The sequence below is a fragment of the Prionailurus bengalensis genome, chromosome E2, assembly GCF_016509475.1.
Source record: "Prionailurus bengalensis isolate Pbe53 chromosome E2, Fcat_Pben_1.1_paternal_pri, whole genome shotgun sequence".
In the NCBI taxonomy this organism is placed as follows: domain Eukaryota; kingdom Metazoa; phylum Chordata; class Mammalia; order Carnivora; family Felidae; genus Prionailurus; species Prionailurus bengalensis.
In genome coordinates, this window is record NC_057352.1 from 17845306 (window position 1) to 17982954 (window position 137649).

The window sequence follows — 137649 nt, forward strand, 5'->3', positions numbered from 1 at the left end:
GAAGGTCCTTTCAGATCTCTGATTTCACCCCCCCACACACACTCCCCATCCCACCCCCCACTGCCTTTATCATTTATCATCTGCTAACATAGTGTATAGTTTACTTATTTATCCTGTTCCTTGTCTTTCTCTCCCACTAGAATGTTAGCTCCTCAAAGGATTTCTGTCTCTTGCTCACTGCTGTGTACCTGGTTCCTAGAACAGTGCCTGGCACGTCTTTGGCACTCAGTAAATATTTGTTGAAGAATGAAATGTTTTGTGTGAGTTTTCTCATTGAATTTCAGCACCATCAATGAGATAGTACAGCAAGCGTTACTAAAGTCTTCCACCATCTCCCAGATTTCTTTGACCTCAGGCATGGTTATGTGACTTGTTTTGGCCAATAAAATATGAATGGAAACATTGGGAGTGTCACTTTTACTTATTTTTTAATTTTGTTTTATTTATTTTTATTTTCTTTAAATGCCTATTTATTTTTTAGAGAGAGAGAAAAAATGCAAGTGGGAGAAGGGCAGAGAGAGTGGAAGAGAGAGAATCCCAAGCAGGCTCCATGGTTAGCATGGAGCCGAACACAGAGTCCGATCTCATGACCTTGAGATTACAACCTGAGCCGAAATCAAGAGTCGGATGCTTAACCAACTGAGCCACCCAGGTGCCTCTATTTAATATTTCAAGATTTTATTTTTAAGTAATCTCTATACCCAACATGGGGCTTAAATTTACATCCCTGAGATCAAGAGTCACGTGCTCCACCCACTAAGCCAGCCAGGCACCCCTTATTTGATTTTTTAAGTAATCTCTGTACCCAGTGTGGGGCTCGTACTCATGGCCCAGAGATCAAACAGCACAGACTCACATGCTCTACAGACTAAGCCAGCCAGGTGCCCCAGGAATGTCACTTTTAAATGTAGCATTTAGATCCTTTTGTAGTTCATAGGTGTGATGACTGGATGTTCATGCTGTTATGTGACATGTGCCAGCCACCCTTAAACCTTGTTACAATGTTGGCACATTACCTGTCTGATGTAAAATAATAATAATAATAATAATAATAATAATAATATAAATAAATAAATAAATCTAAAAGCCAATACAGGATGCTCTATGGTCTCATCTCCTGCCTAGGCAATACTGGGAGTCAGGCAAGCACAGAGGTGCCACATGAAGGAAGCTAACTGGGTCACTAAGCCATGGCATGGAGGACATGCCTGTTTCTATGTGCAAGAAATAAAATTTGAGTAGTTAGTCCACTAAGGTCTAGGGCTCATTTCTTACCACAGCATATTCCAGCCTATTCTGACTGATGCAGGTAGAAGTGTTACTATATCATGTCAATGAGGGGAGAGATGGGATTACTTGCCCAAGATCACACAGCTAGTGAGTGCCAGAGTCAAGATTTGAACTCAGCAGGGTGCCTATCTGGCTCAGTTGGTAGAGCATGTGACTCTTGATCTTGGGGTTGTGAATTCAAGCCTTACTGGGTGTACAGCCTATTAAAAAAAAAAAAAAAAAGATCTGAACTCAGGAAGGCTGGCTCTGTAGCTCATGCTTTTAATCCTCACAATTTGCTGCCTTAACGATGTTCGTGTTACAATGCCACCGGTGAATAAACGGACAATAGCCATAACCCAGCTAATACCTCCTGAGGCCTTGATGACCCAGCTGGGGTAACTGCTGTACAGGCAGGTATTGGAGGGCTGCTCACAACTCTGCTGAAGGAACGAGCAGGAGGAAGTGGAGGTTCAGAGAGGTGGTGTCACCCGCCTGAAGGGATGGCAGAGTCTAAACCCAAGCATGGTTGATGCCAAATAGTCATGTGATGACTAATCCAGACTAATGTCCCTCCGTTGCCCGTTGTTTAATGGTGTATTAGTCAGGATTCTCCAGAGAAACAGAATATATAGAACAAATAGGAGAAAGAGATTTATTATAAGGAATCAGCACACTATTACGGTGGCTGAGAAGTCCCACAGTCTGCTGTCTACGAGCTGGAGACCCAGGACAGCCAGTGGTGTAAGTCCTGGTCCAAGTCTGGAGGTCCACAAACCAGGGGAGCCAATGGTATAAATCCCAGTCTGAGTGCAGAAGACCAATGTTCCAGTGCCACAGTCAGGCAGAACTCAACTTATTCCTTCAGCAGTCTCTGGTTCTATTCAGACCCTCAAAGATTTAGAGTATGCCTCCAAGCATTGGGGAGGGCAGTTTGCTTTAGTCAGTCTACCAATTCAGATGATAATCTTGCTTGAAAACACCCTCACAGACACAGCAAATATGGAGGAACGCTGTATGCCAGACAGAAAAAATTAACCATCACTCTATCCCCACTCTTCTTCCCAGACTCCCTGCTGCCAGGCTCTTGCATAGGCTGTGTCCCTGCAAGAACGTTTCTCGTACCACCCCTCCCCTTTAAGTTTGTTTGTTTGTTTATTTGAGAGAGACAGAGACAGTGTGAGTGGGGGAGGGGCAGAGAGAGGGAGAGAGAGGATCCCGAGCAAGCTCCACAATGCCAGCACAGAGCTCGACGTAGGCCTTGAACCCATGAAACCGTGAGATCATGACCTGAGCCAAAACCAAGAGTTGGATGCTTAACCAACTGAGCCACCCAGGGACTGCTCTCCTACCCTTCTTGCTTTGGAGTTGTTTCGGTGATTGCACTTCATCAAAGAAGTCTTTCTTGACCTCCCCTATCGCAGACTGGAGCAGGTTGCCTGTTATATGCTCCTAAGATTCCCCAAACTTCTTCCCCAAGATATCATAACAAATTAAAATCAGTAGTGATCAATAATGTTTGTTTCCTGGACTGGATTGAAGGCCTTATGATGGAGGGCAGGGCTATCGTAGGGACTACTATGTCCCCAGCATCACCCAGCTCAAAGCTAGGCACGGGACACATGGTCAATAATTCTTAGCTATTCATCATCATCATCATCATCATCCTTTGGGGGATTATTTATATAATTCAGACTTCCTCATTAGAATGAAAACCAGTCAATAGAGTAGGTGCTTTCATGGTGGCACAACAAACCTTCCTCATCTTTGAGGCTTCCTCATGGTTCAGATGGCTCCCTCCCTAAAGCTTTCCTTGGTAATTCCCTCCTGCCTCCTGCTCCAGCTAAAGCAGGTACTTTCTCCGGCATTCCACCCCTATCCAGCCTGATCATTCTGATACTTGGGTGTTCACGTTAAAATGATCCTGTACACTGTTCATCCTTATTTTTTCTCTGTCTGTAGGTGTGCTATATTTCATAATTAAAAATATTTAAAATACCTGGTAATGCCTGCCCATTGTAGAAAATGTATAAAATACAGCAAGAGAAAAATTAAAAGGAAAAATTCACCCACTTTTCAAAGACAACATTTTTTTGTTTTATTCATTTATTTATTTATTTGTTTATTTATTTAAGAGAGGGGAGGCTGCAAGTGAGCGAGGGGCAGAGAGAGAGAGAGAGAAAGAATCCATGGAGGGGCAGAGGGAGAAGGGGGGAGAGAGAGAGAGAGAGAGAGAGAGAGAGAAGCAGGCTCACCCAAAGGGGGGCTGAAGCTCAACCCGATGTAGGACTCAAGCTCAAGAACTGTGAGATCATGACCTGAGCTGAAGTCAGATGCTTAACGACTGAGCCACCCAGATGCCCCTCAAACTTCTATGTAGTTATATTTCTCATTTGATTTTTTGTCCTGGAATTATTTTTATATATTTCTAATAATGTATAAAATTTGCATATGCAATTTGCATCTTGCTCATCAACTTGCAAACAACTTGCATTAACCTGGAACTTGCAGCTATATTCCCTTCGATTGCTCACCCGTGACCCGACCTCGTTGTTAGACATCAGCTCTAACAGCTTTTGCCCTGAAAAGTAACCAAAGAGATGACTGTCATATTCCATAAGGCAGAATAAATTAAACACTAAAACTAGGATTTCATTTCTTGGTTGTGCTCTGAAGAAGCATCAGAGTGAGTTTTCATTTCCTCTTTCTCTTTCTCACTGCCTGGAATGTGGATGTGGTGGGACTGAGCTTTGTTATCAGCCCAGGACTGTTTACATCAGGCTACCATGGGAAAGAAAGAACACTTAATTTTATTTAAGCCTCTGCTGCCCTACTGAGTTCTGTTAGAGGGCTTATATTAAATTCTATTTAATCCACAGTGCCCATTATACATACCCTGAGCAATTCCCATGTTCCTAAAAATATCATTTTTAGTGTGTCCAAAACATTGCGTCATCTGAAAATTACTAGAATTTTTTTCATTCATTTATTCTACATATATTCATTGAGTGCTTACTATATCCATGCCCATACCCCTGGATAAGTGATGGGGATGTAATGGTCATATCCTAGTAGAGGGAGACAGGCAATGAACAAGGAAACAAACATAACCCATCTCTATTTTCAGATATAGCATGTCCCAAAACGTGTGGCAGAGGTTAGCTAATTGCTCACCAAAACTGCTTCCCTTTGTTTTTTCACACACAGCTGAACTATATTTCCTACTGTCCCTTGCAATTTTATATGGACCTATAACTGACTTCTAGCCAATGGCATGTGTGGTGTTCAACCTCCAGGTCTGACCTTAAAAACCTCCCACATTGGGGGTGGGGGTGCTTCCTGGCTGGCTGAGACCTAGACCATGTGACTCTTCTTTTTTTCTTTTTAATTTTTTTAAATGTTTATCTATTTTTGAAGGAGAGAGACAAAACGTGAGTAGGGGAGGGGCAGAGAGAAAGGGAGCCAAAGAATCCCAAGCAGGATGCAGGCTCTGAGCTGTCGGCACAGAGCTTGATGTGGGGCTCAAACTCACAAGCTGTGAGATTGTGACCTGAGCCGAAGTCAGACACCCAACAGACTGAGCCACCCAGGTGCCCCTTGATCTCAGGGTCATGAGTTCAAGCCCTATGTTGGGTGTGGAGCCTACTTAAAAACCAAACAAACAGGGGCGCCTGGGTGGCTCAGTCGGTTGAGCATCCAACTTCCGCTCAGGTCATGATGTCGCAGCTCGTGAGTTCGAGCCCTGCTTCAGGCTCTGTGCTGACAGCTCGGAGCCTGGAGCCGGCTTCTGCTTCTGTGTCTCCCTCTCTCTGCTCCTAACCTACTGGCATTCTGTCTCTTTCTCTCAAAAATAAACAAACATTAAAAAAAAACAACAACAAACAAAAATACCCACTGGCTCAACAGGAAGGACTCTGAGAACCCAGAGGGGGGCCAAGACAGAAGATGGAAAGAGGCTGGGTCTCTAAAAGACTCTGTGGAGCAGAGTGACCCCACTGACTTGCACTGGACTATGGTGTGAATTAAAAAAATTAATTTATTAAGCCACTGAGTTTTGGAGGTTCTTCAGTTAACAGCAGCTAGCTTTATTGAATTTAATTAATGTAGTGCAGGAAGAAAGGGCTCTGTGGTAGACTGACTGCAAAAACTGCCTTATTTTCCATTCCTCACCGCCCCCCCACCTTACCTTGTACAAATTGACTCTGTAGCTTCTCATGTCAAGGGCTGAAGTCTATTTCCCAACGCCTTGAAACTACACTGGCCTTGTCATTGACCAACAGAGTGAGGTGAAAGAACAGTGTAATACTTCCCAGCCTAGGCCTCAAGAAGCCTATGTTTTCCCCCTCTTTCACTGTCTGGATTCTAGCTCCTCCATGAAAACAGGTCGACAAGAAGGCTCAGCCAAGATCAACTATGCCAGACCCAGATCAGCAGAACCACTCAGCATAGACTTGTGAGAATAATAAATGGTTATTGTTTTGAGCCACGAAATTTGGGTGTGGTTTGTTACACAGCAGTAGCTAACTGTTACAGGCTCCAGGACCAAATAAATTCAGAAAATAATGCCTAGGATATTCCCTCTTGTATATTATCATGGAATCTATCATATTAATGAAAATTCTTATAATAAAGCAGCTCATCTTTGTTTAAGCCAGCAAAATCCACATTTCTTTTATCAAGGAACCCTTTAATATTTGAGCATTTGTAACACTTCCTATAATGTTGTTAAATTCTGCTTGAACAGAATTTCTTTTCCTTCCTTCCTTCCTTCCTTCCTTCCTTCCTTCTTTTTCTTTCTTTCTTTCTTTCTTTCTTTCTTTCATTCTTTTATATTTACTTATTTTTGGGAGAGAGAGAGAGAGAACAAAAAACAAAAACGTGTGAGCTGGGGAGGGGCAGAGAGAGAGGGAAACAGAGGATCCAGAGCAGACTCTGTGCTGGCAGCAGAGAGCCCAATGTGAGGCTTGAACTCATGAACCAAACTGTGAGATCATGACCCGAACCAAAGTCAGATGCTCAACTGACTAAGCCATCCATGCGCCCCTCTTTCTTTTTTATAAAAAAAAAAAAAAATATATATATATATATATATATATATATATATATATATATATAGTGCCATGAAAATCCTTTCAGTAAAATATTTACCCACTTCCCTCATTATTTTCAGGGGCTAAATTCCTAGGAATGTCAGTGATGGATCAATAGATGTCCATATTTTCAGGCTTTGGATTCATCTCTGTCATTCTCCAGAAAGGTTGTTGCCACTCACATCCCAACCTTGGTGGATGGAATTTCTTATTGCCCTGAATTGTCTTCAGCCTTGCGAAACCATAGTTTAAGCATCTTTGCTGATTTGTCAGACAAAAGAAGGAGTCCTTCAGGGCATCTGGCTAGCTCAGTCAGTGGAGCATGTGACTCTTGATCTTGGGGTTTTAAGTTTGAGCCCCACATTGGGTATAGTGATTACTTTAAAAAATAAAATCTTTAAAAAAAAGAGGTGTCCCAGTATTTTTAAGTAACATTTTTAGGTGAACATGGCTTTCATGATTTTTTTGGCCATTGATATTTCTTTTCATATTCTATGCCTATTTTCATTTATTGGCTTTTCATGTTAATTTCACATTACTTTGTTAATATCTCCATTCATTAAGGGTGTTAATCAATTGCCTATCACTTTTGTTGCAAATATACTTCTCTAATGCATATTTAATTTTGCCTATGCCTTTTTTGGACATATAAAATATTCAGCTCTTTGTATAGCCAAATTCATCAGTCTTTTCCTTGATGGTCTGTTCCCCCACTATGTTGAAGTTCAGAACATCTTTCTCCATACAGAGGTCATTCAGTATTTGCTGTTAAAAACCTTTACATTTTCATGCAATTACCCCACACACATATTGCTCAAATCCAATTGGAATCTATTTTGTCATAGCATGTAAAATGGGATTCCAAACTGCTATTTTTCCCCAAATAAATGCTTTAAATTATGTGAACTCCATGAGGACAGGGACTTTGTCTGTTTTGGTACTGCCGTAGCAACAGTACCTAGTAAGGTTCCTGCAACATGGCAGGATCTCAATAAATGTGTTGAATGAATGAATAAATGAATACAAGATTGAATGAGTAGATGGATGGGTGAATGAATACAATATGCCAGGCCCTGTGCTGGCATTGTGATTGTTTATGTTGTGAAAAAACATATAGTCCCTTTCGCAAAACCCACAGGTAGACAGGAAACATTTCCTTAATCATGTATCAGTTAGCCTTTGCTGCATAACAAATTACCCAAAATTAGTAGCTTAAAGCAACAATAATTTTAGGGGCACCTGGATGGTTCAGTCAGTCGGGCATCTGAATTCAGCTCAGGTCATGACCTCATAGTTCGTGAGTTCAAGCCCCACATTGGGCTTTGTGCTGACAACTCAGAGCCTGTAGCCTACTTCAGATTCTGTGTCTCCCTCTCTCTCTCCCTTTCCCCTGCTCATGCTCTCTCTCTCTCTCTCTCAAAAATAAATAGACATTTTAAAAAGGCAACAATAATTTTTTTTGTTATTTTTCATGATTCTGTGGCTCAGGAACTTACACTGGCACAACCTGGTTTTTAAGGTATCTAAGCAACATCTAATGCAGGAGCAGGGAGCTGTCCTGTTGGCAACCACTATGTACATCAGGAAAGTATCTAGGCTGGAGATAGACCTGGGAATTGCATGTAGATGGCGATCAAAGTCACAAGAATAGATCAGAGAAGAATGTGTAGAATGAGGAGAGAAAAGGACCCAAGTTAGTGCCTTAAAGAATGTTTTCTGTAGGGGAACCTGGCTGACTCAGTCAGAAGAGGATGTGACTCTTGATCTCAGGGTTGTGAGTTCCAGCCCCATGTTGGGTATAGACATTACCAAAAAAAAAAAAAAAAAAAAAAAAAAAGTTCTGTACAGCAAGGTGTAACTGTTTTAAAAACTTGACCACCAAAGCCTTCACATTCCTTGCATCAAGAATTGGAAACTATGTGTCTTCCTCTTGAATCTGGGTGGGTTTGTGTTCACTTAGATCAAGAGATAGCAGCAGAGTGATACTGTGTGACTTCTAAGGTCAGAAAAGACCATGCAGCTTTGCCTGGTTCTCCTAGAACACTCACTCTGCAGAAAGTCAGCTACCATGTAAAAATCCAGCTACCCTGAGACTGCAGTGCTGGAAGGCCATGTAGAGAGGTGCTTTGGTATAGAGGTGCTCTGTTTTTAGTTCCTGCTGAGTTCCCTGCCAACAGCCAGTGTCATTGTCGGCCAAGTTGCTGAGTCACTTTGGACATCCAGCCTAGTCAAGCCTTGAGATGACTCCAATCCCAGCCAACTTCTGACTCAAACACATGAGAGATCTTAAGTCAAGCCCCTCCTAAATTCTTTTTTTTTTTTAATTTTTAATGTTTATTTATTTTTGAGAGTGAGAGAGACAGAGCACAAGTGGGGGAGGGGCAGAGAGAGAGGGAGACACAGAATCTGAAACAGGCTCCAGGCTCTGAGCTGTCAGCACAGAGCCTGAAGTGGGGCTTGAACCCACAAACTGTGAGATCATGACCTAAGCCGAAGTTGGATGCCTAACCGACTGAGCCACCCAGGTGCCTCATAAATTCTTTATTTTTAGATGTTATTTATTTTGAGAGAGAGAGCATGCAGGCACGCATGCACGTGTGTGCATGGGGGAAGGGCAGAGAGAGAGAGAGAGTGAGAGAGAGAATCCCAAGCAGGCTCTGCACTATCAGTGCAGGGCCTGATGTGGGGGTCAATCCTACCAGTCACGAGATCATGACCTGAGCTGAAATCGATAGCAAGATGCTTAACCTCCTGAGCCACTAAGGCACCCCCTTCCTAAATTCGTCATCTGCAAAAATGTAGGAAAAACATGTCTGTTTTAAGTTGCTGAGGTTTAGGTAATACTTAATCCAACAATAGGTAATTAGAACACAGGTGCATTAAGTACCTATTGCTGCTAACAAATTAAAACCAAAATTTAAAGGCTTAAAGCTTATGTATATATGTAATCTCTTCACCCAATATGGGGCTTGAACTCACAACCCTGAGATCCAGAGCTGCAGGCTCTTCCAACTGAGTCATCCAGGCACCCTGAAAATTTAACAGCTTAAAACAACCTATTATCTCATTTTCTTTGGGTCACGAATTCAGGAGTGGCATAACTGGGTGATTCTGGCTCGGGATCTCTCATGAGATGCAGTTGGGTTGTTGGTCAGGACTGCAGTTACCTCTTGGCTTGACTAGTGTGGAGGATCAGCTTCCAAGAGGGGGCCTCAATTCCTCGCAGACCCTTCACAGACCTCAGTTCCTTGCCACATGGACTTCCCTATAGGGCTGCATGAGTGTCATCACAATTACGGGCAGCTGGCTTCTCCCCAAGCAAGTGATCCCGATACAATGGCTTTTATGACCTGGTCTTAGAAGTCATGCACTGGGATGCCTGGGTGGCTCAGGAGGTTAGGCGTCTGACTCTTGATTTTGGCTCGGGTTGTGATCTCCTGGTTGCTGGGTTTAAGCCCGGTGTCAGGCTCTGCGCTGACAGCCGTGGGACCTGTTTGGGATTCTCTGTCTCCCTCTTTGCCCCTCCCCTGCTTGTTCTCTAGCTCTCAAAAAACAAGAAACAAAAAAACATGAAAGTCATACACCATTACTTCTGCCATGCTCTCTTCCTTAGAAGTGGGGCACTAAGTCCAATCCACACTCAAGGGGAGGGCTCTTAAAAAGAGAAATGTCAAGGGGCGCCTGGGTGGCTCAGTCGTTTGAGCACCCAACTTCAGCTCAGGTCATGATCTGTTTGTGAGTTTGAGCCCCGTGTGGGGCCCTGTGCTGCCAGCTCAGAGCCTGGAGCCTGCTTCGGATTCTGTGTCTCTCTCTCTCTTTGCCCCTCCCCGACTCCTGCTCTCTGTCTCTCACAAAAAAATAAAAGTTAAAAAAAATTTAAAAAAAGAGAAGTGTCAAACAACTTATGAACATATTTTACTTTAAGATTTTTAAAAACTTTTAAAAAAAAACTTTAGTTATTTTGAGAGAGAGAGAGAGAGTGTGAACAGGGGAGAGGCAGACAGAGAGGGAGAGAGCGAATCCCAAGAAGGCTCTGTGATGTCAGCGCAGAGCCAGAGGCCGGGCTAAAACTCACCATGAGGTTGTGACCTGAGCTGCAGTCAAGAGTAGGACGCTTGGGGCGCCTGGGTGGCGCAGTCGGTTAGGCGTCCGACTTCAGCCAGGTCACGATCTCGCGGTCCGTGAGTTCGAGCCCCGCGTCGGGCTCTGGGCTGATGGCTCAGAGCCTGGAGCCTGTTTCCGATTCTGTGACTCCCTCTCTCTCTGCCCCTCCCCCGTTCATGCTCTGTCTCTCTCTGTCCCAAAAATAAATAAACGTTGAAAAAAAAAATTTAAAAAAAAAGAGGAGGACGCTTAACCGACTGAGCCACCCAGACACCCCTGTAAACGTATTTTAGGACCAACACAACAGGAGTTGCAAACTCAAGAGGCACATAGGTACCTCCTGATGGAAGAACTCAAACACCATCCAGAAAGTGTATTTACCTGGAAAATTGAACCTGCATCTAACCCAGTTTTTGAACCAAGCAGTTTATAGAACACACCGGAATAGAAGAACATATTGAAGGATACCAAGAGGTACAACCAGCCAAATCAGACTGTAAGAAATCCCACAAGAAGATTGAGAGGGAGGAGGAAATGTTATAGAATAAGAGACTTAGATGTCAATCAAATGCTGTGTGTGAACCTTGCTTGGATTCTGATTTGAACAAACCAACAGTGAAAAGACATTTATGAATGGGGCAACCAGGTGGCTCAGCCGGTTAAGCATGGGACTTTGGCTCAGGTCACAATCTTACCTTTCATGGGTTCTAGCCCCGGGATGGTCTCTGTACTGACAGCTCAGAGCCTGGAGCCTGCTTTGGATTCTGGGGCTCCCTCTCTCTGCCCCTCCCCCACTCATGCCCTCTCTCTCTCTCTCTCTCTCTCAAAAATAAACATTAAAAAAAAAGATTTATGCAACCACCAGGGACTTCTGAATACTGACCTATATTAGATATTAAATAATTATTTATATTACACAATATTAAATAATTATATTAGATAATTTTGGTGTAACTGAAACTATCTTTTAGAGAGATACATACAGAAACACTTCCAAATGAGATGATATATTGCGTGAGATTTGCTTTAAAATAATGGGAGAGGAGAAGAGAAAGCCGAGTAAATAAAACACGGCCATATGTTTGACAAACATACAGCTGGGTGATGGGTACTTGAGAAATCCTTAACTATTCTAATTTAAAATCCCTTTATATGTTGGGGGAAAAGATTTAACTGTTTGGGAGAGAGAAAAGAAGATAAAGGGGATATTGTTTCATTTAAGATATGAGCGCCTTCACCTGGCTTGATTGCCGACCACAGGCCTGGAGAGTGAATGACCAACCGGTCGAGATGCAGGAAAGCAGGAAGGAGGGAAGATGGCCCAGCCAACTCCCAGCCACAAAGTGACCTGTTCTCGGTTCTTCCAAGAAGCCAGAAAGTCAGCTCTGGCGCCCCCACCGGGACATCGGTTCCCATTCTCCGATTAAACTCAGACGGGCTCTGCAGCCCTCCACGCCTGCGCAACATCGTCCTCCACGGAAAAGCCCAAATCCCTTCGCCCCTCAATTCCCCGCGCAGCTGGGAGGGAGCAAGACTTGCGCTTCCAGACAGGAGCAAAATGAGGCTAAGGTTGTCGCATGGTTTTCTGGGAAATGAAGTTCGCGTGCCAGGCTGGAGCGCCCGCCCAGTGCCTGAGAGACTCGGCGCTTTACATGACGCTGCGCGCAGTTCGCTGAGCGGTGCACTGCTGCCCCCACGTGGCGGCTGAGTGGTTATTGCCCGTGTCTGGGATGGTGCCGAAGCTAGGGACGCCTGAGGTTGCAGGGACTTGGGAAGCTAGTGTGGGTCTGGGAACCTCTGGGAATCCCTTCCAGAGAGGATGACGCCAGACGTGGAAAGATGGGGTGAGGTAAGAAATTAAGGTGAAGAAATTAGTGGCAGGTCCCGCTTTGAGGATTAAATAAAGTCAGCATTACTAATGTTGGATGCATGTAGTTATTATAATATCTACAGCTAATACTAAGCATTTACCTATATGGCTGGAGTTGATTTAAGCGCTTAATATATATTAGCTCATTTAATGCTCACAACAATCGTTTCGGGGAAGTAATGTATTCAGACCCAGTTTATAGGAATGAAGCTCAAATCCACAGAGGAATACTTGTTCAGTCACCCAGTGGCTGCGTGAAACAGCTGGGGTTTGAATCCAGGCTTCCTGCTTCAGAGCCTGTGCTCTTCCTCAGTAAGGTTATACCACCTCTCTTAACCTACTGAATAATCCAAATTTGTAACTGGTACATGAATCAACTCCCGCAGGCCATTAAGCATGTTCAGTTACTGATGTAGCTGAGCTCCAGGACAAAGGTTGCATTCAGCCTAAGTTTGTTTGAGCACAGTGATCAGGTTCCTGATGGGCATGAATCACCAAAGGGGTTATATCAGGCCTACAAAGCCCGATCCCTTTTTGTTCAGGTGATTTCTATTCAAATGTCCCTACCCCATTCTTTCTCTCATACCAGGACCACCTGGGGGATTTAGTGATTTTTGTTCTCCTTCCCCCACTGCCAGCAACCTTATTCATTATTATTTTTTTCAACCTTATTCATTATTAAGTATCACAGTTTAAAAAAAAGAGACAATGCTTTGTAATTATCTATTTGTCTGTCTTTAACTCCCAAGCAAGGACTGTGTCCAATTAATGAATATGTTCTCCCTATCAGGCCTGACATACAGTGGAGGCTCAAAAAATGTAGAATATTGGATATTTACTGTCTTTCATTTGCAATGAACTGAGGTCTTATGAAACCAAGGTTCATGGACTCTGGCTGAACTCAAGCTGGTAGGTACTGGTTGGGAAGCTGGGGGACACCCCCTCTAAGTCTCCTCACTCTGACAATTCCCTGACACCATAGGGGCCTAAGCCTTGGGATCTTTTTTTTTTTAAAGTAATGTTTTTTGGTTCTTTTTTTTTGTACGTTGACAATTTCAGTGATGTGTGTGTATGTATAGGTGCAGATCTATAACTGGTGGGTGTCTGATGTGAGTCTCAATGTTTCCTGTGTGGCTTCCCCGTGTGTGAGAGAATCTGTGTGCACTATAACCTCTCATGTTTGAGTGTGAGTCTCTGTGTTTTGAGTATGTCTCCAGTGTTTGTGAGTCCAGGTGTGTGTGTTCTGTGTATGTAAGTGTCTGTGTCCATTATGGTGGGCATCAAAGTATGTATATAACAAGCTGTTTGTGGATGTCAGCAGTTTCCCCTGAGGATCCCCTCAACTCTTCAACAGTTCAACCTCATTCTTCTCACTGTGGTTGTGCCTGCTGCTGCCAACTCTTTCTCTAGAAGTTATAATTAAGTAATTGCAACAATTAAGTAGAATCCCCCAAATAGGCACCCCACCAGGAATTACTTCAAGGAGCTAACAAGGGGCTTCTGCATGTACAATAAAAGTATTATTAAGTGAACAATTAGGATCTCCCACCCACAGAAACTGTGGTAGAACTACTTATTGACCCCAATATCCCTTCTCCCCATCTTCTGTAATATAGGAACTTCTGACACTTGGCTAGGAACATGCTGCCCAGAATAAAAACTACATTTCCCAGTCACCTTTGCAACTACAAGGGCCATGAGACAAAATTCTGGCCAATGAAATAGAAACAAGTTATTTGTTTTGTTTTTAGTTTTTTGGATTTATTTATTTATTTATTTTGAGAGAGACTCTCAAGCAGACTCCACACTCAGTGTGGAACCTGATGTGGGGCTCAATCTCACAACTGTGAGATCAGGACCTGAGCTGAAATCAGAGTCAGATGCTTAACCAATTGAACCACCCAAGCGCCCTGGAAATAGAAACAAGTTTTGAGTTGCACATAGTCCTTTTTTTTTTTTTTTTTTTAATGTGTATTTAGAGAGTGAGCAAGTGCATGTGCACAAGCAGGCAGAGCGGCAGAGAGAAAGGGAGAGAGAATCCCAAACAGGCTCTACACTACCGGCACAAAGCCTAATGTGGGGCTCGATCCCACCAATGACAAGATCATGACCTGAGCTGAAATGAAGAATTGAGTGCTTAACCGACTGAGCCACCCGGCACCCTGAGTCGCACGTAGTCCTTAAAGGCAAGAGGTATCCTTCCCCTTCCCCTCTCCCTGGTGCCTGTAGCAGATGATGTGGGAATCATGAGAAGGAGATGGGACAGCAACAAGATACATAGATGGAGACTGGCCTCTGACACAGAAGGATCACCATACCAGTGCTGGTGATTACATGAGACTTTACAGGAGAAATAAACTACCTTGAATAAGAAGTACCTGGGTGGCTCAGTTGGTTAAGTGTCCAACTCTTGATCTCAGCTCAGGTCTTAATCTCAGGGTCATGAGTTAAAGCACCTCAATGGGTGTGGAGCCTATTTAAAAAAAAAAAAAAACCAAAACTACCTTGTTTAAGCTACTATTATATTTTGGGCCCCTTTTTTATAGCAACAAAACATTATACTAACTTATTAGGATGAAAAATAGTCTCATGGGCCCCCAGCTACTAGCTAAGGGATAAAGCTTCATCCTGCCCAACCTCTACTTTACCCACCTCCTATTTCACCCTCACCTAGACAGGCACCTCCAATCCCTCCTATTATCATCAAGTCCTCCAACACTTCCCGGTTTCCAGCAAATTTAATGCATGAGTCTCAAAAGTCAATGACAAGGTGAATAAAATAAAAATGGGCTCAGGAAATAGGGCCATGGGCACACACAGGGAAGGGCAATAAGAAGTCGAGTTAGTTGGAGCAGGGGGATGCCTTTCCTCGGGTGTCACATCTCATCCAACCCGTAGTCTTCCTCGGGAAAGTCCCCCACTGTCACAACCGATGGCTTGACGAAGGCACCGTACTTGGCCTGGCATTCGAAGTAGCGTTTCCCATTCACGCTGCAGGGCATGATGAGGGAGGCAGTTGTCAGAGGGGCCCCAACACGGCTCCCACCCCAGATGCTAAGATGGACAGGCTCACCATATGCACTTAGACACAGAAGCACACATACGCATGTACAGACACGGGCACAGACACACACACAGATGGCTGAACCAGACCACTCATTACCTGCCATCATTTTTCCCTAGTGGCTCATCGTAGCGGACGCCAATCCAGTAGCCACGCTTGAAATCTGTGAGTCCTGCCCAGGGAGGAAATTCCAACAAAATCTCTGAATCACTCCAGATTCATGCCTACCCACTGAGTATAAAACCTGTCCTGGCAAAAACCACTCCTTGCTACCACCCCGGACCATCTCCATCTCCTGCCCAAACTAATACAGTAGCCCCCTTCACTGGTCTTGCTGTTCCTAGCCCGGATTCCCAATTTACTCAATACCCCCAGTCAGAGGAGTCTTTCTAAAAATCTAAAGTAAACAGCACTGCTACCTTGCCCTACATTCCTCAAAGGCTGCCCATCCCACTCAGCATAAAATCCACACTGCTTATGAACAAACTATTTTTTTAAGTTTTTTTTTTTAAGTTATTTATTTAACTTAGAGAACAAGAGGGGTAGGGGCAGAGAGAGAGAGGGAGTTAGAGAATCCCAAGGAGGCTCTGGACTGTCAGCACAGAGCCAGATGTGGGGATCAAACTCACAAATCATGAGATCATGACCTGAGCCGAAATCGAAAGTCAGACACTTAACTGGTTGAGCCACTCTGGCGCCCCACAAATGATTTTTGACAAGAGTGCCAAGACTATTCAATGAGGAAAGAATAGGCTTTTCAACAAGTAGTTCTGGGACAACTAGATATCCACACGCAAGAGAAGGAAGTTGGACTCCTATCTCACATTACATACAACAATTAACTCAAAATGGGCCTAAGACCTATATGTAAAACATAACACTATAAAACTTCTAGAAGAAAATACAGGAGTAAACCTTTGTGACCTTACATTAGGCACTGGTTTCTTAGATACAATACCAAAAGCATAAGCGACAAAAGAAAAAATAAATTGGACTTCAAAAAAATTAAAAAATGTTATGCTTCAAAGGACACTATCAAGAAAAGTAAAAAGGCAACAGACCCCCAGAATGTGAGAAAATATTTGCAAATCGTGTATTTGATAAGGGAATTGTATGTAGAATACGTAAAGAACTCTTAGAACTTATGGGCTGAACTGTGCCAAAATTCACTGTTGGCACCCTAACCTTCAGTACCTCAGAATGTGACTGTATTTGGAGACTGGGTCTTTAAAAAGGTGATTAAGTTAGTTAAGATTAAGTGAATCTGATCTGACTGGTGTCTTTGTAAGAGGAGGAAACATTTGGACACACCAAGAGACACCAGGGATGTGCCCACACACAGAGAGAAGACCATGTGAAGCCACGGCAAGAAGGCAGCCATCTGCAAGCCAAGCAGAGAGGCCTCGGAAGAAACCAAACCTGCCAACGCCTTGATATTGGGACTTCAGCCTCCAGAAATGAGAGACATAAATTTTTGTTGTTTAAGCAACCCGGTGTGTGGTTACTTTGTTATGGCAGCCCCAGAAAACTAATACACAACTTAACAACAAAAACTAAACAATCCTTGGGGCGCCTGGGTGGCTCAGTAGGTTAAGCGTCTGATTTTGGCTCAGGTCATGAACTCAGGGTTCATGAGTTTGAGCCCCGCGTCGGGCTCTGTGCTGACAGCTCAGAGGCTGGAACCTGCTTTGGATTCTGTGTCTCCCTGTCTCTCTGTTCCTCCCTCACTCACATTCTGTCTCTCTCTCCCTCTCTCTCTCAAAAATAAATAAATATTATTAAAAAAAAATAAAAACAAACGACCCAATTAAAAAATGTGCAAAGGATCTGGACAGTTCTCAAAATAAAATAAATATGGTTAATATCATTAGCCATCAAAGAAATGCAAATTAAGCCCATAATGCTGTCCCATGTCATAGCCACTAAAATGGCTATAATTAAAAAGAAAAACAATAAGTGTTGGTGAGGATTTGAGAAACTGGAGCCCTCACACACTGCTGGTGGGAACACACATGGTGTAGCTGCTGTGGAAAACAATGTGGTAGTTCCTCAAAAGGTTAAACAGAGTTACCATGGGACCAACAATTCCACTCCTTTGTGTAGAAACATGAAAATATGTGTCCACACAAAAACTTATACAAGGAAGTCCACAGCAGAATTTTTCATAATAGACAAAAAGTGGAAAGGACCCAAACATCCATCCACTGAAGAACAAGTATGTAAGACGTGGTATAGCCAATCAATGTGGTAGTATCTGACTATAAAAAGAAGTGAAGCATTGATACACGCTACAACACAGATGAATTTTGAGAACATTATGCTAAGTGAAACAAGCCAGTCACAAAAGAGCATGTATTACATGGTTTACATGATTCCATTTACATGGATTACACATATTATATGATTCCATTTATATGAAACATCCAAAATAGGCAGATCTATAGAGACAAGATCTGCCTAGGACTGGGCGGGAGTGGGGGAGGGGGGTGAACAATTCTGTGAACACACTTAAAACCAATGAATTGTGTACTTTAAGGGGATAAGTTTTATGGTATATGAATTATATCTCAATAAAGCTGTTCTAAAAAAAAAACCCCACACTGCTCTCCACTGTCTTCAAGGCCCTGCACGGTCCGGCCTTGCCCATGTCCAGACCTCACTTATTACGTCTCATCTCATTTCCTCCCCACTAGCCATGCTGCCTCAGACAGGCCCAGCCTATTCTTGCTCATGCCCTTTGCACTCGCTATGCCCTCTGGCTGGAACACTCTTCCCCCTTTCACCCTTTCCTTCAGACAATCCTTCCCCTAGGAAGCCTGCTGGATCACTCTTGAGGAAGGTTCTGGTACTGCCTCTCAGCTCACACAGCCCCCCCAAGCTTCCCACATCCCTGCCCTCATCACTTTGGCCCGTGCCTTCCCCATCTCAGCCCTGACACTGTGCCCTGTGCTTTCACCTCAGAACTAATCCCTCTGGCCTCTGCCTCTGCCATCACAACCCACATTGTTCTGCCTCTGCTTCCCACTTCCCTGCCATGAACACTCTGGGCTGTCACTGTCATTGCTGGGTCAGTCTCCCCCACTGCACTGGGATCTCCTCGAGGGCTGGGTCCCCAGCACTGTCCATCCCAGGGCAGGGCAGAAGGCCTCAGTGGGCCACGTACCTACATACATGACGGTGCCCCGGCGAGGGGGCTGCCCAGGCGCCCGCACTTCACAGCGGCTGCCCACAGAGATGGCACTGGCCTGGGTCTTCTCCTCGTTCAGGCGCTGGGTGGCCTCGGCCTCTTGCTGTGCCCGCTCCTCTTCATTGTATCGGCCTAGCTTGCTGCGCTTCAGGAAGGAGCGGACGGAGTCTGAGAGTGGGGTGGGGGACAGGGTTAGACATGGTTTTCCTGGTGTGGCCCCTGGCCTGATGAGATAACCTTCCACCCACACAGAACCAACATTCAGAGAGAAACTCTTCTGCTCTGAGTGTTGGAGGGCTACTGCCCAAGCCCCCCAAATCTCCCACTATCGCCCTGGCTTCTCCCCAGAACCCCTGGAGCCTCCCCATAATCCAGAACCTAAAAGGAAGATGGCTGCTTCCAGTCATGGTATCACCCCTTCTTCCCATGTCCCTTCAGTATTACATTCCCTCCGCCCAGCCTCTCCTTGTCTTACCATTCTTACCAGTGTCTACACATTCTGATCTGTTCTGCTCATGCCCCCATGTGATAACTCACTACCTCCCCCCACATTAACCCCCCCTCCCAGACTTCCCTCTCAGGCCGTCTGCCTGCCTACATTCCCTCACATCTCCCAGCACCTATTCATACCCCACACTTGTGCCCCTACAGCTGTTCCCCAAACCCCATCTGTCCACACACCAACCTTATCCATGCCCTCTACTCGCCCAGGTCTGTGTGCCTGCACTGATCACACCACCGACCTCCTCCCAGTGTCCCTGTCTGCCCCCCAACTTCTGCCCACCCGCACACACTCCCTCTGGCCCCCATATGCCCTCATCCATCGTTATGTGCCTGTACCTTGCCTCTGGTCATAGGCTTCTTGTGAGATCTGGTATTTCTCCACCTTGGACACATCCTCATATTCCCCAAGGCGGGCACCACTGTGATCAATGACCTATAGTGAGGGGAGGGAGGTCAGTGGGGATAAGGTCTGGACTGGGAGGCTTGGGATGCTGGGGGCAGGGGCCTATACATTGGAGTATTCCCTAGATTTAAGTCTCTCTGTCTCGGAAAAACCACATTCCTTTACTCCTTTACCCTCACCTTTACCCAGACCTTCTCCCCTCTCCTGAGCCTAGCAGAAGGGATGAGAACAAGTGTCCACACTGGCCATCTCCCGTTCTTCACCCCCACCCCTCCTTAGAGGCTGGATCTTCCCCCAGACAATCCCCACATGGTGCCACCACCATCAGTGATGATCTCTAAGTCACTGGAACTGAAGGGCAGAGCTCAGGTCTTCCTCACAAGACTTTTAGGCAGCACAGCTGTCCTCTCTGGGCCTCTGGGACCCTCCTAAGCTGGCCCCAACCTCCAGACTCTGAAGCATCTCTTCCTGTACCACCCCCAATATTCATTCACTCATTGCTTGCTAAGCTCTTCCACAGCATCCAGCTGGGCTCTGTGCTGGGTGCTAGGGACACAGTGCAAAAACAGATAAACCCTTGCCCTCAAGGAGTGCTCATTCTGCTGGGACACCAACCATAAACAAACATGTGCATGCATTACACCAGATGACGACAAGGTCCTATGTAGATAAATACCACAAAGAGGTTTAAGGAGCATGAGAGGGTGGTCAGAGAAGGCTTCTGAAAGGAGGGGATGTCTGAGCCAAGGCCTAAAGGCTAAGAAGGAACATATGGCACCAAGTCTCGGGTGCAGAAATGTCCTTAACCCTTTTCAGGAATAGCATGGAAGCCATCATGGCTGAAGCGGAGACAGACAGGGAACAGTGGAGACACATCAGATCACTACAGACTTTGGCTTTTACCCAGAATAAATAAAAGCCAGGGGCATCTGGCTTTGAGTAATGAGAAAAAGCCATGGGGCATTTTACCCAGGGGTGGCCCTGGGCGAGGAGGGCCCGACCTGATTCAGGGCATCACAGGCTCCCTCTGGCTGCAGGTGGGTAGCAGACTGAGGGGGGCCAGGGACAGGCTGCTGTGGTGTCCAGGAGAGGGAGGATGGAGGCTGGGCCAGGGCAGGGGTTGTGGGGGAGACAAGTGTAGACTCTAGACAGATTTTGTAGGTGGAGTCCACAGGATTTGCTGTTGGATGGGATGTGGGTGTGAGGTAAAGAGAGGGGTCAGCAAAGACTCTAAGGTAGTTTGGCCTGAGCCATTGGCCTAACATAGCAAAATAGAAATGGCCCTTATCTCTGGTCAGGATCACTATGAATTTCTACTTTGTGTATTAAGGATTTTGTAAGTTTGAGGTTACTATTATTTTAAACAACACATATATGTTAAACATATAATTTTTTTCTAAGTAAACTTTATGCCCAATGTGGGGCTTGAACTTACAACCCTAAAATCAAGAATCATATGCTCTACCGACCGAGCCAGCCAGGTATTTCAAATACAGGTAATATTCATAAAGAGGAAAATAGTGTAAAACAAATTCTCTAGAGGCTCCACTTCTGGGAAACTTTTCTTTTTAAAAAAAATTTTTTTTAAACATTTACTTATGTTTGAGAGACAGAGAGAGGCAGAGTATGAGCAGGGGAGGGGCACAGAAAGAGAGGGAGACACAGAATTCTAAGCAGGCTGCAGGCTCTGAGCTGTCAGCACAGAGCCCAACGCGGGGCCCGAACTCACAAACTTCGAGATCATGACCTGAGCCGAAGTCGGACGCTCAACCAGCTGAGCCACCCAGGTGCCCCTGGGAAACCTTTCTTAAATGACCTCAGAAGTTAGAGGCCTGTCTACACCTGAACCCATGTGTGAAAACCTCATGTTTGAGGATGGCCCTATGCCATTCTATGCCTGACCCACTAGCATCTGGAGGCTGAGGCTGCCTGTGTCAGCCCAAAGTCTCAGTCCTGTGGGCCCAGCACTACCCTGACCAGTTCCCACTATGATCCGGTACCTACCACACCACCTGGACTATGGAAGCAGCCTCCTCCCTGGTCTCCCTACTCTGTCTGTCTTCCCACACACAGTCAAAGGGAGCCTGTGAGCACCTGGGTCAGACCAGGACCCTCCTGGCTCAAAGCCCTCCCCTGGCTCTCACTTCCTCCTGCCAAAGGAGAGGCCACTCCTCAGTGCCTGTACCTAACTGTGCTCCCTTCCACCTCAGTGTTTGCACATGGTGGGCTCTTTTGCTGGAGTGCTCTTTTCCCTTTTTCAGTTAATTCTTCCTATTCTTCAGGACTCTGCTCAGGCATCACCCTCTCCAGGAAGTCCTCCCAGTACCGGCTCTCCCAGCTCTGTGATCTCTTCCTATATGGCCTTCATGTCTCTGACATTTCATATTTGTTCCTATGAATATTTAGCTAACATCTACCTCACACACTGTACAGAACTAAAACAGAGGCCTCTTCAGACTTGGCTCACAGCTATACCCCTGGCATAACACAGAGTTATGGACCAGTTCTCTGAGCACACTGACTTGCAGAGTCATGCAGACTGAGGTGAAAATTCTAACTACAGTTCATCCTTAGGAAAGTAAATTCCATTCTGAAGCTGTTTTGTCTTCTGCAAAATCGGGTTAATTACACCACCTTCCAAGTCTTATTTTATGGACTCAGCTCAGTACTCAACAATGATTCACTGGGCATCTTCTCAGTACTAGGCATTATTCCAGGTGCTGGAGGAAATGCACAATATGTCACAGGGTGCTAGGAGCTAAAGACAAAAATCAAATAAAATGGAAAAGAGAAGAGATTTAAATTTTATACTGAGGTCAATGAAGGCCTCACACTTGGAGGGTGACATTTAAGTAAAGACTGGAAGGGAGGAGTGAGCCATGTGAAGCCATATAAAAAAGAACCACTTGCAAAGGCCCAGAGGTGGAACCCACCTGGGATGCTGGGATGTCTGAGGAATAAGGGGAGGAGAGAGGATGATGTGAGTTGATGAATGCAGAGGTCCTCAACTTCTCCCAACATGTCCAGTCTCATCACTCACCCTGACCCACCTCACACTCTATACCTCTGTACACAGTTCCCCCCACCTGGCATACCCCTCCCACCCCTTACCCTAGGTCACCTTTCCTCATCCTTCAGGTCTCAGCTCAGGCGTCCCTTCCTTCAAGAAGCCCCTTCTCATACTTCCAGGAGTCAGGCACCTCGCTGGGCATCCCCAGTCCCCTGGGCTTTGCCCACACCACTCTGGCTGTCACTGTCCCGTGATGGCTCTGTCTCTCTCCATGCAGGACTGGGGGCTCCATGAAAGTAGGGCCTATCTTGGTTATCACACAGGGCAACGCACAGCAAGTATTTGTTCAACAAATAAATAAATGGTGGGGAGGCCTCACGTGGATGCGGCAGCCGTCGTCTACGGGGTATGAGCCCAGCAGTGCATCCTCCTGATCCAGCTTGCTGTAGAACTTGTCGTCAGCTCCATACAGCTCCAGTTCCATGCAAGATGCAGGACTGCCCACCACCAGCTCTAGTTTACACTGCGCAGGGAGCAGTCGGTGAAAGGCTGTCAGCGACCCCACCCTCTGCCCTGGGGCTCCACCCCCTCCCCCTTTTTAAGGTACGTACTTGCAAATTAAAAAAATTTTTAAAGTAAACGCTAAGCCTAACACGGGGCTCGAACTCACGAACCCGAGACCAAGAGTCGCGGGCTCTACCAACTGAACCAGTCAGGAGCCCCGAGGCTCCACCCCTTGTAACAATAACCATTACCCCATCCTTGCTCCTCTAAGACACAATTTAGGACACACCTGGTTATCTTTGGTCATGCCCTATGCAACCTCTGATTTTCCTGGCATCGTCCCCAATTTCTGAATACTCAGACTCCCTCTGGGCCCACCCAGCTAGGTCCAGTCCCCAATCTGTCCAACCTCTGTTTATCTCTGGCCCCTCCCCGCGTTCGGAAAGCCCCTCCATTTCTTCCTTGCCCCGCCCCCGGGCCCCGCCCCCACGGCCACACCTTGAACTCAGCTATGGTGAGGCTGCGACTGTACCGCTTCTCAGAGCGGAAGCTGTTGAGAGAGCTGCTGATGAAAACGGTCACTGTGGGCGCCGACAAGCCCGTCACCTCCATCTCGCCGCTTGTGCCGGGGTCCGCAGCCGGGTCAGTCGCCTCACACCGGCTCCGCAGCCGCCGCCGCCGCTTCTGGGATATCAGCCCCTCCCCCTGCTCACGACCTAGCCAATCCATGCTCTCCCCCAAGCAGGGTCCGCCAATCGCCGCCGTCTCTTTTCCACGCCAGGAAGAGGGATCTCCCGTGTTCTTGGGTAGCCCCAGCCAATCCTGAGAGGTCTTCCATGTGCGCAGTTCTTCCAATAGCAGCCCGGGAAACGGCCCAGGCGGGAGAAGGGTGAAGCCCAGGGGAAGGACTGGCAGGAGGTACCCCATCCGCGCATGTGCACTGGCCTTCAGCCTGCAAAGAGCCGTGGCTTCATTTATGGTCGGCGCTTTGCAAATTACGTGAAGCATCGTATTCCTGGCTCTCGTACCATACTGTTCTACAAACTGGGGAAGTAAGGCCCAGAAATTGGAAGCAGTTACTGCAGAATATCAAAAAACTGAAGCAAGTTATTAATCGAACCTCGGAGCACAGAGACAAGCACAAAGCAGCTGGAAGCCAGAGCATGTGCGCAGCTCCGCCCCTCTCTTGGCGAAGCAACTAGGTTTGATCCTTCCCGCGACCGGTCGCGCGGTGGAGCAAGCGCGGAAGGCTTGGCGCGCGATGCGTAGCTATGGAACCGGACGGGACCTATGAGCCGGGTTTCGTGGGTATTCGATTCTGCCAGGAATGGTGAGGCCGGGGCTGCGAGTGTGTAAGGGGGGCAAGTAGTGGCCCCAGGACTAACCTCTGTCTCCTCCCTCCCCACAGTAACAACATGCTTTATCCCAAGGAGGACAAGGAGAACCGCATTCTGCTCTACGCGGTGAGCACGAGCCCACGGAGCGCCGGGGTCTTTCCAGAGGCATCCACCTGTTCCCAGTGTGGCCCCATCTTACTCCACATGACCCTTACTTCTTTTTACGCCCCTTACGTGTTTTGGTCTTGCCTCCTGACTGTCCCACGAGTGAACCCCCACTGTCTTGCCATCCCCGAGGTGATTCTCGGTATACCCCATTATACCAGCTTCGAAACTCCATGCTGTAGTCATTCCTGACCTCTGGGGAAAACCCAGCCTTCCCTTCCAATCCCTTCCGAGACCTCCCCGTAAGCCCTTTCCCGCAACCCTTGCCCTTTCGTAGTGCCGGAATTGTGATTACCAGCAGGAAGCCGACAACAGCTGCATCTACGTCAACAAAATCACGCACGAAGTGGAGTGAGTGGCAGGACTCAGAGCCTGGGGAAGGGGTTGTTGGCTTGAGAGACCTGGTCTGGGCATGATTATTCGCCCTCTGTTCCCTCAGCGAACTGACCCAGATCATCGCTGACGTGTCCCAGGACCCCACGTTGCCGCGGACCGAGGACCACCCGTGCCAAAAGTGAGCGCGCCGTTCATATTGGGGATGGAGAGTGGCTCGTCCTCACCGGGTGAAGGGAGGAGGGAAGGGGATGGTAGGCTGAGTGGCTGACTGCCCTCTCAGGTGTGGCCACAAGGAGGCGGTGTTCTTCCAGTCACATAGTGCCCGTGCCGAGGTGAGTGGCAGGAGGAAGGCTTTCTGGGTATCCCAGGCTTGGTCCTTACCGGGGGTGGGGATACCAACATTTGGGGGAACCCTGCCCTTCCTGGCGTACTGAGCTGGACCATTACCAATGGGGAAAGCCCCTTTGCCTGTTATCTTGGGGTGAGGCTCTGCTGGATGGAGGTTCCATGTTGTACCCTTCCTAACCGGGCAACCTTTCTGCCAGGACGCCATGCGCTTGTACTATGTGTGCACGGCCCCACACTGTGGCCACCGCTGGACGGAGTGAATCATCCTTTCCCACGTGTAATAAATACTGTGTTCTGTGCGTGCATTTCCTGCATTTATTTGCCTCTCATGTGTTGTGTGGGTGCACAGTCTCAACACAGTGCAGGGCACGGTGCTGCACATAGGTGTCAGGCCGCGAGCATGTGAAGCCACAGTCCTCACACACATGCAGCTTCTCCCGGCGCTCACGATAAGCGTAGCTGGCTGGCTGCCCGTGCACCTTAGCAAGATGAGCTTCAAGTGAGCAGCGCTGAGTAAATGCTTTCCCGCAAGCTCCACAGCGGAATGGCCGGATCCCTGCACAGGTGGGCAGAGGGGGAGAGGACAGACAGGACAATGGCCTCCAAGCTAAAGTCTCCCCACCTTAACCTCCATGAGCATTCCCCCATTCCTACTCCAAGTTGTCCGGACTCCTCGGTCTGTCCCACCATCTTCTACCTCCACCTGCTACAAACAGGACCAGATACCTGTGTTCCCACCCTCCTCATCAGGATATTCCTTCCCCAGGGGCGAAGGAGGAGGCTTTACCTTGCACCTTCAATCTAGATCCATGTATCCACTACTGTCCTCGTTGTTCACGCCTCTACCCTCGCGTCACCGTACACCCACCTGACTGGGATCAGTCTGATGGCTGACTCTCCACCCCATATACACAAACACTGGAAACTCCATATCCTGGGCACCTCTCTCCATTTCATCCCAGACCCTCCCGGGACCCAGCTGGCCTTCTCTGTCCCTGCCGCTCCTCACCAGTGTGAGTCCTCATGTGGCGCTTGAGGTCGAAGGCATCGTGAAAGCCCTTGCCACAGCAGCGGCACACGTGGCGGCGTGCAGGGCTGTGGCACTTGAGGTGCCGTGTCAGCATGCGCTGCAAAGGGAAGGCCTTGGGGCAGAGTGGGCAGCCAAGTGTCCCAGGGCCCCTGGGAGTGGAGGCCAGACTGCCCTGCATAGGCTGTGGGAGGGACATGGGAGTTAGACCCCCTGGCTGGAGCAAATGGAAAAACTAGAACCAGGAACCAAGAAGGTCTGGGAAGGCCAGAGACTGCCTGCTATTCGTGTGTGCAAATGCCACCCTGTCTCCGAGGCCTTCCCTGACCCCCATTGCCTTTACCTTGCTTTATTTCCCCATTTATACATCTCCCAACATGACATTTTTCTAGTTTTCTAGTTTTTTTCTTGTCAAGCCCCCAACAGATTATAAGCTCCAGGAAGGAATTTTTCTCTTATTCTTGCTAAATAGCAATTGCCTAAAACAGTTCCTGGCTTTCAATAAATACTGAAATAATCTGTCACCTTTATCTTCTGGCTAGTGTTTTCCTACTTCCAGGGCATGCACAGCTGAATATCCCTTCTGAGAGTCCCTAGTCTTCCCCCATCCTTGCTCCTGTCACCTTGTCTGATCCTGACATAAAGGAAATCACCATCCACTTGGCTTGAATCTTGTTCTGCTCCCACTGGACAGAGAGATCTCTGGGGATAGGAAATGTGGCTGCCCAGCTTAGGGAAAGGGTGCCTGGGATGAAGCCTAACATCTCTACCAAGAAAGCAAAGGCATTTCCAGCAGTGAGAACAACAGGTGGAGAGGTCCTGAGGCTGGGGGGGTGGAGGGGGCATGAGCAAATGGGCTCAAGGGAGTGAGAGGCAGTCAGGCTGAGAGTGGGCAGGGATGAAACGAAGCAGGGTCTTGTGGTCCAGCTGCAGACTCACCGCTGCCCAAGAGTCCCCAAGGCCAGAAGACTCGTGTGCTGATGGGCCCCGCTGGTTGCTGCAGTCTGAGGAGAGAAGCCAGACACGGTGATGCTTTGTGTCTTACCTGCTCTTCGCCTCCAGGCCCAGTGAGGGGCCCACCTGGGACATAGGCATCTCCCCGGAGCTGGTCAGGCAAGTGGCCCCAGTTGGATGGCTGTGGACGCCGACTCCTGACCAGGAAGACACGGGGCATCACCTCCCGGAATGGTGAGATGGCACTCCACGCACGACTGCCTCCTCCACCTGCGGTCACACCTCAGCCCCAGGATGACTAGGAGGGAAGAGGGAAGGGAAGGGGGAGCCACAGAGGACCTGCATTCTCTCCATGCAAATTTTCTGACAAGCCCAGGGACTTAGCTGGCTCCAGTTACCTCTGCCTCAGATGGGACCTACCATTCCTCCCCCTTCTCCTACACCAGGTTCCTGAGGGCACTCTCTAGCCACCAGGGGCAGCCAAGTGCTGGGACCCCCCCAGAAGGTCAAGCAAGGGCAAGATTAGAGCCTAGCTAGCTGCTGCATGTGGGGAAAAGAAAAAGAGACTCCAGGAAGGCTGTCTTCTCAAAGTAGCAGCTGGGCCAAGGACCTGAGGGGTCTGTTTGCCAGGCAAATCAGTCACCACCGGACATCCAACAACCTACTTGGTTATTCAAATCACAGCAGCTGTCTGAGAAGCAGGAGAGGGGGGTGGTGGCTGTGATTGCTTGCCCCAGAGGGTGGAGGAACAGCAGGGTCCAGTAGGTAAGGACAAAGTGAGGACGCGGGCTGTGTATCTTCCAGCAGGAAGCTCCACCTCTGATTATTAGATGCCAAGAACTGATGTTCAGCCAGAAACACTGTTCAGATGTAGCAGATTTTAAAATATTGGTGTGTTAATAGTCCAGCTCCTAGTGATTGCCTGGGACACCACTCCCCCGCTCTCCCACAGTCCAGGAACCAAAGGGGGTCACGTGACACAGCCAGGGGCTCCCAGAACCCCACCCTAACACTCTGTCCTGTCTGTGTTCTAGACTGATCATTGTCTGACCCCTTAACCACTGGTTAAGGATGTTGCATATTCTCTGTGCAGTTACTTTCTCTCATTTATCCACTCAGCAATTTCCTGAACTCCAGCTATAGGCCAGGTCTAGCTCAACATTAAAAATGAGCACGTAAATTAGTCCATGGAGGAGACAGACCCACCAGTGACAACCCAGAATGACCAAGGCTATGATGGGGAATGCACAGGCAAAGTGATCCAAACTGTAATAGAGAAAACTCAGGGAGCTCATGGGAGCCCAGAAGAGGCTCCCGATCCAGCTTAAAGGTTCAGAGATGATTGTCTGGGTGTGAGCCCTGAAGGAAGATAAGGTTTCAGGTAAAAGGGAGGGTGTTCCAGGCAGAGGGAACAGTCTATATAAAGGCTTGGTGGTGAGAGGAGCATTATTTCATTTCTTCACATTCCCTGAGAGTCAGTCCTGCTCATTCATTTGGGGCAGCAAAGGAGGCAGAGTTTTTCCACTTTACCTCAGCAGGACCCAGACAAGTCACTTCTTGCTGAGCCTCGGTTTCTTCATCTGGAAGATAGAACTAATGTGTCTCCCTTGGCTGGTTTGTGTCAGAGGCCTATGTAGATCATGTGGGGAGAATGCTTAGCATGCAGCATATAAACAGGGTGGTTGTTAGGAAGTCTTGAGAGGTGGTTAGGCAAGCATCGGAGTTTCTGTCAGCCCATCTGTAAAATGGAATTTTCAGTGTCTCCATCTCACAATTGTTGGATTTCGTGCAGCCATGACTGGTGTGTCCGGCACAGGTCTGGCAGCCCAGTATCTGGGATCTGTCCAGCGTGGAGTACAGGGTGCAAGTTGCACTGAAGAATGAACTGGCAAATGGTTAGGTGGAGCCATTTTGTCTCTTTCAGGTGCCCAGTTCTCCGTGCCCAACAGCATGTTTCAGGGCAACTGGTTCCTGTGTCATTGAAAACACATTAGGGAAGAAATCCGGGGCTGGGTGTCTTTATTTTCCCTAAGGCCCTTTCTGTCCCCTTCCTCCCTGCTCTGTGTCCTGGGAGACTGACCTGGGTGGACCACATCATCTGGGTTCCTGTGCCCCCTGGCTCCCAGGATTTTGACAGTGGGGAGCCCCACAGAAGATGGGAGAAAGGATTCCTCCAACTCTTCCCCTATGGAGTTGCCAAGGACACAGCTTCCCTAGGACAGCCCTCTCTCCAGTATCGGCTCTTCTGGTTTCCACTTGGCTCCCTTGCACCTCAAGGCCAGGGTGGGAGGAATAGCTCACCTCTGGTGCCAGCTCAGGGTACTGTACCAGCCCTATGATTTCCCTGTTCCATGCCCACTTCTTTGCAAATGATCCCTTTACTAAACTCTCTGAAATATCCCATGTGAGCATGCTGTCCTCTTCTTCCTGGGACCCTGTCAGTCCACAAACCACACTCACACACATTCATCAGCAGTGGTTTCTTAACCAGCTGTTTTGTTGAGGAGAGAAAGTCTGGTCCTTCTAGAGCTGAAGAGCTTGGCATTGGGAAGTGGAGAGTGGCAGGCACCCTGGGTCCTCCCTACCAGCGCACCCTCCTATTGTGCTGAGAGAACCCAATTTTGTTTGAGCAGCCACATGCCCAGAACAGGAGAGACGGCTGGTCCAAGAAAATGAAAGCAATCTCCATTCCTCTTGCCTGCAATCGCTCTGAAAGGGGAGGTGTCTAGGGAGGCTTAGCACTGTTCTCACTATGCTGGTGGCTGCCTTCCTTCATGCCTTTGTTCCTGGCTGGGTAGGTGTACTGCTGAGGGCTGGTACGGCAGCCATGTTGCAGCTATGAGAGAGCCCGCTAAGCTGGAGGGCAGAACTCAAGACTCAGGGGTTAATGGAGCACGAATATAGTCAAGAGTAGCAAATGTCCCTACAGCTTGGAACCCTATAAGCCAGTGATTTGCTACTAGGGAGTTGAAGGCTTAATTATGATACAGGGTGGGAGGGGTACATTCCATGAGGGGCACGACTCAAGACAGTCCTCTGGGTGTCCGGGGGCCTGGCTGCCAAGCTTCGCATCAGGGATCTTAGGTGACCGTGGCCAAGCTAGGCAGAGGCAAGGACAGTGGGCCCCAGTGGTCTGTAACCTGTGGGGCTGGGCAGGTCAGGGAACCTCCCGTCAGAGGTCCAGCCCACCTGAGTCCTGGACCTCCCGGGCTCCCTGGGGCAGGGAGAGGGAGCATTGAGAAATAACATCTGACATTTCAAATACCAAGCCCAGGCATCTTATTTGGGGGGAAAATTGTGTTGTATTTCTTGGATTTAAATGTTGTGAAACAAGGCCCTGCCCCCTGGAGCCTTGTTCTTCCTCCCATCTCCTCTCCTGGCTCACTGCATTCCTTACACATGTATTTCATCCCCCCGATGGGGCATTTGCATCCACTGTTGTCTGCCTGGATACTTTCCCAAGATGCCCACAATGACCCATGCCTTCTCTCAAGCCTCAGCTCAAATGTCACCTCAGAAAGGCCTTCCCTGACCCATCAGCCAAGCCAGCACAGTGACATCTTAATTCTGGTTTTGCTCTCTAGAAGGCTAATGCCGTGAGGGCAGATGCTTTGCTTGTCTTGCTCCTCACCCTACCCCTCACACACAGAACCGACACAGGTACCTGGCAGGATTTTTTTGAACTGCACAGTTGATTCTGATGCGTGTAATTGTTTATGGAGACAGCGCAGGGCCATGTCTTTATGCTGAAGTGTCTGGCTCTGCCACCAGGCAAGCCTAGGTTTGAGTCTGAGCTCTGTGGTACCCTGGACAAGAGTGAATCTAAGCTTGTTTCTAGTGGGCCATGACCACCAAACAGAGCAGAGAGGAACTCAGGGAAGTGGTGGTTCAGGCCACAGCAAGCCACATGGCGGGGCTGTGCTTTCGGCGAGGACCCTGCCCTTGCTGGCTTCCTTTTTAGAGAGAGTTGGGGGGCGCCTGGGTGGCGCAGTCGGTTAAGCGTCCGACTTCAGCCAGGTCACGATCTCGCGGTCCGTGAGTTCGAGCCCCGCGTCAGGCTCTGGGCCGATGGCTCAGAGCCTGGAGCCTGGAGCCTGGAGCCTGTTTCCGATTCTGTGTCTCCCTCTCTCTCTGCCCCTCCCCCGTTCATGTTCTGTCTCTCTCTGTCCCAAAAATAAATAAACGTTGAAAAAAAAATTTTTTAGGGGCGCCTGGGTGGCGCAGTCCGTTAATCGTCCGACTTCAGCCAGGTCACGATCTCGCAGTCCGGGAGTTCGAGCCCCGTGTCGGGCTCTGGGCTGATGGCTCAGAGCCTGGAGCCTGTTTCCGATTCTGTGTCTCCCTCTCTCTCTGCCCCTCGCCCGTTCATGCTCTGTCTCTCTCTGTCCCAAAAATAAATAAACGTTGAAAAAAAAAAATTTTAGAGAGAGTTGGGACAGCAGGGACTTTTGTGGTCACAAGAGTGGCCTTCTTGGCAGACGCGCCACACGGCCAGATGCCTGCTGCCTAGGGAAGCTGGTACCAGAGCTGGGAGCCCATGGGACGAGTCTAGTTGTAGTCCTCCTGCTGGGGAAGCTACTTGTTCCAGCTGCTAGATGGACTGGCCATGCTGCCCCAGTGTCCAGTGAGTGAGCCTGCTGGTCCATTTCCCCTGCTGTAATTAGGGACAAAAGCCTGGACCTCACAGGATCCAGCTGGGCTTGGCCTAGGGACCATGATCCAGTGGCGTGGCAGTGTGTGTACCGGGAACCATGGTCTGGCACACGGTGATGGCAGTGGCTCCAGTGGGTTCTTGGGTATCAGTAGGGGGCAGAGTGGAAGCGCTGGCGGCTCCTTGGGGAATAGCTGGGCCTCACTGGGCAAGGACAACAGACCCCACAGCAGCTCAGAGGGCTACGTAGGCAATATGGATCCAGGTGCTGGGATCATTATTGCGGTTCCCAAATTTCTTGGGAATGTTGGTCCCATTGATGGAGTCCTAAAACAAGGCAGGGAGGGCACTGGGGCTGATGTCCCCCAGGTGAGACAGGAAGAGGAAGGGCAGGTGAGGCTACAATGCTAGGCCAACACCTGCTGCATACAAATTTCATCCCTTCCAAAGTTTATCCGCTCATGTTCCCTGGGCTAGTCTCCTCCCTACCCTCCTTCCCCGCATCCACCTCAAGGGGGCTTTGTGGATGCAGACAGGCACCAGGAACCATTCCTCTAAACTGTCAGTTTATTTGCTTAAAATGTCTATTTCTTCAGAAGCAGCAGGGCTGTAGTGGAGAGCAGGCTCCTGGCCCTCAATCCCCCCGTGCCTTCCTCCGCACAGCCTGCACCAGCAGCTCCGAGTAGTGTTCCAGCAGGGCATGCAAATCTGGGCTGGCCAGGGGGCACAATGTAGGTGGGGAGGAGGACCTTGGGCTGGGCTGGGCCTGGGCCACATCAGTTCCAACCAGCCAGTCACTGGCTTCTAACTGGCTATGGATCCAAACAAAGGTGGAGGCCAGTTCAGTCCGTGCCTGCTGCTGCTCACTGCTCACCTCGTCACGGGAGACCATCTGCAAGGGGGTACCAACCTTGTCAGGGGTTCCTCAGTCCAGGCAGTCCGGCCCCCTCACCCCCCAGCCCTCTCCCGACCCTGGGGCTTGGCTCACCACGTTGTAAAGGTCCAGGGCTTCCTGGAAGGCAGTCTGCAGTCTGTGCACGATGGTACTCACAGTGCTCAGGTCTAGGCAAGCTGAGGGCGGGACCCTGGCTGGCACCCTAGGCTCCTCCCAGTGTCCAAGGTTGCCCTGGGCCAGACTGAGTGCATCTGGGGGTAGGGTAGAGGGGACAGAGTGAGAAAGGCACCTCCTCTTTCTAGCTGGTCTAAGAGAGGCCGGGGTGGCTGGGCTGATCCCAATTCTTATCCCTCTGCCTGGAACACTTCCCTCAGTCCCTCAGGCTCCCTTCCCTCCCCTCCTGCAGGACTCTGCTCAAATGCCCCCTTCTCCCTGAAGCTTTTCTCATTATCCTGCTTAAAACTGTAACCATTGCCTGTCCCCCCAGCCCCCAATCCCTAAACCGTTTCTCTTATTTCTGTCCTTAGCACACACCACTTTGTGAAACATTTAACATTTTCCTTTACATTTAGTCTGGCCCCAGTTAAGGTGTCAATTCTTTGCAGTCTTGTTGACCGCCAAACCCATGTGTCTAGGGTCTAGAACAAAGCCCAACATATACGAAGTGCTCGCTAAATATTTAAGTAAATGAATGAATGAATGGCACAGCCCCTGTGGCTGGGTCAAGCACCCACCTTTGGAGCCAAGCCACCTGGTACATGGGCTGAGCTTGGGGGACAATCCCATGTCCCAAGAGTGGTCAACTCACCAGGGGTTGTCTCCAGGACGGAGGTGATGCTGCCAGGGACCCCAGGCCTGGCCTCTGGAAGTGGGGTGCTGTTGGGGTGGGCAGGGGTATTGAGGGGCTCAGGGGCCAGGAGCCTTGGGAGAAAGGTGGATTTGTGGAGCCCCAGGGTGCTTGCATCCACGGGGCTGGAGGCCGAGAAGGTGGCTGTTGCGATGGTGACACTGGGCTGGGTGGCCACAGGTTCCACTGGGGAAGGGGGTAGCAAGAGCCTGTCACAGATGCTTGACAGGGTCAGCTTCAGACTCGCCCGGGCCTCATGGTTGCCCCAGGAGGGCAGGACAGGTTCTTGGCCCTCACTGTTAGAACTGAGTGCTGCCGTGGTGGGGTTGGCCTGGAGCTCCTGGCCCAGGGATGCCAGCTCCCCGACTGATGAGGGCCTGCGGAGGGGCCTGGCCAGCTCAGCCAGCACAGGGCCCTCACTGTCCTCGAGGGAGATGCTGCGTGACATCTTGGCACGGGAGCTGGCAGTGGCCTCCATGTATGAGTGGATGGAGGGGCTGTGGACACCCTGAGCCAGGCCTGGAGTGGGCAGGGCTGTGGGTGTCGAAGGCTTCCTGTCGGTGGGCAGCACTGAGGAGGAGGGGGCACAGGGTGCCGGACCTGTGAGGCAGGGGGCTGTAAAGGAAGCAGCTGCTTCACTCTCACGTCCCACTGTAGGGCTGACAGATAGGGGCCCACCCCAGGTGGCTTCAGGGTCTGAGTAGACCCTGTCCATCCCCACTGCCCCGTGGCTCAGATGGGCATCTGGGGTTGTTTATCTGTGGATGGGAGCACTCACTCAGTGGGCACCAGGCCTCTAGGATCTCAACGGGCTCCTCAGGCTTTTTCCCAGGGGGGACCTGCAAGCACAGCCATGAGGTTAGGACGAGGCCTCTGGACTCCCAGCCCCAAGTCCTGGGGGAGCGGCCCCAGTACTCACGTTGGTTCTGCCTGGGGAGGTGTGGCCAGCGCCTGCTCTTGGGGGCTCTGTTCTGGGCTGACTGCCCCCAGGGTCCGTGAGTTTGACCTCTGGGGACTTCACAAGGTGCCGGGGCAGCCGGGCAGGGAAGGTGTGGGTGAACCTGTGGGAAGGAGGCCAGGTGGTTGTGGCTGTCCTGGGGGTTGTTGAGGGAACGTGACCCCGCCCTAGGGGACAGAGTTGGAAGGTAGGGTGGGGGTTCACCAGCTCCTACCTGGATGTCTTCTGGAGGCGTGAGAGGAACTGGGCTGAGATGCTCAACCGGGGATTGAAGAAGTCCTCAGTCTCAGAGGCCTCCAAGTCTCTCAGGGATCCATGGAAGAGCTCTAGGGGAAGATGCCAGGGGAGCCCTCAGAATCCCTCCAGCCACCCAGCCCTGGACCCAGAAAGACCCGCAGACTAGCAGGTGGACCCTTAGAAACGCCTTCAGTCGACCACACACACACACGCCTTGGGAGCAAACGCAGCTCGGAGAAGAGCCTGTGCGGCTCTGTCCTGAAGATAAAATGTAAGCCCTTCTGCCCCCTTGCCAGCCGTGGAGGCTCCACCCTGTGACACCCGTGCTGTGCCCAGTGCTGGACGGCCGCCCAGGCACTGCCCTACCCTCAGAGTGAGCATCAGTGAGCGTCTCGAAGTGCTGGCGGAGGAACTTCTCCTGCTCAGGGGTCTGGGGCAGGGAGCTGTTGGATATACCTGGCACCTCGGGCTGGGACAGCTCTTCTGCGGTCCCTGGGCATCCTGGGGAGAGGCGAAGGGGAGGCGAGAAGGCGGGCAGAAGAGAACTGTCAACACCATGAGTCACGGCAGACGCCCAAACATGCCAGACACTTAACAATGGAGAAAGCTGGACTCGCCGGTCACACACCCTGCTGCCACTAGGCCGAGAGGCTAATGGCTCTGTCTCCTGGTTGAGGACACTGACACTTAGTGGGCACCGAGTGCAGGGCCGACGTGGGGAGAGTGGTTATATATCATGACCATCCCCATGCGCTGCCCGCCCCACCTCTGGCCCTTGCTTACCCGGTGTGGGGGGCAGCATCATGTCAAACTGAGGGTCTGGCTCTGGCCGTGGAGGGGAGGAATGGATGGTGGCGAAGCTGCACTCCAAGTCGGCCTCTGACTCCCCCGAGTCTGGAGGAGCAGAGCGGGAGTCAGGAGCCCAAAGCTAGGCCCGTAATAGGTGAGTCAGGTAAGTGGCTCAGGCTCCCAGGGCTTCAGTTTTCCCATCTGGATGATGGGGGTGATAATACCCGCCCTCCATTTGTAAGGACTGGCAAGTTTACACTTCAAGGAAAGGGTAGAGCTGGGCTCCTGCCAGTGGGCAGTTGGGCTCCAGAATCCTCAGGTACCAGCAGGGACAATGTCTGTCTCTGTGATAGACTCTGAGCTTCAGGAAGACCGAGTCAAGGTCACCACAGATACTCAGAAAGGGGCCTGGCTGGACGGACAAACTACTGCAGGGTCTCTACTGGCCCCCACTCACCCTCAGGTGGGCTCCGATCCTTGGAGCTGATGGAGGAGACGCTGAGGGAGGCGTCTCCTTGCTGCTCTCCGGGCCCCGCCTCAGTCGTCTTCGTGCAATACTTGCTGCAGCGCCAGTGGAGGTGGGGCAAATGAGCGAACACACTCATGTTAGTATACAGTGGCCCCCCACCCGAACCCCTACACATCTGCACCCTGTTCCCACTGGGAGCACTGCTCGTCTCTCCTCTGCAAAGGCTCCCTGCACCTTCTGCCTGGAACCAGGGAAGCTAAGGCTGTGGCTGAGGCTGCAGGGCCAGGCTCCTGTGCCCCTCAGACCCTGCAGCCCTGCCCCACAGGCCCACTGGGAGAGCGGGGAGCAGTTCTTCCAGGGCATGCCTGTAACCCAGGCTTCTTCTAAGGCTCCCCTTGGTGCAAAGGAGACCCACCTGTCTGTCTCTGTGACCGTCACTTCTGCCTCCAGGGAGTAGACGATGAGCTCCCTGTCCTCAGGGGACTCCCTCTGTAGGGGCCCACAGCCATCCTCCTGGGGACTCTCCAACTGTGGGATGAAGAGAGCACAGCCGTTTCAAGCAGCTACGGCAACCAGGGCCCTTTTCAAGCCACCAGGTGTTCCGCCAACACCAGTGAGAACAGTGAAGATGTCGGTCATGATGGCAGCCCCCACTGCTGGACACTCATTTTGAGCCAGGGCCTGGGCCAAGTTATGTGCTCATCTTGAGTTCACTCTATGCTCCTCCCGCACGATCACCAGCCCCTTTACAGATAAGGAATCAATATAGCTCCAACCCTCTAAGATTCTGTCTGTATGGAGTTCAAGAACAGGCAAACTAATCTTTGGTGGGAGGTCAGAAGGCTGGTTGCCTCTGCAGGGAGGGGGTACTGATTAGGAGGGGCACAAGAGGGGGTGTCTTCCAGGAGGTAGAAAATACTCTATTTTGGCTTGGGTGGTGGATACCTAAGTGCATACATAGGTAACAATTTGTCAAGCTCTTCTCCTCAAACAGCATAGGGTTTGCACACACAACTGTATGTGTATTATGCTACAATAGAAAAGAAAGTTTATACAATAGAATAAAAAGTAATTTTGTTTGGAAGGTAAGAGAACAAGAGTTGAAGTTGCCTCAAGCACTTCTGAGGGCCCAGGCCCACTTCTTAGCACTGGATTCCTATCAAAGCCTTCTGAGAATGTTCTTCTTATGACCATTTTTTAGAGGTCTTTTTTTCTTGTTTTGTTTTGTTTGTTTTTAAGATTTTATTTTTAAGTAACCTCTATGCCCAACATGGAGCTCGAACGCACAACCCCAAGATTAAGAGTGCATGCTCCACTGACTGAGTCAGCCAGGCGCTTGAAAGCAGAAGCCCAGAGAAGCAAGCCTTGAGGTAAGTCATCACACAGCTAGGAAGGGGTAGGGCCAGGCCTCTACCTGCTCAAATACTCCCCAGCCAGGCACAGGCTTGCTCTCGGGCCCAAGCTTTTACCCCCCAAGTGACCCACCTCCCAGACTCCTGGTCTGCCCTGGAAAGTCTCACTTGCACCAGACCCAGGGCCTCACCCTCTTGCCTTCCACCATGTCATGTAATCACCTCGCACCCCTAGAGAGGGATACTCAACCTCATTTTCAAAATAAGCATGCTGAGGCCCCAAGCCCTGGGTGGGCAGTCATGGTGCAGGGTCTGCTGGCTGGGCAGGGGTGGTCTGTACCTCACTCAGCAGTCCCACCAGGCTCTGGGGCTCCACTGTATCCAGAATAGAGTCCTCCAGGCTCTCAGGCTTCATGGGGGTAAAGTAGCAATCCAGGTTCCGGGCATCCAGGATGGTCTTGAGGGGCTCCTGGTCAGCCCGCTCTGCCCAGCGGCCATGTGGTTTGTAGCTGCGCTTGGCATGGAAGGCTGAGCCATCTGCCACATCATCGTCTCCTAGCTGAGGGTGACAGGGGATGGTCAGGCAGCTAGCCAAGAGCTCACCAACTCCACTGGGGGACCAGGGACACCACATGGACTCCATCCAGTCTGCATCCAGCTTTTTTTTTTTGTTTTTTTTTTAATTTTTGTTTTCAACGTTTATTTATTTTTGGGACAGAGAGAGACAGAGCATGAATGGGGGAGGGGCAGAGAGAGAGGGAGACACAGAATCGGAAACAGGCTCCAGGCTCTGAGCCATCAGCCCAGAGCCCGACGCGGGGCTCGAACTCACGGACCACGAGATCGTGACCTGGCTGAAGTCGGACGCTTAACCGACTGCGCCACCCAGGCACCCCGCATCCAGCTTTTTTAATGTTTTATTTTTATTTTTGAGAGAGAGACACAGAGTGTGAGCAGGGAGGGGCAGAGAGAGAGAGAGAGAGAGAGAGAGAGAGAGAGAGAGACACAGAATTCAAAGCAGGCTTCAGGCTCTGAGATGTCAGCACAGAGCCTGACGGGCTCGAACTCACGAGCTGTGAAATCATGACCTGAGCCGAAGTCAGACGCTCAACCAACTGAGCCACCCAGGTGCCCCTCAGTCTCTAGGCTTTAAACACCACTCAGCAACAACTTCCAGATAAACATCTCCAGCCTGAAGCTCTCTGTTAAATTTCAGAAATGCATAGGCAACTGCTCTACATCTGTATGGATTCCTAGTGATATTTCAAAGTGAACATGTTGAAAACAACTCCTGATCTTCCCCCCAGATCGGCTCCTCCTGAAGCCGTTCCTGTCTCAGTTATTCTGCTGCTCAGGCCCCAAACCTTGAGCTCATCTTTCATTCTTATGTTGTCCCCCATACTCCACATTGTATTGTTTTTTAATGTTTATTTATTTTGAGAGAGAGCAAGCGAGGGAAGGGCAGAGAGAGAGGGAGAAAAGAATTCCAAGCAGGCTCCAAGCTGTCAGCACAGAGCTTAACACGGGGCTCAAACTCATGAAACTTGAGATCATGACCTGAGCTGAAATCAAGAGTTGGATGCTTAACCGACTGAGCCACCCAGGTTCCCCTCCACATTGTATTTCTTCAGCAAATTCTGTCAGCTCTGCCATCTGAACACATCCCCGATGTGGCCATTTCTCCCCACTGGTCCTGCCCAGCACTGCCTCCAAATAAGATTATAGCTTGAGAGACAGCGGAGGGTGGGTGTTTGAGAACTCAGGCTCTGGAGCCAGCCTGCCCACGTCTTGTACTTCCCATCTGTGTAACCCTGGATAAGTTACTTAACCTCTTTGGGCCTCAGTTTCTCCATCTGTGAAATAGTGATATGAAGAGCTCCTACACTTCAAAGGGGACTAAATAGATAATACATATAAAAGACTTAGAGCCTGTGCAGAATAAGTGTGCTATGAATATTTGTTGAATGTAACCCTACTTGTAGTATTCACTGATTAAGGGGAAGCCTGGGGTCTTGACAGACCTGGTCTGCAGGGGACGGGAAGGCAGGGAGGACTTCCCCGAGGAGCTAATAGGTTTTAATCTGAGGACTGGCATTATTCCTGAAATAAATCATCCAACCTAGGCTGTAGGATTCTGCTGCCTGCTTCTAACCCACCAGCTCCTAGCCTGCCCCTCCCCCAAGTAAACAATCAGCCATTCAATCATCTTGGTCCCTTTCTTTCTCTCACACCCAGTCATTTGGTTGCACCTTCAACATCCATCCAGAATCCAACCGTTCTTCCCCCTGTTCCAGTCTCCAACCTCCTCTGTCTGGATTATCCCAACAGTCCCCTCCCGGTCCCCCACTTGCCCCTCATGATCACACTTGCACTAGGTCATGGCCTTCCTCAACTCAGAGCCCTCCTTTGTCTCCATCTCACTCAGTGCCAGGGAGGGGAGAAATAAGTGGGGAGGACAATAAGGAATGTTTAGGGAACGCACTGCAGCCCACATAGTGTCATACCATCTGGCCCCCATTACCTCTCTGAGCCCCTCTCCCCACTCTCTGCCCCTCATTCACCCTCAACCCTGGCAGCTGGGCCTCCCTGTACTTCCTTGAACATGCGAAGCACAATCCTGCCGCATGGCCTTTGTCCTGCATACTATTCTCTCTGCCTGGAACATTCTTCCCCAGGATCTGCATTTCTCCCTTGCTTCAACTCTATTCAAATAGCATCTTCTCAGTGAGGCCTTTTCTGTTTACGCTAAAATTATTGCGCTTTTCCCCCAACACTTGTTATTTTCCTGAGATTCTCTCTTTTTTTCCTCCACAGACCTTATCGGCTTCCCAAATACTGTACAACTTACCTGTTTAATGAGGATACTGTCCATCTTCCACACTAGAAAATGAGCCCATGAAGACCGACATTTTGTCTGCCTTGCTCACTGCTGTATCTAACGGGCAGAATAAGCCTGGCACAGGGTAGGTGTTCACTATGTATGTTATAGGAATGAAGGGCTGCCCAAGCTGAGACTGGAAGGATGATGGGGTTCTACATGGAAAGGACAGACCCAGAAAGGGAAACGGGCTCCCAGAAGAATGAAGAGCATGAAGGAGAGCACCCCTGCTTTGTCAGCCCTGGGTGTCCCGGTCTCCGGGCAGACTCACCAGCCGCTTTGCCCAGAGTGGCAGCTTGCCATTGGTCAGCAGACACCGAGGGTCTGGAGAGACATGTGGAATCCATGAAAAGAGAATAAATAACCCAATAGATAAACAGGCAACATATATAAAAACAGGCAATTCTCCAAAGACACATGTCTATAAGAAACACAGACATACCAAAAGATGCTCAAACTTAACTAATTGTCAGGAAAATGCAAATTCACACAATGTTTTACCCATGACTAGCTCAAACTAAAAAGCTTCATAGTATCAAGTATTGGCAAAAGTGTGGGAGAATGAATGGCTTAACACTGACTGCTGGATTTGGAGGGCCTTTGGGGTTCTCTTAAAATAAAAAAACGTGCTAACCCCAGGGCCCAGCAGTGCCAGCCCTTGCCTCTGTCCTGGAGAAACACTCACACATGCCCAAGGAGTAGGCCTTGGAGTGGCCAGCATGGCATCACTTGCAATGGTGTATAGTCTAAACCCTAAATGTCCATCCAGAGGCGAATATCATTTTAAAAATATCCTATTATCCTGCTGGTTAAAAGAGGGAGGCCTCTGTTTTGTATCCACCAACATACAGGTTGATAATTTTGAGAGGGAAAAGATACAGAATGGTGTCTACAGTAGAATACAACTTATGTACATAAATACGATGTGTTCTGATGGCTGTGTACATACGTACATTAATGTTCAGAAAGAGGCCTATAAGGATTCATACCAAACATAAAACAGCCACCCTGCAGAGGACATGGGATTGGGTTGTGAGGGTGGCAACAAAGAAGATTTGCTTACCCTTTTTTCCAAGGCTGAATTCTTACATTACTGTTGCCTATCAGTCAGCTGTCTAGTCAGCCACTGCCTGCTCTCCCTTGCTGGCAGAGGCCCCTGCCCCACACTGACAGCACCCGGCCTCTCTTAGCTGGAGCAACCATGGCCAATGGGACCCGAGAGAAGCCTGCCGGGGGCTTCTAGGCAAGTTTCCTCTCTAGAGGAGACTGTAGGAGGGACTGCCGTGTGCTATGAGGCCTGTGATGCCTGCAACTTAAGCAGCCATCTTGCAACCATGAGGTTAGGCCAAGGTGATATGCGGAAGGGCAGAAATTTAGAGGAAGTCTGGCCTGCTTTGAAGTCATCGAGCTACTATTCTCCTTTCACCTGAACAACAGAATCTGATGTCTCTTGGTCAACAGCACCCTGTTTTTCCCCTGGGACAGCCCTTACACCCCCACCCACCCTTTTTGGACAGGTGGCTCAAGTGGAACTGAGTCAAACCTCTGCCCTCAGGGATGACCACATGACTCCGGCCTGGCCAATCACGGCAACTGACTCAGAAGCACACCAGAACTCACACCAGAAACACGACTCACAACCGCAGGATTTTGCTTCAGCTACTGGGAAAGAGGTGCTCTCTTCTCTATATAGAGTTTTATCACCTAGCACTGCTGGGGGAATCTTTGCCCCCAGGAGAGGCAGAGTCTGCCTGAGAGCAAAGACAACATAGGAGAAAAGCAGAGCCAAAAGACGGAGAAAAATCTGTTTCTTTAACATCACCTGGTGACTGGAATCCAGCTACTGCCCAAAGCCAATACTCCAATTTTCAGGTCCATGACCCAATAAATTCTCTTCCCAGCTGAAGCCAATGAGAGTCCAGTTGCTATTACACTGTGAGAGTACTGACTAATAGGATCATTGAGCTTCACCTCCAGGCCCTGGAAACCAAGTAGTGGGCAAAACCCAGCAGTGATGCCTACGCTGCAAGTTCAAAATAGGGCCCCTCTGGATGGGCCCCCTTCCCAACCTGGGTCCAAGCTCTCTTTGGATGGCGTCTTCAGCAACTCTTCTGGTTCGCACTCTTCCTCCAGCTCATCCTCCGTCTGCTCTCCAGGGCTTAAGGAGCAAATCTCGCTGGGCACGGATGCATAGGTCTCCTGCCTGAAGCCAGAAATGAGGGCAACAAGGAAAGAAATAGGTAAATGGGGTGGTGGTGGGAGGGACAGGGATCTGCCTCAGGCTGGGCCCTGTGCTAGCTTCCATATGAACTCATTACTGACTCCTTGTCAAGATGATGCTGGGAGGTCTCACCTGCCACACCCGCTCTGCTGGAAACATCACCACAATGAATGAAATGTAACAAGGCTGGGCTCAAAAAATAAGATAAACTCTCTCAGAGTCACAGCGATGGGACAGAAAGCACAGCAGATAGTGGGGCTTGAGTACTAAGCTGCTGGGTTCTCTTCTGGGAAGTGTGTGTAGGAGTAGCAATGAGGTTTCATCTCCTTTGGAGCACAGGAGCCTAAAACACACATGACACGAGATAGGCACTGGAGGGCACCCAGGACAGGGTGTAAGCCTCAAAACCTGGAGCCAAAGGGAGCTGCTCATTCGCTTGGTACGTAGGTCTACAATACCTCCAATACCACTGTAGGACAGGAAGCTCATGTTAAGGCCTGGTCCCTTTGGGAGGCAATGACAAAGCCTCAAGACAGAGAAAGACAAGGACAGCGCTAGAAGCAGAAGAGAGAATAAATCCTCAAATCTCCCACTCAGCTGAGACCTCCAAACTAAACCCCCAACCAAAAGTTAGAACATGAATTCACTCCAAATAAAACTGGTCTTGCAGCATGAAGGCTTTAAAGAACAAAAAGACACTTCAGTTCCACTGGAGCCTTCCCTGACTATGTCCCTCCCCACTGCACACTGGGTCAGGGGCCTCCTCTGCCTCCCCTGGTCCCCAAAGTCCCCCGAGCTTCCCTCCATCGCAGTGCTCACAGGCTCTCCAGGCACTTCGCTCTTCCACTTCAAGCCCCTTCTCACATGTACTACCATAACTTTCTATTCAAAGTCTGTCTCCCCAGTTCGGCCACAGGTGCACAAAGGGCAGGGCCTACGGCTGTGCTGGCCATGGCTATGTCTTCAGCCTCACTCCTCACGGGGCCCAGGGCAGGAAGACATTCCTCTAGCAGACAGACAAGTGGGGGACGGCCGGATCACTGCCAGGACCTGGGCTGGCTCCTCCACTTCCCGTCCCTCATGTTCTGCTGCTGCTGCTCCCGGTGGTCGATCTCCAGCAAGTGCTGCTTCATGCAGTTAGTGATCTCTGGGCCCAGGTGCCAGATGAACACACAGCTGCAGAGGCCGAAGAGAGATGTGGAAGGAGGGGGAATAGTGAACACGGAAGCCATCTGACCCTGGAAGCCACCTACGTTACCATAGCCAAGACTCCAATTCCCTGGCCCCTCCCAGAAAACACACCCCACCAGCTTAGTGCAGGGGTTCCAGGCCATGTCAGGTCTACCCCTGAGCAGGTCCAGACCATTCCACCAAACCATGACCTGTTCTGAAGACCTCAAGACTCAAGGAAGGGGGCTGGAGAAGGACTGAAATAAACTGAAGGGAGAGACAAAAGGGACTTCCTTGGCTACCAACCATGAGCTAAGGAGTTTATATCCCCATTTGATTCTCACTATACAATTTTTTGAGGTAGTTGGTGGAGCAAACTGAGGCTTAAGATGGGAAATGACCTGGGGCACCTGGGTGGCTCAGTCGGTTGGGCGTCCGACTTCGGCCTAGGTCATGATCCCGCTGGTCCTGAGTTCGAGCCCCACGTCAGGCTCTATGCTGACAGCTTGAAGCCTGGAGCCTGTTTCAGATTCTGTGTCTCCCTCTCTCTCTGCTCCTCCCCCACTTACACTCTGTCTCTCTCTCTCTCTCTCAAAAAATAAACATTAAAAAGAGAGAGAAAAAAAACAACAGATGGGAAATGACCTGCTCAAGGTTCTCAAGGTCACAAGGAAATTAAGTGGCAGATCTGGGGTTTGAACTCAGGGCTGGGTGTGACACCCAGGTACATGCTGTCAAAGGAGAGAGCAGTAAGCTGGAACCCTCGGCGGAACTCTGCACAAGCAGGCCAGGAGCACGGTGCTCCCACTGTCTGAGCCCCTGCACTCCCCACAGTACAGGTCCTGCCCACTCCCAGGGGGAGGCCAGCCAAGGGCAGTCTCCAGGCCTTTCCCACCTGTCTCCAGATACTGTGATCAAGTGACGACAGTCATAGGTGAACTTCATGCCAGTTACGATTTCTGAAAGCAGAGCAAAGAAGCCACACAGGTCTTCTGAGTCACAAGGCCGTGTGGGAACGCATGGGGAGGTGTCCCACGTAGGGAGGCACACCCACCTGAATGGCCAAACATCTTGGCAATGCACTCGCCCGAGTAAAAGTCAATCACTGAGATGCTTTTGTCAGAGCAGCTAGTGGCCAAGAAGGTGCCTGAGGGGTCCACGTGGACCTGCCGAGAAGAGGACCCACATGACAGTTAGACTGCCTGCTTCTTCACTATGGCGAGGCCTGGGTCAAATGTCACAGCCTCCACTGACGGAGGACCCTCTCATGCGGGATGCCTGGCACGCTGACTCGTCCCAGGTGCCCTCAGGACATACACCCTGCTTAGGATAAGAACTCCTGCCTCCATTTCATGGGTGAAAAAGTTACCACCCAGGCTCTGTGCTAAACACTCTGCGTGTGCAAACTGATTTCTTCCAGAGAACAACCCTATGATAGGGGCTCTTTCTAGCTGCATTTTACAGGCAATGAGACAGGCTCCAGAGGAGATGACACGTGCCCAGGTCATAGCCTGAGGCAGAGCTGAGAGTCTCACCTTAAAGCCTGAACTCAACACAACCCCCTTACTTCAGAGGCTCTGAGAAGGTCCCCCAGTCTTGTCCTGATAACACAGCAGGGAGCAAGTCTGATAAGGGAGCCCAGGTCTTTGGTTGTTCCCACCACACCGTGGCCACTGAAAACCGAAGCCACTTAAATGTCCCCACTTGGGAAAAGGGCTCAGTAAATAAAGGTAAAACAGTCTGTGATACCCCCAGTTCCCAGGCAACCCTGGTCAGCTAGGCCGGAGTGGGTGCCAGCCTGTGATCCTTTGATCAGGTACCCAGGATGACACATGTCTCGGGTGGCCCATGAGGGCAGCTGACAGACAGGGGGGATGTGTGTAGTTTTCACGCCAGGGGCCCCAGCTACTCACCTTTAGCAGGGACCCTTCGTCACCCTGGGAGCCCTTGTAGCACTTCTTCTGCTTCCCATTCACGGTGTTGTAGACTCTGGAGAGGTGGGGGCATAATGTGGCCAGTGGTGGCCCTGCCCACCTGCCCCCTCTTGCATTCTGGTCCTAGCCTTACCTACCATCTTCCTCTCTCCTGGAGGCCCCTTGCCACCTCTTATCTCCCATCTGATGCCTGGACTGAAATACCATCTCAGAAAATGAGATGTTCTCTCAGGCTGAGGTCAGGTAAGTTATGTATTGGGGTATCCATTGAGTTAATGTCTGTTAACATCTGTCTTCCCCACTACAGAGCAAGTGGAGTGCTGGCACTCAATCTGAATGAGCAAGTGAAAGGGTGGAGAACCTTTGCGCACATGCTCTCCCCTCTGCACAATCCCTCTCTCCCCTCCCCCGGCTCACTCCTCCACATCCTTCCCAGTCTCAGTTCAGATGTTCTTTCCATCAAGCCCTGCTTGATTCCCAGGTAGGATCAGGGGTTTCCCCAGGGTCCCCCAGATCCACTGGGCTCCCCTAGCCCTGACCGCTCCCTGGTGTCACTGTCTAGTGAGGTGTCCACCTCTCCTCCCTCCGACTGTGAGCTCCATGAAGGCAGGGCCTGGGGCTGCCCTGCTCACTGCTGTGTCTCCTGCACTACCCTCCCAGACAGGTGCTCAGGGAATGTAGGTGAATGAATGAATTTATGAACCACATCAGCGCCTCCTAGTCACCCCACATGGGCTTCTGGAGAGCCAGCAGGAACCCTCTGCTGACCCGGAGGCTGGGCCTGGGTGAGCCCAGTTCCTAAGAAACACTTGCTGGGTCCCTCTACCCAACCCAGCTCTTTAGGGTCCAGATGAAGAGGGGGAAGAGAGCAGGGAGATCATGAGCAGACAGAACCGACTAGATCTTACACAGGTCCTACTCAGAAACCAGGCTGGGCTAAGAGCCCAGCTCCTCACCTCACATTGCGGTCCTGGCAGGCCACGGCCACATACTTTTGGGTGATGTCGATGTCCATGTCATACAAGGTGGTCTTCTCTGCCACGTGGTGGGTACGGACAAAGTGTAGTCCATCTGAGGCCTGGCAGGGCAGGCAGGGCCTTCAGAGGACACCCCTGACAAGTTTCCCACCCCAGCCCTCAAGGAGGCCAACCCACTCTACCTGCTGGGCACTGCGGAAGTAGATGCTCTTGTCAGCCCCACAGCTGATCATCTGGATGTCTCTATTGCCTGGAGGAGAAGGAGGAAGTGCATTAGGCAAGGCTGGGCCCCTGCTGAGTCTGACTGGGGCCAGGGATCCTAGCCAGGGAACTCACTGCAAGGGAACTCCGGATTCCCGGAGGAGGAGAGTGGGTGCTGGGTGCAGGTAGGACTCCGAGATGTAAGCTGTGTGTATGAGGGGGGTACAGGTAGAGCAGTGGCCTGGCAGGTCTCTGCAGAGCAAGGGCAGACAGGGAAACATGTCAGAGACACGGAAGGGGCACCACGTCTGATTTGGGATTTGGAAAGGTGATTCGGGCAGCAGTGTGGAGGCGGGACCAAAGCGGGGAGCAAGTGGAGACACGCAGAGGGTTGGGAGGCTCATGCCATCATGAACAATCAGAACACCCACACGTACGTCAGGCCAGGCCCCATTGCCACATGCGCATCACGCATCCCCTTCTGATGGCTCACTAGCCACCCCACTGTACAATTGTGAACCCAGGGGCTTAGAGTCACACAGTCCTTGTTCTAGAGCACAGAGAGTCCGGACAGGACCAGTATTAGACCCAGGCATTCTCTGGCTAAACACTGTGCTCCAAACCCGGGCTTCCTTTCCATGCCTCAGTTTCCTGTCTGTACAACAGGCCTATGACAGCCCTTGCCCCCACGAAGTTGTGTGAAGCCTGTGGAACAGTGGCTGCACCCAGTAAGCACTATAAATATCCTTGCTTTTGTTCTTTCTTTATAGAATTAGAATAATAACAGCAAATACCTTAGAGTTCTGGTGAGAATATAAAGACAGAACAGATACAAAACACTTAGAGCCTTGCTAAGCACAGATCTAAGCAGTGTCCTTGCTTCACTGCAGGACATTTGAAAGGGCTCAGGCCTGATGCACAAGTTAAGATGTTACTCAAGCAGGAGTCACTGGCTCACAGAAGGCAGTGAGCCCTGTGTTGGGGTGGAAGTGTAACCTGGGAGGGACCCAAAGAGGCCTGTAAGTTACTGGTAATGTTCTGCTTCTTAACCTGGGGTGGGGAGTCCAAGGACCTAGCACTGTTAGGACACAAGTCACTGGTTATAAACAATGAGTGTGTCTGTTCTAGTTCATATGTACTGATTAAGTACCTTGATGTGGAAGTTCATTGTACTGTTCTGTAAACTATCTGTATTGTATTCATTTATTTGGATATTTTTCAGATAAAACTGTTAAAGACTGAATCTTACCTTAGCAGGGCAGTTTCAGTCAGGTTTCGACTGGCTGGAGCCCAGTTTATACTAAAATTATCAGCGTTTTGAGCATAGCTCAGCCACAGCAGGGCACTCAGGAACTGGGGTTAGGAGTTACACCCTCTCAGACTGGCTGGGGGTTCTAATGAAAGCCCACACCTTTCAAGAGATGGCCTTAAGGACCAACTCCTGGGCCACCCCTTGGCCAGTCATCACCTCTCTTGGATCTAGACCATTCGTGAAAGTTGATGTCATTGCTGGCCAAACTGCTAGACTTGCTGATTTATTCTAACTAACTCTATCCCATGGAATGAACAGGTTTTTAAAGATGTCTGAAAGTTTTAGCTGATCAGCTTTGGTTGTCTTCATCAAGACACGTCAAACATTGTTAACTTGTTTTTGTCCACTGTTAACTTGTTTTGGCTACGGAGAGGTAGGGCAGAAAGCGGGGAGGATCAAGGGACATTAATACATTCTCAGTCACAAGATTATATGTAAAAAAAAAACCTCTTCATAGTCAAGAACTTGGAATGACTACATAGATGTAGTCTCTTCATGAGTACATTCTTCTGGAATATAGTTTTGAATATGCTCTTGGGTTCTGATCAATTAAATCTCATAGGACCTGCCTCCTCTCCCCTTGGAATTCCTTAGGACCAAACCTTCATACTGAATCTTTTGAGTCTAAAGGGAATCCCTTTGATTTCCTGGCTGAGGATGCACTTTGAGGGCAGCCCAAGGCAAGATCCTAAGCCTGCACCTACTGCTGTGTGACTCTCGCTGTAAATGAGGTAAGGAATGGACTAACTGCAGTGCAAGGATCCTCCCCAGCACAGAATTAGCTCCCGGCAACCTTTGCAGTCACCTATTTTTCTGCCAAAGTCACCAGTGCCCATCCCGCGGTCCTCTCACACGATTGGCACCCCGATTTCTTTTTGGTGAATGGCATTCACCTAATGCCAGTCCTTCTGGATCAGGGGTGGAGGCAGGTGTGGGCTGGGGGCACGTGAGTCAGACCTGGCCCAAGAAAACACCCCAAAGCCCTGGCACCGATAACTGTTCTGAAAAGGGCAGGTGCCTCAAGCCTGCACAAGGGAATTCAGCTCCCAATTTCTGCCAAAATTGATAGGAAGAGGGGAAATCTCCTTCGAGTGGCACAGTGACACCCAGATGCTGCCCACCACAGAAAGGTGTAGCTGACAGAGGGAGTCTTGATGATTTTAAAAAATAATAATAGTAGAATAAATCAACCTTTGGATCCAGCTGGGCCTGAATCCAGAGCTTGCTTTTCCCTTTTTTGTTCAAACTAAAGGGAGTCTTGTTATTACGTGTAGCCAAAGGGGTGCACCAACCAAGGAGGGCGAGGCAGGAAGGAAAGGACTCACCAGCAAACTTGATGGCCGTGATGGAGGAGGAGTGGTCGTCCAGGGTCTGCTCCAGGTTGTAGTTCTTCTCCACATTCAGCACGTGGATCAGTCGGTCCCGACTGGCTGAGGCCAGCAAGGTCAGTCCTGTGAGTGGACAGGGTGGCACTGGGTTCTCAGGAGGCTGCCTGATGCCTTGGCCTCCCAGAGAACAATGTGACTGAGCTTTCCAGGCCTCAAAAAAGGGGTCTTTGGTGCTGTGACTGCAGCCACCTGGCCTCAAAGCCCGCAAGGGGCCGTTCCCCCAGCTCTGCAGTCTCTCCCCAGAGCCCCTCAAACCTTGGCACTTCACATCTCATGCCCAGTTCGGGGGGATGAATCTTGATGTACATGGACGCTCTGCCACCTGTGCCCACAGCAGACATCCCAGCAGAGCCCGGCACTCCTTCCTGCCAAGGCCAACTCTTTGGCTGCCATGTGAAGCCCAGCCAACTTCTCAGCCTCCCCAGAACACTGCTCCTTCACTCTCTGAACTCCGGCTACCTGGGTCTCGTCCAGGCCCTACTGACAACCCGCTGCCACACTTCCTTCTGCCAATGGGTCTTCCCTGCTGGCCCCCTCAGACAGTGCCAACCCAGGTCACCTCGCATGTCTGAGGGCTAACACGTGACTTGAGGTGGAGGGGAGTTCATGAAGGATGTACTGAATGAAAAGAGTTTTGAAGAAAAACTGGTGGGTGGTGCCTGGGTGACTCAGAGAGTAAAGCATCCGACTTCGGCTCAGGTCATGATCTCATGGTTCCTGACTTCGAGTCCCGTGTCGGGCTCTGCACTGACAGTGCAGAGCCTGCTTGGGATTCTCTCTCTCTGCCCCTGCCCTGCTTGCTTGCTGTCTCTCCCTCTTTCTCTCTCTCTCAAAATAAATAAACTTAAAAAAAGAGAAGAAAAGAAAAGAAAAACTGGTGGGACAGAGGGTGCAGGGAAACAAATAAGGAGAAAAGAGTATGGGAAAGATTGCTAACATATCTATTCCTGCCAAAATGTTCTATTCCTGCCAAAAATGTATCAGCAGAATCAAATCATGAGGAAAACAGACAAACCCAAACTGAAGGAAATTCTGTAAAATGGCCTATACTCTGCAGAAAGTCAAATCACAAAGACAAAGTAAGGCTGTGGAAATGTTCCAGAAAAAAAGGTGACAAAAGAGCTATGAAAACTAAATTGTGAACCTGGACTGGAAAAACAAAGGTGCTACGAAGGACAATATTGGGATAGCCGGCAAACTGGGAGTAAGGACCACGGAGGAGATAACAGAACCATATAAAGTGAAACCTCCCATTTTTTTTTTTTTAAGTTTATTTATTTATTTTGAGAGAGTGAGAGAACACGAACAGGGGAGGGGCAGACAGAGAGCAAGAGAGAGAAAATCCCAAGCCAGCTCCATGCTGTCAGCATAGGGCCTGATGTGGGGCTTGAACTCATGAACTGTGAGATCATGACCTAAGCCTAAATCCAGAGTCAGATGCTTAATCGACTGAGTCACCCAGGTGCCCTGAAACCTCCATATTTGATAAGTGCACATGGTCCTGTAAATGGATATCCTCATTCCTAAGAAATGCTCACAGACACATCGAAGAGTGAAAGATCATGCCTTCAACTTAGTCTCAAACAAGTTAGCCAAAGAAATGTATGTGAGAATATTTTATGTCCGTGTGCATAGGGACACACACGTGCACAAACACAGAGATATAAGTGGAGATGGGGAAACAGGTAAAGTCATATATACAGTCATAGGGTCAGATAGAATTTAAAAGAAAAAACCCTGAGGAATCTGGGTGAAAAGAATATGGGTATTCATTCTAATACTCTTGCAATTTTTCTGTAGGCATTGAACTTTTTCAAAATAATATGGTTGATCTGTGATATATAATATAACTGTTGCTCTCTTTTTTCCAGCAGAGGATGAGCTCATTGCTCATTCATACTTTCTCTCATTCAACACTCACCTCTTTCACCTCAAAGCTATTCAGAGCTCTGGGGACCAGGGTAAGCAAGTCAAGCCCAGTCTTGCCTGCCCAAGTCTTGCATTCTAGAGTCCCGGCTACCCTGGTCTCAGGGCCCGGTGACAGGGCTTACTACACACAGGACTGCCAGCTGTCACTCACAGCCCCACGAGACATCAACCACTCATTTCTGTGGCTTGGCCAGGGGGGGAATGCTCTCCTGCTTTCCCCCTACCTGCCCCTCACCCCACACAGGTTTACCTGTCTCAGGCTTGGAGTACTCCAGGCACAGCACCTCAGCATCATGGGCCTCCACCTTGACCAGCTCGTCCATGAAACGTAGCTCGTGGATCCTGGGAGACATACGCTGTCCGCTGTACCCTGCCCGGAGCCCCCACCCCTCAGCGCTAGGTGTTCTGCAACTGCTAGAAAAGGTCAGAGCAGCCCGCCGGGCAATGTGGGAAATTCCTGCCCCGGCCAGCTAATCTAGATGCCCAATCATTCTTCTCCTCTAGAAACCAGCTATCTTAAAGGTAGCAGTGCCAAGCCTGGACCACCTAAGCAGCACCCAGCCCCTTATGGTTCCATGGGCCAGGACTAGGACAGTCCTCTGGGAGAACAGGGGTTAGGACAGGGCTATATCAGAGGTGATTCCTGGGGGTGGGGCAGGGACCAGGGGTCAGAGGTCATGCTCAAGGATAGGACCTATAGGTATGGGACATTTGATTCCTATCTCTCATTCTTAAAGACTCTCAAATCTAAACTTTCCTCATTCTCTCCAACTGAAACCAAACAACACGCCCTCTAGGATGACATAAGAGACAGTCACTCCACGTCCTTCACTCTACCTGTCATCTTAGCTTAGCCACTGGCCTCTCCTGCCTCAGTTAACCCATCTAGAAACCAGCTGCTAAGAGCAGCATTTCCACCAGAGGGTGGGTGAAAGGGGTAAGTGTCAAGCCAGTGGCCAGTCAGGGAAGAGTGCTACGTCCATGTTGGCTCGCTGCTGTTTTCACCATTCACAGCAGAGCGCAGTCAGTGTGAACGGCCCACGGACACATTCGGTTTGCCTCACACGGTGATTGGTGTCCAAACAGTTGCCAGCATTTAAAAATCAAAGAATTTCACAGAGAAAACTCAGCCCTTTGCTCTACTTGGACGATGGGAACATGTGACAATGCAGCCTGCACTCCTGCTGCCACATGGTGGCTGCCCCTTCATGGAGCACCTGCTCTCCGGCTCCCTATCCCTTTCACTCCTCCAGTCTCAGCACCCAAGTGGTCATAACTGTCATTCGTCAACTTAAACCTCGTGATGGGGTTCATATTCTGTCAGCGCCTATTGGGCCGGTGACATCTTAAAAAACCTCTACAGTGTGGGAAAACAGCCTGAGCCCTCATATGTCCCATCCTCCTGCCCCCCCCCCCATGCCACCAGGACCCCCCACGCTCCAGCTGGCATCCTCTCTGTCCAGAACTGTCCCCCTACCCTAAGGTCACACATGTGTGCCTGTCTACAACATGGGCACAGTTCACAAGCCCCAGCTGCGGAGGTCCCCGTGGCTGCCCTATGTCAGCCCTCCGGAAGACGCTTCTTAGCTTAAAGTCGTCAGGGACAGCTGCTTTCCAGCTTGCTAGTCACAGTCCCTCATTCCCAGTGGGCCGGCGGGGGTGGCGAGGCCAGGGCTCCTTCACACCACCGAGTATCCAAGCCTGACCTGGGAAGTGTCTGCTAATCACCCTCCAGGGCTCACTTGCCTCAGATTTCCACTTCGGTCGCCTGAAGCCAAGTGCTGGCCATCAGGACTGACCTGCATGACCCGCACCCCAGCTTTCACGTCCACAGGCGTCCCGTTCTCACCCCCCCGGTCTGGGAAGTGCGACGTGTCCTGCAGGTGCTGGATGTCATTCTCTACGTACACTACCTTCAGCAGGGTCTGCGGAGGGAGAGGGCTGAGGTCAGTGCTCTGGAAGCGCCAAAGCACCTCTGCAGTCCTGTCTCCCCACAGCCGGCCTCCCGTCCTTCATTAGCTCCAGAACTCCAAATCTGACCTTCGCTACTCAGAGTGACTGTTTCCTAGTCCCCCTGGCAGCTGGGTGAGGCTCTGTGGATACATTCTGGTCAATGAGATATGAAACAAGTGAGAACACTCTGCTTCCTTTTCCTCCGTCCTGCTGCCTGGAGCTCCTGCAGCCATACTGGATGACAAGGACAAGGATGACTCCAAAATGGCAGTGTGGACAGCTAAAGGCTCTCGGGTATCTAAGGGCTTCCTGCAGCTGCCAAAACAGCCTGGACTGGTGACCTCCAGACTATTTTTATGAGTCAGAAAACCAAACTTTTCCTCTTGGCTTTGGGTTTTTCTATTGTATGCAGACAAATATAACATGTATATCACACAGGTGCAGAAGAGAAGGTGGTAGTACTGGGTGGGGGGGGGCGGTGAGGGGAGTAAAAGGGCACCTACTACACACACCCTGCATTAAGGGCCTGTTTTGTTCCAGCCACAGTGACTGCTCAGGTTTTCCAACTCCCCAAACTCTTTCTCACCTCAGGGCCTTTGCACAGGCTATTCCCTTGGTGTAGGACACTCTCCCCTCCCCTCTTTGCTCATCCCTATCCTCCACATCTCAGCTCAGTTGTCTCCTCCTCCAGGAAACTGCCCCTCACACTACAGATAAAATCAGATGACACTGTTACATATCCTACTAACACTTCAAAATTTATTTCCATGCTTATCATGCTTATGATTATACCATAATTTGTGCAGTTATTGGTGCCTCTCCCTTCTAGACTGTGGGAGCCACAAGGGCAGAAGGAGGGTCTTAGTCACTGATGTGTCCCCAGCATGCAGCATAGCACCTAGCATAGATCTAACTAAGCATCTGCAGAATAAATGAATGCATGAATCAGATCTCAGCTCCTAAGAGAAGCTCCCTCACTGACCTAGCAATATCAACCATTTCTTCAGCCCTCCCAACATCATGGCTCTCTTTGGGACGCTGCCAGCACCCTCACCCAAGGCTTCCCTGTGTGGCAGTTAGCTAGACAGGGGAAGCCCCTCCCTGATTTGGTCTGTCAGGTGTTCTTCCAGAGAGTTCTGACTCAAGACCTGGGGAACAATTTCATTTCTACTGAATATGTCAGGTTGCCTGGAGCAGCTGTGTTGACACACCTAGAACGCAGGAGCTGATGGGCAGAGAGAAGCAAAGAGGACAGACCACACTACCTCAGAAAGAAAAAGAGGGAGAGAGTGAGAGACGAGAGAGAGGGCGACAGAGTGTGACCGGTCTTGCTTCCTGCTTCTTGCCCTCAGTGAAACTTAACACCAAGGTCCATAAGACCCCCTCTTGTCCCTATATCCTACTTAAAGTTTGTCTCAGTTCCTCCTAAAATATGGTTCATAATTGAGCCACTCACATTACTGAAGATATTTTTCTGCCAGTGAGAGTCAGGGCTGCTATCCATGTTCCAAAAGCGGATGGTGTTGTCTGAGGAGCAAGTAAGAAAAGATCCTGATGGCAGACAAGCTCTCTGATCTTCAAACTCCGGATACACCTACAGTCCCCAGAGAACAAGGCAAAGGGCGATTCATTACAACCATGTCAGTGGCAGCATTATGATATACTAGTGCATTTTGGTGACAAAAAGTATGTGGCAGATAAACAGGCAAGGCGTAATGCCTTCTATGTTAAAAATGAACAAGAAAACAAGGACACCGAATGCTACTATATATTGTCCATGCCCCATCTTCAGCCCAGGCCATGAAACATCCCCACACGTAAATTTCCAAGGCAAATGGGCAGCTCCATCAAAAATCACTAAGCACAAAAGGAAACAAGGTACCATGAGCAAGAAGCAGCAGAAATAGCCATCCAGCTTCAAATACTGGAATTATCACACAGAACATAAAATAACTATGTTTAACATGCTTAAAGAAATAGAAGAGCTTTGACAAGAGTAAAAGTATGACTAGCCGACCATAAACTATAAAGACTAACCAAGCAGGGCTGAAAAACAACAAAATAGAACTATTTCTAGAAGCAAAATGCAGGTCAGACAATCAAAAAGATGACATATAGAGAGATTTCAAACCTGGAAAACCGGGTTCTGAGGAAATGATAACAGCAGTAGCACAGATTTTTAATCTAAAATCGCCACATCAAAATGAGCAACCAGATATCAAAACCAAAACCCCACAGACAACACTCACAGCAAAATTAGGTGATACGATATTCTCATAACTCCCAAAATACAAGCAGGTAGGGACTAAATACCTCCAGTAGTTTGTCAACATATATATGAGAGAACACAGAAGGAAGCAACTTTGTTGTTCTTTGAGTAACTCTGTGGTTACCCAACAAAGGATAACCCCAAAGTAGCCAACGGGTATTCACAGGGAAAGTACAACAGTTCAAATTGAACAGCAGTTCAAACCGGGAGGGTTTTATCCACTCCAACAGTGGTTGAGTGTGTGTTTTGGCAATTAGGTCGGAAGGGGCTGGAGCTGTGAAGATCCTGTGAACTCTTAACACTGACCTGCCATGGCTCTCACCCATGGCCAAAGGCCCACCCAGAAGGAAAACAAGACTGATCAGGATAGACACTGGAGAGCCAGAGTAAAGAGAGGCTTAGAAAAATGTAATAGACACTGGAGAGCCAGAGTAAAGAGGAGGCTTAGAAAAAGGTAGGGGCACAACACATAAATAGGAACATAATAAGGAAATATCAGAAAGCAAGCTGCCATATTTTTTTAAATAGTATAAAAATCATAGAAGATGGAATCCTTTCTTGGGAAGCTAGAAAATCTGCCCTCAACCACACCAACTTCTGTTTTTATTTTTATTTAAGTAATCTCTACACCCAAGGTGGGGTTCAAACTCATGACCCTCACTCAGATCATGGCTCTATGGACTGAGCCAGCCAGGTGCCCCATGAACTATACCATTTCTAAAAATGAAAACAAAAAAGGACCAAACTCCAGTCCCAAACAAAGTTACCCTTTAAAATAAAAGGAAAAGAAAGAAAGCACACCAGAAACATATTTCCCCAAAACAAAACAATTTCCCAATTAGGAAATTCAGAAATAAGATGACAGAATTCAGAGTTAGAAATAAATGAAGAGATCATTTCAGGAATAAAAACCAAATTAGAAGGAATCCAAAAGCGAATAAACACAAAAAGGTAAGGCATGAAGAAATAGGTAAAAAGGGGGCTTTTTTTTTAATCTTTTAAGTTTATTTATTTATTTTGAGAGAGAGACAGAGGGGGCCAGAGGGGGAGGGGCAGAGAGAGAGAGAATCCCAAGCAGGCTCCACACTGTCAGCATGAGGCAGAATGCGGGGCTTAAACCCACACACCATGAGATCACATGACATAACTGAAACCAAGAGTCGGACACTTAACCAACTGAGCCACCCAGGCGCCCCTAAAAGGGGGAAATTATTAAAAATAAAACAAATGATGAAAGAACTAAAAGGATTTGAGAAAAAGTGACACTACTGGAGCTAGGCAATGAGAATCCAACATATAGATAATAGAAATCCCTGAAGAAAACCAAATCAAGGGAACAGAAATACTAAAATGTATACAGCAGGAATATGTCTACCTATAAAAACCAATACCAAGATATACTCTAGAGTAACATTACTAGGCCTAAAAGTAAAAGAAAGAAATCCTTTGGGCTTCTAGGCAAGCACAGAAAGTGACTTAAAAGGGAAAACAATCAGACATTTCAATAACCATAAGAAAATGAAATAATGTATTTAAGAGAGACAAGGAAAGAAAACATGAGCCAAACATTTTCTATCCAGCAGGAGTGACTTTCAAGTATAAAGGGCAAATATAAACTTACCAATATGCAAAAACTCATATTGGGAGATACTGTCCCCATGAACTGTTCCTGACAAATCTCCTAAAGAATGAGCTCCAGGGGCACCTGGTTGGCTCAGTCAGTTAAGCGTCTGACTTTGGCTCAGATCATGATCTCATGGCTCGTGAGTTTGAGGTCCACGGGCTCTGTGCTGTCAGTGCAGAGCCTGTTTCAGATCCTCTGTCCCCCTCTCTCTGCCCCTCCCCCGTGCTCTCAAAAAAAAAAAAAAAAAGGGGCGCCTGGGTGGCGCAGTCGGTTAAGCGTCCGACTTCAGCCAGGTCACGATCTCGCGGTCCGTGAGTTCGAGCCCCGCGTCGGGCTCTGGGCTGATGGCTCAGAGCCTGGAGCCTGTTTCCGATTCTGTGTCTCCCTCTCTCTCTGCCCCTCCCCCGTTCATGCTCTGTCTCTCTCTGTCCCAAAAATAAATAAACGTTGAAAAAAAAATTAAAAAAAAAAAAAAAAAGAAGGAGCTCCAGACAACAAAAACAACTAGAGACATCAACATAGATTAAATATATAGTTACTCGTGGAACAAAGAATAAATGAGGGTGGTCAAGTGACATCACTGAAAACGGCACAGCGGGGAGAACTCCAAAAAGCTATCCCTCCACCAAAGCAAACTTAAGCTCCAAAAAACTGTCAGAATCAACTTTTTCAGAACTCTGGAATCTAACTTACAATAACCAGGGAGAGCTTAAAAAAGAAAGAAGCTGCTGCATTTTGACATATAAGGAAACTGCTGTCAAATCACGACAGCCGACATCTCAGATAATGGAAAGACTTTAGTGACTACACATGAAAAACAACACAATCTTTACAAAAACAGTTCAGAAAAACCACTAAACAACTACAACCCACACAACAAACCCCAGCGTGGAGGAGAAGAATTTGATTTCCAGAGTCATCACATTATAAAAATCAAAATATCTAGGTTTCAACAAAAAAAATTATGAGATAGGCAAGAAAAGAAGAAAATAAAAATAAATCCCATCTTAGGAGTAATTACCTTAAATGTAAAGGGATTAAACTCTCTAATAAAAAGGAAATTATTGGCAGACTTCATTAAAAAAAGATCCAACTCTCTGTTGCCCATAAGAGGCTACTTTATATCCAGACACATACAGGGTGAAAGTAAAGGTATGTAAAAAGATACTCCATACAGGAGTACTACGTGGCAATGAGAAAGAATGAAATATGGACCTTTGTAGCAATGTGGATGGAACTGGAGAGTGTTATGCTAAGTGAAACAAGCCATACAGAGAAAGACAGATACCATATGTTTTCACTCTTATGTGGATCCTGAGAAACTTAACAGAAACCCATGGGGGAGGGGAAGGGGGAAAAAAAATGAGGTTAGAGTGGGAGAAAGCCAAAGCATAAGAGACTCTTAAAAACTGAGAACAAACTGAGGGTTGATGGGGGACTGGGAAGGAGGGAAGGGTAGGTGATGGGCATTGAAGAGGGCATCTTTTGGGATGAGCACTGGGTGTTGTATGGAAACCAATTTGACAATAAATTTCATATATTAAAAAAAAAAAAAAAAAAGATACTCCATACAAATAGTAACCAGAAAAGAAATTTGCATGTATATAGTAGTATCAGACAAAATAGAGTTTAAGTCAAAAACTGTTACAAGTGGGGGTGCCTGGGTGGCTCAGTCAGTTGAGCATCCCTCTTTCGATCAGTTCATGAGCTCACTGCTCATGGGTTCAAGCCCCTGTTGGGCTCTGTGCTGACAACTCAGGGCCTGGAGCCTGCTTCAGATTCTGTGTCTCCCTCTCTCTCTGCTCCCCGCCCCCTCATCCCCACACTCACACTCTGTCTCTCTCTCTTTCAAAAATAAATATTTTTTAAAAAATTTTTAAAAACTGTTACAAGTGACAAAGAAGGGCATTATATATTGATAAAGGGGCCAACCATCAAGAAGATATAACACAAACATACACACATAAGAGCAGAGAACCAAAATACACGAAGCAAAAACTGACAGAATTGGAAACAGCATTATAACAGTTGAAGACTTCAACATTCCATTTTCAACAAAAGATAGTTATAAGAAATTATCAATAAGGAAATAGAGGACTAGAAAAACACTATAAACCAAACAGACTAACAGATATGTAAAGAATACTCCACCCAATAATGGCATAACCCACATTCTTCTCAAGTAAACATGGAGCATTCTCCAGAATAGACCACCTATAAGGTAACAAAAGAAGTCAACACATTTTATTTTTTTTTATTATTATTTTTTAACGTTTTTATTTTTATTATTGGAACAGAGAAAGACAGAGCATGAACGGGGGAGGGCAGAGAGAGAGGGAGACACAGAATCGGAAACAGGCTCCAGGCTCTGAGCCATCAGCCCAGAGCCCGACGCGGGGCTCGAACTCGCGGACCACGAGATCGTGACCTGCCTGAAGTCGGACGCTTAACCGACTGCGCCACCCAGGCGCCCCAAGAAGTCAATACATTTTAAAAGACTGTAATCACACAAACAATCTAACGACAGTCAGAATGAAATTACAAATAACAGAAGGAAATCTGGAGAATTAACAAATATGTGAATATTAAATCACGCACTGTTACACAACCAATGGATCAGTGAAGAAATCAAAGGGAAATTAGAAAATACTTTGACACAAGTGAAAATGAAAACACAATATACCAAAACTTATGGAATGCAGCAAAAGCAATACTCAGAGGGAAATTTATAGCTGTAAATGCCTCCATCAAGAAAGTCTCAAATCAATAATGTCTCACCTTAAGGAACTAGAAAAGAAGAGCAAAGTAAACCAAGGGCTGGCAAGAAGAAGATAAAAATTACAATGGAGATAAGGTTGTTTTTTTTTTTTTTTTTTTTTTTCAGAAACAGAAAAGCTGATCCCAAATAGTGCCAATATTGATAAAGAAGAACAAAGTTGTAGGAAACACACTTCCTAATTTCAAAACTTATTACAAAGCTACAGTAATCAAAATTCTGTGCCATTGGCATAGAGATAGACATACATCAATGGAATATAACTGAGGGTACAAAATTAAATCCATACATCTATGGTCAATTGATTTTCGACAAGTGTGCCAAGATTATCCAAGGGGAAAGAATAGTCTGTTCAATAAACAGTGCTGGAATTATATACCCACATGCAAAATAATGAAGCTGGACCCTTGCTTCAAGTATAAAAGTTAACAAAAATTAACTCAAAAGAGACCAAAGACCTAAATGGAAGAGCTAAAATAATAAAACCCTTAGAAGAAAAGTAAATCTTCATGGTTGTGGATTTGGCAATGGTTTTTTAGTTATGACACCAAAGATACAAGCAATAAAAGAAAAAACTAAATTGAACTTTATCAAAATTAAAAATCTTTGTACATCAAAGGATACAAGAAAGTGGATAACATAAAAATGGAAGAAAATATTTGTAAATCATATATCTAATAAGGATATCCAGAATATGTAAAGAACTCTTACAATTCAAAAGCAAAAAGACAACCCAAGTAAAAACTGGACAAAATATTTGAATAGATATTTCTTCAAAGATATACAAATTACCAACTAGCACATAAAAAGAAATTCAGTATCATTAACCATTAGGGAAATGCAAGTCAAAACCACAATATAGTACCATTTCACAAACACTAAGATGGCTATACTTCAAAAATCAAAAAAAAAACAGTGTTGGTAAGGATGTGGAGGATGGCTAGTGGGAATGTAAAATGATGCAGCTGCTGGGAAAAGTTTGGGGGTTCCTCAAAAAGTTAAACACAGAATTACCATATGACCCAGCAATTCTGCCCACCAGGTATACCACCCAAAAGAACTGAAAACAGATGTTCAAACAAAGCTTGTACATGAACGTTCATAGCAGCACTATTCATAAAGCCAGAGGATGGAAACAACACAAATATCCATCAATTGATGAACAGATAAACAAAACATGGTATATCCATACAATGGGATATTATTCAACCCTAAAAAAGGAATGAAGTACTGAAACATGTAAGTAACCACGTGGATAAACCTTGAAAACATTAAGTGAAAGAATCCAGACACAGAGTCTACATATTTTATTTTTCCATTTGTATGAAATATTCAGAACAGGCAAAGTCATAGCGGCAGAAAGGGTTGGGGAAGTGGGAAAAGGGATTGATTGCTTGGGTACAGAGTTTCCTTTTGAGGTGATGAAAATGTTCCAGTGCTGGATAGTAGGGATGGTTGTATAACATTGTGAATGTATTGAATGCCACTGAATTGTACATTTTAAAATTATTTAAATGGTGAATTTTATGCTATGTGTATTTTACCACAATATATATGTACACTTATTACCCTCCCCCAAATAAATGGGGTCATAAGGAAGAGAATGTGGTATGTAATGGTATATAATGATCAAATCACACAGAAATAGTATAACTATTTTTAAAAATGGGGGTGAATGGAGAGAACATAGGCAAAAAAATTGTTTTAAACCCTTTTCAAAATTGAGTAATCGTCATTCTCAGACTGTTGTACATATAATGTGGGAATAAGTAAATGATTAACTGGGGAGATATCCTAATTCCATCAGCCCCCATGTCTTTAGGATTCTGGAAGGATCAATCCAATACCTATGAGCATCCCCAGCACTCAGACAGTGAATTTGAAATACCAGTTCACACTGAAAACAAAACAAAAACTCAGGGCTTCTTCAAGAAATGGTTGATTCCAGGTCTGGGGCAGGAAATGTACAAGATGCAACTGGAACATCTCGTCATCTCCAATAGCAAGGAAGCTACCAAAGAAAGATTACTAGGGTCATGTCCAAAGGACTCAGGAGCCAACTTAAAGAGGCTCCCACTGGTCAAAGATGGGACAATTTGAGCTTTAATAATGTTAATAATTGCAATGGATTAAAATATATCCAATATATTTACATATATGAGTTTAGAATGATATTAAATAAAAACAACTAGTTACCTTTAGAGGACAGGGAACCAATTCATTATCTTGAAAACTGGTAAATAAAGGGAAAGAATCAAGCATTTATCCTGCCTTTCCTATATGAAGTGTACCACTGGGTGACCAAATGGTAGATGAGGGGAATTGTTTCTTCATATAAGTAGTCCAACTAATAAAAAGAAATGATAGAATTAGAATATCACCATATTGCAACCCCCAAGGAATAAATGGATCTATGCATTGAGCACCAATAGCTGCTAACAATAATTAATAAACTGTACATTTCTTTTGTGTGGTTTTCTAGATCTGTTCTATTTATAAAAGGTATGAGGGATAGAGATAGGACATTGGAGTTACAGATGAAGAGAAAGAACAGGGTAGAGGCAATTATTAAGTCTGTACTGGCTGTTCTTTCCAGAACTGATAAAAAGATGCACCCACAGATATTTTTGTTGAAGAGACAGATATATAAATAACAGGTGGATGCAAAGAAAATGAACTGAAAGAGCATATACTAAACCAACAACAAAGGTGAGGGTGAGAGAGAGGATTGGGGGATAGGGAAGTGATCAAAACAGTCTTTAGCTTTGAAATATTTCACCTGCTTTTCAAGGAGAATATATTTATACACAAAAATTTAAAGTTATTTAAACAACATGCTTGTTAAGAGAAAAGTGCTATCAGCAGAAAACTCAGATCTACGAAGGCAGATGGATTCAAGCAGTCAAAGGGCTAAATAATGCTTATTCAAACGGATCAAGTTATTTCTCCCAGTTTTGAACTGGGCCACCAAAAACATAATTTCTCTAGGACAAGTGCTCTATCAGTAAGAAATCTGAAGGACAAAAAAAGAAAAAAAAGGTAGAATACAACTATTTCCCCACCGGTTGTCTTATGTGCAAGGACTTAGAACAGCTTTAGAGAATGAAAACATCCCAAAGACTCATTCTCAGAAAACTTCAACACTTAGAAAAGCACTAAACTACACAAATGGCCTCCACAGCAAGCTCTCCAAGGTACACATGCTCTTGACACTGTTCTCCCCAGTGGCCACATGCCTCGCTTCCTGCAGGTCTCTGCTTGAATGTCATGTCCTCAGAGAGGACTTCCCTGATCATTCCCCTCTCTAGAATAGCACCCTTGATCCCTTTTACCCTACGCTGTTTTATTTTTCTTTGGAGAGGTAGTGCTGCTTGGTTGGTGTTGATGACGTGTGGGTTTACTCTCCCCCCCGAATGCAGGACTTTCATCAGTTTCCTTCCCAGCTATGTCTCCAGCACCTAGATAGAACAGCATCTGGCACAAAGTTGGGATCTTGTGAAGGAAGAGCTGAATGGGTTCCCTAAACTGCGGAAGCTTTCCCCAGATGAGCCCCAGATGGGAGCCGAGCAGGAACAGAGGGAAGAAAACAGGGACTCACCTCCACGTTCCAGACGTAGGAGCTGTGGAAGAGCTCCGACCACATCTTGCCTACTTTGTTGATGTCTTTGACATCCCAGATGTAGATGCTGTGGTCCTTATACACGCAGGACAGCCACTGATGGATGGGGTCGAAGGTCAGTGCCACCGTATCCGGGTAGACTGCTTCTGCCTTTCTGTGGAAGAGGAAGCTAACAAGGCCACATGTGCCATCAGTCACCATCAATGTCACTGTGAGTAGTGACAGCTGCTCCTGGTGACACTTGAGCTAGCTGCCTCTTGCTTGGCAATGCCATTCCTTATATTTGGAGTGGTCCATCTCCCACTCCAACTCCACTCCTCCTTCCTCCCTCCCAGTTCCTTTGCTTTTGCTTCTAGTCCAAAGGTTGTAAACTGGAAGCTTCTGGCTGGCCCCTGAGAACATTTGAATTTTTGACTCCTGTTGACATCTCTCTCCCTTCATCTAATCCAACCCAAGCTCCATCCTCTCTCTGAGCATGGAAGGATGATGGGCACATACCATCAGTTCTCAGTTCTCTCTCATTGGCCCCACCAACATGTGATCAAAAATCCCTATGCAAGGGGCTGGGGAGCTGTCCCCTGACCTGGGGCCTCCCTACAAAGGCTACAGTTTACTGAGCATCTATGACACGCCGATCTGAGAGCTTTAGCAACACTGAATTCCCAGTCTCCATGAGAGGTAGGTCCTACGTTTTACAGACACCAAACAGCCTTACATCAAAGGGGAAGATACAGCACAGCTCAGCCCTTCCACCCCCTCTCAACATGGCAGCCAGAGGGATCTAATGCTCAAGGCCTGACCATATAACCAATGCCAATGCCTGAAATCAGGCTGCCCACTGACATCAGAAAAGACTTCCTTTATTGGAAGGAAGCTTCTCCTGCCAGTCTCCATAAATGTTCAGACCTGTCTCCCAACATCTTCCCCTGGTACACTAGGCTCTGATCACACAGTCCCTAGCTGTTCCTGCAACACACCAAGCCCAGGGTGTTTTTCCCTTCAGGTCTTTACACTTGCTCTTGGGACCCAGCTCTCCACACAGCTGGCTCCCTCTCATCAAAGACGCTTCCCCTGGCTGCCAATCAACACAGCCCCATCCCCGGGCACTTTCCTTTCTGAGTCCCTGCTTTATTTCACCACAGCATTTACGACTATCTGAAATGGTCTCGTTTGTGTACTTGCTTATCATCAAGCTCCCTCACTAGACTGCAGACTTCACGGTGGCAGAGATTTTGCTGCCTCGTTATAGCTGTCTCCTTCCAGCCCAGGGCTGGCCAGATAGGTAGATGGGGCCGGAAGCATGAGTGAATGTCAGTGGACAGACTGAGTGGGCTCCTCTCCTTCCCCCTGCTGGGCAGTACCTGGGCTCCAAGCCCTGGGCCACGTCCACCCCAAGGTAGTGTGGTTTGGGCAGGTTCGCGAGGTACTGCAGGCTGTGGGCCTGGAAGATGCGGACTATCCCATCTGTGCAGCCGCAAAAGATGAGCTCCTGGCTGACACACAGGCAGGAAGACAGAGAGACCTGTGGGGGCAAAGGGAACACAAGTGTACTTGGTGTTCCATGTGGCCCAGTTCAGGGACACAGGGACTAACAGAACAGCCTCCAGAGAAGCCTTTTAGTTCTTTGGGTCTAAGAAGTCTATTTTAGCAAATTTTAAGACTTTTGAAATCAGGATGTAGCAGTCACCATTGAAAGAAACATGCCAGCAGGCAGACAGAGGCACAAATTATGACAGAATTGTTATTGTTTACAGAGGAACTCAGCTGTGTGTGGAAAATAATCTGTTCAGCAGATAGTGACTTCAGATAGGTAATTTGCAGTAACAGGGTTGAATATGAGGCTTACATTTTACTCCTTATTGTTTGAAAACAACTTCATAGAGATTATACTTCAGAGCAACACAGAAAAATGTTACCGTATACAGGAAAGACAATTGGGCCATCTATCCTGCCAGAACACACAGATGGACAGGGCAGGAAGTGCCAGACCTCTGGATACACATTACAGGAGTTTGTCCAAGTCTAGAGGAACTTAATTTATAAGTTGTCATTTATGACAACTGCTCAGGGGCTAACCATCCATCTGTCAAAAGCTTTGGACTTGCTTAAGCTGCCAAAGTTCTAGAAAGAGGATTCAGACGAGAAAAAAACGAATGATGTTTAACCAATTAGGAAAAACAGATGAAACTCTGAATTCTTCCACAGGCCTGACACCATTCCTTTAACCCTAAAGGTGAGTTCTGGAGGGGAGCCACAAGAGCAGAAGTGGGATGGGGTGCCTGGGTGGCTCAGTCGGTTAAGTGTCCAACTCCTGATCTCAGCTCAGGTCAATCTCACAGGGGAGATGGAGCCCCACATCAGGCTCTGCACTGCTTGGGATTCTCTCTCTGCCCCTTCCCGACTCACATGCTCTTTTCTCTCAAAAAAAAAAAAAAAAAAAAAAAAATCAGGAGTAGGAAAAGGAGGGAAAACCATTATGCTCCTGCTGATAGCCAATGCGCATCCAGTCTCAGAACAGGAAGACAGTTTGGATTCAAACCCTCAGATCCTGAAGAAAAGTAGTTCTGCAATTTATAGATGTAACATCCTTTATTTTATTTGTTTGTTTATTTATTTATTTATAAGTTTTTATTTATTTATTTTGAGAGAGAGAGAATGAGAGTGGGAAGGGGCAGAGAAGAATCCTAAGCAGACTCACACCGTCAGCCTAGAGCCCAACTCGGGGCTCAATCCCACGAACTGTGAGATCATGACCTGAGCTGAGATCAGGAGTTGGATGCTTAACCAACTGAGCGACCCAGAAGCCCCCATCCTTTGGTTTAAAATGTTATAAGAGTGGGCGCCTGGGTGGCTCAGTCGGTTAAGCATCTGACTTCGGCTCAGGTCATGATCTCATGGTTTGTGAGTTCCATCCCCATGTCAGGTTCTGTGCTGACAGCTCAGAGCCTGGAGCCCACTTTGGATTCTGTGTCTCCCTTTCTCTCTGCTCCTCCACTGCTCATGCTCTCTCTCTCTCCTTCAAAACTAAACATTCAAAAAAATTTTTAAAAAAACAAATAAAATGTTTTAAGAGCACCTCAGTGGCTCAGTCAGGTAAGCACCCCACTCTTAGTTTCGGCTCAGGTCGTGATCTCATGGTTCGCAAGACTGAGCCCTGCAATGGGCTCTGTGCTGATAGTGTGGAGCCTGATTGGGTTCTCTCTCTCCCTCTCTCTCTATGCCCCTCCCCTGCTCACACTCTCTCTCTCTCAAAATAAATAAACTTAAAAAAAAGTTATGTATTTTTAACATAGTCTTTTTTGACTGAAAAATGAAGTCAATCATACCTTAGATTAAAAAAAAAAAATGCAGTCCTCCCACCAGTTAAGAGTGCTCAGTGAAGAAGAAAAATGGGAACTGGATCAAACAGTGACAGGAGAGTGATTGTAACCTTGACCCCATTACAGGGTACCAGGCACTGTGCTGAGCACCTTCTATATATTATCTCATGGGACTCCCTTATTAACTCTGTGAGGTAGGCAGCAGGATTTCCATTTTACAGATGAGGAAACTGAGGCTCATTGAGGGAAAGTTACTCACCAAAAGTCTCACAAGCAGAACTTTTGAGAGGTTAAACCCAGAGTTAGTGGAATCAACTACCCGGCAGGGACATTACTGAATGTCCCTAGAGACACATGTCCTGGGAAGAGTGTTTTCCCCACTGATGGCAGACAGGGAGGGTGGGGTACCTTCAGGTTGATCCACTTCTCCAGCACCCTCTTCTCATTGAACTGGCAGAGGAGACCCGAGTAGGACACACAGAAGGTATTGCCTGCCATCTGGCCCCGGCCACAAGCCACGCCACAGAAGATGTTGTTGTGCAGCTCTCCCAGGATGCCTGAACGCCCTATGAGGGGCACCGTGCCCGTCACCTGGAGGCACAGCAGGGCATAGTAAGACACTGTCCGCATGGCCTCGACCCCAGCAAGGTCACAATGGGACTCTCATGACCAGACGATATGACACATAGCTAAACAGAAGGGCTCGAAGGCATTCCTCCAAATGGAGGAGAAAGGAAGAAAAAAGCAGAACAGACACTTCTAGGCAGAGTGGCTGGAAGGTGGCAGTCCAGAAAAGAGGTCTGGCCCCAGGGTCTGTGTGTCGGGAGATTTCCCAGCAGGGCCTGACAGCACCTGAGCTGTCTGAGCTGTCTGAGCAGGCCCAGAAGCAGAAGCTGAACCAGAGGCCAGACAACCTCTGAGATCACTGGCTCCAAATCTCAGGTAGAAACAGGAGTCCACACTGCCCCTAACGGTTAACCGCCAGGCCTGGCTAAGGGGACAGGGGCAGAAACCTACCTTTGCTTCAGTGGAGACTTCCAAGAACCAGAACCTCACATGCCGATTCCCTACGGTGACAAAATAGCTGCTGTCCTCTGAGAAAGAGAGGGCGATGACCCTGCATGATACCTTGTTGGAAGCCACCACAATGTCTTTCTGGAAGAATCAATGCACAGAAGTTCACGCTAGCACCCAGCCATTGGATCATTTGTGCCTGTGCCTGAGCCCTGTATCACTCAGCCATCCCCTGCTCCAGGTCAGTTTTCCTGGGGCCCTCTGGGCCCTTGGGGAAACCTACATGTGGCACTCTTATCTTTACTAATCAGAGGAGACTGAGGTTTGGAAAGGTTTCCATGCGTGAGTAAGTTCCAGAGCTCTCCCCAAGAGTCCCAGCTCTACAGCTCACACGTGGCAGAGCCTTTGCAGGATGAAATCCTCTCCATTGTCCTATATGGTAGGTGCTTCTCCCCACCTCTGCCAGGCTCAGAGAGGTGATGTCATGTGCTCAAGATCACACAGCACGTTGTGAACAGAGCCAGGATTTGCCACCCACTTCTGCCACCTCCAAGTCCTCCCCTAGCTGTTCCTAAATCCAGCCTTCAGTGCATATTAACTCACTGAATTCTCACAACTCAACAAGGGAGATGCTAACGTATCCCTTTTACAGATGAGGAAAGGGACCCACAGATAAGTAAAGGCACTTGCTCAAGGTCACAGCTGGTCAGTATGAGAATAATTACGTAATTCTACTAGTTAGAGCTTGTCGTATGCTTCACAGTAAGTGTCTAAAACTGGGATCAGCATGCACTAGGTGCTCAATAAATATTTTCCGGATAAATGAACACTTTACCAAATTATCTCATTTAAGTTCGCTCAATGCCTGAGCTGCAGGGTACCCCCACCAGTCTTCTCACCTTCCAGTCCCAGACGTTGAGTACCATGTCGTGCTGGTAGCCCATAGACACGATGTGCTTCATATTGGGGGAGAAGGCCACACAGGCCACGCCGTACTTATGGCCCAGCATCTCTGCCACCTGATTCTTCTCATCCACATCCCAGATGCGCACAGCAGGCCTGTGCCCGTTCTGGGGAAGGTTGGGCCATTACTGCTGCTGGGATCTGTACCAGGAGGGGCTGGAAGGGCTATTGGGGCTAAAATTGGCATTGCCCCAGTATGCCCCAAAGCCACCTCCCCCATCTGCCATGGGGCTTTCTGGCCCAGGAAGAAGCTATTCTAGGGGCTTCCCACACCTACTGTGGGGTAGAAGGAATGGCCCCAAGATCCCTCCCCACCCACTCACAAACACAACTCACCTCCCCCGTCACTATGTACTTCCCATCAGGGGAGAAGGCCAGAGCACTCAGCGACTTCCTGAGGGAAGGGAAAGGCGCCAGTCATTGGTTCCAAGGAGGGTAGGCAGCCAGACCCCAGCCTGGCTGTGCTCACAGAACTCTGCCCACTCCTTGCTCCCAAGCCTTGAAAGAGGCCAGGAGAGGTGAGTGCCAGCAGCTCCCACAGAGCCAATGTTGCCCATGTGCCCAGCACAGCATACAGCGCGTTCCCTGCATTCCCCACTGACAGAAGTGGGTCAGTGGCACAGGAAACCAGGCGTAAAAGCAAAGTCCCCAAACATAGATAGGGTGGTCACTGTACAAGGGCCTTCCTTTCCTCTTGCTCAGCAGGGGTGGGCTCCCTAAGGCCCCACCCACCCTGTAACCCTGAGAATTCAGGTGCAGGAAATGGTACCGATCTGTCCTAACTGTAGGGGGGGTGGTGCTGGCAGACATCACACTGAGACAGCATGTGCTCCACTGCTAAACACTCAAAGTGTTCTGGAAAACCCATGAACAACCAACATGTTTCTCTCTAGCCTGCACAAGGACTGAATGACCAGAGTAGTTTGCATGTTTTTTCTAGCAGCAAGTTTCATGGTTCCCACACTACGTTGTTTTTTTCCTCTCCCCCCTCTCTCCTTTTTATTTGAGAGAGGAGAGAGAGCACACACACACAAGCTGGGGAGAGGAGGGGAGAGAAAGAATCTCAAGCAGGCTCCACGCTCAGCTCGGAGCCCAACGTGGGACTGGGCTCCACAACTCTAGGATCATGACCTGAACAGAAATCAGTCGCCCAACCAACTGAGCCCATCAGGTGCCCCTCCACTCTCTCTTTTAATCCTATTTTACCTGTGTTCCTTAATGGTCTAGTAATGGTCTCCCTCACGTGAGTTAGTTGGTGTGTAGGTAACTAAGCGAATGTCTCTGAGTCTCTGACAATCTTACAGAACACTTATCATCATCACCTAACTCTCTGGTGGCTTCCCACAACTCCTAGGGCAGCACACAAGGCAAGCTGCCTACCCGATCGCCACCTGCCCGTCCTTCCTGGCCGACAGAAGCCAAATTTTAATTAGAATGGCAGTGTCTCCAGCTGGAGTACATTTCCTCGCCTCTCTACACAGGTACAGCTACGTGATTTAGTCTGGCCGGTGAGAAGTAAACTGAAACGCATGTGGGATTTCCAGAAAAGCTTCTCAAAGGCAACTCTTTGTCCTGATCCCCAATCGTTCCCCTTCTGAATAACGGACATGACAGCCAGAACTCCATCTTGGACCAGGAGACAACCTCAAGTACAGAGGCCTCACAACAGGCACGGTGGAACAAGAAGACAGGCAGACTGGGGTTCCTGAGGCTTGCAGAGACACCAGCCCCTGGGTCCTCACCTCCAGACTTCTTTCGAGCACAAAGAGCATGCCCTTGTGTTTGAAGCCATGCTCGTGGGTTTCTGTTGACTGCAGCCACTCCTAGCCTGTTGTGTGCCCTGACCCTGCGCCCGGTCCTCCACAAAATGCTCTATGGGCATCGCTGCACTAATTCCTCAAGCATGCTCCATGAACTCAGGTCTCTCAGCCAGTTTTGAGACAAGGAGACCTCAACACAGGGAAGTCCTGCCCAAGTTACCTGACAGGGCAAAGCCCTGGCCATCGGAATTCCCTGCAGAGGCTTTGAAAAATGTCAAAGCCATGCTAAGAAGCATGAACGAAAGTGTGGTGAGGAACAGGGTGATACATGCAGTTTCAGAGACGCTCCCCACAACATACTCACTAGTCACCGGGGGAAAAGAGAAGCTTCACAGTGGAAAAGCCTGGCAGACACCACCTTAACCAAGGGCCCAAGGGAACACCACTGGTCTTAAGAGAGGTCAATATCATGCACCGCCTGACAGAACGCATTGAGGAGGATGCAGCATTCTTTCTGAGGTGTTCCTGCCAAAGATGCAGAACCTCAGTATATCTATGAGGAAACATCAGACAAACCCAAAGGGTGGAGCCTTCTACAAAATACCTGGCCTGTCATCCTCAAGTGTCAAGGTCATAAAAGTCAAGAAAAGACAAAGGAACTGCTTCAGACTGAAGAAGACCAAAGAGACAACTGAGCAACATGTGATTCTGGACAGAATTCTTTTGCTGTAAAGAACATTCTTGGGGTAAATGGTAAAACTTGAAAGAGGCTTAGTTGGTAGTGATGTACCAGTTTTAATTTCCTGACTTTGTTGAATGTACTGTGGTTTTGAAGGATAATGCCCACCCCATGCCCAGGAAATCCACACTGAAATATTTAGAGGCACAGGGGTATCATGTCCCCAATTTACTCTCAAATGGTTCAAAAAAAAAAAATTACTATGTATATAGACTGAGAATGATAAAGCAAATATGGTAAAAGGTCAACATCTGGGGAAAATGAGTGAAAGATAGACAGGCATTCTTTGTATTGTTCTTTAAAATCTAAAATGATTTCAGGGGCGCCTGGGTGGCGCAGTCGGTTAAGCGTCCGACTTCAGCCAGGTCACGATCTCGCAGTCCGTGAGTTCGAGCCCCGTGTCGGGCTCTGGGCTGATGGCTCAGAGCCTGGAGCCTGTTTCCGATTCTGTGTCTGCCTCTCTCTCTGCCCCTCCCCCGTTCATGCTCTGTCTCTCTCTGTCCCAAAAATAAATAAACGTTAAAAAAAAAAAATTAAAAAAAAAAAATGATTTCAATGTGAAAAGTTAAACAATTGTTAAGACCCAGAAGTGGTTTCTGTTTCAGCCTCCTCTCCCCTTTGCTCCCTCCTCCAATTCCAGGCAAAAGAATCTCCGGCTGCTCCTCAAAAAACCAAGATTCTTACTCACTGCAGGGCCTTTTGCCCTTGCTGTTCCTTCTATCTGGAAGACGCCCCCTACACTTTTGCGGGGGTCACTCCCTTACTTCTTTCAGGTCTCAGCCTCCAAGAGGCCCTCCCCGAGACCTCTGATATGGTTTTTCTCCATTTTCTGCCTGCAAACCTGCCCTAACACATCCTCGTTATTTCCCCCATAGCGATGGTCAGAGTTGACTAGTAATTTGCCAACTGGTTTAGTCTGTCTTCCCTGCTGGACTGTCAGCTCTACAAGAGCAGAGATTCTCATGTCTTTTGTTCACTGTCCCCAGCACCTGGAACACTACCTAGCACAAAGCAACAACGTCGCTGAACCGACGGGTGAGTGAATGACTTAGTTACCCACCTACGAACTCCCAAGCCATGCGGGGAAGGGGGTGTGCGCCGGGACCCTCACCCCACCCCTACCCAATGTCCAGGCCCCAGCCTACCTGGCAGTGTTAAAAATGTGCTGCTGCTTGTTCTCCTTGGGGTTCAAAATCACCACCACACAGCTGGGGAGAAAGAGGGAAATGTGCCCAAACTGAGGGGAGTATTGGGGTCCAGGGATGATTCTATTCCCAACAGAAGAGCCCACACATAAATAAGGCTCTGAACAGAAGATTCTCTCCTCCTTCTCCAGGTGTCTAATGCTGAGAATCTTAGGACACTTCAAGTTATTAGATAATATATTCTTAAATAGAAACCAACACTTCTTCTGTCAGGCACTGGCTAATAAAGACCTTATGTGCACAATCTCTTTAAATCCTCACAAATGACAGGTAAAGTCGGAAATCTTAGCCCCCTCTTGTAGATGAGGAAACTTGAAGCCCAGAGAGGGAAAATCCTTTGCCCAGGACCACCCAGCAGGTCAGGAACAGAGTGGGGATATGAATCCATAACAGATTCAAGAGCCCACCCTTGTCCTCTATCCTGGACTGCATTGTAAAGACTCAATGACAGACAGATATTATTCATTAGGAAGGACTACAGATCTGCCCCTGCCCTCCAGGAGTGGAGGGGTCTTTGGTGCCTAGAACAGTGCCAGGCTAGATCAGTATTTATGGAATAAACAGGAGGAGATCTTCCAGTCCTCTCAACTACCCAAAAGGAGGATATTCCTAGTTGTGTTTTATGGACGAAGCAGCAGGGGTTCACAGAAGAGCACACGGTGGAGCTGGGACACAAATCCAGGCTGTCTGACACCATGGCTTGGGTATTTCCCAGAATCGCCACCACCTCCCATCTGCAGTCACAATAAGGCTTTCATGGTGCTCACCACATGCCGGGTGCTGTTCTAGACCTAGATGGGCCTCTCCACAGTCCTCAGGGGTAGGCAGCTTACCTGCATCCTACAGCCAGAAAAGCCAAGGCCCGCCCACTCACTCACCCTGCCAGGTAGGCCACATGGCCTGTGCTGGGGTCACAGGTCAGGCCACTGCTGTTCTGGGCTGTGATGCCGAGCACCTTCTCGAGCGACACCTGTGGGGGAAATATCCAAGTCAGAAGGACATGTCCCAGTAGGCCCTCCGTGGCACCACTGCCTCAGCCACCCATTCAGTCCCTGTTACATCTAATACTAACTGAACTTCTACAGTCATGTGACCAACAGCTAACATTTGTTCTTCTCAACATTCCTTTGAAGGACACAGAACGATGAGGAAGACAGACAAAAACCCCTACCCTCCTGGAGCTCACATCCTAATCATGATGGGATGGAGGACATAAAAAATAAACAGAACAAACATGTAAAACAGATGCCAGGTGCTGATAGGAGCAGAAGAGAAAAATAAAGCAGGGAAGGAGATTGGGAGTATAGGGAAGAGAGAAGTCCTCATTGAGAAGGTGACCTCTGAATAAGTTTCTAAATATTTTACAAGGATGAAAAATTCGAAGCCTCACAACCCAAGGAAAGAAGGCACTATTATCACCCCATTTTACAGATGGGGACATTGAGGCCCAAGATCCCATGCCTGTGGAGTGACAAAGTTGGGATACAAACCCAGCTAGTCTCTGGCTCCAAAGCCAGTCCATATGTTGGGCCCTGCAGGGGAGACACAGGCGTGAGCAAGAGTGGACACCATCTATTCCCTCAACAAATTTACAGCCTAGAGGTTCAACAAGCAAAGAAACAAGTGAACAATCACATTGAAAGTTTTAAAATTATCTAAGCAAAGTAATTTAAATGAGCAAATCTCTATTGTGGTTGATTAACACAATTTAGAGTATAGACTAATAGAATTGTGATACTTTCATGCTTTCTTTCAAAATGAAAGACTAGTTTCTTTTTTTTCTTAATGTTTATTCATTTTTGAGAGACAGAGAGACAGGGCATGAGTGGGCAAAGGGCAGAGAGAGAGGGAGACACAGAATCTGAAGCAGGCTCCAGGCTCTGAGCTGTCAACACAGAACCCAATGTGGGGCTTGAACCCATGAACTGTGAGATCATGACCCAAGCTGAAGTCAGATGCTCAATCAACTGAGCCACCCAGGCACCCCTGGAATAGACTAGTTTCTAATTAGTATTAAAGTAAAACATTCTCAAGCAAGTCCTTGGTATCAGAAATGAGAGGCATAGCATAATGATAGCTAACACTTACTGAGCATTTACCAGGAGCTAGGCACTGTTTAAATACCTGTAACTCTACCGACTCATCTAATACTCACAATAACCCTGTGATATGGTCATTATTGTCATCATCTCCATATTACAGACGAGGATATAAAGAGGCTCAGAGAGGTAACCCATCCAGGATGGAGCCATACCAGGACTCTAACCCAAGCAATCAGGCAATGGCACTCACATCGTTTTTATATCTGTCAATCAGCATTACTGGGCATTAATATAATATAATGGTCATTTTTAGAGTAGATCTTTTGTAAGCCAGATGGACTCTGTGCCACCAAACAAGAAAAATTAATGACATCAATTACCCAAAAATACACAATCAAAACAGTAGTAGCTACCACTAATAGAGAATTTACAATGCGCCAGGTATTGTTCTAATGCTTAACATATGTGAGCTCACTTAATCCTCACAAACACCTTACAAGGGAATATTTATATTATTATCTTCATCTTACAGATAAGGACACTGAGGCACAGAAAAGTTCATAACAAGAAGAACAGAACTGGGGTGCCTAAGTGGCTCAGTCAGTTAAGAGTCCAACTCTTGATCTCAGCTCAGGTCTTGATCTCAGGGTCATGAGTTCAGGCCCTGCATTGGGCTCCATGCTGGGCATGGAGAGAGAAGGGGGGGGAGGGTGGGAAGGGGTGGAGGAAGAAGAGGAAGAGGAGGGGGAGACAAAGAACAACAACAACAGAATTAAGGTTTAAGCCCAGGCATTCTGGGTCCAGAGGTTGCACTCGTTAAGAGTGCACATTACTTACTGCCTCTCTGAAATTGCTATTGTCATTCCTCTATTTTATGCAGTTTAGTGCTCACAAGGTACTTTCAGGAACCTACAAGGTAAGGGCTGTGAAGTACAGGGTGCTAGGTGAGAGATTAAAGTAATGTCTGTTTTAGGCTGGGGGAAGGCCTCTCAGGGTAGGGATATGCAGGCTGAGACTTGAGGGATGAGGAGCCAGTCGGATGGACTGCAGCAAAAACCCAAGAGGACTCAGCAAACACTTAGGAGGTGGTAAAGAGCTTGGAGCCTCAGGAAAACAGAAAGCAGGCTTGTGTGACTGAACATTTGAGAGAGAGGACCATGGAGGTATAGCCAGAGAGGTGGGCAGGGGCCACCAGGAACTGCAGCCAGAAAGGGGTGATATAATCAGAGCGCAGCAGGAAGCCATGTGGCAGGAAGAAGATCCACCAGCAGCTACCATGTTTCCACTCTCTAACTGGACTCTGCCAAGCAGGTCATAGTCACCATTTCATTTCTGCTCCCTGCAACCCCATGGTATGGTTATTAATACTTCTGTTTTATAAAAACAGACTTCGTAGCTCAGAGAGTTGGAGAACAATTTTTTTTTTTAATTGCTGCTGTGCTAATGGAATTCCTTCTGTCTACTCCAAAATCTTTGTTCCTATGTCTAAAGACTTAGGGAACTGTTCTGTACTCCCTCCCGCAGGAAGCGTTGCTGAGATTTTACAATTATTCACATGTTCTCCATAATTTAGGGTGGCAATATGGAATAAGAATCCCACGTTGGTAAGTGAGAAGTAAAGAGAAGGCAGGTGAGGAGGGAAGGCGGAATAGCGCTGAGGGACAGTTTAGATAGATAGGGTTCGATACTGAACACTGGTAGGGACCCTAAAGATCCAGCATGGGGCGAGGTCACAAAAATGGAAGGGCCCAGAGAGACATCCAAAGGTGACTGAAGGGATACGTAGGAAGGCGGGACTAGGAGGTGATCAGCAGAACTAAAATACACTGAGGTAAGGGTCCAGAGAGAACCCCGAAAATGGTCCAAGGGCTAAGGGAGTCGGGGTTGACAGGTGGGCTAGAAATGATGGGTACCTGAGAGAGAAGGGAGAGTGGGAGGAGCCTTGGCTAACGGGGCGGGACGTAGGAGACGAAACGGGCTAGAGAAGACTAGGCGAGGGTTGATAGGCGGGGCCAACGATCTAAGGGCGGGTCCAGGGGAGCTTGGGAGGGAGCCTGGAACTGGAGTGGGCAAGGCAAACAGCTCCTCACCCGGTTGTGCACCGTGTCCTCCGGCGCCGCCGAGAGTCGGGTCCGCCGCCGGAGACACAGTTGGGGAGCGGGAGGCGGAGAGCACTGGTTCCTCCGCGTCGGAACTCCCACCGTGACGGATGGCAGCTTCTCGACTGCATCGTTCCGCGCGTAGCCTCCGGGCCCCAAGGCCGCCATCGTCGCGCCGGAGCAGGACAACCGTTGCACTCCCCAACTGCCGCCCACGCCTCCACGGCCCGCTCAAAGAGCAAACGGCCCGCGGGAAAGCCGGCGCCGCCGCCCATTGGACGCGGTAGGCCCCGGGCCTGGCCAATGTCAGGGCTACCGAGCGGAGGTTTTGACCAATGAGGGCTGAGAGGCGGAGCGAAGTGTCTGGCAGGGTGGATCCATAGCTAGTTTACTTGCTGCCTGATTAAACAAAATGGCATTTTTATTGCGGTCTGTTTTCATCATTAACAAACGTTTAGGTTTTAACTTTTACGTAGCTAAGGCCAAAGCCTCCAAAGCCCTCAGTTCGCTTTTTGCAGCACTTCCCCCGCACACGCAGTGGATAGTCACCCGGATATAAGGGTAGGGTGGGTCCGAAAGAGACCGACCACTTGGCGCAGGCTCAGAAAAGCCGTGACATCACCTGTCTCCCAGCACAAGATAAGGTCAGAGTGGCTAAGAACTGGCTTTGTGCCGTCCTACTCGCTTTTCCCCATTTGCCACGTGACCAGGGCGTAGTTGTGGTAGCGCCACTGGGCGCGTAGTGCGCAGCCGCCCTCTCCCCTTCCCCGCACGTGATGAGGCTTCAAGGGCCATCACGTGAGGCGGGCAGAGAGCGCGCGGGTGGGGCCGAGTTCTGTGGAGCTTCGCGAGGAGCAAAGTGCGGCTGCAGACTGGGCAGGACTCAACGGGCTTGAACAGCCATGCCCAAGTATTGCCGTGCTCCGAACTGCTCCAACACTGCGGGCCGACTGGGCGCTGACAACCGCCCTGTGAGCTTCTACAAGTGAGCGCAAGTGCGGGGCGGGGCGTGCGGGGCGGGGCTTGCGGGGGCGGGGCCCGAGGATAACTGCCCCTTTGCCCGGCACCTGGTCCAGCCCGCAGGTATCCAGAAACAGGGTTAGCAAAGTGAAGAGACGGTATTTTCAGCAGTAAGCACAGAACATGCAAAGGCGCAGATGTGCTAAAACGCAGGTGTAGACGATTAACCACAGGTAGTGAAAGGGGCGAGCGGAAGAAGTGGGACCGTAGGGAGGGGCCTACAACTGCCCGCTTGTCATCTCCACGAAGTTGAGGTATCTCAAACGCAAAACATCGGAAACTGAGCTCCTGATCTTGTCTCCCTCCCGAACCTTCCACAACCCTTCCTATCTCGGTTAATAACTTACTTCATCTTACCTGTTGTTTAGGCCAGAAACCTTAGAGTCATCTCTCTACTCACACTTTTCTTTCTACTCACATCTACTCACATGTCTCTACTGACATCTTTTCTTTCCTCACACTTAAAGTAAAAATTAGCTTGAACTGTAAAAAAACAAAGATAATTTTAAAAAATCTGTCTTCCTCTTTATTATTCCCCAGCTGGAATAAAAGACATGGGAAAGGCGGGCTGAAGAGCTAATAGGAAAAAATATTTCTATATTTTTCACAGGGACATGCAGCAGATGTAAAGTGAAAAAATCCCCCTTCTTTGAGCTTTTTACTAGGAAACTTTGTTCTCTTAAATCCTAGACTATTGGGGTGCCTGGCTGGCTCAGTAGATGGAGACACTTGATCTCAGGGTCGTGAGCTCAAGCCCTATGTTGGGCATGGAGTCTACTTTTAAAACATTGTAAAAACATGGACGATGATAAACTTTGCTGTTTGAGATTATATCGGTAAAAATGAAACATCTCACTGAACACCTGGGGGAGTTAAGTCATTTTTACAATGAGAAGCAGCCTCAGTTTACAGTCCGGGGCAGAGCTTCAGGTAAGGCATTTCTGGACACAGTTTTCCACATTGACCTAAACTGTATTGCTTCCAAGGAGACAGGACTCTGGACTCACTTTGCAATGCAGACCTAGTATTTATCCCTTCACACACAATTCTGCTTTGCTTTAAGCCTAGCTAAACAATTTCATTTATATTTCACCCCTTCCCCCAAATCCAAATAATAACCCTGTCTTTTCCTTTGTTTGGTGAGACTCCTTATAGTACCTCTGGTGTGCAGTTTCCCTCACTGCTGTGGTACATAAACCTGACTTTCTCTGACTACAGGTGTGTCCCTGGGGGCCTTAGTCTGAATCAGCCAGGACACATTCATTCCTCATCCAGTCTGTCAGCAGATCCTGTGGGCTCTCCCTTTAAAAATCTATCCAGAATTGACCACTTCTAACCCCCTTCTCTGCCTCCATTCTGCTTCTGGCCATTACCACCTCCTGACTGCACCATTTTAGTAGCCTCTTCATTGATCAACCCACTCCCACATTCTGATCTCCACACACAGTCACAGGGAACTTGTGTACACCTGAGTCAGATCAGAGTCCTCCTCTGTTCAGATCCCTCCCCTGGCTCCCACGTCACTCATAAAAGACAAGGTGAGGCTGGAGCAGACAGAAAGGCCTACAAAGCCCTACAGGAGCTCGATCTCCAGTCTCTGTATGACTCATCTCCCTCCTCCTTCTTCCCCCTTACCACTGTTCTCCAGCATCACTGGCTACTCGATGTTCCTCTAGCATGCCAGGCACATTGTTGCCCCAGGGGCTTTGTGCTTTTCCTTCTTTTTTTTTAAATTTTATTTTTTATTTTTTAAAATTTACATCCAGATTAGTTAGCATATAGTGCAACAATGATTTCAGGAGGAGATTCGTTAGTGCCCCTTACCCATTTAGTCCATCCCCCCCCCCACAACCCCTCCAACAACCCTCAGTTTGTTCTCCATATTTATGAGTCTCTTCTGTTTTGTCCCCCTCCCTGTTTTTATATTATTTTTGTTTCCCTTCCCTTATGTTCATCTGTTTTGTCTCTTAAAGTCCTCATACGAGTGAAGTCATATGATTTTTGTCTTTCTCTGACTAATTTCACTTAGCATAATACCCTCCAGTTCCATCCACGTAGCTGCAAATGGCAAGATTTCCTTCTTTCTGATTGCCGAGTAATACTCCATTGTGTGTGTGTGTGTGTGTGTGTGTGTGTGTGTGTGTGTGTGTATACCACATTTTCTTTATCCATTTATCCATTGATGGACATTTGGGCTCTTTCCATACTTTAGCTATTGTTGATAGTGCTGCTGTAAACATGGGATGCATGTGTCCCTTTGAAACAGCACACCTATATCTCATGGATAAATGCCTAGTAGTGCAATTGCTGGGTCATAGGGTAGTTCTATTTTTAGTTTTTTGAGGAACCTCCATACTGTTTTCCAGAGTGGCTGCACCAGTTTGCATTCCCGCCAACAATGCAAAAGAGATCCTCTTTCTCCACATCCTCACTAACATCTGTTGTTGCCTGAGTTGTTAATGTTAGCCATTCTGACAGGTGTGAGGTGGTATCTCATTGTGGTTTTGATTTGTATTTTCCTGATAATGAGTGATGTTGAGCATTTTTTCATATGTCGGTTGGCCATCTGGACGTCTTCTTTGGAGAAGTGTCTATTCATGTCTTTTGCCCATTTCTTCACTGGATTGTTTATTTTTTGGGTGTTGAGTTTGATAAGTTCTTTATAGATTTTGGATACTAACCCTGTATCTGATATGTCGTTTGCAAATATCTTCTCCCATTCTGTCGGTTGCCTTTTAGTTTTGCTGATTGTGTGCTTTTCCTTCTGCATGGAAAGTTCTTACCTTTATGACCACCACTTTATGTAAAATGATAACCCTTTCCCAGATAACATATGTATTCTCCCTATCCACCTCCTGTTTTATTTTTCCCTTTAATGCTTACCACTATTTGGCATGTCACATATTTGATGTATTCATTTATGGTCTTCCCTACTAGAATATCACTCTATGAAGGCAGAGATTTTTCTCTGCCTTGCTCTCTGGTATTTCTCCAGCCCTAGAACAGTGCCTGGCGCATAGTGGGTGCTCAGTAAATATTGGTTGGATGAATTTGATTAATGCATTTCAGATGGCTTTCCTAAGGAAACCTAGCAGCCCATGTCAGTTGAGGGGCCCTGGTACAGAATAGGAATAATGCAGAGGAGTCTTCAAACCTAAATCAGTGTGTCCAGATTTGCTTTATAAAATATATTGTTCTGGCATTGTTTATGAATTCAGTAACTCTTGAGTGTCTCCTGGAGAAAGGAAATCCCTGCTGGACACAAAGGACCCTGAGAGATCCTGTTCCTGTCCTGACAATTCATGGATAAGTGAAGGGTCAAACATTGAAGAACCGAACACACAACCTGGGAATCACTCCTGATTCTTTCTTCAGCACCACTGCCCCCAGTCAGGTCCATTAACCCATCCTTTGATTTTACCTCCCAAGCACATCTCCACCCAATCAAAATAAAACCCCTAACACCTTGGCAATACAGTTATAAATGCAAATGGGAAACTCCTAACTAAACTATTAGGAAATAACAACAACAACAAAAAAAACACCTACATTTCCAGTCTGACCATTTCTCATTACCTCTGCTATTCAGGTTGTCATATCTATTACTGAGACATTGTGAGAGCTGCTTCCTGACCTCCCTGCTTCCACTCTTGTGGCCCTTACAAGAACAAGAACTTGGAGAGCACTTACTATATGCCAGGAACTGTTCTAAATGCTTCACATATAATAATGAGAATAATGACGACTGTGCAGAGCAGCCAGATGGCTTCATAAAGATCACTTTATATCTGTGTTGTTTAAATCCATCAGGGGCGCCCAGGGGCTCAGTCAGTTAAATGTCTGACTCTTGGTTTCTGCTCAGGCCGTGATCTCATGGTTTGTGGGATCGAGCCCTCTGTTGGGTTCCGTACTGACAGCAGCAGCCTGCTTGGGATTCTCTCTGCCCCTCTGCCACATGTGCACAGGGGTGTGCACCCACACTCTCTCAAAATAAATAAATAATTAAAAAAATTAAATAAATCCCACCAATGGCAATCAGGCTGTCCCTCACACAGGCTAACCCATTTCCATCTCTAGACTCACCTCGAGTCAGTTTTGCAGAAGCCACATAGGTAAGAGTTTGGCGAGGGGCTATTTCCAAAGGAGATTCAGGAGAAGGCAAAAGGAGAAGGAGAAACAAAGAGGGATGTGGCTGCCAGGGAATAACAAGAGCCTGCCAGGCAGCCAAAGGAAACATTCATTAGTTCTATTTTAGGCCCTTTCAGGCACGTATGAGAGTCATCTCTCATGGGGGACCTATCAGGAATTGCATTTGGTTGGCAGTAAGAAAGTCACGAAATATTACTGGCTAAAAAAAAATTATGGAGATTATAGGATAGAGTGTGTTTAAATTATGCTGCAGTAACAAATGCAAAATCTCAATGGCTTACTACAGCAAAGGTTTATTTCTCACTCACACTATGTCCTCTGCAGATCATTTGTGGACCTACTCTACAATATCTTAACTGGGGCCTCAGGCTGAAGGAGCCTCTCCTACATGGAATATTGCTGGTCTTATAGGAGGGGGAAAAGAGAAAGGGAGAATCACCCATTGGCTCCCGACAAATTTTATATTTAGAAGTGGCCCAGGGGCACCTGGGTGGCTCAGTAAGTTAAGTGTCTGACTTGATTTCGGCTCAGGTCATGATCTCACAATTTGTGAGATCGAGCCCCACGTTGGACTCTGAGCTTACAGCATGGAGCCTGCTTTGGATTCTCTCTCTTCCTCTCTCTGCCCCTCCTCTGCTCACTCTCTCTCTCTCTTTTTCTCTCTCTCTTTCTCTCTCTCTCTCTCTCTCTCACTCTCTCTCACTCTTTCTCAAATAAACATTAAAAAAAAAAAGAAGTGGCCCATGTCACTTTCAGTCATTTGGCTAAAGCAAGTCTATGGCAAGCCTCAAGTCTTTGGAGTAGAGATATATAATCTTCAAGTGAGGAAGGGCAGCAAATATTTTGAACAATAACATAATCTACCAAGAGTTTATTTTTCTCTCATATAAAACAAATACAGAGGTTGACAGACCAGCACCAGTGTGGCATGTCCACAATCGTTAGGGTTGAGGTTCCTCTCTTTCTGTCCTGTCATCCTTAGTATGTAGCTTCCATCCAAGATGGCTACCAAGTGCCATGTATCATTCCTGGGAAGAAGAGCAAAAGGGGCTCCAACTGCAAACTGAATTAGCCCCCTCTAGAAAGCCTTCCCAGAAACCCCACCCAATGGTGAGTTCTCCATCATTGGTCACCCTCCAACTACAGAGGAAACTAGGAAATGTAGTCTTTTAGCTAGGCATTTAACCACCCTGAAGACCATTAGGATTGATTGTTAGTAAGGAAGAAAAGAACTTCTTTTTTTTTTCTTTTGAAAAGAACTTCTAACAGCATATGCCACTCCATGATCTAGAAGGATGACTAACAAGACTAAACTGTTCTATAGAAAAGGAGGACACTGTCCACTTATGGTAGATTTTTACAGAGTCCATTGTAAATGTTGCCATTCAGAGGAATAAAGAAGAATAAGAAAAAGACCAAGTTAGGAAGAGATTTTGTACTTTCCTCCTTTGCCCCTTGAGCTGCTCTGATCCATGTGAGAACCCCCTCGCCTTTCAGGTACCATTCCAGATTTTCTTACACAACACAAAAGTATTCATTGGCCAGAACCTAGTTACCTGGCCCCACCTACACAAAGGAACTTGGGAAACATAGTCTTTTAGCATGGCACTTTATGACCTCAACTAAAGTTGGAATTTCGCTAGTAAGGAAGAAGAAAAGGGCAAGTGGAGTAGTCACTTGTCAGTGTTTGCCAAGAAGGGGGCAGGGTTTGCCAAGAAGGGGGCTGCTGCAAGAGATTTCTTGTGTGTGTCCAGGCAGAATGGGGTTGATGAGAGGATTTGGATCCCAAACAGAGACGAAAGGGACTGCAGCAGCCAGAATTCCTGGCTGTGTGCCCTGGGGTTCTGCTCTTTGGGTGCCACAGCTCTTCTGAGTCAGCCCCTCTGTCCTCTTGCACTAGCTGTGCTGCCCCCGCCCCCCCCCCTTGCCCTGTCTGTCTGCCTTTTGGCTGAGAAGTCTTGCTCCCACCCCCATCTCTGTCCATCCTACCCAACTCCTTTTTTATGTGTCCTTCCTAGTTTCTTTTTCTTTTTTTCTTAATTTTGAAATAATGTTTATTTCTTTATTTTGAGAGACAGCACTTATACGTGAGTGGTGGAGGGGCAGAGAGAGGGAGAAAGAGAATCCCAAGCAGGCTTCACATTAGCAGCACAGAGCCCAACACAGGGCTCGATCCAATGAACACTGAGAGTATGACCTGAGCCCAAATCAAGAGTCAGGCACTTAACTGACTGAGCCACCCAGGCACCCCTGCCTTCCCAGTTTCTTTATGCATATACAAGCAAATCTGAATATATGTTCTAATTTCACCCTTTATTACTGTATTAATTTCCTGTGGAAACTGAAACAAACTTGATGGCTTAATACAGCAGAAATTATTCTCTCACAGTTCTGGAGACCAGAAGTGCAAGCCGGTTTTACTGGGCCAGAATCAAGGCCTTGGCAGGGTTGCACTCCCTGTGAGGCTGTAAGAGAATCCATTTCTTGCCTCTTCCAGTTAGTTTCTGGTGACCACATCATTCCAATCTCTGCCTTTGTGCTCACATCGCCTTCTCCGCTTTCATCTGAGGTAACATCTTCTCAGCCTCCCTCTTACAAGGATACCTGTAATTGCATTTAGGGCCCAAATGAAAGATCCAGGATGACTTCCCATCTCAGGACCATTAACTTAATCACACCTTTTGTCATGCAACGTAGTATTCACAAGTTCCAGGGATTGGAACATGGATATCTTTTGGAGGCCATTACTGAGCCTGCCACAATTACTAAAAGCTGATCTGCTCTGTTTGGAACTTTGCTTTTTTCAGATAACGTGTATGCCCGACAATAGCATGTCAGTTCATAGAGTGCCTCCACGTTCTGTTTTAGGGTTCCATAGTGTTCCTTTTGTGCCCGAGTTTGTTACCTTGTCTCCTAGGGATGGTGTTGTCCCGCACTCTCTAACACCCTTACTCTGCCCTTTTAACAAAGAGCAGGTCTCAAAGCCCTCAGCAGATGAAGGTATCTTGCTGGTTTTTTTCGTCAACTCCTGTTCATGGAATTGATACGGTTTTCTTTACTTTTCTTCTTTTTTTTTTTTTAACAGAACTGTATGACTTCTTTTTTTTTTTTTTTTTTTTTAATTTGAGAGCGAGAGAGAGCGAGAGAGAGCCAGGGATAGTGGCAGAGGGAGAGAGAGAATCAAGCAGGCTCCACACTCAGCACAGAACCCGACACAGGGCTCCATTCCACAACTCTGGGATCATGACCTGAGAGATCAATCAGTTGAGTCTCCCAGGTGCCCCAATACTGGTTTTTCCATCTGAAATTGTGGTGTAAAGTTTTCTCTTCGAGGTATCTTTGTTAAATACTTAAAGTTGGTCAGTTTTAAGAAAAATATTAAGTCAATCATGTGGCAGATATAGAAGATACTGTGCAGGTAGAATGTGGATGACTGACCATACTAGTTATCTAATGCTACATAACAAACTATCTCAAAATTTAACGGCTTAAAATAAACCTTTAATGTCTCCCGGTTTCTGACAGCTGCCACAGGACAAATGGTCCAGAACTCAATTATGTGGCCGCCCCTGGCTGCAAATGAAGCTGGAAAATGAGGTCTCCATTGTGGACAGTCTGGAGTCTCAGATAATCCCCACCCACTCCCACAGGGAAAGCTTTTATTTCATTCATTTTTTTAAACGTTAATTTTTAATTTTTACCTTTAATTGCAAAATACATGTAATATAAAATCTACCATATCAACCATTTAAAAAAAATTTTAAGGTTTATTTTTGAGAGAGAGAGGGAGACACAGAATCTGAAGCAGGCTGTCAGCACAGCCTGATGCAGGGCTCAAACCCACAAACAGTGAGATCATGACCTGAGCCAAAATTAAGACTCAGACAAATAACTGACTGAGCTACCCAGGCACCACTGTTTGTTTTTTTTTTAATTTAAAACTTTTTTTTAAGTTTGTTTATTCTGAGAGAGAGAGGGGCAGAGAGAGAGAGAGAGAGAGAGAGAGAGAGAGAGAATCTCAAGGAGGCTCCACACTGTCAGCACAGAGCCTGACTTGGGGCTCTGTCCCACAAACCAGGATATCATGACCTAAGCCAAAATCCAGAGTCAGACACTTAACCAGCTGAGCCACCCAGGTGCCCCAAGTCTTTTGCCCATTTTTAATGGGGTTATTTTTGTTGTTGTTGAGTTGTTTAAAAACCTTTTAACAGGGGTGCCTGGGTGGCTCAGTCAGTTAAGCGTCCAACTTCAGCTCAGGCCATGCTCTTATGGTTTGTGAGTTCGAGCCCTGCATCAGGCTCTCTGCTGTCAGTGCAGAGCCCGCTTCTGATCCTCTGTCCCCTCTCTCTGTGCACCTCCTCCACTTGCACTCTCTCTCTCAAAAATAAATATTAAAAAAAAACCCACCTTTATCAGGTGTTTTCAAGCATACACCAAAAAGTAGAGTTATATAAATGGATTCGCATATATCTATCACTCAGATTCACCAGTTGTCAACATTTTGCCAATCTTTTTCATCTACCCTCCACCTACTTACACCTTTAATGCAGTATTTATTTATTTTTAAAGCTTATTTATTTATTTTGAGAGACAGCATGAGTGGGAGAGGGTCAGAGAGAGAGGGAGAGAGAGAGAATCCCAAGCAGGTTCTGTGTTACCAACGCAGAGCCCGATGTGGAACTCGAACCCATGAAGCTGTGAGAGCATGATCTGAGCCAAAACCAGGAGTGGGATGCTCAACCGACTAAGCCACCCAGGCACCCCTTTAATGCAGTATTTTATTTATTTATTTATTTATTTATTTATTTATTTATTTATTTTTAATGTTTATTATTTTTGAGAGAGAGAGACAGAGAGCAAGCAGGGAAGGGGCAGAGAGAGAGGGAGACACAGAATTGGAAGCAGGCTCCAGGCTCTGAGCTGTCAGCACAGAGCCCGATGTGGGGTTCGAACTCACAGACCGTGAGATCATGACCTGAGCTGTAGTTGGCCGCCCAACTGACTGAGCCACCCAGGCGCCCCTTTAATGCAGTATTTTAAAATAAATTCCAGATATTAGTTCTTTTGCCCACAAATATTTCAGAATGTTTTTCCAACAGATGACTATTTTAAAAACATAAACCAGGACAATTATCATACCTAGCAAAATTAATTTCTTACAACTATCCAGTGCCCAATTCATGCTCAATCTTCCCCAACTGTTTTAAAATGTCATTTTATGGAATGATTTGTTGCCGACGAGGTCTATAACCTGCAACTGGATGTTTCTTAAATCTCTTTTAACCTATAACCCCACCCTACCCCCACGAATGTAGAATCTCCCACTTTGTAGATTTGTCCAGTTTCATAAACTACTCTCTCAGCTTCATGTAGAGGAGCAGATTGTTGGGGGAGGGCAGAGTGGCTGTGGGTAAGGGCGATCAGGGAGGAGGCTGTTGCAAGAGCCCAGGCAGGAGAGGATGGAGGCTGAATGGAAGGGGCAACAGAGGTAGGAGAGGTGGGCTGATGCTGGGTGTTTAAAAGTTGGAAGAATGGGATGTGGGTTGGTGGTAGGGCCTGGGTAGGAGGCAGGGACAGCTTCTAGCCTGGGGAGACAGAGGTCTGGAGCCCAGGGACCTCCCGATGTGTGTGTCCTCGGGGAGGGCTGTGACCGGACCTGATATTGCTGACCCCATAACCCCACTGACCCCGTAACCCCACTGCCCCTGGCAGGTTCCCACTGAAGGATGGCCCCCGGCTGCGGGCCTGGCTGCGGCACATGGGCCATGAGGACTGGGTGCCCAGCTGCCACCAGCACCTGTGCAGTGAGCACTTCACACCTTCCTGCTTCCAGTGGCGCTGGGGTGTGCGCTACCTGCGGCCTGATGCAGTGCCCTCCATTTTCTCCCCAGCGCCGCCTACTGAGGTGAGCAAAGGGAGGTCCCACCACTGGCATCTGACCCCCAGTCTTCCCCACCTGGAAATAATCCATGGAGTCTGATCCCCAGCCCTCCTCTCCTGAGGGAGGTCCCTCCTCCAGTCTGACCCTATGCCCTTCTCTCCTGAGGGAAGTCCCTCTTTGAGGTCTGGCCTTACCTGATGGCAGTACCCCTTGGAGTCTGGCCCTGATGCCCCCCACCCCATGCTTTGTCTTCCAGAAGCAGCAGAGTACCCGAAGCACCGAGAAGCCAGTCATGTCTCCCTCCCCACCAGACGTCACGCCCCCGACCCCTGGCCCAGCTCTCTCGGCCCCTGGCCCTGTGCACCTTGTGGTACTAGGGCCAGCACCCAGAGGCCCCGAGCCTGCGGCCACCGTGTTCCTGGCCCCCCTGATCCTTCCTCCTGCTCCTGCCAGGCCACGGCCTGGAGTTCGGGCCCAGCACCCTCTGGCCGGGCTGGGCACTATCCTGGGAGCACTGCAACGTCGTGTGCGGAGGCTGCAGCGGCGCCAGGAGCAGCACCAGGTGCAGCTGCGGGCTCTAGAACAGCTGGCGCAGCAGCTGTGCAAGGAGAGCCTGCCGGCTGGGCGCACCAGGACCTGCTCTGCCTGGTGATGTGGCCACCTGGCCCCCGTGGCATATGTATTTTCATTTAAAAGTCAGAACATTTCATTCATGTTTCCACATTTCTGGCTTTTCTTGAAAAAAAAGTCAGTTTGGCAATGCCTACCCACTATTGGTCAGAGCAGGGTAATGGCTGTTCCATATATTAATAATATTTAAGGGGCCTTTACTCTCTGCCAGACAGAGTTAATAACTTATTGAAAACTCACTGTGACCTTGGTACTGCGGTTGTCCCCATTTTTCAGATGAAAAGTCAGACACAAATCTCGCCCAAAGTCAAGCAGCCAGTAAGTTGCAGAACCTCGATTCAAACGGCTAGAGAGCTCCTGCCTGGCCCCTGTGGAGCGTGAGTTTGCAGCCCATCTAGTAGAGTCTCCCGAGCCCTATCTAAAGGCGCTTTTGCTCCTATAGTTTACTTCTGAATATTGGAGGAGGGCATTGTGTCTTTAAGAATTTGACCAGGCCTTTTCCCTGCTTCAAACCCTAGGGCCAACTTTGAGGTCCTAGGGCTCTCAGCCCTGCCTGGACAAGAGATAGGAAGGGGTTTCAAAAAGGAGCCCCCAAAGTAGCTCTGTGGCTAAGGTGTCTCTGCCTGCTGGCCAGTAGGTTGTACACAGCTAACAGATACGATTTTTTCTGGCCTCAGTGGTGCTTTAAAATAATTTTTGGTCTTTCCTGAAGGCTCAGCAGATTTAGCAGCAGTCAGCTAGGAACAGTCAGCTAGAACTGCAGTGTGGCTGCCCCTGGAGGCTTTGTGTTTGAGACTGTGGCCTAACCATGCTGGGACACAAGAGGGACATACAGAGTGTAGGGACAGACCTCAGACTCAGGTCTGGGATTCTTCAGCCTGCCATGGTCCCTGGGCCGACAGTGTCTCTCTGCCTCCCCTGCCCCCATTCAATCCATGTGTTTCAATCTCCTCCTCTCTCCTCCCACATTCATCTTTATGTTTCTGATGCCCCATCTCTCTTCCCTCCTGTCTCTCCATTTCCCCATGTCTCTCTTCATCTGCATCTTTCTGTGTCCCCCATCTATGTCTCTCTCTGTCTTCTCCTGTGTTTGCCTATCCCCATATCTGTCTCTCGACACCCCCCCCCCCACCATTTCCCTGTTTCTCCATACCTCTTTATTCCCCCATGAATGTCTCTCTGGCCTCACATTTGTTTCCCTGTCTCCCCACAAATCTCTGCCCACATCTCTCTGTGTTCCTTGACACCCCCCTCCCACATCACCCTCCATGTTCCTCACCATTTCTTCCCCCCTTTTCCTTCCTTCCCTCTCTTCTTCCCTCCCCTCATTCCCCTGTGTTCTCCATCTCTATCACTTCTTTGTCTGGGAATGCCCAGCTCCCTGGATGTGAGGAGTCCCATTATCTGTGGAGGGTCTGACATAGGTGTGGTCCTTGCCCAAAGTCCTGCACTTCTCACACTGGATGCCAAGCCCGAGCTCCTGGACACTCAGACCCCCAGTGCATAAGGACCAGGATGGATAATGTTGCGAGGCCGGTTGACAGAAGACAGAGGAAGAGCCACTCATCATACATGGGTCTGCCTAGCCCCACCACCCATGCCTGGGCCATTGCAGCTCCCTCAAGGGTCTGGTTCCAAGTACCCCCTCCTAAGGAACCCCTTGAACCTTGGGGCTGACCAAGGCCCAAGCCTCATCAGTCCCTGTTCCCCTTGGTGCCAGGTTCCTGCCATTCCTAGTTTGAACCTTTGCAGTCAGTAAAACAGTCTCAGAGCAGAACAAGAGTTGTTTATTTGGGGAGAATTCTACCTGGTTCTCATACCCTTTGCGAAGTCTGGTGCTGAGCTGGGTGTACAGCAGTGAACACAGCTGACAAAGTCCTGCCCTCATGGTGTTTCTATTCTGCTTGAGTAGAATATAAACCAGTCAACTAATAAACAAGATAATTTCAGATTGTAATAAGCGCCGTAAAGACTAAACGAAAATGTAATGGAGTGGGGGTGGCACTGGCAGATGGGTGGAGAAGAGGACTCTAAGGAGACAATGTTCGAGCAGAGACCTGGATGAGAAGGACCTGGCCTGGAAGGCATACGGACTGGATGTTCCAGGGAGCAGCACACCCCCTGCAAGTGCCCAACATCTAGGGTGTCAGCTGGAGGAGGGCAGTGTTGCTATGGTAAAAACTGAAGCAGGGAAGGGAGTATGTGTGGGGGATGCAATTTTAGATAGAGCGGAGAAGGTCTCACTGAAAAGGCGCCAAGAAGTAAAATCCTAAACTAGGGGAGAGAGGAAACCAGGCATCTGGGGGAGGAGCATTCTGGGCAGAAGGAACAGCCAGTGCAAAGGTCCTGGGCTGAGAAGGAGCAAGGAAGTCAGCGTGGTGGGCAGTGAATGTGGGGGAGAGTGAGAGGGTGGAGAGATGATAGTGGAAAGTCCACCTAGGGCCTTGTGAGCTGTGGTTGAGAACACTAGCTTTTATCTAGAGCGAGGTGCAGCAAGCAGATGTCTCTGAATGGAGGAGGGCCCTGATATGATATGTTAGGTCCCTGTGGCTGCATTATAGGGAGCAAGTTGTGGGGTAAGGGAGAACACAGTCCAGGTGGGAGAGGATGAAGGACAGACCAGGATGAGGGCCGGGGTGGGGGGCAAGGGATGAAACTAGCCCTGCCCATTAGAAGGATGAGGGGCGGGAGGCAAAGTAGCCCAGTCCTCTTTGGGCTGGAGTGGTAGGCAGTGCCAGCTCTGGTCACCAGGCAAGAGTGACAGCCAAACCAGGGTGATGGATCCAGGAAGGCTTGGACTCTGAGCTGGCTCCAGGAGGTCTTCCCCCAAGGGGAGATACAGGTTCCGAGAGGGTTGGAGGGGTTCATTGCCAGATCTGGTCCCTACACACTGCTACAGCCATATGTAGCATGGTGATGAAGAGCCCAGACTCTCCAGCCAGGCCGTCTGGTTTCTTAGCTCCAGCATCTGCTTGCTGTGTGCCCTTGGGCAAGTAGCTTAACCTCTCTAAACCTGGTAAGTGCTCTCTGAGCACTCAGTGATGATAACCACGGTAACTAATGACCCTCGATGATGAAAGGAGTCTACAAAATCATCCCTCTGAGACACCCCTTATATGCGGTGACCATGGAGAAGGGTCAGGTCTGAGATCTCAGAGAGAGGAAAACACTCATAACCACCACCACACTGAGACCCCTGCCCTAACTGGCCTGGTTTGTGGGCCTGCGGGAAGGAAGGCTCTGTCCCAAGGGGACGGACAAAAAACTGTGCCCGCTTTCCCATCCCTCTCCTTCTTGCCCTTGTCTCTGCTTCATCTCTTTCTGTTTTGATGTCTCACATCCTTTTTCGTGGCCATCTCTTCTTTTCTCTCTCCATCCTCCGTGTCTATCCTCTTCACGACGACGCTGCCTCAAGCCCTTTCATCAAAGCCTGGAGCCTCCCAGTATCTCCGCCCCCGCGCCTGGTTGGGGGTATCACTGCGCATGCGCATCAGCGCCCCTCCTTCTCCACCCCCATCCCCTGTCGGCGTCTGGGCCTCGTCCCCTTCTGTCTCCCTCTCCTCCCCCATCACTTCCCCCAACACTGACACCCCATTACTCCAGTCTCCCCAGTCTCAGCTTTGGTCCCCAGCCCCATCAGTCCGAGGTAAGATGGGTAGAGGGGAGGCCCGCGGAGAAGGGGAGGGGCGAAGCATCCTGCATCCCGAGATAAACAAACCCGGGGAGGGGGCGGCCTAGACTGAGGGGCTTGACGCGGGAGGAGAAGAATGGGGGGCTGAACCTGGGGAAGAGGGGGGAAGTGGTAGGCGCTGGGCCCGCATACCAGGGTCCTCTGACGGCTGATGGTCGTCGCTATGATTGCCTAAAATCCAGAGCTGGGGGTGTGGGAGTCACTGGGGGCCTTGGAGCTTCTGGGGGCTCAGACCCTAGACCCTGTTGGGGGCTCTCTGTAACTGGCCTCTGTCTCCAGGATTGGCCTGAAAGCCGCCCCCAAATCTGCACCCGCCCCCCGGAGGGCCACTGAAGACCATGACTAAGACAGATCCCGCTCCCATGGCCCCCCCACTACGCGGGGAGGAAGAAGAAGAGGAGGAAGAGGATGAGCTGGTCCCTGAGGCCCCCAGCCCCACCCAGGAGCGCCGGCAGAAGCCTGTTGTGCACCCCTCGGCACCTGCCCCCCTCCCCAAGGACTACGGTAACCATCCTCCCCACCCTGCAATTTTGTTTGGAGCCATGGGTGGCCAGAGAGGTTGGGCTGAGCTCTGCTGGTGGTGATGGTGGGGAGATTCTGGGTGATTTGAAAGTGGTCTGGGTGAGTGGTGGCCATTGCATCCCCCTTTGGTTAATTTATTCATTCACCCGTTGGAGAATGAAATTGGAATAATCCTAATCTTTGATTCATGACACATCATTCAATCATTTAGTCATTCAACAAACATTTACTGAAAGCCTGTGGTGGACCTGGCTCTATGCTAGGAGCTGGGGCAAAGCATGGAGCCAGACAGACCCAGTTGTTGCCCTGAGAGAATTTACAGGCCTCAATGGCAACCACACAGATAAGTATAATGTAATATAAATATATAATTATAAGACATGATGAGAATTGTGTTTGCCAAGAATGGGATGCTGCAAGAGCTTTTTAAGACATGGTTTCTATGAGGGGTAACATTTGAGGGAGACCCAAGGATGAGTTGGGGTTTAACAAGGGAAAGGGGCAAGGGAAGGGAGTACCCAGAGAGATAACTGCAGGAGTAAAGGCTCCAAGGTAGGAAGGTGTGGAGCTGAGAGGGTATTTTCTTGGAGAAACTGAAAGTGTCTAATCATTCACCAAGCATATTTATCCATTGCTACTAGTCTGTGATAAGATTTATGTTGGGTGATCTCTATCATCTTCTGTATTAATGGTGAGTGACCCAGGCATCATCCCTGCTCTCAGAAGGGAACAAATAATAGATCAATCAGATACATTCAGATGGAGTGAGTGCTATGAAAGAAATAAAAGTTGGACATATAAAAGGGGGGCAGGGGGCAGCACCTTGAGACGGAGTGGTCAGAGTGGGTCTTTCTGACAAGGTAGCATTTAGCTGAGACCCAGAGGATGAGAAGCAATCAGCCATAGGAGAGCTGGAGAAAGATAGTTCCGGGCTATCTTTTGCAAGTGCAAAAGTCCTGGGCCAGGAACGAAAGGCAATCTTGGAGCTGTAGTAAGGGAGTGATGGGAGTCGAGGTGAGGGTTTGGCAATGACTAGATCTGGGGGGGCCTTAGCGTCCACTGCGAGGACTTTGGATAAGTGTGATGAGGAGAGAGCAGTTGGTAGGGAGGTATTTAAAAGCAGAGGAGCGGCAGATCTGATTTATATTTTTAAAAGCTCCCTCTGGCTGCTGGGTAGAGAGGGTGGAGGAGGCTTTTAGAAGATGTTGTCTGGGAATGCCCAGCAGCTGTAAGTTCAAAAACTAGGCACCATGTTCAAAGAGTGGGCATCACTAGGATAGGGTAGAAGGGATGGCATCTGTGCTCATGTCACCCACTAGAGGTGGGTCAGAGAGGCTACAAGTTGACTTCAGTCTGACAGAAAAATAAGAACATTATCTGGGTGTCCCAGGTGACGAATCCACCCCAGGGAACTGGAAAATCTCCTTTGGAAATGTGTCTAGATGTGGCTGGGGCCTGTACCCTGGTGGAAGTCAGAGAGTGTAGGCTGCTCCCTGCCTGACCCTCACCTCCCTCAGAATCTTGCTTCTAGAACGAGGAGGGTTTGACCACCGAACATGAGGGCATCTGGAAATGTGGTCTAGGACAGAGAGGGGGCTATGATGGACTCTGAGAAGAACTTGTCTATTTGTGTATCAAAGTTGTACAATTAATTCCGCAGAGATTGATTGATCACCTACTACATGCCAGCTGCTGTGCCAGGCCTTGGGGAGAAGGGAGTGAACAAGGCAGCACAGAAACACAGTGCTTACATCCTAGCGAGGGAGACAAGTGAGAGAGGAAAAGAGGGAAGGAGAAAGGGAAGGAAAAAGGAGTAAACAAGTTAATGTTAAGCAGTGGGAGGTGCCATGATTACGGCAATAAAAAAGCTCAGGAGATGGAGAAGGGCAGAGGTGCTGATGTACACAGAGTGGTCTGGGGAGGCCTCCCTGAAGAAGTGACATCTGAGTAAAACCTGCAACACCTTGAGAAGGCTTGAGGGAAGACTGTCCCGGGCAAGGAAAATGCCGAGCGCAAAGTGCCTGAGAGGAATTTGCCTGGCGTGTTGGAAGGACAGAAGGAGCCAGTGTGACTGGGTGGAATGAATGAGGGCGAGAGGGCAGAGAACACACTGGCCTCCGGTTTGTGCAGGGCCCGTGGGCTGTGGAGAGAATAGTGGTCGGTGCTTTGAGTGTGGTGGGAGCCAGGGCAGGGTCTGAGCCAAGGGGGGCTGTGTGTGCCGGGACTGTGGTTTAAAGAGGAACACAAAGGCTGATTCCTGGAGATGCTGTCTCTGTGGGTGTGTATCATCCGGATACGCATCCAGAGCTATGTATCGTCTGGGAATTCATTTACTCACTCAGTATGCACTGAGTTCCTGCCCTGCGCCAGGCCCTGTGCTGGGTGTTGACAATACCACAGAAAGCAACACACATCACGGCCTGATAGGGGGAGATGGAAGTTCCTCTGGGCACCACCCTGGCTGGCCACAGGTTGGATCCTGCCCATGGGTACGTTTTATGTGTTCTACACAGTATTTGAAAAATTGGGGAGATTTTTCTGAAAAGCCAGCTTTTCTGGCTTTTTTTTAAACATTTTTTTTTAACGTTTATTTTATTTTTGAGACAGAGAGAGAGAGACAGAGCATGAACGGGGGAGGGGCAGAGAGGGAGGGAGACACAGAATCGGAAGCAGGCTCCAGGCTCTGAGCCATCAGCCCAGAGCCCGACGTGGGGCTCGAACTCACGGACCGTGAGATCGTGACCTGAGCTGAAGTCGGACGCTTAACCGACTGAGCCACCCAGGCGCCCCATCTGGCTTTTTGTTTTTACTTGAGATTTAGCCAAACTGTGCCCATACTCGGCCAGGGCAATGGTGGGCTAGAGCAGTGGCAGCCTCCCTCCTCCCAGGGGCATGCAGACTCAAGGTACTGCACTCCCTCCACATTCATTTCCAGGGGTGCAGTTTGCTGCTCTGTGGGATTGCCAGATCTTCCAACTTTTCAAGACACATGGGGCATGCAGAGTTTTCTGTGAAACCTCCTGATTTTGAAACCTTATGCTGGCCAACAGAAAATGCCTGTAGCCCATGCACCATGTGGTTTGAGACCATGCATTAGAGGGCATTAAAGGCAAAGGCCTAGAGCTCCCCTGCCTCAGGATGGAAAGAGGGGATCAGCTTGCCTGGGATGACTTTGAACTTCTCACTGCCCTAGCCTTCACGTTCTTCGACCCCAATGACCCGGCGTGCCAGGAGATTCTTTTTGACCCGCAGACCACCATCCCTGAGCTGTTCGCCATCGTGCGCCAGTGGGTGCCCCAAGTCCAGCACAAGATTGATGTCATCGGCAATGAGGTAAGACGCTTGGGAAGCCAGGGAGGGGGAGGATGGGGTCCCTCATGTATTTGGGTAAACCTCCCTGATTCCGTCCCAGATTCTGCGTCGAGGCTGCCATGTGAATGACCGTGATGGGCTGACCGACATGACACTGCTCCACTATGCGTGCAAGGCTGGAGCCCATGGAGTCGGTAAGGTCCAAACCCCCAAGCGACCAGCCCCCAAACCTAGGCGCCCAGACATGACACCCTCAGAATCACCCAGAATCCTGGCCCTCAGACCCCCACCGTGAACCCGCAGCCTAAGATCCCAAAGCACAGTCCCTAAGGCCTAGGGTCTTCCCCACGCCCTGGGCCCAGGCTTTGGAGGAGGGGACGCAAGCTGACCTGGGCTGTCGTGCAGGGGACCCTGCGGCGGCTGTGCGCCTTTCACAGCAGCTACTGGCGCTGGGTGCGGACGTAACACTGCGCAGCCGCTGGACCAACATGAATGCGCTTCACTACGCTGCCTACTTCGACGTTCCCGACCTTGTGCGCGTGCTGCTGAAGGGCGCCCGGCCGAGAGGTGACCGGGAGGGTCGGGGCTTAGAGGGAATGGGACCCAGGATAAGATGGGGGCTGGAAGCAGGAGGAGGGTGCCTCTGTTGTGTGCTGGGGGCCAGGAGAAGATGTGCTGGGAGATGGGGAGACATGAAGTAAAGAAGGCAGGGCAGCTGAGTGATGGGGCAGAACTGAGGTCTGGCCTGGGAAGGGAGAAGGGACCGGGATCCGAGATGATGGTGGTAGGGTGGAGGTAGGAGGTGTGAGAGACAGGGTCCAGATATCCATGACCCATCCATCCCAGGGGCTGGACAGGACCCTTCTGGAGGGGCTGGGCTCTGCAACACGAGTCTGTGGGAGGCACTCGGGTCTGTGGGGTTAAGAGATGGACTTGAGCTGGGGGACTCTAAGGTGGCAAGGTGGCCTACGGGGGGCGGGGTGCCAAGTCCACTCACCCGGAACCCTCCTCTCTCCCACACCCCAGTGGTGAACTCCACGTGCAGTGACTTCAACCACGGCTCAGCCCTGCACATCGCTGCCTCCAACCTGTGCCTGGGCGCAGCCAAATGTTTGCTGGAGCATGGTGCCAACCCGGCGCTGCGGGTACTACATCCCTGTCCCAGCCCCCATTCTCTTCCTTCTCCTTCCTTCCCCACCCCCTTTCCCAGCCAGCGGAGGAGAGGGAGGCCAGAACTGCTTGCGTTTCTAGAAGCTCATTACAAAAATCATCTACTATACATTCAACAAATGAAATGATAGCTGGTGTTTACTTAGTGTTCATGATATGTCAGGTGAACTCTATTATGAGCCCTATTAGAGAAACTGAAGCTGAGAGAGTAAGTGATTTATCCAGGGTTACCCAGCAAAAAATATCTTCTTTCAATCTTGGCTGACCCTGGGGCTGTGTGTAGATAATATTTCAGGATCGTGAAAAAAGTTGAGACTCTCTGTGAATGAGAAGGTTGGGTCCCCCCATAAGCCCTCAGTATGATCTTTGATCTCCAAAGCATCCATTTCCAACACCAGTTACTCTGCATTATTCCAGGCTCAGATATCCTGGGGAAACATGGCCTGTGTTCCTGAAGCGCTGCCTCTCCTCATTCCCCATTGGCCCAGTGGGACACCTGACCCAGTACCACAGGAGACCATTTTCAATGTTCATCCCTCACATGGTCTCATTCCAGGCTCGGGATCTTTGGGGACATGGCCTCCCTGAGAGCATGACCTACAGACTGAAGTGTGACCTTCATTCCCTGTTGGCTCCACCCCTAGTTCCACCCTCAATTACTTGAAATCCCCAGCCTGAGGTTGAGGGTGGACTTCCCTGGGGACGTGGTCTACAACTTAATGCCTCACCCCTTCTTATTCCCATGATGGCCTAAGGGATGGCCTGGATCTGCCTTTGCTTTACGTGGTCTAGGGGTCTCTGGGAGCTTGGGCTTGGTGGAGGTACAGCCTATGCCACTGAATTCTCACTTCCTTTTTTCCCATTGCCCCCCAGAACCGAAAGGGACAGGTGCCAGCAGAGGTGGTCCCAGACCCCATGGACATGTCCCTGGACAAGGCAGAGGCAGCGCTGGTGGCCAAGGAGCTGCGAACACTGCTGGAGGAGGCTGTGCCACTCTCCTGTGCCCTCCCCAAGGTCACACTACCCAACTATGACAACGTCCCAGGCAATCTCATGCTCAGTGCATTGGGCCTGCGTCTGGGAGACCGCGTGCTGCTGGATGGCCAGAAGGTCAGGGCCTGGGGAAAGGTGTGGAGAGCAGGAGTCAGCCCTCGTGCCTCAGAGTTGGGTCTTTGGACAGAGTGTAGACCCTCCCCTTTGTCCACCCCTCCACCCCCTCCACCCCCATCATTCCTACAGTATTTATTTCATCTAACAGTCATTCTGTGAGTGCTTCCTTTTGCCCCAAGGCTGAGCTCTCAATCCAGGGAGGGAAGACAGATCTATCAGTTGACAGTGACAGCCCAGAATAGTCGTGGCGGTCATGAGGTAGCACAAACAGAGTGATCAGTGCAGCTCTGCACCTGTGAGTTACCCTGGGCCTTGTGATCCCCAGTCAAGGCCCACCTCTGCTCCCAGAGGCGTCAGCACTTTGGGAAAAAAGGACAGGTCAGGACAATCAGGGGTATTGTGGGATGGAGGCACCCGCTTCAAGATAAGGAGGAATGAGTCAGGAGAAGAAAAGGAGAAGGGATCCCGCATAGAGGGAGCAGGTATAAAGGCCCAAAGGGCAGAGAGAATCTTCATTTATCCAGGTATTCCAACTTTGACTTATTTATTTATCTGGTGTCCCTCAGTCTCTATGCGGACCCAGCCTCTCCTTGGGAATAAAGGGCTGTGTGTGAGCCCAGACCCACTCTTGTGGAGCTTTTCTAATGAGAGACAGCCAATAAAGTAAATCCACAGTTAAGATAATTTCTGGTAGCAACAGAGGCTTTGAAAACCATTAAATGCTTGGATTTAGGGGAGCCTGGCTGGCTCAGTCAGTAGAGCATATGACTCTTGATCTTGGGGTCATGAGTTTGAGCGCCACATTGGACTCTGTGATTACTTAAAAAAAATTGTTTTTAACTTAAAAAAGTTTGGATTTAGTAAATTTCCCCTGGCAAATGCCGTTTTAGCTGCTGGGGTGTTCCAAAGGCTTCTCTGAGGAGCTGATATCTGAGCTGAGAGAGGAGGGAGCTCACACACAACAATATGGAGACAGAGGAGACAGCAAGTTCAGAGGCCAAGAGGAGGGAAGGGGTAGTGTAACCAGAGGATGAAGGGGAGAGGTCAGTAGGGGGCTGGATCATACCAGACATGTAGGCCACCGGAAGGAATTTGAATCTAGTTTCTTACACAGTGAGGAACTGTAAAAGTCACATTGCGTTTCCTAATCAAGAGTTTTGCATGCATCAGCCCTGCCTGTAAAGCTTTCTGTGCATGATCTTGTCAAATCCATGTGACAATTCTGAAAGCAGAATGGGTTGACTCTTCCCATTATAGAACCTAGAAGACTGTAGGAGGCTCAGAGGCTCCAGAGTTTCAGAGAGGTGAAACCTTTGGTTTGAAGATAAGAACAATAATGACAATCTGCCTCTGAGAGAAGCAGTATAGTACAGTGGTTAGAAGCTCAGGCAAACCTCAGCTTTCCTGCTTTCCAGCTGGGGGACCTGCGGCCACTGATCCCACCTCTCTGGGTATCAGTTTCTTCATGTGTAAAATGGAGCTAGTAACAGTACCCACCTCGGGTTGTATGAGGATTAAACTAATTAAAATCTGTAAAGCCCTTAGAAGAAGCCTTGGTGCATTCCAAGTGCTGTCTGTGTGCCAGGCACTATTCTGATCCCCACACCAATCCTCCAAAATAGGCACTATTAATTCACCCATTTTATAGGCAAGGAACCAGAACTTTGAGAGTGAAGCAGCCTCACACGATGATAATAGCCACGAGGGCTCACCACAACTAAACAAATTTACATACATTACAGATGTTTCAACCAGACAGCCAGGCTCTAAGGTGCGTTATTCTCTCCATTTTGCAGACGAAACTAAGGCCTAGGAGGTCATTTGACCAAAGTTACAAGCAGTAATAGTCAACACTCGCTGATCCCTCACTCAGCACCAGGCCCTGTTCTGAGCCTATAACAGCCCTGTCCAGTAGACCTTTCTGTGATGATGGAAATATTGTGTCTGTATTGTCTAGTAAAGTAGCCATAAGCCACATGTGGCTACTAGCCCTTGAAATGTGGCTAGTGCAACCAGGAAAACTAAATTTAATTTTAATTTCAGTTAATTTAAATTGTTGTATGTGGCTAATGGCTGTTTATTGCATTGGACAGGGAAGCTCTATAACCATTCTATAAGGTAGGTGTGATTTCTGTTCCCATTTCTTAGATGAGGACACTGAGGCACAGTGATGTTAAGTCATATAGCCAATAAATGGTAATGTCCAAACAGATTTGAGCTTAGGGCTCCCTCATCCACTCACCAGGGCTGTGCCAGGGATCTGTCATGGCCCCCCAAGGACCACCCCCGCCAAACCATATCCTCCCTTGTTTCCTCAGACGGGCACACTTCGGTTCTGCGGGACCACGGAGTTCGCCAGTGGCCAGTGGGTGGGCGTGGAGCTGGATGAACCCGAGGGCAAGAATGATGGCAGTGTTGGGGGTGTCCGGTACTTCATCTGCCCTCCCAAGCAGGGTCAGTCCCACCTGGGGCTCAAATGGGGTGGTGGTGGGGTCCACTCAGTAGTTCTGATGCTGCTGACTGGGTAATGGGGGTAGGGAGATGATGACTGGGCAGAGGGCAGAGGCTTGGACAGCTCCCAGCCCACGTTCTGTCCCCGCAGGTCTCTTTGCCTCTGTGTCCAAGATCTCCAAAGTAGTGGATGCACCCCCCTCATCAGTCACCTCCACACCTCGGACTCCTCGGATGGACTTTTCCCGTGTCACTGGGAAAGGCCGCAGGGAACATAAAGGTCAGAGGGGAGCCTTCTGGGTAGGAGGAGAGCCAATTTGAGGATATTCTGTGGGTAGCCCAGCTTCAGTGACTCAGTTTATCCTCAGGCCCAAACTCCTGTTTTAGAAGAAAATCTCTTGAGTTCTTTACTTCTATGACTCTGTTTCTCCTTTGACTTGGTACTGCCCACCCACCCCCAGTTCCTAAAAAGATCTGGGGGTTCTCTGCTTCCTATGACTTAGTTTCCCCTCAGGCCCAAGGTTTTTTCCCCAGTTTTAGGAAAGAATCTGTGGGGTTCCTGGATTTAGTGACTTGATTTATCTTCACACCCAACCCTTTCCTTCATTTTATTTATTTATTTATTTATTTTTAATTTATTTTTAAATGTTTATTTATTTTGAGAGAGAGAGAGACCGTGCACATGTACATGCAGGTGAGGGGCAGAGAGAAGGGGGGAGAAAGAATCCTAAGCAGGCTCCATGAAGAGCCCGATGCAGAGCTTGATCTCATGACCCTGTGATCATGACCTGAGCCAAAATCAAGAGTCAGACGCTTAACCGACTGAACCACCAAGGTGCCCCTACTTCCTTCACCTTAAAAGGATAATTTCTGGGCTCCTTACTTTTGTGACTCAATTTTTCTTTTGACCCAAATAACTTCAGCTTTGAGAAAGGATTTGGGGGTTCTCCAGGTTCTTGACCCTCATGCCTAACCCCCACCCCCAGTTTTCTTACAGTTGAGATTGTTTCCTTTCAAGCCTAAAGCCCCCCAGTTCTTGGGAAGGCTCTAGGGTTCCTGACAGGAGCCAGGACAGAGTTTCTACCTTAGGTCTTTTTGGGTGGCATGGGGTCCCCAGGGCTGGCATCTGGGGGCCCCACTCCCTCCCCATGTACCCTTTACCCCAGGCAAGAAGAAGCCCCCGTCATCCCCATCTCTGGGGAGCCTGCAGCAGCGAGAGGGAGCCAAGGCTGAAGTTGGAGACCAAGTCCTTGTTGCTGGCCAGAAGCAAGGGATTGTGCGCTTCTATGGGAAGACAGACTTTGCCCCAGGTGAGGACAATGATCTGGGGGGTAGGGTGGGGGCAGGAAGGCAGGGCCTTGAGGCATCCTGACACCTTACTGCTGCAGGTTACTGGTATGGCATTGAGCTAGACCAGCCCACTGGAAAGCATGATGGCTCTGTCTTCGGTGTCCGGTACTTTACCTGTCCCCCGCGGCATGGAGTCTTTGCACCAGCATCCCGAATTCAGAGGTGAGCCCAAACTCTAACCCAAACCCAGGGCACTTCCCAGAACCCTGATTCCCCTGTTAGATGTCTCTTCCTCTTGTACCAGCAGGACAGTGTGGATACCCACCTCCACACCGTAGCTCTTTCTGCATAGGCCCCATGGGTTCAGTTCCTCTTGTGACTCTGACTTCTCCTACTCTTCTTATGTCTCCCCAGGATTGGTGGATCCACTGACCCCCCTGGGGACAATGTGGGAGCCAAAAAAGTGCATCAAGTGACAAGTGAGTTGGAGCTGGAGTGTAAGAGGTAGAGGAGGAGTGAAGGTTTGGGGATAGGAGGGTCATGGGTTTTCAGGTATATGCTGGTGGCAAAATCTCCAGTATTTCACAGGGGACATGGGGTCCAGGAAAATGATGAGACAGGATCCTGAAGAGGATAGATGCTATGGGGTATGGGGATGTTAACAACAAGGCTCTGGACAGGCACTGGGGACATGAGTAGGTATTGAGGGACACAGAATATTATTGATGAGAGGTCCAGATGGGTATTGGAATGTGGGGTCGAGGTGGGTACTGGGGACATGGACAAGTATTAATGACAAGGAGTCTGGTTGGGTATTGAGGGTCTGTCATCCTGTCACCTGAGACCTTGCCCTCTCCTTCAGTGACACAGCCCAAACGCACTTTCACGACAGTCCGGACCCCAAAGGACATCGCATCAGAGAACTCCATCTCCAGGTGTGTAGCCAACCCTTGGCCCACCTCCTGTAGGATGTTCAGGGAGAGGTTGCACAAGGCTGGTGGACACAGGGATCTGGACTTCTGGTTGGGGCTGGAAATAGAGGTTAGGAAAACTAGTGGCTAATCAGCCTACCCAGAAACAGTTTTTAGGGAGTGAGCTCCCACACTGAATTCTGGGGACTTTCACCCTTATGGGGCAGGTAGAGGAGGCAGAACACCCTTGAGAGAGCATAGCCAGACAAGTAGAGACAGAATCCAGAAAGGCCAAATCCAGATGTTCCCTGCATCAAGGCGTGATGGATATGATTCTCCTTTCCAGGTTGCTCTTCTGCTGCTGGTTTCCCTGGATGCTGAGGGCAGAGATGCAGTCTTAGAGGCCTGGATACCTGACAGAGTCACAGAGTCCCCTCTAGCATCTCCTGACACAAGGAGTCCCTGAATCACCCTGAGATAGAGATTCCCAGTAACACATCCAGAATAGAGACCCCATTAGCCAGCCCTGGATCACTGAGGCCCCATTATTAACAGATTCCCTCATGATAACCCCCAAATACAGACCCCAAGGTACCCAGAAAGAGATTCCTTGAGTGTAGCACCTTCAGGCTAGTCCCTATCCCCAACCCCTCAGAGCAGACCCCCAATAACATATTTCCACATCACCTCAAATGATGGTGACCTCTACATAATGCTCCAGAGCAGAACATTCCTGAATCATTCATTACTGGATCAGAACCCTCCCCCATTAACAAAGACTCCTCCTCTGTCAAGTCCCCTTGAAATAAACATAGGTCATGCCTCCAGAGCAACAGAGTAACAGACCTACATTTAACATCAGTCCCCTCAAGATGTTGTGACCCCCCATGGTCACCCCAAAAGCTTACACTGCAATCAGAGACTCCCTACATTAACAAAGACCCCTGTTCTTACAGAAGAGACACACATTAACCAGTCCACTGTCACCCCCAATTTACAGACACCAAAACAGTCCTGGAAGTGCTAATTACAGGACCCCTAAGTCTTCCTACCCTCTGCGCCCTCAAGAAACCCCCAGTGCCTTGTATGAAGCCCACCCCACATGGCCCACAGCCCCTGTGCTGGTCAGGCTCCCAGAAAATTCTCTATTTTTTAAGTAACGACTTCCCCCTTTGGGGGACCCCAAAATTTAGAGGCCCCATTCTGTCACTCTCGGGATCCTAAACCCCAGAGTACAAGTCCCATACTCCCCTGTGTCCCCAAGTCCTACAGCCCCTAGAGGATCCTAAGGCCCTAACTACCAGGATCCTCAAATCATGGAATCCCCAAATCCCCAGGGAATCCCAAATTAAAAAATTCAATCCCAAGCCCCCAGGAAACCCCAATCACGGAGGTCCTTGTGCCTGGGATGGAGGAGACTGCAGTGAGGATATGCATCCCGGGCTCCCAGGGCACCTCAAGCCCACTTCATAGGCACCAGGAGACCCCAAACAGGAATTCTCATCCCTGGAAACTGGAGCACTTCAATGCCCTGAGTCGTTGGATCTCAAGACACCCAAATGCAAAGAGCCCCAGCCCCAAGGGAACCCCACATCCTAAAGCCTCCATCTCTAATACATGAAGGGCCCCAAGGCCTTGAGGGGATCCCAAATCCTGGAACCCCTATTTCAATCTATGTTCTGGTCACAGGTCCAAAACACCAAATCTGAGTCACTGGCCCCAAAGGACCTCACAGCACTCGAGCCAGACCAACGGCCTGAGGGAGAACCTGAAGGCCCAGGGGGTCCAGGGTGGACCCGGGGCCCTGACCACCAAGGACAGCTCACGACTGCCCCTTCACTGCATGTCCCTGAATTCAGCATGACCCCTGTCCCCTTCAATAAAGATGTTTCTATGGTTTCTCTGTGTACGGTCAGTATTTGGAAAGTTGTGGGCCTCCCTCCGTATTGCTGGGGAAGTACGAGGGAGGAAGTCGTTCCTTCAATCCATTCTCCCTGCAGCTGGGGTATGGAATGATTCAGCCTGCGGGAAGTCGTTGTGATAGTCTAGTCTTCCAGCGGGCTCCCCTCCCATCTGGCCCCGTTCCAAGGGTACCCCTCCCATCTGGGCCCACTCCACTGTGTGGGCGGGTTGGGTTCTGGAGTTCTGATTGGTCAGTACCAGATGAAGGCCCGTCTCCGAAGGATCCCCAGTGGCTCAGAGGCCAGGAGGTGCAGCCTATCATACACGAGAGTGAAGGGGCGGGGCAATAGCGTGTGAGAGCGCCGATTGGGTGGAAGGCGGACCCTTAGGACCTTTGAGAGTTCCCGTTGGTTTGAGAAAACGTGCGTCAGGAACGTGGAGCGGAAGTGACTGGGAAGGGAATGGGGTAGTTTAATTCGGGTATTGGAGGGGTACTCTGGTGGACGGTCAGATTTGGGGGTGGCTGGGGGGCGGAGATGGGTGTCCAAGAGGGTTGAGAATGGGGATCTAGGGAAGCTCAGATGGGAGTCCAGGGAAACTCAGAGTGTGGAATTCTAGAAAACTCGGGGTGGAGAGTCTAAGGGGTTCAGGTAGGGAAGAAGGTTTGAGAGGAGTCAAGCTCCGGACTAAAGGCCCAAGGTTGCTACAGGGAAGGGGCGCTCGGGAGGGGAAGTGTGAAGGGGTCCGGAGTGGGGGGATCCGAGGAGACTGAGAGTGGACCTGTCTGAGGAGACTCAGATTGGGGGCACGCGTGTGTTCAGAATGGGGCATCTGAAAGGGCTCGAGGCGGCAGGAGGGTGCATGGGGAGTTTGAATGTTGTTAGAGACCCAGACTCATGGTCGCAGATTTGAAGTTGTTAGGATGGCATCTCAAACTGTTTGAAGGGGCTTTGGGGTGCAGCCCTGGAGGCTATGCGTGGAGCTCTTGGGAAAGGCTCCCAGTGAGGTCAGAGGATATTCTCTGTGAGAGGCTTAAGGGGCAGAAATGTGTAGTTTCGTGGGCCATTGTGGATGAAGTTTGGGGCAGTGTTCTGGGTACTCACTGTGTCCGGGTGGCTTTTGAGATGCTGAGGACTCAGGTTTTAGAAACCAAGTGAGTTTCACTGTAGGGACAAGGTGAGGCCCTGGCCCTTGATAAAGCAGAAAATGGGATCATAGCCTGAGGGTGGGAGGCTTGGTGACTTCAGAGTATCCTCCCCTCCCCCACAGGACTGGGTGCATGGAGTTGGTGTCCATGGAGGATCAGGATGCCAGGGTCCCAGCCCTGGAACCATTCAGGGTGGAACAGGTTGTCAGACTGGGGGTGCAGAGGGTGAAGGTGGGGACTAGAGGGTGGGGGATAGAGTGGGGATAGGCAGGCCGACTCCTGAGTTTGTGGGCTTGGACTGCTCCTTCCCTCCAAATTCATTCTTACCCTCAGGGTACAGCCCCACCCTCACCCCCACTTCCCACCCCCAAAATGGGCATTAGTCCTTTGACTTCAGGCCTTAGCCTGTTTGGGAACATCTGGAGACCCTTCAGAGGGAGGGTCTGCTCAGTGATACTAGAGCCCCGGTGTAGGTTGAAGGGCCACACCTTCATGGGGATCTCTATCCTAGGCACCACCTGTAATCTACTATGTCCCTGACTTCATCTCCAAGGAAGAGGAGGAGTATTTGCTTCGACAGGTAACCCCAACACCCTTCCGGTTTGTTTTTCCCTCCTTCCCAGATCCCTCCCCGATCTCCAGGTTCTGTGTGAGAGTCCCTAAGGCTACAGTAAAGATCCTGGCAGGAAGGAGAGTGACATCCAGCACCCATCCCTCATCTTCCCTTTTCCTCTCTCAGGACCTGCTGGGGTGTGTCAGAGCTTTTCCCAGGAAGCTTAGAAGAAACCAAACTGATTCTGAGGAAGCTAGTTCTTATGCAGCTCAGACTCCCGGTGCTGGGATAGCCCAGTGCAGCCTTCAAAACAGATGTTACTGAGATCAGATTCGTTATGCTAGAAACACGGTTACAAGTCTTATACCCTCTGTGCTGAGATAGCCCAATCCTGCTATCATAGAGAAAAGGAGGTTATAAACATAGGCTGAGATAGCCCGGTTCAGGCCCTTGAGGTTTGGGGAATTAGGAATTTGCAGTTTCAGATTTCTGTGCTGACATAACTCAGGCATCAGAATGCTACAGAGTAAATTCTTCCCTCTGCTGAGATGGCTCAGCATACACTCTGAGTCTTGGGAATAAGGTTACTAAGCTCAAATCACCTGTGCTGAGATAGCCCAGTATTCTGTATTCTATTCTTTTTTTTTTTTTTCAACGTTTATTTATTTTTATTTTTGGGACAGAGAGAGACAGAGCATGAACGGGGGAGGGGCAGAGAGAGAGGGAGACGCAGAATCGGAAACAGGCTCCAGGCTCGGAGCCATCAGCCCAGAGCCCGACGCGGGGCTCGAACTCACGGACCGCGAGATCGTGACCTGGCTGAAGTCGGACGCTTAACCGACTGCGCCACCCAGGCGCCCCTATTCTTAAGGTTTAGGGAGAGAAGAATTTAAAAAGCTCAGATCCTTTGGAGTCTCAGACCGTTAGTCGTAGAGCACAGATCTTCCCTGTGCTATCTCAACTAGTGTTGTCTAGTTTGAGTCCCAGGAATAAGTTAGCTACAGAACACAGACTCTGGGGGGCTGAGATAGCCCCTTCCAGCCCCATAACTGTGAAAGGAATGAGATTATCGAATAGAGTACATATTTCTTGGAGATTGCCTGTTCTAGACCTTTGGGATCTTGGCTGTGGAGAGTTTTCTTTCTTTCCCTTCCATCCTTCCTTTTTTTAAACATTTATTCGTTTCTGAGAGACAGAGAGATGGATTGTGAGCAGGGGAGGGGCAGAGAGAGAGGGAGACACAGAATCCAAAGCAGGCTCCAGGTTCTGAGCTGTCAGCACAGAGCCCAAGGCGGGGCTCTAACTCACAAACCGCTAGATCATGACCTGAACCGAAGTCAGGCACTTAACCGACTGAGCCACTCAGGCGCCCTTCTTTCTTATTTTGAGAGAGAGAGAGAGAGAGAGAGAGAGAGAGAGAGAGGTGTGAGTGGGGGAGGGGCAGAGAGATAAGGAGTGAGAGAATCCCAAACAGGCTCTGCTCTTCAGCTCTGAGCCTGAAGCGAGGCTCAATCCCAAGAGCTGTGAGATCATGATGTGAGCCGAGATCAAGAGCCAAGACACTTAACCAACTGAGCTACCCAGACACCCGGCAGTGGAGCATTTTCAAAGTACTCTCTGCTATGCTGAGACAGCCCAGCTTAGCACATTTTCTCCCTCAGGTGATAGGAGCAAAGAGGTTCCAGAAGTCGGGCTGTGCTGAGATAGCCCAGGATTCAGGAAATTACAGAGTGCACACTTTGCTGGGTTAAAAAAGTCCAGTCCAGCCCAGAGCTCTGAGTAGTTTCAGACCACGATTGTGTAGCTCTGGTTCCTTTCCTTGACCCTGGTAGACACAGGGTAGAGGTCAAACAACACAATCCTGGGAACATTCTATCTCAGAGAATAATCCCAGAGATTCTGAGATGACCCATTTCCACCCCAAGTAGAGGGCCCTATGTTGAACTGGGTGGTAGGATCAGTGAGGGTGGTCCTGAAAAAGGACTGATCCCCTCCCCACCTCCTAGGTCTTCAATGCCCCAAAGCCAAAGTGGACCCAGCTCTCTGGGAGGAAGTTACAGAATTGGGGTAAGTGTCCCTGCCTTGGGGGCATGGGTGATTTGGGGATATAGGCTGGGGCAGGTGACTCAGATTGGATAGTCAAGACACTGAGTGGGTCCATGAGGGCTCAAGGGGTTCCCAGGGCCAGGAGGATTCTGAGGGGTGAGTGGAGGTTCTGAGAGGTTAGGGATTTCCTGATAAGTTGGGATATCTCAAAGTGTCCAGGGGTTTGGAGAAGTCAGGAAGCCTTGGAGGCGTGGGGTAGTGATCTCCAGAGTCACAGGTTCCCAAGGGTCAGAGTACTGCCAACCACTAGAATATCCCTAATGGGGGTTCCAGGTGCCAGGGCTCCTTGGTTGGGTGTCCTCAGGACCCCATTCCCCTCTCCCAGGTGGGCTCCCCCATCCCCGGGGGATGGTTCCTGAGCGGCTGCCTCTGTGGCTCCAGCGCTACGTGGACAAAGTATCTGACCTCCGCCTTTTTGGAGGTCTCCCAGCCAACCACGTCCTTGTGAACCAGTATCTGCCTGGGGAGGGCATCATGGTAACCACACACCTTCACCCCGACCCCCAGACTTCCGATCCACCATGGGGCAGGGCCTTATGTTGACCCACCTCTACTCATTAAGCAGCCACATACCCCAACCAGGCATTCACCACCTCATCCCAAGCTGGGGTGCCCTCCTTGAGCCCCAGAGGGTGGGGGGGTGTGTGGACTCCTGCCCTGTCCAGCCCTGGTGCCCACTCCCCAGCCCCACGAGGACGGGCCACTCTACTACCCGACCGTCAGCACCATCAGCCTGGGCTCCCACACCATGCTGGACCTCTACGAGCCGCGGCAGCCAAAGGACGATGACCCCGCAGAGCAGGTGGGCCCTGAGACACTGCCCCAGCCTCTCGTGGGCATTCTGACATCCCACATCCTCCAAGAAGCCCCAGTCCCTCCTGCTTCCAAGGTACCCCTGATACTCTCCCAGACACCTTCCCCGGTCCCCTCAAGGAGTACACACCATATCCTCCCAGACTCCAGACCCATCCATTTGCAGGGTGCCCTAGAAATGATATCTATAGACACCCCAGTAGCCTCACCTGCTAAATGAATGCCCCGATGCCCCACAGATCCCCTGGCCCCACATGTTCAGAGTGCTCCAATGGCCCAAGGTCCATATAACCTAAGTAAGACTCCCCAATACTCCCAACAGACACCCATATCCTTGGATACCCCAACACCATTTACTCATGATTGTTCCTGACATCCTCTTAGACATCCTCTCTTTGCCCGCTGCACAAGGCTCACCAACACAGACCTCTCTGCCACTCCAATAGTGTAGATCTGCCTTGAAGGACACCATCAGATTCTTCTTGGGGCCTCAACCCATGACTGATTGCTCAAGGACCCCCCAGATATACTGACTCCCTTATGTGGGGGTTGCTCGTGACAGTGGCTTCCCTGACCTTTCTCTCAGTGATGCATTTCTGATACCTCATGGTTCACAGAAACTCCCCTGAACACCCAGCTGCTCCTTTTAGCCCTACATGCTCTTGGGTAGGCTGACATCCCCTTCCAGAGTGTGGGTGTCCTCAAGCATCCCGATGTCTGCAGACAGGCCCAGACCATACTGGCTCCTCACCACCTCACTGTTACTACCCAACCCCCACCCCTCCTAGCTTCAGCCAAACCCTCAGTCCAGTTCCACCGTTTCCTAGGACTGCAGATCCCTGGGTCTAAGTCCCAACCCCTTGGGGATCCCAGCTGCAATTCCCTTAGACACCCCCATCTGCAAACACGTTCCTGCCCCCTCCGAAGAGACTGCTTGCCCTCGCTCCCCGCCCCCCTTCCCCCCTCCCCCCACTAACTGAGACACGTAGGATTTCCCCTGCAAAGCTCCGTGGGAGCACACTTGCCCCTCAGCCTTTGCCCCTGGGAACTCGCTGACCCTTGCCCCGCTGACCATTAAATTCTGCTGACCACTACCCCCCTTGACTTCTGAGGGGCCCGCTGAGCTTCATCCCGTCCCGCAGCCCCGGTCCCCGCCCCGGCCGACCACCTCGCTGTTGCTGGAACCGCGCAGCCTCCTGGTGCTCCGTGGCACCGCCTACACGCGCCTCCTTCACGGCATCGCAGCTGCCCGAGTAGATGCGCTGGACGCCACCTCCCTGCCACCCAACGCCGCCGCCTGCCCATCTGCGCGGCCGGGAGCCAGCCTGGTCCGTGGCACGCGCGTCTCGCTGACTATCCGCCGGGTGCCCCGCGTGCTGCGCACCGGCCTCCTGCTCAGCAAGTGATGCCAGGCGCCGCCCTGCTCACATTCCCGGGCTCTCCACCTCCTGACAGCTGTGACCCTGTGACCTTGGAACCCTGGGGCAGAGATGGCTCCCCCCTCCCCCCCCCCCCCGGGTTATTTATTTTCCCGGTAACTTTGTGGGAACTACAGGAAGAGGCCCCATTTCAAATAAACCAACAAAAATCTTTCTTTGGTTTTGGATGGAGTGGCCGGGGGCGGGTGGGGCGGGGGCAGATGCGGGTTCCTGAGGGGTACGGTGTCTGGGACCTTGGATGGTGTGGGTCCTGGGGTCAGATGTACAGGTCCCTGAGTGGGGCAGAATCCATGGCTCATGAGGGGTCAGGGTTGTATCGGGAAACCCCTTAGGTGGGATGAGTGGGGTGAACCTGGGAGGTTCCGCTAACTGGCAGGCTAGGGAAGAAGGAGTTAAGTGGTGCTGCTGCCACCTGAGCCGGGCATCAAATGACCTGAGTCTAGTTCTGCTAGTGAGGAGGTGGAGTTGAGCCTGCCCCCCAGGCCTCTGGCTGCCTCAGGCCTGTGTGAGTCCTGCTGAGGAGGTCTGGGGGGATGCCCCTGGCCAGGAAAAGAGCTCTCACTGGGGATCCTCACTGACTCTCTGTCTCCAGGCTCCCAGCTATGGCCCTCCCCCCACCTCTGGGCCCTAGATTCCCCTCAGAGCCCCTCAACTACCCCGCTGGAGCCCCTAGGGAACTGGACATTGCTAGATGCACCATCTGCCCTGCATCTGGAGAGAAGAGAATCAGGTAGGGGCTGGGCTTTGGAACTTAGGTCCCAAAAGGGTGGAGGCAGTAGCAGGGGCATTTTGAGGGGGGAAGGTACTATGGCTATGATCACCTAGGGACATGGGAGGGGCACCTAAGGACAGGGGTAGGGTAGGGTGGATAATGGACACCTAGGCTCAGCCAGAGGCCTGTCAATGCCTCCTACCTCCCAGACCAGAACAGGCCCAGAAACTGGGGCAAGACTCCTTGGACCCTCCCGAACACTTCCAGGGTGGGCTGAGGGGCACTGAGCCTGCTGCTGGTCCCCTGAGATTGTCAGCACCCTCTTCCAGTGAGGACCCAGCTGGGGGCAGACACCGTGAGGTGAGCTGAGGTGATCCAGGCCCCCTTGTGCCAGCCCCCACCTCCTCTCCCCCAGAATTTGGCCTCCAAACTGGGCATGAGGTGATGATTCGGGAAAAGTGTTGGGCATCTGTGGGGGGAGGGACACTCCAGAAAATGATTCTTTACCAATCACTATAGAAAATCTTTATTATTTTGCCAACTGGGAGAGAATTAGCTCGTCATTGACCCTGGTGAAGTCCCATTCCTTGTGGGGATATCCAGCCCCATCACCCACTCTCTGTTCAGACCCCCAGGCCCCTTATGTCCACACTTCTAGGAGCCTTGAAAACCTGGAGATTCTGTCCAGGCCCGGCTCCACTGGGAAGGACTCCAGGTGGGAGCAGCCCTGGTGCAGACCAGAGATGGACTCTGCTACAGAAGGAACCTGCAGAAGAGGGGTGGCAATGGAAGAGGGGTGGCAAGGTCTGGGTTGGCCCACCGACCCTGACTCAGTCCCCTGTGTTCCCCAGCACCTCATCTCTGGCCAGGAAGTATTGGAGGCTGAGCAGGACAGCCTATCCCTTTGCCTGTTGGGGTTGGGCCTCCGGCTGCAGGACCTAGAACAAGGCTTGGGGCCCTGGGCATCAGCCCAGAGCGGGATGGTCCAGCTGCAGGTGGGCAGTGGGAGGCATCGGTATGGGAGGGTGGGCGGGGCCTCAGGAATGGGTACCAGCTTCCTGGGATGGGAAATGCGTTTACTCCATGTTCTAGGTGTCTGGGTAAGAGAAGGGGGAAGGGATATAACTCCAGGGAGCTGATCTCTGGTGCTCCTGGTGTGTGGGTGGGGGGTGGGAGTGGTGTCCAACCTTCTGTCCCCAGGCCCTACAGGCAGACCTATGTGGAGCAGCTGAGCGTGTAGATGCACTGCTGGCATTCGGTGAGGGGCTGGCACAGCGGAGTGAGCCTCAGGCCTGGGCATCCCTGGAGCAGGTCTTGAGGGCCCTCAGAGCCCACCGAGACGGCATCTTTCGGCGACTGTGGTGGCTGCAGGCCCAGCTGGTCAGCTACAGCCTGGTATGGCCCACCCTGGCAGTCCCCACCCAAGGTACCAATTCCACAACCCCCATGACTCTGTCCTCTGACCAGGTGTTCGAGGAGGCCAGTACACTGGACCAGGACTTGGAAGTTGAGGGGGACTTGGACGGGCCAGGACCTGGTGGGGCCTGGGGGCCCTGGGCACCCAGTGGCCTCCCTACTCCTGCAGAGTTGGAGTGGGACCCGGCAGGGGATGTTGGAGGCCTCAGGCCCTTGGGGCGAAAGACAGCCTGGACACCAGGAGCTCCCTGTGAGCTATGTGGCCACAGGGTCCCCGAGGGCAGGGGACAAGGCCTTGAGGTGAGAGCAGGTAGGGGACACCCTTCCTCCACAGGCACCCTTGGGATACCTCTGTGTGCCTCCTAGTAGGGTACTTCCCTTTCAAGGGGGTCTCAGTGGCTCTGTGTCTCCCTCTGTCTCTCTCAGTGTCTCTTTCTTGCTGTCTCAGTGCTGTCCTCCCTCCCTCCCCCTGCCTCTCTCGGTCTCTGTGTCTTCCTCTATCTCAGCCTCCTGGTTTTTCAAACATTCCAAATTCACTCCTATTTCAAAGCCCCCAGACACATGCCCAGCTCACTTCCTCACTTCATTCCCGTCTCTCCCCAAATCTCACCTCTTCAGAGGGGCCTGTCCTGATCTCCAAACGTTATCACTCCTTAACCTCTTTATTTTCTAACAGCACTTACCACATCTTGACATCGTACATTTATTTATTAATGTACAGTCTCTCTTTGCTAGAATATAAGCTCCGGGGATGCCAGGACTTTTCCTATTTGCATGCCCACCACATCCTCAGATTCTAGAACAGTGCCGGCATGTAATGGACCCTCATTAAATATTTGTTGAGTGAATGAATAAGTAATGTCTCTTCTCGGTTTCTTCGGCTCTGTCCCTCTCTTGTCTCTCCCTGAGATATTTTTCTTCCCCCAGAATCTCACCTCTGTGACAACCCCGTCTTGGCCTTTGCCCAACTTTGTGTCTGTCACTAGTTCTCTGAGAACTCCCACACCTTTATTTCCCCACAGGACATGCTCATGTCGGGCTTCAGCCACCGGAAACACTTAGCAGGTCAGCGAAGACGCTCCCTGCTCCGGAAGCCTCAGGTGAGGTGGTCCTCAGCCAGCTGTATCACTCTGGAATTTTGATGGCAAGTGACAGAAACCTAACCGAAATGGAATTACACAAGGGGATGTAATTTTTTTTATGTAACTGACAAGGCTGGGTGCTGCTGAAGAGATCTCAAATGCTGTCAGGGCTCAGTCCTTTCCTCTTTCAGGCTCTACTTCTCCAAGGTGGATTCTTTCTCAGCAAATGGCCACCCCAATACTCGCCCAATACTGAATACTCATTTCCCACTGGTATGCCCACCCAAGGAGAAGCAGGGTGCCACCTACCTGCTGGCAGCAGTGTCCCAGGGCTGCCTCCCACTTGCCCAGCTTGGGTCATGGCCTGCACCCTGAACCAATCACAGTGGCCAAACTGATGGAGTGCTCTCATTGGCCAGATCTGGCTCACATGCCCAGTCATGGAAGTGGAGACGTGTGGGGTCAGCCACATAAGAACCTGAAGGGCTGAGAGGGGGTCGGCATGATACCCTCCACCCACTGTACAAATTGAGCCACTGTTACCAGGAGAAGGAAGACTGGATGGAGGGCAGGCACAGATATCCACTACACCGGAGAGGGTTGGGAGGGTTCCAGGAAAGAAGGAAAAATAAACTCAGCCCCATAGGTCTTATGGTAGGAAGGAAGAGTCCAGAGTAAGTGTCCCTTCCATCCATTCTGCTGCTGGCTGCTGTCTCCCCTTAGGACAAGAAGCAGGCATCTCCCAACCTGCAGGATGTGATGTTGGAGGTAGACCCTGGGTGAGATGCTCGGGAGATGGGTCTGGGGGTGGGGGGTACAGGGGCTCATAGTGGCAGCGCACCATAGTTTCAACATTGCATTTCTCTTCACAGAGCCCCTCCTCCTGCATCCAGGTGGTCCCTGACCTTCCTCATTCTCCTCCTCTTCCTTCTCCTCGTGGGTGCCACATTGCTCCTGCCACCGTCAGGGGGGTCCTGCTGCTCTCCTGCCCGACTGGCCAGGACACCTCATCTGGTGCTCAGCTATGTCAATGGTCCGCCCCCAATCTGAGAACATGGCCCAGACATATGTAATAAATGGTCAATGTCCAAGGATGTGTCTTAGTCCATTTGGTCTGCTATAACAAAATAACAGACTGGGTGGCTTATAAACAATGAAGTTTATTTCTCACAGTTCTGGAGGCTGGGAAGTCCAAGATCAAGGTGCCAGCAGAGTGGCTATCTGATGAGGGCCTGCTTTCTGCTTCATAGATGGTCACCTTCTCACTATGTCCTCACATGACAGAAGGGGCAGGGAGCTCTCTTTTATAAGGATTCCAAATTCCTTTTATGAGGAATTCACTGTCACAACATAATTATTTCCCAAAGGCCTCACCTCCTAATACATTGGGGTATTAGGACTTCAACATATGAATCTTGAGGGAGGCACAAACATTCAGAGGATACTGGGTGTTTGAAAATTCAGAATTTGGGATGCAGTCCTGGTGTCTGGGCAGCCCCCTCCACAGATCTCTTTGCTTTGAGTGTACAACACAGAACTGAATCAGCCCATCTTGGATTGGGGTCCCCCAGGCCCTGAGGCAAAGATTCAAGCACAAGTAGTTTATTAGGGAGGTGACCCCTAGGCAGACTGATAGGGGAGTGGGAAAGTGAGCCAGGGAAGGGAGTTAATGAGTTGGTTGCTGCTCTGGGCATCTGGGGCACCATCCCACTAGGGACCTCTGCAAGACTGTGTGGGACACACTCAAAGTTGGTCCACCAAAAGGGTGAAGAAGTTGTGCCATTTATGTACCAGCTTCCATCTCTCATTGGTTAAGGACTGTTCCTGGAGATGTTAACTCCCCACCACTTCCAGTCTCTTCTGCCTGTCAAGGCTCCTCAGGCAAAGAGGCACAGGTGCATCCGTACAGGTTCTCCATTCAAACATTGTACATGGTGGGCTCCCAGGCTGGGCCATCCCTGATGTAGGATTATGAAACCCCCCTTCCCCAGGGTCCTGATGACACCAAGCTGAATTGTCAGGGCTCAGTCCTGTAGTCTAGTCCCCAGCCTCAGGTGTCGAAGCTCATCTTCTCCTCAGAGTTTATGCTATCAGGACAAGAGGACTAGACTCAACAGGACTAGACTCAAGAACAGAGGCAGAACCCTTGCGAGGCTCCTGGATGTACACTAAACACACATCCCTTCCTTAATGCTCACAACCACCCAATGGTGTGTCCCCACTTAACAGAATGGAAGCTGAGGCTATAAAGGGGAAGCCCTGGCCCGAGGCCACACAGGGAACAAGAGGCTGAAGCCCAATTCCCACTGATTTAAGTGGAATGGGAACTGATTTGGGGGGGATAACTGAAAAGTTCAGGCTGCAAGGACAGCTGGATCCGGGGGCACAAATGATATCTCTCCCAGTTCTTTCCTCTGGTTTGGCTTCACTCTTACCTAGCAGTAGCCAGAATGCCCCTCAAAACCTCTAAGCATACATCCCACCAATTCAGCAGCCAACAGGACAATCACTCTTCCCTTACAGCCCAAAGCTGGCTCCCCTGGCCCGTGTCACCTGCTTTCCTGGGGGCTGCTGTCAGCCCTCCCTGAATCATATGTGCTGAAAATGGGGGAGAAGTGAGTCTCCAAAGAAAACCAAGGAGCTGTCCAGAAGGGGGAATGGACACTGAGGGAGAGGGGCAGGAAGCAGCAGATTCTGGAAAAACCAGAACACAAACCTGACCTGTTTTCACATCAAGTGCATATTGTCCACACCAAGACGCTGTCCCCAACCAAGAAAAGGCATGGTCTCCCTGGTGTCACCATAAATAGGGCCAGCAGAGTCTTGGCAATTCTGACCCAACTGACCAAGTAATGGGACAAATCTGTACCACTCATTCATTCATTCAAAACTGAGTGCTTTGAGTCAGTTCCTGGTCAAAGAGCAGGACCAGGGCAGTGAACAAAACAGGTGAAAATTCTTGTCCCCATGGGGCCAACATTCTATAGGGGAGATCAACAGTAAATAAAATCTGTAATAAATAATAATACTAAATAATAATAATAAATTAATTTTAAAAACTAGGTAAAATCTGTAATAGGTCAGTTGGTGATTAAGTGCTAAGGAGGAAACTAAAGCGGCCAAAGAGAAAGGGGGTACAATTTAATTAGGGTGGTTGAGGAAGGCATCAGGGAGATAATTATGTCATTATGTTGTAATTAAGTGATTAGAGCAAATTGTAGTGAGGAAACAAGCCACAGGACTCCTAGAGTAATGCTGTCCAAGACAGATGTAACATGAGGCACAAATACAATTTTATTTTATTATTATTATTTTTTACAGGAGACATGTTTATTGAATACACTGCAAGGGAGCAGCGGCCAGGACAGCAAAGGAGAGACTGTCTGCCATGAGGCGGTGGTGAGGGACTATAGTTACAGGGCGGAGTGATGAAGTATGGCGACATAAGGAATTTTCCTTTTTTTGGTAACTGCGCCTGGTTGAGGGAAGCCCATTGGTCAGTTAGGGCCTATGATTATTTCTAGGCAGGTCACTTAATGAGACTGCATTCAGTTTGGTGGTCACTGTGGGCCCTTTTGCTTCACTCAAGTTTCCACTGCTCAAGCCTGTTGCCTAAAAAGTGGCCTCAACATTCCCTCCTGACATATCGACAATGAGAAATCTTTGGCATTTGGGCAGAGGTCTCATCCTCAGTAGCTGCTTTAATTTTAAGCTTTCTAGGGGCGCCTGGGTGGCGCAGTCGGTTAAGCGTCCGACTTCAGCCAGGTCATGATCTCGCGGTCCTTGAGTTCGAGCCCCGCGTCAGGCTCTGGGCTGATGGCTCAGAGCCTGGAGCCTGTTTCCGATTCTGTGTCTCCCTCTCTCTCTGCCCCTCCCCCATTCATGCTCTGTCTCTCGCTGTCCCAAAAATAAATAAACGTTGAAAAAAAAATTAATTTTAAACTTTCTAATAGTCAACAGTAGAGACAGGTAAAATTCATTTTAATAATTGAGTCTTTACTGTTTAACCTTATAGACCCCAAATACTATCATTATAATATGTAACCAATATAGAAATAATGTGATATTTTATAATTCTTTTTTCTTACGAAGTCTTTGAAATCTGGTAATGCTACCAAAACAATAAAATTGTGTTCAATGGAAAAAACATTTTACACTGCTCATTTTTACATTTCAATTATTTAAAATTTATACAATTTTTATCCTTATTATTATTTAAAAATTTTTTAAATGTTTATTTATGGTTGAGAGAGAGACAGAGCACAAACAGGGGAGGGGCAGAGAGAGAGGGAGACACAGAATCCAAAGCAGGCTCCAGGCTCTGAGCTGTCAGCACAGATCCCAACATGGGGCTCGAACTCACAAACTGTGAGATCATGACCTGAGCCAAAGTCAGATGCTCAACCAACTGAGCCACACAGGTGCGCCAAAATTTATTTAAAAATTTTAAAACTCCCTAGTCCCTAATCACATTTCAAATGCTCAAGCCCCAGGTTGCTCTCAGTTATCATAATAGGTAGAGGGGGAAAGTGCAAAGGCCCAGAGATAGAAGTGTGTCTGGCACGTGGGAAGGCCAGTGTGTTTGGAACATGAGTGGTGGAGGGGAGCGTGGGAGAAGGTGAGGTGAGAGAAGTGACAGGGCCAGATCAGGTGAGACCTCGTGGATCACAGAGAGGACTTCTGATGTGAGTTAGGCTGGGGACCACTGGAGTTTGTTTTCCCAACTTCAATTCTGATACTTTTTGAACTTGTACAAAAAGAGAAGGGACAGCATTACAAGTCCTCATGGGCTCATCACCAGCTCCAGTTATTATCAACTCAGGGCCAGTCCTCCCAGGCACCCACTCCCCTCTCTCTAGATTACTTTGAAGCCAATTCTAGACATCATATCCTTTTACTCACGAGCGATTCATGGAGTACTGCCAGATCAGGATTGTTTTAAAATCAAATCACAATACTTTTACTGCTGTAAAGAAAACCCTAGTCATTCTTCCACATAATTCATATCCAGAATTGTCCAGTGCTGTATGAGGGAGGAAGCTGAGCAAGAGTGGTGGTAACACAAGATGCCTGGCTGGCTCAGTTGGTAGAGCGCGCGACTCTTGAGGGGTTATGAACTCGAGCCCCACATTGAGTGTAAAGACTACTCAAAAATAAAGTCTTAAAAAAAATAATAATTATGGTGGTAACTTGCTGGTGTGGCCAGTGGCTCCTCATCAGGTACTGTGAGTTTCCCACGCTTCCCTAAGGCCACACTAGGTCACTTCACGTGCCTGGTCACTGGCTCGGCCCCTTGGGACAGCTGAGTGTGTGACCCAAGACAAGAACATATTCTAGTGAACTGTCCTTCCCAATAGAATGGAGATCAGAATCTGTAAGGGGAACCAGATATTATTTCACAAAAGCCACCTGTGTGGCTCAGTCGGTTAAGCATCTGACTTTGGCTCAGGTCACGATCTCATGGCTTGTGAGTTAGAGCCCTGCATCAGGCTCTATGCTGATAGCTCAGAGCCTGGAGTCTGCTTCAGATTCTGTCTCTCTCTCTCTCTCAAAAATAAGCAATTAAAAAATTTTTTAAAAGGTAAAAAATCCAGAAATTTAATTGTAATTGATTGCTAGATCTGTGAAGCTACGCCTTTAAACTATGCATAAGAGATTTATAAAGTCTCAAAATAACAGGCTTTACTGTTTTCAAATCTGCTGTAAAAATGTGCCCTGTGTGTAAAGATCTCTGGTGCCCAAATGTAAATGATCATTGGCCTTTGTGTTCATGTAACTTTTTGTTTCAAATTACTGAAAAGTTTTAAGACTAGCACATCAAACTCCCATATACCCTTCACCCAGATTCACGGCTAACATTTTACCCCATGTGCTTCACCATTTACACTCATGCTAGTATGTTTATGTATGTGCATATATTTTGGAACATTTTGAAAGCACACTGTAGACATGATTGATACTCTTTACTCCTAAATACTTTGGTGTATAGTTCTTTTTATTTATTTATTTTTTTTTTGAAAGAGAGCACAGCTGAGGAGAGGGGCAGAGGGAGAGAGAGAATCTTAAGCAGGCTCCATGATCAACATGGGCCCCCGACTTAGGGCCTGATCTCATGACCCTGGATCTGACCTGAGCTGAAGTCCAGAGTTGGACACTCAACCAACTCACCCAGGCACCCCTGGTGTATAGTTCTTAGGAACAAGAGCATTCTCTTACACTAGTGTAGTTATCAGAATCAGGAAATTTAGCCACTCCATTCAATTATGTTATTAATCCACAATACATACTCCAAATTACCCCAAGCCCCATAAGTCCTTTATCGCAATTTTCTTAGACCAGGAGGTTCCTATTTGACAGGGCTAAAGGATTGAGAAGCATTGACCCTGGGCCTTAGCAGAGTAAAAAAAAACACAGCACAAATACAGAGAGTATCACCCATGTGTAAACATTGGCACACTCTGAGTCAAAGGCTTGGGGGAGGTTTATTTGGGATATGATCCCAGGAGACAGGAGTTAGGGAGTGGGGAGAGTGAGACAGGCCAGGGGATATGCCAGAAAAGGTGCTCATGAAATGGTAACTGCTGTGGGCGACTGGGGCTCAGTCCCACAGGGGGCCTCTGAGGAACCTTGGGGAATAGACCTGCACTTGTCTCATCAGACAACAGGCAGGCTGGAGCACTCATCCACTGACTGCTGTCCCCCCAGGCTAAGGATTGCTCCCAACCGCATTAACCCACATTCTGTAACTCCCAGAAAGCCCTCATGCAAAGGCGCAGGCACAGGAGCTCACAGCAGGAAGCCTCCTCTTCTTTAGCTCCACGTGGACTCAAGTAGGCGAGAGGGTCACAGAATTGGGACATCATCTGGTGCCGCACCATGTATTTAATTCACTCTATTATAACTGCCACATGAGGAAGGCCCTATTATGATGCCCATTTCACAGATAAGGGTACTGAGGCACGAAGAGGTTAAATCACAGGTCCATGATCATGTAATTAGTAGTACATGTTGGAGCTCGGATCCAAATGAAAGCATTCCAGTTCCAGAGTCCACGCTCTCAATCACCACTGACCTACAACTGCCTCCCTCACATCAGGCACTCCCCTCCCTCACTCCCTCTACCACACAGATTCTGTTCATCTGTAGTACCTGGGTAGAACATCTCCCCTCCTGACCCAGGTCACCCAGCCCCAGTGGGAACTTGCTCACTGCCTGCAGCCCTGCCAGAAGCTCCCATCCTGGAGCTTCTTAGCACTCAAGATCTTGGATCCAGGAGTGAGCATGAGGGAGAGGTGAGTAATGCGGGAGAGATGTAATGGACAGAGATATGGGAGGAGGTACGCCTGGGGCCTATGGGTCTACCTCTCCTCCCCAACACCTGGTCCTTGCTGACAAAAGTCCTAGCTTGTAGCTGAGGCTGGACTCTTCAGCCAGGTTTGAGGTCCCCAGTACTGCCTCAGGGGTTTCCAGGCAGGCCTCCTAAGCTCCACCATTTTCTCTCTTACCTCCCTACCTTCTATTAAGGAGTCAACTGGGGTTTCTTTGGGGTCAAACCACGGTGGGTCAATGGATCTGCCCAGGGGCATGAACTAGGCTGCTTCAACCAATCTGCTAGTCCAGAGGGCTCCAGAGAAGAACAGATAGCTCCCCATACCTCCCCCTCCCAGAGGGTCACTTCTTGGTTTGTGAGGGCCTTTAAAAAAAATCCCCAAATACATGAACTCTTTAAGACCACCAAGAGGGAAGTAATCACATCTCCAATTTTATTCCTTTTGTTCAACAGTCCTGGGAGGAGAAGGGCCCAGGAGTCAGGGTTTCCCCTCAGAACCTTCAAGTATAGGTCTTGACGGGTCTTCAGTTGATCAGATGGGGTAAGATACCCCAGCCCCTTCCCCACAGGTCCTAGTCTGCCACAATTAACGGGAAGAAAGTTTTCCAAAGGGGATTCGGGGCTTCTCACCATCCATCAGGGTATCTTCCCAAAATTCTCAGCAAAAAGTCTGCTCTTCTCAGAGTTAAATACAGGAGAGGGGAACCAGAGGTAAATAGAAAGGTGTCTCTTTTTTCCGTCCGACGGCAGGTGTTTTGGTTCCCCATGCTTTAGGGTAAGGAGCTCTCAGCTTGACACAGTTCAGCCAGTCGGCAACCAAGCCACTCCAAACCCTCATGAGAGTTCGACCCGTTATCATGGATCGTGCAAGGTCGGTCATCTCTCACCATCTATCACGGGGGTCGCTGGCACCCCACGTCGCTAGGAGGGCTCTCCGATTCCCCAATCCAATGAGCTGGTCTTAAGACCTTTCACATTTCATCAGGCAGGTTCCCTAGTCCCCCCACACAGTCAGGCGGGCCCCCGGTTCCCCTGCGCTATCGGGTAAGCTCCTCGTCCTGTCACCGTCCATCGGGGGGTGTCTCCGGTGACCTCATTCCGTCAAGGGGATTCCTCGGACCATCGCCATTGTCAGGCTGGGTCCCTGGCGCCCCCGCGCCGCTGGACTCCTGGGTTGGACTCCGCTGACGCACGAACGCACCCATGGCAGTGGCGTGGCCCGACCGTAGCAGCTGCAGCTGGCGCCGCCCGCGGCGGTACAGGTACTCGATACGCAGCACGTCGGAGCGTGGCAGGCAAGCATGCTGCCGGAACTCGGCCCGCACCCGCGCCTCGGCGCCAGGCTTCCCGCGCCCTGCGCGCAGAAGCTCGCGGTACAAGCTCAGAATTTGCCTCTGCAGCCGGCTGGGCCGGCTCATGGCCGCAGCTGGGCCCAGGGCGCACACAGGTAATGCCCGAAGAACAGTGGCGCAGCAGCACCTTTGCGAGATACGGCAGTGCAAGGCAACAGGCACTTCCGGCCCGCGCGCTTCAAAACTTCCGCTTCCTGCCTTGGCTAGCTGGCGCCGTCGAGCCGGATTGGCTGTCGATGCAGTTACGTCACAATATTGTGGGTCAGGGGCGGAGCTGCAGGTTCCCCCGCCTGCCCCAGAGGGAATCTGTGCCCTTGAGGGGAATGCAGTTCTGGGGACCCGAAGGAGGAGGGAGCTAGGTGCTCGGACTCAGGTTTTGGGTCGGAAGGGGTCAGGGTCCCGACCTAACTCCTGAGTCTTGGGAAACGAGAACTATAGGTTGGGACCTTTTGTGTTCCCCAGGGCGCGGGGGCACTGGGAAGTAGAAGATATAGGCACAAGCAGGTTTTGGTCATAAATTATTTATTAAAACAGTCTCAGGAAGGTCCGTGGGTTCCCATCTCCAGGGCAGGTGTGCGTCGAGGGTGGGGGAGTGGGGGGGTGGACGAGTCCCAGCCCTGGGCACACGCGGAGGTACGGCGTCAGACGGTGAAGTGTTGGGTCACGGCTGGAATAACAAGCTTCTCCGTGCTGTGGGAAGACCATCAGAGAGAGGGTATGGCCTCCAAGTCCCCAAAGGCAGCCTGTGGCGCAGGGAGTTGCGCTGGTCGCGCCCTCTGCCGAGAGAAGTCAGGTCCCCGGGCAGGAGAAGGTAAAGTTCTCACCAGTTGTTGAAGCCCCGAACCCGGCACGCCTGGAACACGTCGACTAGGCTGGCATCCCGGAGTCCTCCTGGGAGTATCAGGTCGTCGGCTGCAATTCCGTTGTAGTTCCCGCAGGCTGCCCGGAGGCGTCCTCGTAGCGCGGGGGAGGCCCGTAGGGACACAGCCCCCTCGGGCCCCACCAGCACCCGCAGCATGGGGGACCGCTCGATAACAACTCGGGAGCCCTCAGCCCAGCGTACGACCACGCCCCTGCACACTTGCGCCGGGAGGCTGGCGGGTTGTCCATTCACCTGCAGAGAGGAGGCGAGTCAAGGGCGGGGATTAGGGCCCGAATCCGGAGGCGGGGCTCTGAAACTACTGTGAATCCTGCCGGGTGTCCCTATCAAAATGGCATACCCAGGTCTTTGCTAGAGGAAAAAGGTCTGGTATTTGCTTTCAAATCCTCCAGCACGAACAAAGCAAAGAGTGGGAGGAAAAGATGAAAGCAAAAATGGCAAAACATTTGTAACTGTAACAGAGTTTCATGACACACCATTCTCTCTTCTTTTGTGATGCTTGAAATTTTCCATAATAAACTCTTTCCTAAAAGGGAGCTTTAGAGAACAAAGTGTCTAGAACCAGTTGCATTTCTCTCACCTGTGTCTTCATAATCTAATAGCCGTTTACACATACTCTGTGCCAGGCACTATTCCAAGTGCTTTAATATTTGGTTATTTATTTTATAAGATAATGTATGACAGTATATTGCATTATGTAATGTAATTGATATTTTAATATACTGTCACCTAACTTAATTATGTAATTAATGATATTAAATTTATAAATGATACTAAATCCTCACCAACACTCTGACAGGGTAGGTCAGTACTGTATGCCTAGGTGCCTCTTGCCTTTTACTCATTAGGAAACTGAGGCACAGAGAAGTAACATAGCTTGCCCAGGTTCACATAGCTGGTAAGTGACAGAGCCAATTTTGAACCAAAGGGGTGTGATTTCATGACCTGTGTTCTTGACCATTCTGTTTTATATATTGCCTCTCCATTAATAAGTGACCGCAAGAGCAATCACAGCTTTTTTTTTTTAACGTTTACTTATTTTTTTTTTAATTTTTTTTTTCAACGTTTATTTATTTTTGGGACAGAGAGAGACAGAGCATGAACGGGGGAGGGGCAGAGAGAGAGGGAGACACAGAATCGGAAACAGGCTCCAGGCTCTGAGCTGTCAGCACAGAGCCCGATGCGGGGCTCGAACTCACAGACCGCGAGATCGTGACCTGGCTGAAGTCGGACACTTAACCGACTGCACCACCCAGGCGCCCCAACGTTTACTTATTTTTGAGAGACAGAGACAGCATGAGCAGGGGAGGAGCAGAGAGAGACACAGAATCCGAAGCAGTCCCCAGGCTCAGACCTGTACACACAGAGCCTGACACAGGGCTCGAACTCATGAACTGTGAAATCATGACCTGAACCAAAGTAGGATGTTTAACTGACTGAGCCACCCAGGCACCTGCAATCACAGTTTAAAAAATTTTTGTTTGTTTATTTACTTTTTTAATGTTTATATTTGAGAGAAAGAGAGAGAGAACTGGGGAGGGGCAGAGAGGGAGGGAGGGAGAGAATCCCAAGCAGGCTCCATGCTGTCGGTGCAGAGCCCTACGTGGGGCTCAGTTCCACAAACTGAGATCATGACCTGAGCCAAAATCAAGGGTCAGATGCTTAACCAACTGAGCCACCCAGGTGTCCCTTAAGTTTATTTACTTTTAAGTACTCTGTACACTCAACATGGGGCTCAACTCACAACCCCCAGGTCAAGTCTTAAGCTCTTCCAACGGAGTCAGCCAGGCGCCCCAAGAGCTTCTATTTACTGAGCACTTCGTATATGCCACACACTCTGCATGAATCCTCGCAGCTACCCTATGTGGTACTGTTCTAATCACCACTTTTTGTGGTTGAGCTGGGTTGTGGCAGAATCCTAGCTGCTCTCTTGCTGGACCATCCTCTCACTCTTACCAGTAGCCTCCTTCTATTTCTCAACATGGGGTTTCAGGTTTGTTTCCCTCTTACTTACAAACAGTATCCATTTTGCCTGCCAGATTCCAGTTCTGCTGCTCTCTGTTTTCCACGTGTCTTGGGGGAGCCAGGTGCTCTCCACTCTGGCCTCTCTCCCCACTGGATCTCCAACCTCTCCTTGTCTGGCTCCTTCCCATCAGCACTTAAACATCCCAGGGTTTTTCCCATCACAAAATCGTAATGGTAAACCAGTTTTAAAAGGCCTCTGCCTCTTCCTGGCTTATCTCTACTCTCACCTGTTTGACAAGGGCAGTTTGTATGTACAACTTGTCAAGAGAGCTGTCTATTCCTGCTGTCTCCATTCCTCAAACCTGCAGTCCAGGAGCTATCCCCCTGCTGTGATTTCTTAAGTCACTAACAACCTCCCTGGCCCTAAGTCCAAAGACATTTAGTGGGCTATTTTAAACTCAACAGTTCATTTTCACCACTATTCCCCAAATATGCTCCCTCTGTTTTCCTGGCCTTGTTCTGTTCTCTTCCCAAGCTTAAAATCAGGTCTCAGCTCATTTGTCACCTTCTCCAGAAAGCCTTCACTGGTCTCCTAAACTGAGAGTATCTCCTCTGGGCTTCCACAGTCTACCTGTGCTTCTCCCATTCCAGCCCTGATCACTCTACCTGGGCTACCTGGGCTTCCCCTACTAGAGCTCTGAGTAGTAGTAGTAGTAGTAGATGACTACTCAGTCAGTCGTTCCCAGGAGTTGAGCAGCACTTGAGTCAATGTGGGGGATCAGTGGGTCCTGAGAAGTCCAGGGTGAAGTTTATATAGGGTCTAGAGAGGGTCATGGGAGAGCATGACAAGGACATTTAGCCAACGGAGGTCAATGTGAGAGCACAGTGATGGGAGAGTTCTATGTTTAAAGGGTATGGAATGCCAATGAGGGATCAAAAGGCCCCAGAGATCAGTGCCAGATTATAAAAAAGTCTTGGCTTTTACTGAGGAAGTCCCTTACCCATATTTCCTGATTGGTTCCCACAGCTGCACAGCCATCCCTGAAGCCGATGATCACTCGTGGTTTGAGAGCAGTGCAGCTAGGACAGGGCAGGAAGTCAGCAATGACATGGAACCAGTCAGGATCCTGGGGCCTGGAACCCACCAATGCGGCTAGCTCATAGGCACAGGACATAACAGGAATGGGTGTGAGCCCACTGAAGCCATCAAAGGTGGTGAAGAGGCCCCCGGGCACTAGGCGACATGTAGCACCCTCCCTGGGCTCACACCACCGCACACCCCCATCCAGGATGCAGTCTGTGCCCTGTGGGCAGGAAAAGGGCTGGCACTGGAGGCCTTGACCATGCAAGCATATACAGCGTTCCTGGCAGCCAGGCAGGATCAGTGCCTCCCCAACCTGCAGAGAGAGAGAGAGACTCAAAATCAAATTCAAAAAACCATATCAACAAACAGCTAAGCACATGTATAAAACATCATGAAGGACTAAGTTCCTTAATATATAAAGAGTTCCTAGAAATAAAAAAGAAAAAGACCAATAAGTCAATATAAAAACATGAACAAAGCTATTCAGAAAGTTTATAGAAAAAGAAATATGTTTCTTAGGCATTTGAAAAGATGCTCAACCTCCTAACAAGACAAATACAAATTAAAAATCCATTGAGCTGTTTTTCTCTGAGATGGGCAAAAATAAAAAAAGTTTGATGAATTTCTCCAATTGTCCCCCAAATATCTATTAACTGTACAAATCAAGCTTTGTGTACTGCGTTTGACTATTGTGGTTTTAAAGTCTGTTTCAATCTGGGACAATCCCTCTGCTTTTTTCACTGGTGTGTGAAAAACCTTAAGAGCTCTCTGCAAGTTCTGATGTGTGGCCAGTGTCGGTACTAGCGTGGAGAGGACATGCAATGGCAGCTGTAGCAGCTCTTATGCCCTGTTCCTCCCAGTGCGGGCATGTATTCATTCCTGGGGTTGGTTTGGGGTTTAAAGTTTATGTATTTATTTTGAGAGTGAGAGTGCAAGTGGGAAAGGGGCAGAGAGAGAGAGAGAGAGAGAGACAGAGAGACAGAGAGAGAGAGAAGGAGAATCCCAAGCAGGCTCCACACCACCAGTGCAGAGCCTGATATGGGGCCTGAACTCACGAACCGTGAGGTCATAACCTGAGCCAAAGTCAGAAGCTTCACTGACTGAGCCACCCAGGCACCACTAGGGTTTAACCAATCATTTTTTCGTATCTGGTGGCCTCGAATCTCCAAGACAACTATGTCAGTCATCCCCTGGGGGGCTTTTCTTTACCTCTGAATGGATTCAAGGAGTTGCAAAGCCTTGAAGAGGACGCTTTGCCTGCCGAGGGTCCATCCATCTGTGGTCTTCTGGTAACAGCCTTCCAGTTTCTTTGGGGAATTAGCCCCACTTTTCTGTCTGTGGAGTTTCTTAGGTGATATACCTACCCTCTGGCTTCAGCTCTGGGCGCATGCCCCAGGTCTAGCTAGTCAGAGACAAATCAGAGTACCCCATATTTCCTGGCCTCTCTGGTTTAGGGATGGGCAAGTGGGACAATAGGAGTCAGCACTGGGACTTCTGCTGGAACTATTGACAGAGGGGTCTGTCCTTCCACTGAGATGGCTAAACTGTACATCATAAACTTGGAGAAGAAGGGGACCACCACTACCCAACATGCAGAAGTGATCTGAAAATGAGGCTATGCATGTCTTCAAATATCCATTCTCCATTTCTTCCCCAGAATTAGAATTTTTGGCTGCATTCAGGGATACCCAGCTAAAGATACATCTTCCAGCCTCCTCTGCAGCCAGATGGGGTCCCTTCGTGAAGTTGTGGCCAATGGGATATGAACAGAAGTGATATGTGCTACTTTTGGGTTATGCCCTTAAAGAGCGGGGCCTGACCTCCCTGTCCCTTCTTTCTCCTGGCCAACTTGCTTGAATGAAGATGTGGTGGGGAGTAGATGATCACAATACTACAGGGGAGGTAGAACCACATGATAGAAGAAACCTGTGTCCCTGACTTGGATGAGCCAAGCTGGTTATTCTTGGACTGTTCATGAGAGAGAAATAAGCTTCTATCGAATTTAAGCCACTGTAATTTTGAGACTGTTATAGCATTTGGACCTAGAGCCTACTTGATATAGAAGCTATCATAGAAAAAGGAAAAGACAGGGATGAAAGACAGAAAGAAACTTGAGTTCTAGTGACATCATTTGAGTCCCTGAATCCAGCCATGCGTGAAAGCCTCAGATTTAAACAATTAAAGGTAGGTATGTTCCTTGTTGTATTTAAGATACTTGGCATCATTTTCTTCATTTACAATGGCAAATTCTGACTGATATAGTGTGGTCCAGGGAACTTTTTTTTTTTTTTTCTTAAGTAGGCTTCATGCCCAGCACAGAGCCCAATGTGTGGCTCAAATCACGATCCTGAGATCAAGACTTGGGCTGATGGGGCGCCTGGGTGGTGCAGTCGGTTAAGCGTCCGACTTCAGCCAGGTCACGATCTCACGGTCCGTTGAGTTCGAGCCCCGCGTCGGGCTCTGGGTTGATGGCTCAGAGCCTGGAGCCTGTTTCCGATTCTGTGTCTCCCTCTCTCTGCCCCTCCCCCGTTCATGCTCTGTCTCTCTCTGTCCCAAAAATAAATAAACGTTGGAAAAAAAAAAAAAAAGACTTGGGCTGAGATGAAGAGTCAGATGGTTAGCCAACTGAACCACCCAGGTGCCCCTGGGGAAGAACATTTTATGACAAGATATGGGAAACTTTGCACCCACCCACCCATGCCTGGGGACCTCTCTTACAGGGATGTAGCGTCCACTGTGAAAGCAGCCGCAGTGGTCCTGAGACACACAGTCTGTGCCGTCAAAAATGAATCCAGGGTCACACTCACAGCCCTCATAGCATTGGGTAGAACAGTGAGCAGGGCTGGTAGGCTGGACACAGCCCCCATCACAGGTCCGTGCGCAGATGCTGTAGTGGCTCCGAGGCGGACAAGTCAGAGCTGCAGATGGATGGCAAAGGCTGGTGCTTAGGACTCAAGTTTCCCTCTCCAATCCTATTGCCTCTTGCCCCAGTCAGGCTAGCTTCCCACTGCTTAAAAAAAATTTTTTTTTAAGACATTGATTTAGTTTTGAGAGACAGAAAGACAGAGTGTGAGTGGGGCAGGGGCAGAAAGCGAGGGAAACACAGAATCCGAAGCAGGCTCCAGGCTCTGAGCTGTCAGCACAGAACCCGATGTGGGGCTCAAACTCACAAACCATGAGATCGTGACCTGAGCTGAAGTCAGACGCCTAACCGACCGAGCCGCCCAGGTGCCCCCCCACTGATATTTTTCAACTTCCACACCTTTGAAATTCCAGTTCTCTCTCCCTTGGATGCCCTTCCCCCCAACACTGCTTAGTCAATTCCATCTACATCAGGACTGCTCTGATCCCCATCAAGAGAAGGGGCTCTTCCTGCTGCCTTCAACCTGCCCTGGAGGCAACCCACACCCAGCCAGAGCACTCACGGCAAAGCTTGGGTCCCCTCCAAAGCTTCACAGGGATGCCAGCTTCCTGACAGGCTGCAGTATATGCTGTGAGGGCATCGCAGAGACCAAGGTCCTGACCATGGGTATGACATACGTCTTGCAGGCATATCCTGAGGAAAGCCTTGGGGCTGATATGGCCCAGGCAGTGGCCAAAGGGACCATCTGGTGCCTGTAGGAGTCTACACAGTTTGGGAGCATTGAAGATCTGGGCAAGTTGCGTGGGGCAGCTGATGCTAAAGCCAAGACTGGGCTGGGGCAGTGGGCAGGGGTTAGTGACAAGGCCCCTGGACCAGGATCTTGTGTCTAGAGGCACATCAAGGGGGCCATCTTGGCCACCAAAGGCCCCACAGAGCCCCACCAGCTGGCCGTGGAAGGTGGAAGGCACAGTTAGGCGCACCTGGCTGCCCCAGTCATACATGATATGCAGCCCACAGGCAGTGTGCACCACCACGTGGCGGCCCTCCAACGTGGCCCAGGCCCTGCCCCCCGGCAGTACCCAGGGCAGCCGGCAGTGTTCACCATCCACCTGGGGAGGAAGAAAAGGGTCAAGACTGAGGCTGAGAAGGTTGAGCCTGCTCCCACGCCTCCCAGTATCCTGGACATCCCTCCCAGCTGTGCCACAAATGAACTGTGAGAGGTGGGTGGAAAAGTTAGCCTCTCTGAACTTTAGTTTCTTTATTTGTAAAATGGGAGGATCAAAGTACCTACTTCCTAGGGCTGTTGGGAGAATTAAATAAATCAACAAAAAGTACTTAGAAAAATGCTCAGCATGTGGGAAGTGCTTAATGACCTAGGCCAAGACCACCCAAATGCCAGTCAACTCACAGATGTGTGAGAAAGCTGGCTGAGTCACTGAGAATTTTTTTTTTGAGCTTGTTATGCAGCATTAGCTGACTAATACAGTTGCTATGAAGATTAAATGATATGGTATAAGTAGTGCTCAGAACAGTGCCTAGCACATAATTAGCACTAAATAGGTCCCAGGGCCCTTTCTCTGGCCTTCTCTTCCTCATGAGGTCTCACCACACTTCTTTTTGAAGCTCTCTCTATTTCTGGCTGCCGAATCTCACCACACTCCTGCTTTCTCTGCTACTGTTTTGCCTAAGTTTTCATCCCCACCCATCCTAGAAGGCCCTAGTGATCTGGCCCCATCACTTCTCCAACCTCATTATCTCTTCCTCAACCCCTTACTCACTTACTTGCTCACTCACAAGCTACACTGACTTCCTCCTATTCCTCCAACACACCAGGAACCATCCCAGTTCCCTGACCTTCGCACTTTGTGTTCCCTCTGCCTGGTTTGCTCTCCCTTACCTCCTTCAGATCAGTGACTCAAATGTTACTTTGTCAGTAGAGTCTTCCTCATCACCTTATTCAAAATCCTAAACCTCTTTACACTGTTTCTGTACTCTCTCTTCCTTGTTTTATTTTTCTTTATAGTTTTCTTTTTCTTTCTTTCTTTCTTTTTTTTTTTTGAGAGAGAGAGAGTCATAGACAGCATGAGGTGGGGCCGGGGGTGGGGGGGGGTGGGGGGCAGAGAAGGAGGGAGAGAGTAAGAATCCCAAGCAGGCTCTGGCACTGCCAGTAGTGGAGCCCAATGCGGGGCTCATACCAACCAACTATGAGATCATGACCTGAGCTGAAACCAGAGTTGGACGCTTAACCCACTGACCCACCCAGGTGCCCCTATTCTTCGTTACAGTTCTAAACTCATCATCGGATGTACCACCTATTTTACTTATTTATATACTTATCATCTGTTTCCCTGGAGGAATGTGAGCTCTCCCAGGACTTAGTCATCATCAAATCCTCCGGCCTTTCCTGGACCACCGAGAGACTCTCCATACAATTTACTGAAATAATCCTGAATGACTAATTTTATTCAATCCTGGGTAGTAGGTGATAATGCATATCGAACAGCTACCCTTTAGTGAGCCATTACTGTGTCCCACGCAATGCTTCCACCTTGTCACATATTTGCACCATCTCTTAAGTCTTAAGGGACAGCCACGCCCACGTTACATATGGTGGGGGAAACAGAGGAACCTCCAGGAGGAAGAGGGTGGGGTGTGGGCGCGGTCCAGTGAACCCCTACCGTGATGAAGCCGACAACTGCGCGGTCTAGCTGCAGGTGGTGCCCGGAGAGGTTGAGGTGCAGACTGAGTAGCCCGGCCCCATCGCGGGCCACGTCCAGGCTGAAGGAACAGGGACCCCGGCGTGGGGTGCGGGCGAGCACTTGCAGGCAGCTCTCAGGAGAGAAGGGCGCGGGCGGGGGCAGCGTGTGCGTGCGGCCGTCGAAGGTGAGCACGTGCGCGGTCCCGGCGAGGGCGCAGCTGCCTCGGCCGTCGGGCAGGCAGCGGCGCACGCCCCCGCGCAGGCCGCACACTCGCCCGCGCCCGCACGGCCGCGGCGCGCACGTCACCACGCCGCCCGGGCGGCAGCGGCAGCGGCGTGCGCAGCCTGGCCCCGGGTACCAGACGGTCCCTAGAGCTCGGTAGCGGCCGGCGCGAAAGCAGCCGCACTTGGCCGCAGGCACGCAGGCGGCGCCGCTTAGCAAGAAGCCCGTGTCGCACACGCAGCCCTCACAGCAGCGGCTCCCGCAGGCGCCGCGGCCAGAGCGGCTCTCGCTGCCCGCGCACGTGGCTGGGCAGCACGGGCCGCACAGCTCATAGTGCGAGTGCGGCGGGCACCGTAACGCTGGGGAGACCCGCGGGGGTGCGAGGGCCAGAGCGAAATGAAAGAGATGGAGAGACGCGGGAAAGAAATAGCGGGGGACAGAGAAAGGGGTAGGCCGGGAGAGAGAAAGGACGGGAAGACAGAGACGGAGGGAGGATAGAGGGTGGGGGTGAGTGGAAGAGCAACACGGCGGGGAGAGAGGACGAGGAACGGAAAGTGGGAACACCAGGTAGAGATAGTGAGGCGCAGAAAGGGAGACACAGAGAGACACAGAGGCACGGGAGAGACAGACAGAAAAAGAGACGGACACAAAAGACAGGAAGACCTCGTTAAACTGCTGCCCCATCCAGGTCTAACTCTTCTTCAAGTCCCACCCTTCTTCACCTGGCTCCACCCACCCAGGCCTGAACTTCTTCATTGGTCCTCCCGCGTCCGTCCCTCGGTGTCCCAAATCCCAGCTCTTAGGAGCTTCACCCACTATGTATGCCAAGCCCCGCACACTCACGACAGAAGTCAGGCGTCCTCCACGGCCGCAGGTGCACATCCAGAGCCTGACAGGCGACAGTGAAGGCGGCCAGGGCTCGGCAGACGATGGGACGGGCTCCGTGGTGGCGGCACACGTCGTCCAGGCAGTTGTCCAGGAATGGGAGCGGGTCCAGCGCAGCGTAGCATGGCCCCAAGGGACCCTCGGCCCCCGCCAGCAGCCCGCAGTACGCGTCTCCAGCGAATCGAGTGCGCGTGGATACTGGACACTGGTTGTGGCAGAGGGGCCCGCAGACTGGGCCACAGCCTGGCACTTCTGCCACCTTCCAGATGTCGGGCAACGGCACCGTGGGGCTGCTCGGGCCTCTTTGGGCACAGAGTCCACACAGGTAGGGTCCGTAGGGCCTCGGCAGCGTTACACGTGCCAGGCTGTCCCAATCGTAGGTGAGTGAGAGGCCGAAGTCCGTGTCTACACAGAGCTGGCGGCCTTGGTAGTAGGCACGGAGGCAGTGGCCGTGAAAGAAGGGCAGCGATTCCAGAATTCCGTCCACCTACAAGGGAGGGCATGCAGGTATCAGCAGGGGAAGGATGTAGTGGCTGTCGCAGAAGTTCTTGGAAATGCCAATGAAGGATCAGAGAAGGATCAAGGGGAACATCGGTTAACCAGGGTAGTCATAGGAATCGCAAGGAGATTCAATGGAACATCAGTAGAGGCTAAATGAAGGGTGAGTTAAAGGATCCCACCTTTGGTGGGTGAGTGTGTCAGTGGTAGAGATTAGATGATTAGCGTTAATGAGGGGGTGGAGTCAGAAAGTGAGTCAATGAGTTAATGTTACAGTCTCAGGAAGGCTTAAAGAGTGAGACTCAGTCAAAGACAGGCTCAATTGGGATATTGGAAAGCCCTGAGAATTCAGTGGAGGAATCCATATCAATAGGAAGCTCAATGGGAGTATTGGAATGGCTTGGGAACTCAATGGAAAAATCCACAGAGATGTAAATGGCATTAATGGGCCAGTCAGTGAATCACTAGGAAGGTCAACAAATAGCTCAGTACAGATCTATGGGGTGAGGGGGGAGGTCAAGAGGACAGTAAATAGGGTGAATGGGGCAAATCAATATAACTGTAGTAGGATCAGTGGGGGAGGGGCAATGAATGGGTTCGTGGGATTTTCAGTGGGAGAGAAATGGAGGGTCGGGCGCCTGGGTGGCTCAGTCAGTTAAGCGTCGGACTTCAGCTTTGGCTCAGATCATGATCTCATGGTTTGTGAGTTTGAGCCCTACCTCGGGCTATGTGCAGACAGCTCAGAGCCCAGAGCTTGCTTTGGATTCTGTGTCTCCCCCTCTCTCTCTGCCCCTCGCCAGCTTGCACTCTCTCAAAAATAAATAAACATTAAAAGAAAAAAGAAAGAAAGAAGGAAAGAAAGAAAGAAAGAAAGAAAGAAAGAAAGAAAGAAAGAAAGAAAAAGAAAGAAAGAAAGAGGGCCAATGGGGAAGTCAAGGCTGAGTCTATGGGTTAAAGGGGAGTCAACTGAGGACTCAGTGGAAGGTTAATGGGAGAATAATAGGAGACTCAAGGGTAGAAGTCTCAAATAGAAAGTTTGTGGGAAGGGATCAACAGGCAAGTCAATGAATGGGCCACTAGGAAATTGGAGTAGACATCTCTGAGAACCAGTGAGAGAGTTGATAAAGGGGGTATCAGCAGGAAAAGAGCGGTCTACAGGTTACCTGTGGGTAATGGGCATGGTGAGGGACAGTAGGTACGTATGGAGCCTTTGAAAACTCACCCGGATGTGGTTGAGATCTTCTGGACTCAGGTCCAGCCTCAGGCCACAGGCTAAGAGGGTCAGGGCCTTGGCCCAGCCACGTGGCCGCAGCAGTGGGGTCAAATCCAGGCTGAAGGGCTCAAGGTCAGCATGGGTTGTGTCACAGAGACCCGCCAGGCGATAGACACAGGAGCCAGGGAATTCGTAGTGAGCTCCTCCAAATGTGTGGAAGTAGAAGTCTCCAGAGGCAGTGCACACCAGTGGCTTCTCCAGGACAGTGGGACTGGGTGAGGACTGGGCTGACAGGCAGTGGTACCAGCCACCCGTGAAGGCCTTGCAGTGACCGTGGCACTTGTCAGGCCAACACTGGGGAAGTTTGCTCACCAGGGCCCCAAGGGTTGGGCAGCGGCAGTGCCAAGTACAGTTGTCTGTCCAGAAAGTACGGCCTTGGTGCAGGAAGCAGGAGCAGTGTGCAGGGGGCATGCACTGGCCGTCCTGCAGCAGGTAGCCAGGCAGGCACTGGCAGGTAGGAGCACAGGGGCGGCTACAGTGCTCTGGGGCTGAGGGGTTGGCACACGTGGCTGGACATGCAGACCCACAGGGAACAAAGCGGGAGTTTTCTGGGCACTGGGGACTGGGACTGGGGAGCAATGGTGGGGAAACCAGCGGTGGGGCCACAGAGCTAGGGGCAGGGGCCAAGGTGGCTGTGGGGGAGAGAGAAGATCAAGGACCTATGAGTCCCAGGAGTCTGGGTCACCAGTCCCCTCCTTCCCAGGATGCAGGAGTCATGCCCCAATCTCTGACCCCCGAGACTATAGCGCTGGGCACCTTGCAATCGACAGCCTAGGACTCCATCTGTGATGCCACAGACCTCCTCCGTAGGGCAGCTGAAGGGGACACAGGCCACACCTTCCCCTAGGTGGCAGGTACAGGAGGAGGAGCAATTCTTGATGAGGATAGTCTGGCCAGGCTGTGGAGGAAGGGAGAGGCGGTGAAAGGTGAGGTGGTATCGAAGGGAAGGTGTAGCCAAAGGTTCTGAGATGAGAGGATCCAAATAAACCTCTAACAAGGGCCCAAGAGGATGCTCACAGGGAAGTACAGGCCATCGTGGAAGCAAGAACAGTGGTCCACAGGGACGCAGTCACCCTTGGCGGGGAAGAATCCATCATCGCACTCGCAGCCCTCAGCGCAGGGAGTGGGGAGCTGTACCACCTCCTGAACACCCGCACAGGCCGCGGGACAGGGGTTCACACACAGGCTGTAGTGGCTGTGTGGGGGGCACCGCATGGCTGTGGAGAGGTGGCTTGTCAGACTCAGGCAAGCCAGGGGCCTGCCCTCTGCTTCCCTGGCACCCTCAGATTGCATCGTTCCCAGAAGACCTCCCCTTAGATTAATCCTAACAGCAGTAACAACCGGCAGTGATTGAACAGTGTCTGCGCACTATGCAGTGTGCTAGCTGCTTAAGTGCATCCTAGATATGACTAATGTTGCTTCCCTGCTCTTTGTCTTTTAGGGGGTCTTTCCCCGGCAATCCCAGCCCCTGTTGAAAGTGTTGACCATTACTTGAACCACCAAGTGATCCCACCTCCTATGCTGCTTGTTTGGGTCCATAAGGAACCTGTCAGTGGATTCTAGTGGTGGAGGTCTTTTCTTGGCCTCTCTGCCCTTCTGACAATAATAACCTCCGCTTGCTTTTTGGCAACTATCCATCCTTACTTTCAACATGTGGACTGAGGTGATTCCACATCCAGGTTCCAGGGTTGTGTATAGAACCCCAGGGCTGGCTAATCAGATTATTCTTCCCTCCTCTGGTTCACAATAATTGGACAGGCGAAGCCTTGGGTGGCGAGCCTGGGACTTTAGCTGGGGTCACTGGGAAAAGGATGTTACATTTTTGCAAAGGCACTGAAGCTGGTAGAATTGTCAGCTTGAAGTTGCCAAAGCCTTGCGGCTACCACAAGAGGAGAATCTACTTGAGAATAAAGCTAACAGAGAGAGAATGGAAGGGAAGAAGAAGATGGACTGGGAGAAAAATGGACTTTTTAAATCTGCAGTTGAAAATTCTTAATCTAGCTAAGACTGAAGATAGAAACACCCTCAGTCTTTGCAGTTATATGTGCTCCAAATCATTTATTCTTTCTCCCCTCAGTTTGAGTTAGGATTCTGACATCGCTATTAAGAGTCCTGCTGGATATAGTGGCCACATTGTGTACCCATGACCGGCTGGTTGGGTCAGGGCTGGATAAATGACCCTGACAGACAGAGGTGAGGGTGGCCATTGGTCTGTAAGTTAAGAGCAAGACAAACATTCCCTGCAAGAACATTTGAACCTGGAGGCAGAAAGAGAGAGACACTGACACCAAAATGATAAATTGAGGTGGGGCCAAGAGTCCATGAGGATCATGGAGGATACACGTGGACATAGAAACGTGAAGTTGATGAGAACCTGTTAAGTGAACAAATATTCAGATGCCAGCTAAGTCATTTTCTAGGTGGGTGATACTGAGCAAGTTCCTTAACCACCTATGCCTTGGTTTCCCTCATCCATAAAATGTACTTGCATGATGGGGCTGTTGGGAGAATTGAGGGCTTAGCACCGA

At 49.5% G+C, this 137649-nt stretch overlaps 10 protein-coding genes and 1 non-coding gene across 21 annotated transcripts; 6 read left to right on the forward strand and 5 right to left on the reverse strand.

The window, feature by feature from the left end:
- The first annotated feature begins 918 nt into the window (after positions 1 to 918).
- On the forward strand, positions 919 to 1026 carry LOC122495304. The gene has a single exon (XR_006300382.1). It is a non-coding gene; the product is annotated as a small nucleolar RNA U13 (small nucleolar RNA).
- Positions 1027 to 15052: 14026 nt separating this feature from the next.
- TBCB (tubulin folding cofactor B) lies at positions 15053 to 23711 on the reverse strand. Of its 2 annotated transcripts, none has more exons than XM_043600713.1 (6): positions 23504 to 23711; positions 22881 to 23024; positions 19425 to 19521; positions 18561 to 18752; positions 15497 to 15569; positions 15053 to 15324 (listed from the first exon to the last, which is right to left on the reverse strand). In XM_043600713.1, exons 1-6 carry the CDS (start codon positions 23615 to 23617, stop codon positions 15210 to 15212), a joined length of 735 nt encoding a protein of 244 aa, XP_043456648.1. In that variant the 5' UTR covers positions 23618 to 23711; the 3' UTR covers positions 15053 to 15209. The 2 variants fall into 2 exon arrangements, with proteins under 2 accessions (XP_043456648.1, XP_043456649.1); XM_043600714.1 differs by lacking the exon at positions 23504 to 23711 and adding an exon at positions 23295 to 23429.
- A 285-nt stretch (positions 23712 to 23996) lies between these two features.
- Positions 23997 to 25496, forward strand: POLR2I (RNA polymerase II subunit I). The gene is made up of 6 exons (XM_043600766.1): positions 23997 to 24335; positions 24414 to 24468; positions 24785 to 24858; positions 24947 to 25021; positions 25124 to 25175; positions 25389 to 25496. The coding sequence occupies exons 1-6, from the start codon at positions 24277 to 24279 to the stop codon at positions 25449 to 25451; spliced, it is 378 nt and encodes a 125-aa protein (XP_043456701.1). The 5' UTR covers positions 23997 to 24276; the 3' UTR covers positions 25452 to 25496.
- On the reverse strand, positions 25487 to 31120 carry OVOL3 (ovo like zinc finger 3). Its single transcript, XM_043600790.1, has 4 exons — positions 27299 to 31120; positions 27158 to 27222; positions 26201 to 26402; positions 25487 to 25747 (listed from the first exon to the last, which is right to left on the reverse strand). The coding sequence occupies exons 1-4, from the start codon at positions 27390 to 27392 to the stop codon at positions 25518 to 25520; spliced, it is 591 nt and encodes a 196-aa protein (XP_043456725.1). The 5' UTR covers positions 27393 to 31120; the 3' UTR covers positions 25487 to 25517.
- Positions 31121 to 32372: 1252 nt separating this feature from the next.
- Positions 32373 to 77386, reverse strand: WDR62 (WD repeat domain 62). Of its 2 annotated transcripts, none has more exons than XM_043600552.1 (32): positions 76755 to 77386; positions 73501 to 73592; positions 72563 to 72625; positions 69255 to 69312; positions 68855 to 69025; positions 67959 to 68096; positions 67350 to 67532; positions 64983 to 65143; positions 63601 to 63790; positions 54790 to 54927; positions 53127 to 53305; positions 51631 to 51722; positions 49389 to 49514; positions 46733 to 46800; positions 46530 to 46651; positions 45553 to 45628; positions 44694 to 44805; positions 44535 to 44598; positions 43520 to 43645; positions 42318 to 42451; positions 40520 to 40572; positions 37711 to 37929; positions 36434 to 36546; positions 36007 to 36110; positions 35544 to 35654; positions 35127 to 35261; positions 34738 to 34849; positions 34485 to 34626; positions 34344 to 34404; positions 33527 to 34180; positions 32812 to 32969; positions 32373 to 32715 (listed from the first exon to the last, which is right to left on the reverse strand). In XM_043600552.1, exons 1-32 carry the CDS (start codon positions 76929 to 76931, stop codon positions 32458 to 32460), a joined length of 4590 nt encoding a protein of 1529 aa, XP_043456487.1. In that variant the 5' UTR covers positions 76932 to 77386; the 3' UTR covers positions 32373 to 32457. The 2 variants fall into 2 exon arrangements, with proteins under 2 accessions (XP_043456487.1, XP_043456486.1); XM_043600551.1 differs by having other exon boundaries at positions 32373 to 32733.
- A 159-nt stretch (positions 77387 to 77545) lies between these two features.
- Positions 77546 to 90400, forward strand: THAP8 (THAP domain containing 8). Its single transcript, XM_043600747.1, has 3 exons — positions 77546 to 77748; positions 87645 to 87837; positions 88070 to 90400. The coding sequence occupies exons 1-3, from the start codon at positions 77666 to 77668 to the stop codon at positions 88463 to 88465; spliced, it is 672 nt and encodes a 223-aa protein (XP_043456682.1). The 5' UTR covers positions 77546 to 77665; the 3' UTR covers positions 88466 to 90400.
- A 1277-nt stretch (positions 90401 to 91677) lies between these two features.
- CLIP3 (CAP-Gly domain containing linker protein 3) lies at positions 91678 to 104799 on the forward strand. The gene is made up of 14 exons (XM_043600656.1): positions 91678 to 92089; positions 92414 to 92638; positions 95850 to 95989; positions 96069 to 96162; positions 96374 to 96535; positions 96995 to 97113; positions 98012 to 98248; positions 100567 to 100702; positions 100851 to 100979; positions 101866 to 102009; positions 102088 to 102211; positions 102404 to 102468; positions 102852 to 102924; positions 103247 to 104799. The coding sequence occupies exons 2-14, from the start codon at positions 92473 to 92475 to the stop codon at positions 103299 to 103301; spliced, it is 1644 nt and encodes a 547-aa protein (XP_043456591.1). The 5' UTR covers positions 91678 to 92089; positions 92414 to 92472; the 3' UTR covers positions 103302 to 104799.
- A 419-nt stretch (positions 104800 to 105218) lies between these two features.
- Positions 105219 to 111192, forward strand: ALKBH6 (alkB homolog 6). Of its 9 annotated transcripts, none has more exons than XM_043600726.1 (7): positions 105219 to 105282; positions 106072 to 106150; positions 106461 to 106529; positions 108509 to 108569; positions 108913 to 109085; positions 109294 to 109410; positions 110564 to 111014. In XM_043600726.1, the coding sequence occupies exons 2-7, from the start codon at positions 106082 to 106084 to the stop codon at positions 110825 to 110827; spliced, it is 753 nt and encodes a 250-aa protein (XP_043456661.1). In that variant the 5' UTR covers positions 105219 to 105282; positions 106072 to 106081; the 3' UTR covers positions 110828 to 111014. The 9 variants fall into 9 exon arrangements, with proteins under 9 accessions (XP_043456661.1, XP_043456662.1, XP_043456660.1 ...); XM_043600727.1 differs by lacking the exon at positions 105219 to 105282 and adding an exon at positions 105290 to 105308; XM_043600725.1 differs by lacking the exon at positions 105219 to 105282 and adding an exon at positions 105315 to 105501.
- A 266-nt stretch (positions 111193 to 111458) lies between these two features.
- SYNE4 (spectrin repeat containing nuclear envelope family member 4) lies at positions 111459 to 115161 on the forward strand. Its single transcript, XM_043600699.1, has 7 exons — positions 111459 to 111590; positions 111782 to 111932; positions 112424 to 112567; positions 112773 to 113288; positions 114011 to 114088; positions 114794 to 114849; positions 114943 to 115161. Exons 1-7 carry the CDS (start codon positions 111463 to 111465, stop codon positions 115118 to 115120), a joined length of 1251 nt encoding a protein of 416 aa, XP_043456634.1. The 5' UTR covers positions 111459 to 111462; the 3' UTR covers positions 115121 to 115161.
- A 6655-nt stretch (positions 115162 to 121816) lies between these two features.
- SDHAF1 (succinate dehydrogenase complex assembly factor 1) lies at positions 121817 to 122942 on the reverse strand. The gene has a single exon (XM_043600768.1). The coding sequence runs from the start codon at positions 122816 to 122818 to the stop codon at positions 122462 to 122464; it is 357 nt and encodes a 118-aa protein (XP_043456703.1). The 5' UTR covers positions 122819 to 122942; the 3' UTR covers positions 121817 to 122461.
- Positions 122943 to 134833: 11891 nt separating this feature from the next.
- On the reverse strand, positions 134834 to 136380 carry LOC122495045 (alpha-tectorin-like). The gene is made up of 2 exons (XM_043600759.1): positions 135878 to 136380; positions 134834 to 135753 (listed from the first exon to the last, which is right to left on the reverse strand). The coding sequence occupies exon 2, from the start codon at positions 135530 to 135532 to the stop codon at positions 135008 to 135010; it is 525 nt and encodes a 174-aa protein (XP_043456694.1). The 5' UTR covers positions 135533 to 135753; positions 135878 to 136380; the 3' UTR covers positions 134834 to 135007.
- Positions 136381 to 137649: the final 1269 nt, after the last annotated feature.

Excerpts from the sequence above, each read along its gene's own strand:
- TBCB (XM_043600713.1), bottom strand. The coding sequence starts at position 23,617 with ATGGAGGTGACGGGCTTGTCGGCGCCCACAGTGACCGTTTTCATCAGC. Across the intron at positions 19,522-22,880 it reads ACGACGGCTGCCGCATCCAC|GTCATTGATCACAGTGGTGC; the intron begins GTGAGGCCTCCC and ends CCCTCACTATAG. Across the intron at positions 15,325-15,496 it reads CTAGGGAAAAATGATGGCAG|CGTGAATGGGAAACGCTACT; the intron begins GTAATGAGTGGT and ends CATGCCCTGCAG.
- POLR2I (XM_043600766.1), top strand. The coding sequence starts at position 24,277 with ATGGAACCGGACGGGACCTATGAGCCGGGTTTCGTGGGTATTCGATTC. Across the intron at positions 24,336-24,413 it reads ATTCGATTCTGCCAGGAATG|TAACAACATGCTTTATCCCA; the intron begins GTGAGGCCGGGG and ends CCCTCCCCACAG. Across the intron at positions 24,469-24,784 it reads ACCGCATTCTGCTCTACGCG|TGCCGGAATTGTGATTACCA; the intron begins GTGAGCACGAGC and ends GCCCTTTCGTAG.
- OVOL3 (XM_043600790.1), bottom strand. The coding sequence starts at position 27,392 with ATGCCCCGTGTCTTCCTGGTCAGGAGTCGGCGTCCACAGCCATCCAAC. Across the intron at positions 27,223-27,298 it reads GGGAGATGCCTATGTCCCAG|ACTGCAGCAACCAGCGGGGC; the intron begins GTGGGCCCCTCA and ends TTCTCTCCTCAG. Across the intron at positions 26,403-27,157 it reads TTGGGGACTCTTGGGCAGCG|CCTATGCAGGGCAGTCTGGC; the intron begins GTGAGTCTGCAG and ends TCCCTCCCACAG.
- WDR62 (XM_043600551.1), bottom strand. The coding sequence starts at position 76,931 with ATGGCGGCCTTGGGGCCCGGAGGCTACGCGCGGAACGATGCAGTCGAG. Across the intron at positions 43,646-44,534 it reads ATCACAGTATCTGGAGACAG|CTGTGTGTTCATCTGGCACC; the intron begins GTGGGAAAGGCC and ends CGGCCTCTGCAG. Across the intron at positions 36,547-37,710 it reads TGGTGGGACTGCTGAGTGAG|TTGGAGAGTCCCCAGGAGGA; the intron begins GTACAGACCACC and ends TTCATCCCACAG.
- THAP8 (XM_043600747.1), top strand. The coding sequence starts at position 77,666 with ATGCCCAAGTATTGCCGTGCTCCGAACTGCTCCAACACTGCGGGCCGA. Across the intron at positions 77,749-87,644 it reads CGCCCTGTGAGCTTCTACAA|GTTCCCACTGAAGGATGGCC; the intron begins GTGAGCGCAAGT and ends TGCCCCTGGCAG. Across the intron at positions 87,838-88,069 it reads CCCCAGCGCCGCCTACTGAG|AAGCAGCAGAGTACCCGAAG; the intron begins GTGAGCAAAGGG and ends TTTGTCTTCCAG.
- CLIP3 (XM_043600656.1), top strand. The coding sequence starts at position 92,473 with ATGACTAAGACAGATCCCGCTCCCATGGCCCCCCCACTACGCGGGGAG. Across the intron at positions 95,990-96,068 it reads TTGATGTCATCGGCAATGAG|ATTCTGCGTCGAGGCTGCCA; the intron begins GTAAGACGCTTG and ends ATTCCGTCCCAG. Across the intron at positions 98,249-100,566 it reads TGCTGCTGGATGGCCAGAAG|ACGGGCACACTTCGGTTCTG; the intron begins GTCAGGGCCTGG and ends TTGTTTCCTCAG.
- ALKBH6 (XM_043600721.1), top strand. The coding sequence starts at position 105,699 with ATGGTCGCAGATTTGAAGTTGTTAGGATGGCATCTCAAACTGTTTGAA. Across the intron at positions 106,151-106,460 it reads AACCATTCAGGGTGGAACAG|GCACCACCTGTAATCTACTA; the intron begins GTTGTCAGACTG and ends TCTCTATCCTAG. Across the intron at positions 109,411-110,563 it reads ACGATGACCCCGCAGAGCAG|CCCCGGTCCCCGCCCCGGCC; the intron begins GTGGGCCCTGAG and ends CCCGTCCCGCAG.
- SYNE4 (XM_043600699.1), top strand. The coding sequence starts at position 111,463 with ATGGCCCTCCCCCCACCTCTGGGCCCTAGATTCCCCTCAGAGCCCCTC. Across the intron at positions 111,933-112,423 it reads CTGGGGGCAGACACCGTGAG|CACCTCATCTCTGGCCAGGA; the intron begins GTGAGCTGAGGT and ends TGTGTTCCCCAG. Across the intron at positions 112,568-112,772 it reads GCGGGATGGTCCAGCTGCAG|GCCCTACAGGCAGACCTATG; the intron begins GTGGGCAGTGGG and ends TTCTGTCCCCAG.
- SDHAF1 (XM_043600768.1), bottom strand. The coding sequence starts at position 122,818 with ATGAGCCGGCCCAGCCGGCTGCAGAGGCAAATTCTGAGCTTGTACCGC.
- LOC122495045 (XM_043600759.1), bottom strand. The coding sequence starts at position 135,532 with ATGCCCCCTGCACACTGCTCCTGCTTCCTGCACCAAGGCCGTACTTTC.